Here is a 144,179-nt window from a genome sequence, read left to right as displayed (position 1 = left end):
GTCCAGCTAGAAATAGGACATGAGTCAGGACTCCTCCAGGGTCAGCAATAAACTATCAATTCCCACCACATAAATCCAGTTAGCTCTGACTTTCTATTGCCCTGAGGAATGGAATGGGTCAAACACTTTGTTTATGATGACGGAATCCCTTAGTCCACCAAGCCCCAACCATAACCCTAACTCAACAATGTTGGGAGTGGATGTGAATTCCAGGCTCATGTTTTCACATGAACATAATTCATATGTACAGACAGTCATACTGAAAATAACTTCATGTGGAAGTCACCTGACCTGTACCATTATACAAAGGGCTTGCATCAGCTAAGAAACACTGGAGCCTTTCATGACTTCCTATGTTTGATTAACAATAACAAAGATGTATTTTGAAAAATTACTGTGAATTTGCATTTCACTGGATTGATTCATGTTCTGTTGTGCAGTGCATCTCACTGTGCTGAAAAAAGTGGGAGAAGAGGTTAAAAAGCTAATTAGCATTGACAGAGTAGTAAACAAATAACAGGTCAACCAAAGAAAAGCGTGAAGACTCCAGCATAAAGATGTTTGTACTTAAGACTCTGTTCCCCTTTTCTGTGAACTCCACTGGCTTCGAATTGTGAAGTGTGTTGATCTCATTTTTTTTTAATTTTAACTTTTAATTACTTAGCTGCAGCTGCAATCCAGAATCTTGCTGATTTCATTTCAAGATAACATCCTGAATGTTGTGCCAGCATCATACCCCTGTGCACTCTGTCCATGGGAAATCAAGTGGCTGTTCAGAGAATAAGTCTTCCTGTTCCTGGCACTTACCAACAAGGACTTTTCAGCTTCCTTGCACATCACCAACTTGTGGAGCTCCTTTTCTGTTGAACACTAACTACATCAACCTCACTGGAATGGAGAGATAGCTGTGGTAGTCTATACACTATCAAAACAAAAAAGCAGTCCAGTAGCATTTTAAAGACTAACAAAATAATTTATTAGGTGATGAGCTTTTGTGGGATAGAAGAAGTGGGTCTATCCCACGAAAACTCACAACCTCACTGGAAATTTGTTTCATCTTACTTACAAACTTATTTTTGAACATGTTTTTAATATGCATTCATTGTTGTCTGAGTCTGCCAGGGAGATTTTTTTTTTCTTTGGTGCTTATTGTGCTTAACTGTCCCCATTGTTGTGATCCTTTTTGATGGAAGAGGCAGCTAAAATAAATGTGGTTTTGGACTGGGTATTTGCATGTGTATTTCACTAAGATACAGCATTTTTCTTAAGTTTGTAGAGGCTCACTTCATTATTCTGTGAACTTTACGGTGAACCTGGGATTTCACTGTATAATTTATGTTTCCTGACACAATTCAACAGCATAATCTTATGATTTATGTGCTTCATTTATAATTTGATCATTTCAATATAATGCATGTTTTTCTACATGATTTATGTACTGTCCCTTGTGATGTATGTGTTTCACTCAATGATATATGTATTCATCAGTGATGTATTATACCCCGATGCAACCTTTCTAGGAAAGAAGGTGACCACCCCAGCCTGAGGCCAAGTCCCGAGGTTAATTGCAATCAATTCACCTTCCAAGCAATTACACTTTCATCTGTGCACGCCTGTGAAGTGAGCACGCTTAACATGATATCAGCAGGGAAGCAAATGTGCCTTTTTTCTCCTTAGAACCAATAAAGCAAGCTGTGGCCTTAGAAGGAGGGCTTATCTCTTGCCATTTTAATGTTTTCATTGAAAAGGGGGTGAGAATAATTAATAATATCCCCACTGGGCTGCTTAGCACAGGTCTGAATGTAACATGTTCATAGAACATTACCCCAAATGCAAGTAAAGACAATGACAAGGCAATAGATGTATTGGGATTTGCAATGAATATACTTTACGTGAGGTGTATATGACTGGCTGATACATTATGGAAATCTTTCCAAAATTTTTTTTCTTTATAGCCAACTCTTCTTGTGTATATTCTTTGCCATTACTCTCCTTCTCTTTTTTTAAATTGCTGATGGCATTGAGATTAAAAGAGGATCCTGAGTACATCTGATCTTTCAGCCTATCAATTCCCCTGCAATCATAATCCTTTTTGGTGACATCATAATTAGTGATTGCTGAGAGGATTGCTCTATCAAATTTGAGATAAATTCCACTTCCTGGTAAAAGAAGGATCCTATTTCTTCTTTGCCTTGGAATAAAGAGCAGGTGGAGATCTCCTTGTCTGACAGATAAGGCATAGGTGCTCCAATCCACTTTATTCACATGCTGAGCAGGCTAAAAGGTTGTGTTTTGCTTCTCCAGAAATAGTTTAAGGACTTATAATTGAGTACTGACAATGACTTCAAACTCTAGGAATTGTGTGTGTGTATATATATATATGTATATGTAAGAATGCTACAGGTACATTATCATCAGTTCTTATGCAGACAAAACTCTTGCTGAAGTCAAAACTGGGTAAGATATGACCCCTAAAATACCTGGATAGGATCTTCAAAATGTCCCAATGACATAAGATTTAAGTAAATATACTCACAAAAAAAGTTCTGTATTTTCTTGTCTCCAGTATTACCTTTCCCCATTTTGGGCTGTAAAGGTACAGATCTTGGTCACATGACTAATGAGAAGCACATGAGATGCAGGGTAATGTGTCAGAGGAAGGTGGCTCTCACTGGACAGACCTCTGCTGTTCTCTCACATCCCTTTATGCAAATATATAGCTGTCTTTTTTAATAAAAGGGTGGGAAATTACAGATTTGTTCTGCACATAGGAAAAAATGGTAACTTCTGAAACATACAGGATTGAGACCTAATATGCCAAAAATAAAAAAAGACAAAACTTAACCTTATTTTTGCTACAAAGTGGTTTATTGAAGCAGAATGTTTCAGGCAATTGGAGATGGGATACATATTCTTCCAACTGTAGGGCAAAGATTTGAATCCCGCGAAGCTTTTATTGTTACTCAGAGTTACCATCTGACTGCTGGTGACCTACAGTATCATATCTTTTAACACTTCAGTTTCCAGTTGCTCGTGCAGGTCCCTGGAGTCTCACGTTAGGCTCAGCGCACTGCTTCTAGCCACCATTTTGGATTTGCTCCATATTAGCAGGGATGCTCTGTACATACTTTTAAGACCTTAAAAGCTTCCTTTTTGCTTAAAGAGCAGATTAGTGGATTTTTCAGCTTTAGAAATGGCTGCCAGGGACTCGCTCTTGAAAGGCACAAATCCAAAGTGGTGACTGTGTGTGAGTCCCTATTTCCACTTCCAAAGGGCTGAGAGTTTTGTTTCAGTGGGCAAGGCACAGGCAGCGCTCATATATGCATTGCCAAGCAAGTGCAAAGCTTTCCAACATGGCTGCCACCACGTACTGATTCCTGAGGACACCCAGGGGTGTTCTGAAAGGTTTAAAAGCATGTCAGGGATTAGAGGAACATATACAACATGGCAGGAATTTTCAGTCTTGGAAAGCTGTGCTGTTTACCCAGAGAATCTGTGAGCATTGGAGTAAATTATGCAAGGGATGTGAAATGAATTTGGGATCTTGGGTTTAGATGTTGAGAGACATTGTCCATATTATAAAAAATGCCGCCACAGTGTGTTTATTTAAATGTAGCTAAGAAAGCAGCCACACAGGTCTCAGTGCCACTGTTCAATGAGACATGCCTACACAAACACACAGTAAGGTGCTTTGTTTGCCTATCTCACATTCACACACACACACTACTACATAATTAAAACATTAAAAGTACATGTGGATTGACCTGGACTTTTGCTGGAACAAGGGTGTGTGGTTCACTGAAATACAGCTCTTTTGAAAGGATATAAAATTCAATGCTTCAGAGTCTCAGACAATCCTTTAACTATGAGAGAGTAACCGTCATGGGGTTATGAGAGTATTCCACATCTCCCTACTGCAGAGTACCTTGCACTTGCTCTGATGCATCTGGTAGTAGCCACTGTTGGAGATAAAATACCGGACTAGATGAATTAGTTTAATCCAGTGTGGCATTTTCTATGGTCCCATATCCCAAACCCTCAAACCCCCTGCTCCCCAAAGGCCTGAGAGAAAAAGATGAGCTTCACAATATATCTGGGAAATTAATAGAATGGAACCATTGTGATCATCTAGTCTGAGTTCCTGTAATACACAGCCCATAATATTTCCCTGAAACAGTATCTTCTTCACTAGACGCATGCAGAGTGCATCACGAGGGAGACAGGAATTGGTAACTGGCTAGATCCAGACCTGAAATAAAAAGCCACAGTCATCTTGGCTAGAGCTGCTATTGGTACATCCAGCAGCTATTCAGGATTTCACAAGTCCCATAAACTGTAAATTTGTGTTACATATGGTAGCCCTCGTTTTTCAGTCTGGTGTGGAATATAATCCTTGTCACTCCTCCCAGTTACTTTCTGCATTTTACCACCATGACCTCAGACATGTCTGGGTTGTGCCAGCTTGACCACCAACTAGCCCTCCAACCGGCCTCACTTTCAGAGGCTTTGTTCACCCAATAGAATGGAACTACTGAAACAGCACTGGTATTATACCTATGTGTCTCTGTCCATGCTATTTTGGTCTGTGTTTGCACTAACTCTGTACCACACTTGCAGTTAGCACAAGTCAAGACATACCTATCTGAATCATTGGTTTTTGGAAGATTATGAAATGGCCTTGCCACAAGTGGCAAAGAGAATTGTGAAAGAAGAGATAAGATTGCCATAAACCACTAAGAACCCCTATAATACTGTCATAAATGAATGCCTATAAAGGGTTAAACTCAGAGAGAGGGGATTCTCTACTGACAAGCAGCCAGGTGAGCCAATGAAAAGAGAGGGCAATTTTGAACTGAAGCAGTTATCTGCTGAGGGGGCTTTTATTTTGTGTAGCCAGAGGAGAGAGACAGATGTTTAAGTCTGACCAGGTTTAAGGAATTCAGTAAATATCCAGGTCACAAGAAAATCTAGGCATACAGATATGTAAGTAGAAAGGAAATGTTAAGTCAGATGCAATCAAATTATTGTTTATTTTTGGACTTATTTTTGTTTACTTTGCAGGACTTCTCAGGCTGGCTCATAAACCCCCTCTCTCCCATGCACTAACATTTAAACTGAATCCCAGGGAAGTAATTCTCTGTGCTTTAACCTACCTTTTTTAGTTGCTCTGTAACACCTAGTAGCCAGGTATGCTTTATGCCATGTAACTCTTTTGTTTTGTTCTGTTCTTAAATCACGTTTTTTGTTGTTTGTTTAAAGGCAAATGATTTGATTCCTGTATCCTAGAGTAGCATCTGTGTCTATGTATGCCTAAGCCTGAAAGGTCAGCTATCAAATTGTAGCTTAATTTCTTCCTCTTTGTTTTCAAGCTCTCTCCTATGGTAGGGTTAAGAGCTTTGGGTTACCACACAGGGAGCCATCCTAAGGGTGTAATCCTGGGTTTCAAGAAGGGGTTTTCTGTCTTGGGTGGCAGCAACTTACTCTCAGGGTCTGGGAATCTGTGACCTTGGGAAGCTTTTAAGCAAAAGCCTATAGAGGCAGGCTATTTTTAAGCTCTCTTGCAGGCCCCCACCTTCTGCACTTGGAGTGGGGATCAGCCTTGAAAAATGCCCCCACCCTCAAGTTGTTCTTGAGACTGGGACAAACAGATGTCATATCATTCCAGGATGAGAAAGAAGGCTTCTCTGGATATCTGGGGTATATTAACTCTGCAACACTAGACCATGAAGATCAGACAGTGGATAACCTTGTGCAAGCTGGTTACCATGGATCGGTACTGGTCAGCAAGGCACCAGTTTGGAGCAAAGATTCAATTGTGGGTATTTTTTTTGGGTGCAGGTCTGTTGGGTGGCACATAGTGTAGCACAGAAGTATGAGATCTAGATGGCCAGCGTGCCAATGAGCATTAAGGGAGTTAAGCAGGTGGAGCCCTGGAGTGTGTTGGAACCACTGATGGAACCAATGTTTCCATGTTGTATCCCTCAAATCCATGCATGCCCAGGAGGACATCAATGGAAAGAAACACAACAGTGGGGCAGGCTTTACCATGGCAGGTTTGTGAACATGGACATGGGGTGTTCAAAAATGTTTCAAAAATTCTTAACTTTTCCAGAATAAACACATTACATCACTATTCCCAACCAATACCTTTAGTATTGATGATGTTCCTGTTCCTGTCCTTACTGTGGCTGATGAATCCTGACTGTGCAAACCCAGATTCACTTATATGTTCTGCAAGGGAAGGATGGCAAGAGGGCATATTTAGGAGACTAATGTCAAGATGGAAATGCCTTTTGGGAGCCCCCAGTGATAGCTACTAATAGACATACTGATTGTCATATTTGCCTGCTGCAATTTTAAAGGGGAGTATTCAATGACGAGTGGAGAGCAGCTGGACTGGCATCAGCAGCCAGACCCAGAGCTGCACATGAGGCAGTTCAGATTAGAAATCCGCTGTGCATAGACTTTCTAACTGATGGTAGGAAACTGCTTGTAATCTGTAGAATATATCAGCTAAATGCTGAATCTGTCAGTGTCCATTTCTCTTTCTTGGTTTGCTGAGGAAATTTATGGAATATTCCTGTGCTACTGAACTTTTCAGATGGTAGATTTATATTTGGGATGAATGAATGTTCTTATGTAGGAAAGAAACTCTGCGACTTTGATATTAACAATTATACCGTTAATGCAGAAAGTATGCAGCCTTTGTTCTCAAGAATAAGTTTTGCTACACCCAAAGAAGCTGCAAGCCAGTTCCAACATAAAAATGTAACATCTAAGAGCACGGCCAATATAGATATTTTCTGATAACTGCAGTGAATGCACCTTGCTAGGTACACAGGGTGGGCGTAAATGGTTGGGATATTACAAGAGAGCTATTCCAGGCATACTACAGACGGGCTGAGCAGCTGCCTCTTGTCCCACAGAGGCCGGCAAAGGGAATAGAAAAGGCAAGGGGCCAGGGAGGACTGACAGAGCAATGGGAAGTACCAACACTTTCATATGTGGCAGAGAGAAAGCCATGCTATCTATAGACTGTCAAAACAAAAAAGCAGTCAACGAGCACTTTAAAGACTAACAAAATAATTTATTTGGTGAGCTTTCGTGGGACAGACCCACTTCTTCAGAACAGAGCCATACCAGAACAGACTCAATATTTAAGGCACAGAGAACCAAAAAGGAAGAAGAGGAATTTTCACAACACTCTTAAAAGAGAGGCTGATGAACTCTTTTATATTCAAATTCGACACATTAACACATGGTTTGAACCGGGATGGAAATTTTCTGGGTCACTATAGGGGTTCATTTGCATATTTGGCTTAATCTAGTTCTTGACTTCCCCCTACCCCCTTCTTCTGCCTCTACTCTCTGATTTGCTCACCTTGATAATTTTTTTTCTGATTTGTCTACCTTGATTACTGTTTTTGGTTCTCAGTGCCTTAAATATTGAATCTGTTCTGGTATGGCTATGGTCTGAAGAAGTGGGTGTGTCCCACAAAAGCTCACCAAATAAATTATTTTGTTAGTCTTTAAAGTGCTACCTGACTGCTTTTTTTGCTTTCATATGTGGATACATCTACTCTTTTATAAATCCTAACAGTGGCATTTGTAAACTCCTGGACACTTTTCTGCAGGTTTGGGGACTGGTAAATCAGTCCCTTACATCTGTTTTAAATAAAAAGTGGCATAGCTACTCCACAAGACCTTTCATCCTACAATTTTTTTGACTTTCTATTACCATGCCAACTTGGCTAGTGCCTCTGCCAACTATGCTAAATACTTGGGTCCCTCAGAAGAGACATTGACAATAGATTGGTCATCTTCTGATCTGGCTCCTTGTCCCAGGATTTTTCTACTTCATGAGCCATTGTTTTTCTTCTCTCCACATATCTTGTGATTGAGCTGCAAGGCACACACTTGCTCTCTTTTTGCAAATGAGACTGGCTGGAGCTGCACAACCCGAGGACTCTACCCACCACAAAATGGACATGTTTTCCAAATGGGCCAACTGTTGTCCAAGGCCTTTAATAAGCTCTCGGTCCTTTTATCTTCTCATATCACTTCTTGCTGCTTCTGGTGATGTCAGCTCCTGCCACTTGATTAGTCACTAACATACTGATGTGTTTGATGCTGGCTCAGTTTGTTTGAGCAAAAAGTTATTGGCCAAAACTTTCAAAAAGGGTTTCAAGTGACGCTTCTAAATCCACATTTTAGCAACTAAACAAATCAGCTGATTTTCAAAACTGCTGACCACCATTGAGGAGTATGTGGAGAGGGAAAGTGGGTGTGAAATCTGTGTCACTGACAGCAGACATGAAAGGAGGTAGGCAGGGGAAAATGGCAAAAATGACAAAGGGGTAATGGTCACATCAGAAATTGTCCATCTTCTCTTTAGGCAACACCCTGTGTGGAGAGGAAAGGGGGTTCAGGGGCTTTAATGGGGGAGTCAAAAACAACATGTAGGTGGTTGGGATTGTCACTGTAGGCATTAAGGAGGGAGGGCAAATAGAACTGTTCAGCTACACAGATGGCAGAACTGAAGAGAGGTGGAACATATAGTGGAGAAAGTCTGCGTGGTTACTGCTGGATTTTTCTCAACAATGCTCAATAATGCAGGTGGCAAAAAACCCTACCAGGTGGCATCCTCTCATACGAGGAGTGTCATTAAAATGTACCCTCACATAACAATTCATAAATAACAAATTGCAGGCATGTAGTCCATCTCATCTCAAGGAATTCCACCAAGCCTAGCAAACTGGTTGCCTTAACACCACTGAAATGCGACTCCCTCTGAAACATTGGGCAGCAGCCAAACGACTGACAGCAAACATAAGCAGCCAGGGAAGATTTTGGCCAAAGATGTGGCATCCGGAGCTTCTCCGAGGAAAGGTGCCTTGCAAAGTTCCTGTAAAGTCAGGGCAGAGCGTGGCTTTGGAAAGCCAGGTCCCAATGGCCGTTCAATAGCAAACTGCATTACAGCCACTCTCGGGACTAAGCACGCCTGCTCTAAGCAGCTTGCCTAGCTTTAGGCCTTGGCTCTCGGACCCATAGCGCTTGTCCTTGTCAGCAGCAAGGGGCTGGGGGAAGGAGAAGGGCATGTGAGGGCGGGGGGGGGGCGGGAAAGGAAGAGAAGATCACGTATGTTCGGGCTTCCCGCTGTGCTTGGAGTGGCCTCTACCAGCCGAGGCAGCTGGTGGGCGGAGAGCTATTACTGACCCCCGAGAGGGAGCGCCGCCGTGTCACGTCCGCTCAGCGCATTAGCCAGCGGACACGAGGTGTCGCCCGCCATCGCGCACGCCGTGCAGCCAATGGGGCTGCCCGCGGGGCCTTTTCCCAGGCAGTGGGTGGCGAGGGGCGGGGAAGGGGGAGGTAATCCGCCCAGAGGCGCAGCCTACCCGGCTGCCAGACGTCCCTGCAGCCGAGCTGGGGGGAGGGGTGATGGGGGAGCTCCTCCATCATCAGCATCCCCACCCCTGCTGCTGCTTTGTCTCTCGCTGAACCTGCCCTCCCCTCCGCTCCCTCCCTCCCCTCCCCTCCACCTTCAAGCCGCCAGACCCAACACACCGCCCCCCGCTTTTGCAAACACCGCGCCGCCAAGGCGCATCCACGGGTCGGATTAGTGCAGCACAGGGGGGAAAGCCCCGCCCCGCCGCCCTCCTTCGCTGCAGGACCTGGCCCGGGGATACCGCCCCCTCCCCCCCGGCTGGCACGGATCGGCCCCGGCTCCCCGCCGAGCTGGCCCTGGGGGAGGCCGGGGCAGGACCAGCGCGGCGACCGCACTCTGCAGCCGAACCTGGGGGAGCGCCCTGCAGAGCTCGGGGACTGCGGGAGAAGGCGCAACCCTGGGAAATGCTTCCCGGCAGGCGCGAGCTAGCTCCGCTCGGCTCCCCTCCCTCCCCGCGGCAGGCGCCTCCCCCCGCCTCCTCTAATGAGACCACATTAAGCCGCTCTCCACGCCCCGGTGCGCTCTCCCGGTGCACAATCCCCGCCTTGCAGTACACAATGCAGGCCGAGGGTGGCTAGCCCGAGAGAGCTGCGCAGACAGAAAGGAGCAAGCGCTCGCCAGACAGCTCTGTACGGCCCGCTCCGCCCCGCCCCGCCGCACAGCAGGGATTTAAGTGTGTCTCCTGCAAGTGAAAGTAAATGCCTGGTTTTGCCGCGCCGCCCTCCCCACTGAAAGCACCCCCCCCAACCCTCCCCCACTCCCTCCCACAAAGGCATCTGTATGTTCTCTGGGCATCCTGCACTGTGGACACTGGCCGCGTTTGGAATTACGGACCACACACAGACAAGGTTTCTGCTCAGGCTTTATGAAGCTTTCCCCTTTTATTTATTCCTTCGCACGCACTGCCCATTATTTTTAAGCTTCTGGCGCAGATAAAGGACGTATGTACTAGGGGAAGGAAGGCTGACAGCCCAAACGGTTTGAAAAAACCCCGATTCCATGGAAATTAAACTGTTACCTGCTAACTTGGCTGCACAAGGCTCATGCATAAAATGGGAGGAATGGGTTGGGGAGAAAGAAACCACCTCTCTTCACTGAGCTGGAGATTTAATGTCACTCATGGGGGAGAGCCTATTTCTTCCTTATATTCACAAAGGATATTCAAGGTTACAGTCAATGGTCGGTTGGTGCCCAAGAGGAAAGAAACCCTGCAAATTCCTGTTCTCTTGCACTTTATGGCAATGCAAGTGCCCACTAAAGAGCTGCGTTCCCATGTTGGCAATGAATGTACCAAAGTGGAAACAGTGAGCAGATTGACTGAGTTGGACTGTAGCGCCCTGGTACTGAAGCAAGAGAGATTCCTCGATTCTCCAAAGGTGACATTGTGTGACTCACCCTCCACACCACTGGCACTGCCTCTGAGTGCAACTCGCCAAGGATGGGAACTCAAGCGCATTAATGCATTAAAATCCAAATCCAGTCCAAGGCCAGTTTTAAGCAGCAGAGGATATTTTATAAAATACATTTATGATATTTTTTCCCTTTGCTGAGTTGAAGGGGTTTTCTGCGGCTTCTTTTCCTCCGTATATGAATATTGCTTTGCTGTCTGAACTCTCCTGATGCCCAGCACCAGGCTTTGCAGCCCTTTTTCAGAGGTTAGCAACAGACTCATTCCGACATTGCCTTGTAGAGGGGGCATCACGAAAAGAGCAGATGCAAGTCAGGGTCTGTAGGCCACAGAGCTGTTGAGAAAGGAAGGCAGTAATGAATTGTTAATTTGAGCAATGGTCATCCAAACAGAACTGGTGTAAGAGGTCAACTCCCACCCCTCTTTTCTTCCTCCATTGCAATAATCAAATCACACTTCACCTCTAAACAAAATAACTCTGCAGTCCCTAATCTGGCATAGAATTGTTGGACTCTTGCATGAAATGATGCTGGGGAGCAGTTCACTGCTGGGGACCAGAAGGCTCCAGCCCCGCTGCCCTTCTCCCATTGTTAAAACCATTCCACTGTTGCCCCAGCCTCACCTGCACTCCCACCTCCACTTTGTGTGTGAGATCCCCTTATTGTTCTTTCTCCTTGCCAACTCCAAGTGTGCGAGATACGCTGTGTGTCATCCACTTGTGGCAGAAGCAGAATTACTAGTGAAGTAGTTGTTTCCAGCCATAGTCGTCACAAAATAATTCATTGTCATCGATCTCTCTCTAGATTTTCTCTGCCACATTGTCTTATATGTTGAGTTCTTCCAACTCACTTCAGACAGAGTATTTTCACTGGGACATAAACAACAGTTCCTTAGATATAGTGGTAATCAGTTTACCAGGCCCCAGACTTTTCAAAGGCCCCCCCCCTTTATCCCCCCAGCACCACCTGCACGGTGTTCCTTTTGCCTGTGAATGAGATCTCATCATCTGTTCCATCTTTTGAGATGCATTCTGGTATCTTTTGCACAGAAGCTAGTATCAAAATAGACCTGTTTAGCAATGTCTACTGCTTTTCTTAACGTAGCATATATTCACATTGCTTGTAGGTGACTTTTTAAAAGGGTGCTAGTCCCTTTAATTTCACAAAAAACTATAAATGCATTTTTATAAACAAAAAGCTGTTTCATCTTTTTATACCCTCCTCCCTCTCTGTGTTCTGCAAAATTGGAAATATTGACAACTGAGATGTTAATGTGTCTTACAGAACACACCTTTGAGAATAATCTGAATGTTTGACATCTTTTAGTTAAATATGCAGACAAGCAAAATCTCCAGGTCCTAATTGGTTATTTTAATTGTTCCACACTGATAAAGCCAACTAGGACTCTTGATAAAACTGACTCTGCTTGTTCTAGGTCTTTAAAAGTGACACAAATATACAGAACCTGCAAATCTATGTGGGACTCATTTGATTACATTCAGTGGGTTTTTTTTAATTGCTTGGTATATTGAATTAAATGTGTATTATCCAACAGGGATTTCAGAGATGGAAGGCTATTTAGTGATTATCAATAATAGGGCACTTTTTATGGAACCAACCAAATTTATATAGCCCATAAGAAGACAATAAGCCTTTGTGTCTGTTTAGTTGAAACCGCTTGGTTTTCTTTGTTGTCTGAATGTATTTCACTCTTGTGTCAAAGTGTGTCAACTCTAACCTTTCCTTTTGCACTGCTGGCATCTCTCCAGTCTCCAAAATGCCTGTTTGACTCCCATCTGACACCTTTATCTGATACAGTCACAACACCTCTCTGAATAAAGAGCAGGCATTTTCTACACATCAGCCTACTCCACAAGGTAATTAAACACATTTAGATTTGTTGTTTTTTGTCGCTTTCCCAAATTCAACAGCAGAAATACAGCTTTTGCTCAATTAAGCCCCAGGATTAAAAAATAAAATTAGGTCTTAAAGGCAGTTGTTTATTTTGGTGCATTAAAACTGTAACCCTATATTTGTGTATTACTCCCCATTGGAAGGAAATCTTTAAATAAAAAGGTTTTTATTTGACTTGACCACCCTTTATAAAACAAACAAATGCCCAAATCTGTTTGTGCCTCTAGCTGCTTATGTGAATACATTCCTCCTCCACTGCAAAAGCATTGGGCACATTTTAGAGGAATGAAAAAAAATGCATGATCCATGTGGAGGAGCCTTCCTTCTGCCATCCAAAGAAAAAAGAACTAAAAGGATTATAAAAGTTCAGATTAAAATGATATAAAATCTAGCATTTGGCTCCAACACCAGCGCCTTGGTCCTCTGTAGCTAATCTGTATGCACTCTGTGACCTCCTCGCAGCGAACCCTGCTAAATATATTATTCCCACGGGGGCTTTCACTGCTGCTTGGTGTCAGAAATCAATATGTATGAGGCGCGTGGATGGGAATTTCTAATAGATCTGCCTGGCCCTGTGCTGCTTTTCAATATCTGCCTTGGACTATTAGTGCCGGCTCGGTGCCTGTGAAATAACCGAGATAATCTTTTAAGGTGCACTGTTAAGGTGGAACCTAAATGTTGCTGTTTCTGTTTCTCTGTGTGTGTGTGTGTGTGTGTGTTAAATGTTGCTGTTTCAGCGTGTGTGTGCGCGTGTGCATCAACTTGTGTATAGCCTAGTTATAAACAACGGCAGGGATTAAAGGATTGAGAGGAGTGTGCTAACAGTACATTTCTGAGACAGAGTTTAATTGTGGTAAACGGCGCACTGCGCGTTGAGCACCCCCAAAAAAGGGGGGTTCCCGCTCCGTCTCTCTAAAATCGTGTTTGTTTCAATGGGGAGGTGAACGAACACGACTGCCCCATGATTGTGACTAATGAGCCCATTTTCCCTCTCGGAGCTGAGCTGAGATTACAATGCTGCGGGGCTCTCCGCTGGAGTGTAATTTATGCGCATGAAAAGCCTCGCAGGAGTGACGGGAGGGGGGTAAGGAGGAGGCGGATAACCGCACCAAAATGTTGTTTTAAATCGTTACTGCACAGTCCTGTCGCGTCATTATTTCTCCTCGCCGCCTGCTTGGGTGGTAGCGGTGGGGCTGAGAGAGCTGGTTCATTAGCGTGCGAGCCCCCCCCCCGGCGCACACACACAGCACGCACGCAGGGAGAGCTACACCCCCCTTCTTCACCCCCCCCCCCCCCCCCCCAGCACGTAGCGGACCGAGGCTCAGGTCTGTGTACTGGGAGCGCTGCGTCGTGCTCTTTCATTCTCCTTTTCGCTCTTTGTTTTCAGTTCAATGCACAGAGGAAGCTGTTTCGGTTCAGCGCACAGAGGTGCGGTGTATAAAAGCAATAACTTGCAAAAGGCCCTTTCTCTCTCTCCCTCTCTCCCTTGCTTTTAATAGGGGGAAAGGTAATCACTAAGCCATGCATACATTCAGCAGCCTGGCTGCTCAGCAAGGCTGAGTTCAGCTGCCTGCGAGGAATGACATGCAGGGAGCCATCACCCAAGAGCAGCACGTTTAGCCACATTTGGCTCCCTTGCCCTTGTGAGGTTGTCACCCTCCCAGAGGTTGAAGAACTGGCATGGAGCCCTGTATATTTTTTCTCTCCTCCCTGCACACTTCACTTAGCACAGCACAATCCACCTGACACCTCTCCAAAATCCCTTTGACTGCTTGTCTGGCCTTCTCTGGAGCGTGTGCCAGGCAGTAGCCTGCAATTAAGGATGTGGGGTTTAGGGAGCAGCATGGGGGTGGGGCAGGGCATGAATAGTATAAGTATAAGCATGAATAGTAAGAGAGGTAGCTCTGTTAGTCTGTACTCCAACAGAACAAAGCAGCAGAAATGTAGCACTTTAAAGACTAACAAAATGATTCATTCCATGATGAGCTTTCGTGGGACAGACCCACTTCTTCAGATCAAGAAGTGGGTCTGTCCCACGAAAGCTCATCACGGAATAAATCATTTTGTTAGTCTTTAAAGTATAAGCATGTCAGTGTAAAAGTGAGAGCCTCCTAAAGGGTGTTTTACCCATTAGCATTTCAGCACAATCCATTGAAATTAAAATAGTCACTAGTTGATTTCCTGGTTTGTTGTTTGCTGTTTAGCAACAAAGAGGTACCTGTGTTAGTCTGTACTCTAACAAAACAAACCCACAATCATTTAGCACTTTAAAGACTAACAAAATAACAGACGTGCTCCATTAAAGTTCATCACCTAATAAATTATTTTGCTAGTCTTTAAAGTGCTACATGACTGCTGGTTTGGTTTGTTGTTGCTAAATGCAGGGTCACTTATCTGCTGGTGTCACAGCTCGTCCTGAATTAAGCAGGTTGCTATCCCACATCTAGAATAAAATAAATGTTGGTGTTATCTGAAAAAATATAAAGGGACGGCTCGGACAATGGTTAGGACCAGACGCTGCTACCCTCACTGAGAATGAGTGTTACCTCACTCCGCTAATGGGCCATTACAGAGAAAAATTTTATCTCACCAAAGTTTTTCTGAGACCCGTTTTCCAAATTAAGACCATAAATCTTTTTTATGTGTGGCAATCTGGCAGAAATATACAGAGCTGCAAATTTCAGATATAGATTGTAAAAGCCACCTTCCAGATTGTGGGATTTACACCCAAGGGATTTGATTTAGCTTGTTAGGGACAGGGATAAATTTTGGATACATACTCATGTTTTGCTTCCAAACCTACTGAAAGTTCAAGGGCTTAGAATACTGCAGAAAAGTGAAATACATCATCTTCAGCTGAAGTGGAATTCCAGGCTTACAGTTTGTATTAAAATAGCCCCTGCACACAGAAAAATGCAAATGTTTATAAAGGGCTTTACGCTGTGGGCAGTTTTATCCTGGACGTAGAGAACTAGGCAGCCAACTAGTTTGTTAGCTATTTGAGCTCCTAGCAGTATCCATAATGCAGGCAGTTATAATCTAACACATGCCATTCCCTAGAGTTTAATAGGTCTGAAGTTCCTTTCCCTCCCTCCCCATTCTCAACACATCAATTAGGTAGGTATATGTGAAAACAACCAACCTGTGTGTTTTCTGCATATCCTAAGGAGGTGTAACAGTGTGACTGTACGAATTCACTGATGGGAAAGAGGAGCTGAATGAGGCTTTGTAAAGTAGAAACTTTATTTTTTACAAATGCTGAAAAAGAGCAATGTAACTCAGAGGGCTACACTGACAACTGTGGTTTAACCTGCCCTATAAAATCAGCTGTCCTGGGGCCCATTGACAATCCAGCTGTCACACAATATGGTTAATGCATGGTTCTGTTTTGCAGTATAGCTGGGACCTACAACTATTGAAACCTGATTCCCTAGCACTGTTGATTTTGTAGCGTGAACAAGAACCTCTGACTTTTTAGCATCTCCAGTGGCGGTCTTCTCGAGATTATTTGAAGCTATATTATGTTAGTGAAGGACATAAAGCAACAGCACACAGCTGAAAACCTTTCACAATACAGTACCGGAATACCTGTTTGATGGGGAAATCTTTTACGTGCTATCAGAAAGAGCTGATACTTTTTCTGTGAACTTTTGCAAAAATAAGCATATTATTGTAGACAGCAGTAGTGGTGATTTGCAATCTTCTGGACTCTGTATGAGAACACACCTCATAATCTGTGCCAATATGATTTACGTTGCTATTCTATGCGTGAATGTGAAAGTTCTCTGTCTTCTAGCACATTTTCCATCGAATCAACTTAATCAATGGTCTTTAATGCAGGAGTCCATCAATATCCAGATCACCTCCACAACTCATTCTGAGTAATACTCCTAAGACAATATTAAGTTACTCCTGCTGCATTTTTAGACTCAGAAATACAGTTGATTTGTACATGTTTGTATTACAAAGGTAAAATTATTAGGTGGGAACAAGAAATGGTAAATACCAGGTGATCTCTTAGTCCAAGTTCCTATATTGTGCACCTGACACTGCAGTAAAAGCTCAGGGCAGATCAAATTTATAGCTGAATAGAAATTTTACAGCTTCTATTGCAACAAAGATTTTTTTTTAATTTTTCAGTAATGTGGATGTTATTAAGAGACATAGTTATGAGAGTGGTTTAAAATGGGGTCCATGGGAACTCCACCAGTAGCACAGACCAGCCATCTGCATTTTAACTACTAACATAAGAACATAAGAATGGCCATACTGGGTCAGACCAAAGGTCCATCCAGCCCAGCATCCCATCTGCCAACGGTGGCCAATGCCAGGTGCCCCAGAGAAGGAGAACAGAAGACAATGATCAAGTGATTTATCTCCTGCCATCCATCTCCTGCCCTTGTTCTGAAGGCCAGGGCACCATACTTTATCCCTGGCTAATAGCCATTTATGGACCTAACCTCCAAAAATTTATCAAGCTCTTTTTTAAACCCTAATAGAGTCCTGGCCTTCACAGCCTCCTCCGGCAAGGAGTTCCACAGGTTGACTGTGCGCTGTGTGAAGAAAAATTTCCTTTTATTAGTTTTGAACCTACTACCCATCAATTTCATTTGGTGTCCCCTAGTTCTTGTATTATGGGAAAAGGTAAATAATTTTTCTATATTCACTTTCTCCACACCATTCATGATTTTATATACCTCTATCATATCGCCCCTCAATCGCCTCTTTTCCAAACTGAAAAGTCCCAGTCTCTCTAGCCTCTCCCCATATGGGACCCGTTCCAAGCCCCTAATCATCTTAGTCGCCCTTTTCTGAACCTTTTCTAATGCCAATATATCTTTTTTGAGGTGATGAGACCACATCTGCACGCAGTACTCAAGATGTGGGCGTGCCATAGTTTTATATAGGGGAAGTATGATATCTTTTGTCTTATTATCGATCCCTTTTTTAATAATTCCTAACATCCTATTTGCTTTACTAACTGCCGCTGCACACTGCGTGGATGTCTTCAGAGAACTATCCACTATAACTCCAAGATCCCTTTCCTGATCTGTCGTAGCTAAATTTGACCCCATCATGTAGTACGTGTAATTTGGGTTATTTTTTCCAACATGCATTACCTTACACTTACCCACATTAAATTTCATTTGCCATTTTGCTGCCCAATCACTCAGTTTGCTGAGATCTTTTTGTAGTTCTTCACAATCTGTTTTGGTTTTGACTGTCCTGAACAACTTGGTGTCATCTGCAAACTTTGCCACCTCACTGCTTACCTCATTTTCTAGATCATTGATGAACAAGTTGAACAGGATCGGTCCCAGGACTGACCCCCGGGGAACACCACTAGTTACCCTCCTCCATTGTGAAAATTTACCATTTATTCCCACCCTTTGTTACTATGTCATCTAACCCTAGTCACAACAGGTTATGCAACTCTGAAGTTAAAACCCAATGAATCTGTGTTAGTGCTACCATAAGTGTAACTCCACTGGTGTATAACTGAGGCAGACTAGTCCTTCCACCACTGTTCTACAATGTATCAGTCACTTAACCGGTGATCTTTGTGGTCAAATTTCTGTTCTATTGGCCCTGGTCTGGTTTTCTCAAAAGTTCATATTGGACTACCTATACCTTAGATCTCCCTGCGTGGTATTTCTTGCCAGCTTCTGTGTCTTTGTGATCACTGTATCACTGTTGATAGGTTGGAAAGTCTGTTGATGCAAAACTTAGGATATTTAATCAATATTATAAACTCTCTACATTGTTAAGCATTAAAGAATTTTGAATGAGGCATTTGCTACTGGGGACTGTAACTCACGCAAGAAGGACCCTATCTACACCGTTCTTAGAGGAACATCAAAATTCATTAATGTTTCAATACGTTTACCTTTGTCATACAATGAGTTGGCCAAAAGGGTCAGTGAGCTGCAAGAAATCAGTTTTTCCTGTCTGGATTTCAGGTGGGCAGTAGCCAAACAACAGGTCACCTGACAGGAGAATGGTCACATGAGACGAGAGGACCGGAAATTATCAAGGACAAGTCGTGCGCTTTCTCTCGTTACACTCCAAACAAGAAGTTGGGAAAAAGAAGAGAAGTCAACAGGTCGGGACTGGACAGACAAAAACCCATAGGGTCTCAGAGAGGTGAACACACTAGGCGGGATGGAAGGGAGGGTAGTTAGTGCAAATGTTTGTTATTTTTGCAAGGATCTGTAAGTCTCACATTTCCTCTATAAGTAAAGTGTGTTTGCATTTAGAAATCCTTGCAGAGCGAGAGTGTACATTGTCTCACAGTCCCAAAGAGGGAAACAGTAAATCAGAGGCTTTACAGCTGCAGTAGCACTCCAGGAGCATGCAACAGCAACTGGGGAATCTTGGGAGAGCTGGTGTACTTTCTAGGCCTAAGCAACTGAATGACAGAGTCCACACTGCTGAAAGGCCCTATATCAGGAGCGTGCATCTGGAGGCCCACAGTCAGCCAGCCAGGTCCTAAACTCTTTGCAGACTCAGCAAGGCAAGAACTCTTGGGCCTGAAGTTTAAGTTGATTACAGCAGCTTGATGAGTGCCCATCTGGGGAAGTTTACGGAGGTTGTAACAATTACCCTTTTGGAGCATGGTGCAGAAGATAGCATCATGCAAACATGCTGTCGGGTGGTCTGAGGCAGATATCAGGCAAATAAACGGGAGCTAGTCATAAGTCTGTAATTCAAATTCCACACACTCCAGGGTGATGACAGCTATTCCAAGGCAGGAAGGAAATTCTTCCCCTTCTGCTGGGCAGACAAGACTGCTGAGTTCACTGTAGACTGCCTCCAGGGACTTACAGCATGCTGTTTAGATACTAGGATGAGCAGGCAGAGGACATGACCGTGACGATTCAGTTGCAGAATCAGAAGGTGCACTATACCGCATTCCCAAGATGACCTCCTTTCAGAGCAAGAAGCTGGAATAGTCAGGAAATAACTCGAAAGCAAAACTCACATGAAAGTAAAACTCACCTCTTCAAAGGTGTGGTGTTGTTTACTGCTGTGCATTTTGTCTGTGTCGCTGCGGCTGGGAGGTAGTGACTTTCTGGGCACACATGAATGTTGCCATTCTTTTGTGAGGGTGCAGCGTCACATGAGGGTGGAAATCCTTCCTCCCACACTGCTCCATTGCCACAGGTGAAGAATAAGCTCTGTCCACCATCCCCCACCATACAATGCAGTCTCTCGCATACTGCCCATCCCCCATCAGTCCCTCCAGGTTTTACAGTACGGGCCAAAGGGATGACCAGAATGGAAATGCTGGGTAAGCTGTGCATAGCCCTTAAATGAGCCATGCAATAGGATTGATTCCAAGTGGGAAAAAATAAGCTTCAAATGCCACTAAAAGTACCGGAAATAACAAAGCAGATTCATTGGTTGCAATAGACTGCAAGGCCCCGTCATGTAGATCATGTTGTATCACTTAGCTCAAATGCTGCTGCTGATGTTCACACCAGAACTCCTATGTAGCCTTTCAGTCTGCCTTTCTATGAAATGCATGAAATACTGGCATAATTATGATGTCAGATGGTGTTCTTCTTCAAAACAGCTGCAGCTACAGGCCAGGGCAGGAGGGATGGACTTTCACTTTGTCCAATTGCCTGCAGGGCTGACGCAGCAGTCTACTTCAGTCTAGCCCTAATTTTTACCTCATAATCTCAGAAAATCTCCAACAAAGCTAGTGCTCTCATATAGCAATTACAAGACATTGCTAATTCTCCTACCTTCTCTGCAGCTCTCCAGCTCTGTGGCATGTTTGTGTTATGACCTGAAAAAAATAGCTTGAGTGAACTCTTCAGCCTTGCTTCCCACTCAGACAGACACTTCCTTTCCCTGGCAGGAAACCTTAACAGAGATTCTGTCCCGACACCTTTTAGCCTGCAGTAACTCAGTGTAACTTCTTTGTTCTGCACAATACATACCCCTCCCCATGCCCTCTGGTGCATTCATACATCCAATGTTCTCAATATACCCTTCTCAAACATTAAGGGCACAAAAATAAATCAAGTATTGGGAGCCCATGGGAGCTTATGTGCTCACCATGTTGAATCCCAGGACAACGTGCTTTGTGTAAAGGCTTCAGAGATCAAGAGTGAACTGAAAATCTTGGTATCTGGGGATAGCTGTTAATATACCTGTTAGCTCTCTCCTTATTCCCCATGTCAGGCACCACGGCAGCACTAAAGCCAGGATCTGGAAACGGAGATGCAACAGGTATCTAGCTTTGAGGCTCACAATGCTTGATTAAACTTCATTCCAAGAGTGGAGAACAAGAAATGAATTACTTTTTGCCTTTCAGAAAAACAGAAAAAAGGAACAGTGACAGAATTTGGAAAAGAGAAGACTGAGGGGGACATGATTAGCTGTTTTCAAACATAGAAAAGGTTGCTACAAGGAAGAGGGACGAAAATTGTTCTTCTCAACCTCTGAGAATAGGATATAAAGCAATGGGCTTAAATTGGAGAAAGGGATGTTTAAATTGGACATTGGGAAAATCTTCCTGTCAGGGTGGTTAAACATGGGAATAAATTGCCCTAAGAAACTTATAGAATCTTCATCACTGGACATTTTTTAAAGTAGATTCGACAGATACCTACCAGAAATCGTCTAGGTAATATTTAGTCTTACTATGAGTGCAGGGGACTGGACAAGATGGCCTTTGGAGATCCTCTCCAGTCCCATGAGTCTATAGTTTATGAGAAGGAGGTCAAGAAACGGAAGCTGAATGAGAAGAAACTAAACTGCTCTGTGGAGCACCAAAACATTTATCTCTTTGCTAAAATATCACCCACAGAAAAGTCTCCTTCCTCATTCACAAGTTCTACACCCAATGAAGTGCATCTCAGGTCTCAGCCAGACAACTTTGCCCCATCAGTCTGTGGCCATGATCCAGCACTCCTCCAATTCACTCACATCATGGTGCCATTTTGGTCAGGGGAAAGGGAAGGCAGAGCCCTTCTCACTGCATTGCCACATGAATGCCAGGCATTGCTGAGCTCCAGCAGCCTGTGTGTATTGGTGTAACGTTCTCCCCACACTCCTGGGTCTCCTGAGATGCTGAAATTTTCCTTTTTCAGGTCCTTCAGCATTTTTCTGTCCAATGAGCATTTTCTGGCTATTCAGTGTGATCCCCAAAACAAAAAAGCAGTCCAGTTGCACTTTAAAGACTAACAAAATATTTAATTAGGTGATGAGCTTTTGTTAGTCTTTGAAGTTCTACTGGACTGCTTTTTTGTTTTGATAGTATATAGACTAGCACGGCTGTCTCTCTGTTACTATTCAACATGCAAGGCTCTACATTCAGCCGTTTGGAATGGAGATCCATCAACTACAAGTGTAATCCTCAGTATGGGTAGGTCTACACAGCAAAGTTATTTCAAAATAATTATCCTAACATCTACATAATTTCAAAATAGTGGTTGGTTTATTTTGAAACTGATCAACCTCATTTTGCAAGGAATAGTGCCTACTTTGAAATATGTGCTGTTCAGACAAGGGCTGTGGCACACTACACCCACCTTTCGGAGAGAGCATGCTAATAAGGCACTTCTGCAGATGCTAATGAGGCGTTTCATGAATATGCAGCACCTCATTAGCATAATGGCAGCCGCACACACTTCGAAAGTGCCTCTTTTGAAACACACACTGCCTGTGTAGCCAGCGGCCTTTCAAAACAACCCCTCTGAGTTCAAAAGCCCCTTCTTCCCAAAGCCAAATAGAGCCCTTTCTACACTAGCACTTGCTGACTCATTGGAACACAGATACATAGATTTCCAGCACAGGCAAGGCTTAGGGCTATGGAATTCCTAAATAGGTAGTTTACAATTTATTTATTTATTTATTTGGAATGGTAGCAAAGGATTCACCCTTTTGGTTGGCCTTTGCCCTTGATCCCCTCTAGCTTTCCATAGTAGGGCAAATGGATATTAACCAGGTGTTTTTACATACCATCATTTTTACACACGTGGAAAATGAAAAGCCAACATTTATTGTGTCATGTATGTTTTAAATAGCAGGAAAAGAATGCAATGAATAATGAAGCAGGACCACTCTCCACCTCAGCACTTTATGTTAATGATACCACTTTCCATGCAGATAGAGAAACAGTGGGCATAGATACCACCCATTAGTTCAGCAGTGGTGAAGAGCATTAGCGCTCATGCCATTGAGCTTGTGAGCTGGTCAAGCTACCGGCACAGAATACAGCAAATGGAAAAAACTTTAGGTGTGCGTGCAGCTGCAGTACAAGTAAGCAATCAGACAGCCATCAAGTGGGATGTAAACACACACACACAGTTGAGTCAAATAAAAATGTAAAATGGAAGTAAAATTATGTCGACACCTTGGTACTCCAACTCTTCTGGCTATCTCGTATTGCCCCGGCCTTTGGCTTTCTGGCTCAGGGTTAAATATGGCAATGGCTAGCAGGTTTGTAAGAGGAGAAAAAAAACATCTCTTTGCACTGAGTAGTAAAAGTGTGCTTCAAGTCTGGCAGCAGGCAGAGTTGGAAAGCAGTTGTGGAGCATGAATGAGATAAAACTGCCTGATAACCATTTATTGGGGTTATTGTAAATATGAACCTCCAAATTCTGCTTTCCATTACATTTTTGTAAATCTGGGGTTACTCTATTTGCTCAGTGCATAAGTTGCAGCACTATTTAATCAAGCCCTCACGGTCTGAACTAGCTGTTTGTCTTCTGGTTTCTTTGCTACCCCTGCAGGACAGGGTGAGGACATTTAGCTCTGCTCATTCAGGTTACAGATCAGAGAGAAAGAAAGACAAAGCACTGAACATCAGTTCCCTTCTAAGACTGACAACAATTTAGATGGAGACAAGCTAATGCAAGTTTTAATGGAGCTCCCTGAAAGAGTTGTTATATGGAATGCCATGCAAGGTGTACATTCTAGAAGGCCAACTCCTACAAAATGCTCTCCATTGAGTGGTTAAGTGTCTGCTCAACAAACTGGAAGGCACTAGCTGGCAGACAAATGGGAAAAAGTCAGGAAATCAAACATATGGGGTGCGGTAGAAGGATGCCTGCCTGGCATATGGAGAACACAGCCTAAAATAAATCCTTTCCCCGTAATAACCTACATGCATGAAAAAGATGTCATTGAAGAGAGTCTAGCATGAGTAAAATATTGGGATGAATAAGGGCTTGTCTATACTTTGGGGAAGATCACTGAGACATGTTGAGGGTTGATCTTCCAGAGTTCAGTTTTGAACACCTGGCACAGAAGTGCAAAATCAAATTATCTGGGGTTGGAAGTCAATCCCTGTACTCCTTGCTGTGGCAAGGAGTAAGGGAGGTTGACAGGACAGTTTCTGTGTAAAAGGCCAGGAAAGTCAAGTGCAGATAAGTCGACTCTAGGTACGCAATTGTCTCAGCTAGAATTGGGTATCTGCAGTCGACTTACCTGCCTACATTACACCAAGCCTCAGTGATACAACCTTACCCAGCTACAAGATAATACATTGCATTACAGAGGAGGTGGGCAGATTCCATAGTGGATTGAGAGACTGTGTTACAGGAAAAGATGCCTGTACCTCCACAATTTCCTTTAGTCCTTCCTCTTTTAAAAAAAGAATCCATGCAGTGCTGTGGGACTGGTGACAACAGAAAATTGGCCCTGGTATTCAGAACTGCATGAAAATATGGTAATTTCCCTGGACTGTCATGCCCACTAATATATAATTCCATATTTCAGAGATATGAGATCATTCTTTTTCATCAGTCATCACTTTGTAGGTATGAAAAGATCTGTTTCTTCCTTGTCAAACTTGCCCACCAGGCCTTGAATCTGACAAAAACATGTTGGCCATGTTACTATGAGATGCTGATTCTTGAGTTGTTTAACTCATGCATAAAGTATGGGGAAAAATGTTAAAACTCAGTTGAAACTCAAGCACAAATTTAAGAAAATTGGAAAAAATAATTTTCCTTTCATAATCCCCCTGTGTGGTTTGGTACAGCTGTTATGTATGGTTATGTCCCTTCTTTTGATATTGCTTTGGCACAATAAGAACCTGACAATGTATACTTTAAAAATGAGCTGAACCCACATGGCATTTTCTAGGGCCACATTCAGAGTCAAGTTTAAGCTCGTGTAACTGGCATCTTAAACTGTCCCTCAATGCGTGGAAATGACCATAGTTTAGATGAAATGAAACTCTTTTAAACTCTACTAGATTCATGTCCATTTATTCATATTTAACTTCTGACAACATACATGTCACCCCTGAATGTAGTGTAAGGGGCTCTAAACTGGTGTAATGTACATGCCAAAAGATTAGCAGAGGAACAAGCAGCAGCAAAAACAACTAACAGGAAGCTGTAAGTAGAAGCAAGTTGAAGTAGAAAAAATGGAGCTGTCACGGCTGGAGAGATTGTTTTTGCACAGCTCTATATTTTAGGCCATACTTTGGTGCTTTGAGTCTGCATTAAGGGCCACTGTGGCTTGGCCCAGCTCAGTGCATTTTAAAATCCCTGAAGCCTGGGTTGAATGGAAACACTTAAAAAAGTAAGAAGAACACACTGCAGGATGGGTCAAGTGATGTGACAAATGGGCTGATTCTGTAGCACTAGAATCAGTGGGGATTTACCATTGATTTCTATGGGAATAGACTCATAATTCCACAACTCATATGAAGACAGTAGAAAATATTCACAGATAAATATTTTAAGGGAAAATCACCCTTGGGCACATGACAACATTGAATATTTCAATCCCTCTCCTTATAATGTGAGCTATTTGGATGAATAGTGACAAGCTGTACAACTAAGAAGCAGTTTATCCACAGCTGCAATGGAGTCCATGGAAGGCAAAAGATATAATGGAGAAAACCCCACAAAAGAATAATACTCAAATTATTACTGGCAATGAGAAAAAACTCCAGTCATTTATACAAAGAGCTACCCTAAATACCTCAATATATTACCTGTTTTAATGTAAAGCTAAAGCGTAAGAACTATAGAGGCTGCCGTGATGTGTCAGAATAGTAGAGTGAAATACCACATCAAAACATAGCAGCATATCTTGTCTGAGTAGAGGGCCTGTGATGTGCTCCACTGCAATTCATCCACTGCGTGACTATCAATTGCAGGAGGTTTCTCCAAACAACCATCTCGGATGTAATCTGCCTCAGTGTATTTTGCATGAGATAGGGAAAGAGAAGGGATGAAGCACTCGGTCATTTCATATGAGCAAGATGCAAACAATAGTAAAGAACAGTTAGCATATTTGCAGTGTGAATATCCAGCCTCATATTATTATTTTTTATTATTTGATTAAACAAATACCAATAGCTATTTAGCTGTCACATGGGTAAAAACAAGAGATCCTGTGGCACCTTATAGACGAACAGATATTTTGGAGCATAAGCTTTCAAGGGCAAAGACCCGCTTCGTAAGATGCATGAGTCAGATGCATGAAGCGGTTGCATCTTTGCCCACAAAAGCTTATGCTCCAAAATATCTGTTCGTCTATAAGGTGCCACAGGAAGTCTTGTTGTTCTCGAAGAGACAGACTAACATGGCTACCTCTCTGATACAGGGGTAAAAAGAGGTTCTGCTCTATTCTATACAGGCTCAATTACTGCCCTCATCATCACTGTAGCATCCAAGCACCTTTCCATAGTACAATAACCAGTGTGACCAACATGTGTGTTTGGTTGGTTCATTTTCTCTCATCCCCTTTTCCAGGGATGGAGGGAGAACTGTGTGAGCAGTGTGGTTTTACAGAGGTGACATATTTTTAGAAATGTTAGTGCCAATAATAACACTTTTCACTTAAAAAAAGAGCATCTGGCACAATTTCTTACACTAAGGGTTCTCTTACTGCTATCACTTTCATTTGCATTGCTTTCTGTTGTATAGTGAGTGGTGGAGACACCTGCAGTAAAAGTTGCCTAGCATATTCCGCTACAAGGCCCCCATTTATATTTGTTTATAACTTTGTGTAACCGTATCTCTTTGTGCTGAAATTTTCCACGACAGTTGTCTGACTCAAGCCAAATGTGCTTTCAAAGTTTCAGGGAAAGCAACCGTCTCCAAGGCTGAGATTAGGGGAAAATACAACATTTTGCCAATGTTAATTTGGTACATTATTCTGTCAATAATCCTAACTCTTCCAGCATTGACACTTGGTAAGAGGCTGTCCTCACCTCATACCCTATTTATTATGTTGTCTGCATGAGAATTTACCCAGCTTTGGCTAAGTTATTAGCTGCAGAACATTGCCATTTTCACATGCTTGGGGCTTGGTAGAGGCCTCCTGGTAAATCTTGGAGTGGTCCATCTACACTGCACAGCCTCCAAGAGCTCTCCACAATCTGATCATTCTGTAAATGCTGCAGCTCTTCAAAGCTCTCCAGCCTGTAGACCACGCAGAGCATGTGCTCCAACAGCTGGAGGGCCAGATGGGAAGATGACGCTGCACGACTAGCAACAGTGGCTGCTTCCCCTTCTGCCTGAAGGAGGTAGGAGTTAAAGGAGAGAATGAAGCAAAAGAAGGCTCTGCTTCTGTTCTCTGGTATGTGGGGGCAGCACTCTCTCCCATAGCGCCCTCCGCTTTGCCTGGTGCTGAGAGAGCATGCGTTTTTGTGTAAGTATACTTTAAAAACTAGAGGAAATGGTATTGGGCCACCAAAAAGAAAGCATGGATTCTGGTCTGAACTCTTCCACAACTGAGATTAATACGAGTTGAACTTCTTTAGATTGGCACCTGGGAGACCTAACTGGTGCTGAATGAGAGAATTTGCCAGACCATGGGAGGTCAGTATTGTCTAGCATGGTACCAACACTTCCTACTGGGCTCTTAGAAGACATTTAAGGATCAACAACAGCATAGAACTCTGAGAGCCAGGACTGGCGGCTGTAAACAAACTTTATGGGACCACAGGAAACTTGGCCACACCCATGATAAGTGGTTGTCCAGCTAAATAAAATCATGCTGGATTATGAGCGTTACCGGACAAGAGAGTGCTGGGTTAGAGAGGTTCAACCTGTAAGTAATTCTATATACTACTCAATCTTTATTATCAAGCAAGAACTGGCATGTTAGTATTCCTGTTTTACAAAGGGAGTGAGTGAAAGCTTTCACCAAGTCACTGCTGACAAACCTAGGGATAGAATCCATGGCCCAGAAAAGTCAGGGCATGTCAGCCACTCCCCCCTGCCCACACACGCACACAACTTGCCCATACCCACACACAGTATGTTGCTATGCCAGGGGCACCAAGTGGGAGGCTAGTGGCACATAGCCACATATACCAGACCTATGTTGCTTCTGGTCTGGCAGAATTCCTCTGAGGGCCACACTGCCAACTTTAAGGCTTAATGTGTAATTTTGGAGCAGACAAAAATGGGCCAAAGCAGGGACCAGAATCTGGTCCCAGGACTCCACTATCATCACATTCACTTAGATTGTCACATTCATTCTGAAAGGCAAGATGGCTACGTGCTTAGCTTTGTTGTCTATAATGACTGGACCGTATTCACCTCCTCATCTGGACCAAAATCCAGGAATCTTGATTCCCCATTTTCCTGTGCTGGCTGGCATGCAGCATTATGTAAACCACTGGCAAAGTGTGTGTCACGTTCTCCTGTAGTGACCAGCTGGCAAACAGAAGGCAGCAACATATTATTACTATCAGTTGCACTTTGAAGCTCACATGTTAGAGCCATTGTACTGTGCATCAAAAGGCTCTGCATTCAGAGCTGGGTGGGGGTGAATCGGGGAGGGAATAACAATTTCACCTGCTGGAATTTACAGGGCAGTATCTCAGTTTGTCTTTTAGGAGACCTAAGAAATAAAAAATAAAACTATGCTACCACTACGTTTACATTGTAAAATCTAATATTCTAAGGTGAAAAGGCTAAAATTAAGGCTTTGTGCAATCATAATACTGTTCTGTTGTTCACATGCATAACAATACTATATGTGATGCTGGTCAAGACTGCCATTATGCATTGTCTCAGCCGACCCTTGGTATTTCCTAACTGTCGAGTGGTTGACATCTCAATCTTAATGGTCTTTTGAGGTTTTCATATGTAATATTTATAAAATATGCCAGGTTGACAGATATAGAGACTGACAATTTCTATTTATCAATAGAATTGGAACAGTAAATACAGCATAATGAGTGTCAGGGCGTGTTTCCCCGTTATCTGCTCTGCCAACTTTTTTCTGGGGGCCCTATCTCTAAGGGGAAGAAAGTTGTTTAATCTCTATGAACAGGTAACCCATTGATTCTCTGATGAGTTCTTCCCAGATGTATGGGTTGAACCTCTCTTGTCTGGCACCCTCAGGACGTGACCAGTGCCAGATGAGAGAATTTGACAGTCCACAGGAGATCAATATTGTTTAGCACACGACCAACACTTCAGCCGTTACTGGGCTCTTAGGCGACATTTAGGGGTAAATTACAACTAATAGCAGCACAGAACACTGAGAACCAGGACTGGTGGCTGGAAACAAACTTTTTGGGACCATGGGAAACTTGGCCACACCCATGCTAAGTGGTTAGCCAGGTAACTAAAATCATGTTGGATTATGGATGTTGCCGGATGAGAGAGATCCAGATTAGAGTGATTCAATCTGTAGCAATGGATATCTGTGATGATACTTGCCTAATAAGAAATGGTCTAAGCACAGAACAGCCTTCAAATGGTAATTAATGTTGGTTACTAGCAAGGTGGCTCAGTCTAAACCAGTTCTTTAGGAGAAAAGAGCAACATCTGCCAAAACTAGGTGTTTGAGACACTCAGTATTCCTGCAGTTATTTTTTATTTCAGCTTTCAATACAACCATTTTATTTGACTTCAGAGATACAGGAGGAAGATTCAGGAATTTGCGCCTTTACCTTCCAAAAATGAAGACATTTTGTGTGTGTCTTCTACATTACACTGATACATGAACTAGAACTCTTGGGCATGTCTACACAGCAGTGTTAGTTTGAATTAAGTCATTTGGGAATAACTATTCCAAAATATCTTATCTCAAACTAACACAGCTACACACAGAATGCATTTTGAAATTGCACGTCTGGACACGTAGTGCCTATTTCAAAATAGTGCAATTGGATACTTTGAAATAGCACTATTCTGTCTTAACAGTGCCCATATTGAAATAGCTATTTTGAAATAGTGTGTGTGTCACATAGATGCTTGCAGAGTTATTTTGAAATAACAGCTGTCATCTCAAAATAACTTTGCTGTGTGGCCATAGCCTTGTATTCCAGCTCTACCAGGTGAACTAAAATATATGGTAAGCAAATGCCTAAATTTCTTTGAGCTGGAAGTTGTATGTTGTTGTGAAGTTGCAAAGTTATTGTATTTAAAAAAGATGAGCTATGGAACAGGTACAAGGCTATCCACTTAAAACCAAACTTCAATCTTGTTTTCTCAGCCGTGCAATCTGAAGGTTCAAAAAAGGTAAGAAATGCTCCTCATGCTGAATAAAATGTGAAAGGAATTTGAAAATAAGGTTTTAAATTACAACTGGTATTTCTGAGTTTACTACTGGTAGCAGCTGTTGGGACAATTACAGAAATCTGGTTAAATTGAGTTGAAGTCTGCATCAGATTTATGTCCCATATGTTTGGGTCTTTTTAAAATCAGGAAAGAACTGACACACATACACTTTTAATCCAGATCAAGGGCCAAGTTTATTAACCCATAAAACTCTTCTTGTTCAAGCTAATCATAAAAAATGAATGAATGATGGATAAAAAATATTCCAATTTGGCATAGGCTGGAATTTAGGATTGCTCACAAACATTAATCAGCAGATCACATGGCACAGCATCAAAAAAGACAAATCAGTTCAAGCAATGTAAATCAGCATAAAAAGCTAAATAAGTAAGAGTAGAATATCAGCAAGCAATCATTCAAATCACAGTGATAACTTTCATTCAATTCACTATTTATTTAATTATCCTACAGTGCAGCTTGAAAACTAGATGTTTGTAACCACTTCTCCTAATTTAGTTACAGTGTGGAACAATAAATTCTCATTTACTATTTCAGATGGTCAGATTAACTTTTACACTCTAGGGACGGGTGGCAAAACATAAGCACATAAAAGACCAATTATACTTAAAATCCGAAGTGTTTCTGAGGGCCTGTTGGCCTCAGAGGTTCAGAGCTAGGACATGGAGGGTTATGTGAAAGATATGGAATGGGATAAGGCTCTAGATTATCATCTTGCTTTACATTACAAATCAATGCAATGTACCTTCTTTTCAGATCAAGGTCATCTAGCGTTCTACATGGCCATCATTCTGGGAAGTCTTCCTGTTTTTCAGTTAAGTTATTCAGGTTTCCAGAACAAAGTGTGTGTGAGAGAGGATGAGGCTGTCCATAACTCATGTGTATGTGTAGGATAATGTATATCAGTCAAGGGTTGGTGGTAGAAGCGTGCATTGGTTCCTGTCACTTTGTGCTGGTCTTTTTTCTGGATTTGGTCTCCGGACCCTCCGGCTAAAGGTTCAGTTATGTTACATCTGGTGCAGAGGGAGTTCAAATCAGGAGGTTTGCACAAATAACTCAAGTGCTTGACCTGGGTTAATTTCTCTCTCTCCCCCTCTCTCTCTCTTCACCACCCGCAACAAAAATTGTCTCCCTTACTGGTAAGCAAGGGTTATATTTCTCCCAATCATGCTCCCTGGGAGAGGTGTCGACAGCTAGCGTAACCACCTGTTATTAACTTTGTAAAGAGGGAAGTATTAAAGGAATAAAGGGGCATAGGTTAAAGTTCTCTTCTCGGATGAACTTTTTATGCCTTATAAGCTAGGCAGAACCACACTGGATAACTAATTCAGGATCTGTTTTACATCATGATATCTGCTTGCTTTTATACTGGAATTGTTTTGAATTCCTTTCCAGTAAAGGCAACCTTTGACTTTCCAAGCTAAACCAGGTTTATCCTGACCATGGGCTCCGATTATGGGATTTCTTTCACTCACCCTTGACAGAAAAATTGTTATGCTAGGTCAGGAAGTATATTCAAGTTTTATTAGGAAATCAACCCTTTAGCGAAAATGTTTCAACACAACCTTTTATCTAAAAAGAAAAAAGTATCACAGGCACATCTAGCTCTCAGATTATGAAACTTTAAAAAACTGTCCATCCTGATTTTGTATTAACAATTAGAAAAATAATGGGAATGTTTGACTTTTGAACATTAAATCTCATTTAATATTGTTAAATCAGCCCTGCAAATGGTTACAGTTTTCTGTTTCTCATGGTAACAGTATCTCAGATATCACTTTTCAGAGGAACTTCACTAGCCAGTTACCTGTGTTCATCGTGTTTATCATCACCATAGTGTCTGAGCAACTAAAGCTTGGTCTACGCTACGGAGTTAAGTCAGTTGCAGACGAGCAGTTCTAGCTATGGCAATTGCATAGCTAGAATTGACTTATCTGAAATTGACTTATCTAGCCCTCCACCCAGAGGGAGGTTGATGGGAGAGTTTTTCCTGTCCACCTCCCTTACTCCTTGTGACATCAAGGAGTACAGGGGTTGACTGCCGACCCCAGACAGTTCAATTTCACGCCTCTCCACTAGGCATGCAAAATTGAACTCCAGAAGATTGACCATGACTGGCTCAATCTTCCCAGTAGTGAAGACACACCCTAGAAAGCTGAAAACTAATTTAGTGCCTGAGTCTGATACCTTACTCCTGATGAACAAATACCTCACCATTAACCCCTACGTAGTTTCACTGATCTAGTCTGTAGTTTGCTGACAGAGGGAAATATTTACCTTGTGAGTTTTTAGGGCCCCATACACTTGTCACTGGCATGAATGAGAGCTCTTCTCCACATTGGTGACACTATTGTGCCCTAAGAATTAGGATGAGTAAAATATATAGCTTTATTTTTAAGTGAAAATTATCTATAATTAGGAGTTGATCCTGCAAGGTCTCTAGTAAAGTCAGTGGTAGTTTGAAAATGCTTAGAACCTCACAACAGGCACTTGGTATCTTGCATGATCAGGCTATCAATAATTGCAGAATTGTTCCTTGGAGAAATATGTCAGAAGCTGAACTGGCTAATGGTTTAAGCAAATGATGGTCAACACTTACTATAAGCATGGAACTTCTTTATAATAGGGCGTTACTGTCCCCATGCTGGGATCATGAACGAATTTGTTTTACTTTGAAAAAATAACCCTTTTTTGTTAAAACAACAACAACAACAAGCAAACACACGACTAAAAACAGACACGGCTTTAAACAGCAAAGCTAAAAAATTTCTCCAGAGTTCAGGGCTGTTTTTGATTATGCCCATCTCTGCTATAAACATTTGTTAAAAGTTCAAACAAACAGCATAAAAAGGCATAGGAACAGAGAGATCTTTTCCAAGTTCCAAATTAACCATCTTGCCAAATGAGTATCCTTCCCGACCAGAATGCAAGATTTAATCTAGAGAGATCACTGCTTATTGCGAGTAACTCACAGCTTTTTTTCTATATTGAAATTGTATTCAAGATTCACTCTCTGCATTGTTTAATGAGAGTTATAAATCTCACAAGAGCATATATCCTTCAGATTTCAGTGAATGAAAGCTGGCTCAGTGAAAAATCTGCTTCTATTCCTTTCATTTTTGTTGCTTGCTTAAAAACCCAACAAGTAGTCTGACAGCTAGCTGGAAAATTGCTGGGTTCAGAGAATCTCAGAGACCAAATTATCTAACACTTCTTTCTGAACCTTTAACAATCAGTTTTTGATGCAGTAGTCCAGGTATAACTTTTATCAGAATATATGATCAGAACAATATGATTCCAACCTTCTTAAAAATCTGGTTATATGTTGTCATCCTATTCTGCAGTCAAAAACATTTAAAACTGTTTGAAGTTACTCCAATGTCAGTAACCACAATAAGAATTTACAATGTGCAGGAATCTGTTTCTTCTACTTTTTGTAGTTTATGAGGCAAATGAAGAACAGAACTTTGTACTGAGAAGTAGTAAAAAGAGGGTAAAGTGCTAGAGCCACTCTGTAACAAACCATATTCATAGTCCAAAATATTGTACAGGTTGAATCTCTCTTGTCCGGCACCCTTGGGATCTGACCAGTGCCGAATGAGAGAATTTGCCACACCACAGGAGGTCAATATTGTCTAGCACATTACCAACACTTCCACTGCTCATTAGGCTCTTAGAAGACATTTAGAGGTAAATTACAGCTAAACTGCAGCACAGAACACTGAGAGTTAGGACTGGTGGCTGGAAACAAACATTATGGATCACAGGAAACCTGGCCACACCCATAATAAGTGGTTGTCCAGCTGACTAAAATCATACCAGATTACGGATGATGCCAGATGAGAGACTTCCAGATTAGAGCAGTTCAACCTGTAGTAACAAAATGGCATTTTAATCTCAAGAACTACTGTTTGTTTCAATGACTATGGATGAAGTTTCACTCTTGGATATTATCTTTTATGTCGATAATTCGGTCAAGTAACCACCTCATTATTTTCCTCCATCCTACAAACATGTTTCAGTATTATTGAGTTATTTTTCCATGATCAATTTTGTTTCTATGTCAGTAATTTTTCATATGTTCAAAAGTCTGATGTAATATTTCCAATCTCAAAAATTAAAATATTATGCTTTCATAACATTAATTGTATTTTGTCATCTCCATGTTTGCAACTTTTCCATTCACTGCCAAAAACTGTATGGTGATATTGTACCAAAGCTTCATAGTGTTCATTCAGATACAGAATTTTTTGTCGTCTTAATTATTTTGAAGATTACCTTTCTACAGGTAATGTTTTCATTGTTTAAGATCCCACAAACAAAAATCTGTCTATGGAAAAAGAGAGGTCTTTTGAATACTAAAGTCCTTTATTTAACAACACAGAAATATCACAAAAACAACTTTACTGGGCAAACTGAATGTTTTTATACAGTATTGTACATGCCCCATAAGTGACTTTTTAAATAAATACACTGTTTTCCAAAACTGCTTTTTTCATAATTGCACAAGTATACATACACCTTACACAAATATCTTTTAGAAAATTTAATAGATAACTGCACAGTTCAGAAATAGGAGAACACTGTGAAAGGAGTACATTTTTGTGGCCTGTGTTTCTGAAAAAACTCTTAGTTCCCTGCAACTGTGAAAACGGAATACTTTCTAACATAGGAGCTGTCTTTTATTCAGTAAGAATACAGTAGATCTCAGTGTGAAACTGCCAAATTTAATAAAAACAAAAATCTGAAACAGTTAGCTGCTACATGAGAACCAACTGTTTCATATCACTATGCATCTAACCATGATCAAAGACCCACTACTGTTTTTTGCTGAATGTATTCGACCCTGAATGGTATGTTCATTTAACCACTTTCTTTCTTCATTATTTGATTACAGATATAGCCAGTTTAGAGACTTTATATTCTCTAGCATTAAATGTAAGACTTACGTACTAGGGGTTCTGAGCAAAAGGGAATATTTTCTTTCTCTATGGGAGTGTCTATTATTAATTCACCTAACATTTATGTGTACCTCTCTCACAGCCTTATTATTTAACAGGTTTATCTGGGATATGATAAAAAGAACTTTTTATATTAGGCTTACTTAGTGCTCATACCCAGAAGACTTCAAAGTTGTAGTATGAGGCTTTTGCACTGTGAAAATGAAGAACGCGAAAAGGGATACAAAATTCATATTGTAAAATATTTTAGGATCTTGTGAAAAGCAAAAATTCAGTAATGAGAACTTGACGATAATCTGATTTATAAATATGCATATGCCATATATAGGACAGAGTAAGAGAGGGTCCAGAAAAGGGATTTCCTTCTTCAAACATAAAAAAAGTCCTCTACATGCTATATCGTATAAATATTTTTACCAAAATATAAAAAACTTTATGATGTAAAGAAATGATGTCCAAAAAAAAAAAGAAAAGAAAAAGAAAATCAATCCTGGTTCATTTTTAATAATTAACAGGTTTGTTTGCTTTTCTTAACAATTTAATTGACATGAAAACCACAATAACAATATACAGATTCATCAGTTGTTGAAAACAAAACAACAAAACAAAACAAACAAAAAAAGAAACCACATCAAGACATGCAACGTTAGGATATTAGACAAAAAGTACATTGCTATGAATATCTCTGTACCCCTAATGTAGCCTGAACTGAATTTTGCCTCTGCTTTTCTCAGAGCAATCACAATGTTCCAAAAAACAAGACAAGCTCCACCAGCCAGATGTGCAAATAAGGCTTCAGTCAGTCTTAAATCAATTAACAATTTGGTAAAGAAGAACATATGTAGCTCTCAATGGTCCAGCAGTAAGTAAGTAACAAGCCTTAACCAGAAAGTCTTAAATGAAATAACTTCAGGTACAAAGCTGCCCAGGGAAATGAAGGTAAACCTTATTTTATGATTATTTAATTAATGGTGTTTTGTAAAATATAAGCAGGGGCATGTGTTAGGAGCCCATGAAAGATGGTGCTTATTTTCTGAAATGACATATAAGACATCATGGTACTCAGAAGCCCTGATGTTAAAAATGCACGTTACTTCCTACAACTCAACAGACCTGCCCGCCGATGCTCCTCTTCTGTTTTCCCAGCCTTTCTACAGGCTACTGACCTTGTTGCTACACAGACAATTCTAGGATACTTCTCTTCCCAGATGCTGCTGTTAGATTTCTTGACCATTGTCATGGTTCCTCAGTCCACAGGCTTTCCCAGAACTCTGACTATCCATAGGCAGCTGGTGACACACTCTGCCACTTGCCTAACCAACCCCCATCCCCCTCCCTGCTGGGCAAGATACATCAAGTGAGGGCGAGCATGTGCCAACAGTATGAAACAATTAGCAGATAATGGAGAAAGTGCTGCAATGCTACTGGCACTTGCGCTGTCTCATTAGCCTGTTATTTCCACACATTTCTGCAAAGCTACAAGCGTTTATCGTCCTGTCTCACATAAAACAAACAATCACATACAGTACATGGTGTAACAGCATTCTCTTACTTTTGTGGGATGGCCTTTTCACATGAGCGAAAACAAAGCCAAGCTATGAATAGGTGACGAGGTAATCTGTACGAAAGTGTACGTATTCTCAGTACCCTGGTACAAGTTGAACCTCTCTAGTCCGGCATCCTGGGGACCTGACTGGTGCCAAACCGAAGAATTGGTCAATATGGTCTAACAGCATTACCAATACTTCCACTGCTTATTGGGCTCTTAGAAGCCATTTAAGCAGGCCCACTGATGGGGGGTGGTGGGTAAAGGAGGCAGATGCCCCAGGCCCTTTTGAAACACTGTGGCAGTGCTGTTCCACTGCTTAGCGTGGCTCTGAGAGAGGTGGGAAGCCCAGCACTGCAATCTGAGCAGTGCTAAGGGCTGACTGCCCTAGGCCCTGCCCCTTCCAGAGAGCCAGGCCCCTCACCATGCCCCAGGGTCCAAGGTGGCTGTCGGCCCGGCTGCATTTAGGAGTAAATTAGAGCTAAATAACAGCACAGAACACTGAGAACCAGGACTGGTGGATGGAAACAAACTTTACGGGACCGCAGGAAACTTGGCCACACCCATGACAAGTAGACATCTGGCTAACTAAAATGCCAGACCGCACATTTGCCAAACTAGAGAGTGCTGGACTAGAGAGGTTTGATCTGTATTACATTTGAATTAATTAATGCTGCACTCTGCCCTTATGAGAAGTAAATGTTCTGTAGACGTTCTCCTAGACAGGAGAAAGAATGGTGAAGGACTCCCCCGTGGGCCCAAGGGACCAGTACTTCAGCAAGCCCAAAATCAATGGACAAAGAAAACTGTGGGGACAAATAGTTATTCTTTGAAAAATTGTGGGATTTTCTTATATTTTTGAAAATGCCCAGGCTCTCCTGGCCTGCCCAATTGCAGGAGACATCCCAGCATGTCTACATTTATAAACTAGTCTAATCACTAAATGTTGCACATGGAGCGAAAATATTTTCATATATTTTATAAAATATTTATCTGAGAAACCTGCACAGCAACTCTTCGTGGGAAGGCAGATCCACTGAGTCACAGCACTTTTCTCGGCTATTGTACTCTTTTCATGGTGTATGCTAGAATATGGTATGTATAAATTATTCACTCTGCATGTTCACATGTCCATCTATGCTGCACATTTCACCTTACAGCACAGTCAAAAGCAAGTCAACTATGGTGTGTTACTTCGGAGGGATGCCTTTCTGGAAAGCTCTTTTGGAAGTAATGCAAGTGCACAACCGCTACTCTGAAACAATGCTCAAAAAGATTATTTTTAGATTTTATTTCTTCCCCTCTTGCAACAATGCAGCTCAAAGTAATTGCTAGATGCATCATAATCCTTTCATCTCGTAAAACTCGGCATCAAGTCTGTATGGAAGGATGCATGGTAAAACGGTGCTACTGCTGCTGCTAAACAACCAACAACATAATATTTAAAGCTAGAATTTATTGCTCCAGATTTAACTTGCAGAACCACACTGTTGTGTATAAACCATTAATCTCCATAGATGCTCAGACATGATTGTCTCCTTGTGTCTAAACACACAAAATACAAGCTGCTATCTGTACAGTTTACAGTACTGAAACACATATAGTTGAAAATGAAGTATAGATATGTTACTTTTCAAAGATACAGGATTTTATAGAAGGGGTTTACCCAAACTTTTTTTTTTTACAGACACTTTAAAAATAGACAACAACTTCACTAGTATAGCTAAATTACATCAAATAAAGATTCAATGTACTGAATGTGAATAAACTGGCCAATTCTCCAGGCTCCCAGATTGTTTGTTTTATTTTTGAGGAAACCCCTACACATAAATGAAAATAGTATCTGAGTATATTCTTCAATGGTGGACTAAGCAGTTTCTTAAAACAAGACTTTAGCTTGCCATTCACTTCAGACTGCCTTGAAAATAAGATATACTACTGCTTAAAAGAACCATCGGAATGCTTCAGCGCTGGGAACAGGTGTTCTCTATAAAAAAAAGCAAGAAAACAAGTTAAGCTTTCTTTCTGAGGTATTATAAAATTAAGATTTCTTCTTGCTGTTTTTCCTTTATATTTCAGCCCTATTTTTAGTTATTGAGTTATTATGTCTCACGCAACTCAACAATTAACACAAACATCCTTCATCTAAGCATGTGCCAGTTCAGGATTTGAATCATAGACACGCTATGTACTATTTCCTCATCAATTAAAGAACAGACTTATGGAAATGAAAACATAATTATAAACATCTAGGACATATAGCTGTGAAAACAGACAGTGGTCATGGAACAACCATACCATTTTGAAAAGGTTTTTGACTATCCGCTGACTTATTCAGTGTATAGTAATGGATGGGTGGTTTTGCAGACGCTCACTTTGGCACGACATTTTTCTTAATGCAAGAATAATGAAGACAATCGCTATGTGCACTGTGAACTGATGCACCTGTGTTGATGTTGTGAGAGAATGGGGCAACATTTTCAAACCTCCAGTTGGCTAGCTCACTCCAGATTTTGGCACTTTGGTTCTGATCCAGCAGTGCACTAGTAATTGATCTTTAAGCACATGAATAGCCCAACTGACTTCAACAAGGATAGTGACCTGCTGAACGCTGAGCACACGGAGGAATCATTCCTGGATCTGGGCCCTGAATAAAAATGGCTTGCTTTCCTGACGTGCTGCGGAGTACCCACAAATCCCACTGCAGGCAAGCATTCAGTACTTGTGAAAATTGCACTGTTCTCTTTTAAGTGTCTTAACCAGCTCTTGGACACATAGCTGTCGGCACGCCAGTCTGAAAATACCGACCTATGATTTTAACAGCCTTACAGTCTAATGTACAGTTATAAGTGTATAGAGGACAACATAAACCCTGACCTTGCAAAATTTTGAGTACTTTCTGCAAGATACCGTGTACCCTTAATTCCCTCGGAGTCTCACAGTTGGTTGCTGCCGCACCGGATCTCTAAAGATTGAACCCTGGGTCCTATTTCCATTCCTATTCTAGCTAGTTGCTCTACAGTGACTACAGTGAGAACAAGATCAGGTGCTTAAACTACTACTTCCCAATTCACATACGTTATCCTGCTGTATGTCATTCACTAAGAGGCAGCCACATAAGCAATAAGTTTTTCCAGAAAAACTCAAACAAACTCTTAAGGAAACTGCCAATAAATATATTTGTGTTGAAATACTGGTTGGAACTCTCGTCTGGCAAACTCAGTAATCCGGAATGATTAGCCAGATGACCACTTCTTATGGGTGTGGCCAAGTTTCCCGTGGCCCCGTAAAGTTTGTTTTCAGGCACCAGTCCTGGCTTTCAGTGATCTGTGCTGTTACGTAGCTGTAATTTATCCCTAAATGTGTTCTAAGAGCCCAGTAGGAAGTGGAAGTATTCGTAATGTGGTAGAAAATACTGACTTCCCATCATCCAGCAAATTCTCTTGTCTGGCACTGGTCAGGTCTGGAGGGTGCTGGAGGAGAGGTCCAACCGGTAGTTCTTGTAGATTACACTGAACTTTAATTTAGGGTTACCATATTTGAACTTTAAAAAAGGGACAACTTTGAGAGGGAGTGCATCAGGATCTACCAGCTCATGTTGTATTAATGTACTATATATACTATGACACATTAAAACAATGTGAGTTGGTAGATACTGATACAGATACACAGCCTCTCACAGGGGTCCTCTTTTTTGAAAAGTTCAAATATGGCAACCCTATTTAATTAAAAAATGCCACTGAGAAGAAGCAGTCTTCCAGCTCTCTGTGGAGCCCCTTTAAATGTTCCCATTCCAAAATATAGCTAATAAATCATGCACCCAGAGCATTTCGTGGATGGTAGTGCTAGCTGCTTAGAGGCACTGCTGATCAGTCATATTAGTTAAGGCATCTTTTTAAAGTTCCACTAAACTTATAATTATCATGGCAAACACTTCATACCACAAAAGTGACCAGTTGTAACAATCAGGCTCAAACAGTCTGCAGGTCCTCTTGCAAAAATACTTCAATTTAATTAGTTTAATAAATATAGCAAGGGAATGAAAAGGAGGCAGAGTACCCCTTGCTTTTTCTTTATCTTTCATTCACACAGAAATATCAGAGAAGGAAGATATTTTTGCTCTGCAATCCAAATTCTAAACTATTCAATTCCTCATTTCTGTCTATTACTGCTAAAGTTTAATAAATTTTCTGAAAATTAGCTTCCAAAAATGAGTTTGGTTGTTGCAGAATTATGCTCTGAATATTGGAGGTTTTTTTGTTATCATGTGACAAAATACATATTATGTCCCCTTTAACAATTCCTGTTCTGTTCTGTCACACATGCTCAGTTCTAGGGTATGTATCTATAATGACAAAGCAAAGCACAGCTTCTTTCAAAAGTATACCAAAGAGAGACAATATGCTTGCCAGACCATCCACAGAGATCTGTGTAGGTTGTAAAATGGCTGCTGATAATATAATTTATAATTTATAAAGAAGTTGACTGTAAAAGAAGCTTGAGTTTAGAGCTGTACCAAGCAAACATATGTCCAAATCAGCCTCAGAAGAATTATTAATCCCAGGAAAGTCTTACACTAATAATCTTGTTTTTGGAAGCGACATTTAGGTATTCTACTATGAATGCTTTTTTATATCTGGGTTTGAGCTGTCCTGTATTTACTTTCTTCCTGCATCAAGTTGAGTTACTCTGTCAGACATTGTCGTATCAGTTGGAAGTAAAGGTGCAGTGACTGATTAAAAGGTCAATCAGACCTTTACATACCCAGAATAATATTTCTGAAGGGCAAAGCTGCTGTTTAATATCTGTGCTTCTGGAAAAAAACCTACAAGATAAGGTCTTCTGTATCAGCACAGGAAATTATAATTAAACATACATGTTGTATAATTAAATATCTCTTGCACTAGCCACTGACTTGTGAATCAGCTTTGACTACATCCAGTCATTAAACCATGCAAAACCAAACACTAATAAAAACAGGGACTGAATAGAGGGATCAAATTAGGTCAAATCCATTTTAGGGGATGAAATCCTTTGATTTTCTTCTTTTCTTCCCTCACAACAGACAAGACAATATCCAGGAGAAAAGAGATCTTTCAGACAGTCGGGTGCTTCACCACACGGATCCATAAGCTTAAGTGCAATGACCATCTTCTACTTTCTGGTTGTATAAATTCAACAGTCCCATCTGGGGAATCAAACTCTTGATGAGATTACAGTGAGTTTCTGTATCTCGGTTATGCTTGCAGGGAATCATTATTCTGAGTGACAGGAAAGACAGATTCCCCTGGAAGTTAGGGGGAGGGGGAAGTAAGGATAGAATTGGAGTTGATCAGCACTGTTTAAGGCAGCCTTCACTGCTCACGCAGGTGCAAGTGCAGCACCTTCCTTCCCAGGAGGGAACTCGCAAACCTGCAGCCCCAGCTTCTCCTAACAGGTAATGCTATAAAGCACGGGGTGTTCCAGATAACTTCTCTCTAAAACAAACCTAATGTGAGATGACCTTCAAGCTCAAAACTTTCTGTTCTGTTTCTCTTTGGGTCAGCTTTAATTAACAAAGGCATTTTCTATGCAAGTAAAAGAAGTAGTTCAGGCATTCGAAATAGTATATTTTAATTGCATTTTTGAAGTCAGCTTCACAATAATTGCCTAGAGAATTACACATTTTTTGGCTTTAAGAGAAACAACCAAATCCCTTTAAATAAACATACACCAAAAATAACATTTTAAAAATGACATATATTGGACCTGCATCTGTTCTCATGAGCAATAATGCCCATTAACTTTAGCAGGGCCAGCTCCTTTATACAAGTACACTCATACACATGCTTCCAGTACAGCAAAATAATAATGTGAACCAAAATAACAGACCCTTTAAATTCTTCACCATAGACTCTATTTTAACTTGAACTCAGCTACTTTCTTCTCTCGTAAGAATTCAAGATGTTTTAAAAATGCAGTCTGTATACACTGCTACTGCGGGTTCAACTCTAATACTGTGTTGCTGTAGAAGTGTTTGCAGATGCTGAATCACATATTTTTATTATTATTTTATATAGCACATCAGGGAAACAATTTGGTAGCAACATATGGAAATAAAAGGGAAATGTATTTGAGAAGGGTACATAGTTATGACCTGAGTAAATTTCAAAAGGAAACCCTTTAAATACAGTAGCAAATTCAAACCTTGGCTTTTACACACACACACACACACACAGATACTTGCTGGCCGGATTCTGAATCCCTTATTCTTGTTGAATAGTACATACTGATCTGGCTGATCCCACTGAAATAAACACACCAGAACATGAGAAGCCCTTATGGGGGGCACAAACAAGAAGCCATTTCCCTCATTGTTATGGGTGGTGCAAAGGCCTATCAGTTACAGTCCCTGAACATGGAGAAGTCCATGGACTATTCACTCAATATGCCCCAAAGGCATAGGTATCATAAGTGGAACCAGGGGGCCCTTGGGTCCTTTCCTGACCCCAAACTGTGCAGTGGGCCAGCTACATAGAAAACATGCAGGCTGGACCATTCTGCACAGTGCCCCGTGTCCTCAGGAGCTTGGGAAAGGGATGTATCTTCATCAGGGACGTTCCCTCCCTAAACCCCCCACATCACAGGTGCAGTCCTAAACCTGGCCACTGGAAAAATGGCACAGTTTGGCCCAATGAGACTTATGCAATTACTACCAGGTATTAGAACAAGCTGGAGAGTCTGGTGTTCTGTGAATGTATCTGGGAGGAAAAGGGGAAGCTAGTCTTCAAGGTCATGGGCACATACTCAAAATTCTTCCATGTAATGCATTTTGAATCCATTACCAGCCCGAGATCAGGGGCTGGCTACCAATTACTACTGCCTGTGTAACTAGCTGAATAGGCATCTTATGTATATGAACAGCACAGCATTAGTTAGTTATAGGATTGATAAACTCTACAAAATACACGACGCAATCTGAAAACAGGAGAACGTTAGAGGAAGCCAGGGAGCTCTGCCCAAGCATCTTGTGTCCCTTTGTCCATTCCTCTGAGCCAGACCTTTTACCTGCAGTACTGCAAACTAATGGAGGGTAAGGCTAAGAAGAGACAGCTGCTACTCACATGTATGTAATCCTTGAATAGATTTAAGTCCCTATCCCCCAAAACACATCCAGGGCTTGTCTACACTTAAGCATTGATCAACACTCTGGAGATCAATCTCCTGGGGTGTGGGGTCCATCTAGCATGTCTTGTAGGGATGCATTAAATGGACCTTAACTCTTCCATTGACCTGGGTACTCCAGTGGGTCATGAGGAATAAGGGAAGATCAAAAGAGAGTTTCTCCCATCAACCTCCCACTGTGGGGATGCTGCAGAAATTTGACTTACGGTATGTTGAGTCCAGCTATGGTGTTCACATAGCTGGAATTGCGACTATGAAGTCAACTTTCTCCCTATGTATAGTAGACCTGTCCTCACTCTCCCACCATGTCCACCTTCCTTCCCCTGCTACTCTCCTTGGAAGAGCAAGGACATGGTAGGCAAGAAATTCCTCTCTCCCTCACACTAAGCCAGAATAAACTACCTTTGTGCAGGAAGCAGTGCAAGGATTGGGAAGAAGAAACCATTCCTCAGACCATGGTGAGGGGGCAGGCATAAACTTTGTGGTTCTGCAAATGTTTGTGGCTCACACCCTCCTAACCCTACGGACCTCAATGTCTCCTTCAAAGTGACTAGGTGAAGCTGACACAGAGTTAAGCTGTGCTGTGCACATGCAGTCTGATGTCCCGACTAGTGGTGCCTTCCCATGGCACTTCTTCCCAGGAACATACTCATGCATATAGGAATGGCTTCAGGGTACCCAATAAAGACAGGATTCAACTCACTGAATTGCCCTGAAATTCTCCCTCAGGCCAGAGAGGCTTGAGGGTCATAGAGGAGTGTACACACTCCTAACCTTGCACACCCTGGACATCTGCACAGAAGTGAAACTACAGCCCAGTGCACAAACTGTTTTTTCCAGCTACTTCTCTGCTCTGCTCCCAGCCCTCCTGATGGATCTTGCTGGGGTTTGCTGCCACTGAACAGGGGAGCTGTGCTGACAAAGAGACAAGCTATCGTGTCTCAGGTAGGCAAGAATACAACTTAGGCATGATCTCCACTATAACAGAAACGGGAGGAGGAGGTTGGTTCCACAGAGAGCTGCTCACCCCCTTTCCAACCTTGGTACCTCTCCCACAAAATCCTGTGGAGCCCTAACCCCACAGAAGAGCTTCCACAGGATCTGGACAAAAATGGAAGCATGCCCTGGAGCCGTCATCCTCCACATCTGCCAGGATGTGCTGGGTTCTGCTACTTTCCACCCACAGACCCTGTCTTTCTATTTATTATAAATTATACCATAGTGTAACAGCCTCTAAGAACCAACTTACAATTGGACTTGTCAGTTAGGTCGGGCAAGTCATTCAGGTCAGAAATTCAGCACTGAGCTTGTTTCAACAATCTGAGTTAAAATATCTATGGCCATACCTGAGCTACATTCCTTTCTTCCTTCTTACCAGGGATGAGAGTTAACATTTATGTTAAAAGTCAGTTTTATTTGCTTTGAGGGGATATGAATCTTTTCGCTGGCAGCTATTTTTCCACTTGCACTGCATATCTTCCATGCTTTATTTGACACAGCCCAGATTTAGAACAGACCAGATTAGGAAACTCATTTGACTTTCTCTACCACCAAGTTCATACAGCAAAAAGTAAACTCCTACACTGGATACGACACAGAAATAAAAACTGAATAACTGATTCAGGACCAGGTTCTCATATCCCAACTCACTTTCAGTACCTTCAATCCCAGAGATTTCAAGGGGCTATCTGAGGAGTGAAGTACAATACAAGGCATCAGAATTTGTCAATGGCAATTACAGAACTAAAGATCTGTCCTTAAAGGGCCAAATTTCTCCACATTTACTCACTGTCAGTAGTAGCAGGTAGTTCCAATTGAAATAAATGTTTCTACTCACGGAGCAGGTACCTCTCGACTGGAGAAACGATGACAGGATGTGATTTCTATTTATATTGTGTATTTTGCATTATTTGTTTCACATATTAGTTTGGTTTTGCTCAAATTTATCTGGAAACATCTTGAAAAAGCACGAGATTAAATTTGGGGAAATGGCTAAAGAACTTTAACCTTTTTATAATATCAATGTATAGCATCACGGTGGAAAACAGTCAATAAATACAGATTAATAATTGCGTGGAACCAGAACTAATGTTGAAAAAAATATCAGCCGTGAAATAGTAAGGTCCAGATCATGGAGTTTCTAATCATGTTGGTGAGCAGCTATGCCTACGAGTAGTCTCAGCGGCATTCAATGAGACTACTCGCAAAAGTAAGATCTCCTTAACATCAGGACGTGCTTCGCAATCTGATCCTAAATCCCTAAGAGCTATCGTCCATTTAAGCAGAATCGTTTTTGAAGACTACGCACAGACATGTGTCAATCCAAGAAGCAAGGAAGAGCCCTGGAAAGGAACAGTTTTGCCCTTTCTCTTCTGGGCTGGGAAACAATTTGCTACAGTCCCTTTCTGGAACACCCTCCCTTTTTCCAGCTCAGTTCTGCAGGGCAAAAAATGCAAGGGTGGAGCCCAGGCTTTTCATCTTCCCCACACATCTGGCCATGGGGAAATGGGGATAGAAAGCTTGTAGGGTCCTGCTTTTCCCATTGCTCAATACCCACAGCAGCAATCAGGAAATGCTGTGCAAGATGGTGATGGGGATCTTGCTTCACTTTATCGCACTGTGCAGCCCAATCTGGCTATAAACTACAGTCCTTAATTAACAGGTTTCTGTGAAAGGTGAATAAGAAGGAATTAACAACAGTGGAATGTCCTTTTTAAAAAAAAAAAAATCCTATGGATTTTTATTTATACCTGAAGCTGGGGGCAGAGCTGATCAGCTGCAGAAGGCATCTTCCAAGCAGCTTGTGATAACTCTATTATTAAGTATTATTTCTTACTTAATAAATAATGCCCAAAGGCCTCAGTCAGGGTCAGGGATTGTTTCTGGTTTGTTCTGACAGGCCTCTGACAATCTATTTACCTTTTTTCAGGGGAGGAGAAGTACTGTAGGAAAGGGAGCTACTAAACAGCTTAGAAAAAATGTTAACCTGACCAGAGGAGATACGAATTACAGAACCACAGTTCAAATAAAATATGGCAGCATCCAATTTATTGACTCTACAATATTCCTAAACACAGCATTTGATTATTTTGTGGCAATATAATATAAATATCAAGAGGTTATATTACAAAAATACTCAAAATCAAAACTACTCATCAACTGTTTCCAGCTCTGTCCCTGTTGCCTTCTAAAACCTGCTGTGCTATTTCTTCTTATTCTACTGTGATATGAATTAATAGGTATAAACGCCTTTCTCCCTCCACACACACGCACACACACACACAGGCAAACGCACGCGCACACACACACACACAGAGTCTGTCACTATTGTAATTTAATCCCTATGAACACCATCCATCAGTCTCTATCACTTATCCTCTTTCCCCCTCTCCCACCGCAGGCATTCTTGTTAACATTCAATCCATTAATAAGAAATCCCTGTTGGTACCTCATCCTCTGGAATACAACTTAGCGCTCCAGCTTTGATATCTCTTTAATGTCCTCCAGGTTGTCTTCTTTTAAGCAACCATGATTCAAGACATAGGTGAGCCACAGGTGTCATTACTAATTCTAAATATAAATCCCATTTCTCTAGACCTATCCTGCCTTTAAGCAATCCCTGATACTTCTTCCCACGCTGCTGAACCTAAAATGATCTAATCAATAGGACATCATGGCCAATTAATCTATGAGGATTTCTCATACTATGTAACTAGAAGAGTTAGTTAAAAATGGTCACATAAAGGTTTCCTCGTTTGTTGCAAAACTGTCAAAAATGTCAGCCAGCTCTAGTAATTAGACGTGACATCTTCAATTCACAGGAGAAAGGGATTGTTTTTAAATCAATGTTAAAGGTTCCGGACTGACAGCAGAAAAGCCTGGTAAGCTCAACACACCCACAGATCAGATCCAGCAGGAAAAGCCATAGCACACTTGTCCCTACAGTATTTAATCCAAATTCTTCAACTGGAAAAAGCACCTGTAGAGATTAAAAGGTTTTAATTTGTTTCCAAAGACATTCAGTTCTTAGCCTTTCTTCTGAGATCACCTATGATGACAATTAGCCTTCAGCTTGGCATGGAACTGAGACCTCCAATTCATTTTATGCAGGCCACCAAATAACCATGAAGTGTTACATCTTATAGCTGAATTCACTAGTGACAGGTTACTCACAGGGTACAGTTTTAAAATTTCATTATCAATCTCTTCTATCATTTAGACACCCACCCATCAATCTCTGGTGAGTGGGGGTGGGAGTCCTAAATATCTTCTGACCTCTGACACTTTGCCTTTGTTTTGTCACTGCCGTCCACTCAGGAGATCACATCTACAACACTTCCAGCTCCCCCTTTTAATCTCTGACTTCTTGAGGCTGCATCAGGATGGCCACTCCTTCCACACATTCAAATCTGCATTCCTTGAGCCTATACCCTCCTCTGATAACCTACATGACCCAGGCCAAGCAGTCCCCACTCAGTGCATCCTCTCAGTCCTCTATTTGCCAGAATCATCTCCATGCCTCCCACTTATGAGCTTGGTTAGGACCCACAACTGCATCATTTCCTTAGCTCTTGATCAGCTCGTATTCCTCTGATCTTATAAAGCCTCCCAGACCACATGCTTCCCTAGTACCCAGCTCATCTCCCTGGCATGAACTCAATTCAATGCATGGAAAAGAAGTTAAATAAATTGTAGTTCTCTATCCACAGAGATATGGGAAAGCCTAGTTCATTACCTCTAAAATTCCCCTCTTGTGTGTGAAGACTGAGTCTCTCTTGTCAATCGTCATCCAGGGTCTTGGGAATTCTTTGTCACTTCAAATCCCTTCTCCGTTCTGATGCTTCGCCATCTAAACTTTCTCCACGGAGGTGGTGTTTGCTACCATCTTTCTTTTGACACTCTAAGGTCATGTATACACTAGTGAGCTTACAGTGGCACAGCTGTGCCAGTGCAGCAGCCGTAAGACTGTTTGTACACCTGTGCTATCCCAATGCAGGAGAACTCTCCTGTCGACAAGATAAAACCACTGAAATGAGCAGTGGTAGCTATGATAGTGGGAGAGCATTGCCCACTAACATAGCTCTGTGCACATGAGTGCTTATGCCGCCAAACTTATGTCATTTAGGGACCTGTTTCACACTGCTGAGCAACAAAAGTTTGCCCATATAAAAGTTGGTGTAGACAGGGCCTAAGCGTCATGTCACTAAGCGTTGTGTCACTTCCATCACTACTTTTAGCTCAGTCACCCTCTCCCCACCTAAACCCTGGCACCCATTCCACAGCACTTCTAATGGCCACAGCTGTCTCAGTGGCAACCAACACTGGTCTATGAACAAAACCACCTCCTCAGTAGATCTACCCCGCAAAAAATTGGTCACCGCCATCCCCTCCATCTTTGTAATATCATATTTGCATAACTCATCATTGACTCTACTGGAGATTTTTCTTCAGCTCTGAAAACTTCAGAGTAGCCCACCACCACACACCAGAAAAGTGACCCTTTGACCCTTTCTTATTTCCTCCCATCCTTTCTCTCAGCAAAGTTAAGGAGAAAACAGGAACCTCAGAGTTCTTTAACCAGCTTTACCAGCACACATTTTTTGGTTTTTAACTTTTTCACCCTCTATAAATATGTGCTTCTTTGGGCCATTAATGATAATCACTCCACCCATAACCACAAATTCCTCTTTCTTCTTACACTATTTGATCTCAGTGCACCTTTCTGTTTTACCAGTAATTTTGCTCTTCTGTATTCCACGATCCTCTCTAGCAATGTCCTGTCCTGTTTCTCTCTGGGTTGTCTGACTGCCACTTTCCCCATCAAAAACTTTGCATCTCACTTCATTCTCTCGCCTGTCTTGACTCTGTCAGCAATTTTCTTCACCAAAATATTCAACTAAAGAATACATTAAAAACAATAGTTCTTTTGCTTGTCTCATGCTTTTAATTTTGCTGTTATTCTCAAACCAGATCTGTAGTTTGCCTCTCAACCTCAAGCACAATACTAGACCCCAATAATATTTTCGGATGTATTGATCATATGTATATTTTTCTACCATTAGTTATGAAACATTGCATAAACTCTTCCTTGCCTTGATGAAGTTTCTGATGAATTATTTAACTCCAGCTTTTGTCTCTTCCAGTCCTGGCTTCAGCAATTCTCTTTTTTGGGGTCTGAATGCAGTAGGCTACCATTTTTCTATAAAAACTAAGGTTGTATAGCTCCTATCTACTACAGGTTGAACCTCTCTAACCTGGCACCCTTGGAACGTGACTGGTGCCAGACGAGAGAATTTGCCAGAGCATGGGAGGTCAGTATTGACTAGCAGATTACCAGCACTTCCACTGCTCACTGGGCTCTTAGAAGACATTTGGGGTGATTTAGAGCTAAATAACAGCCCAGAACATTGAAAGCCAGGGCTGGTGGCTGTAAACAGACTTTATGAGACCATGGGAAACTTGGTCACCCCATGATAAGTGGTTGTCCGGCTAAGTAAAATCATGCCAGATTATGGATGTTGCCAGAGGAAAGAGTTCCAGATTAGAGAGGTTCAGCCTGTACTGGCTCTGAATCCAGGTAAAAACTGGTGATTGTGAGAACTTTCTGTAGCTGTGTACTGTCCATCTATCTGTCCCACTCATTTGCTTTCCCATTTTGAACTCCCTACAATTCACTATAACTATCCTGAGTTCAGTGTGTTGTCCTCTCCACTTGGAGATCTCTCTCTCCCCTCCACTCTTTAAGCCACTGAATAATTTCCTCTCTTCAAAATCTCTCCATTCTCCTTACCTTACAAATGGCTCTTTTAATAAAGTGTTTTATGACACTGAGTATTAAAGATGCTATATAAAATAAATGGTGATTCACTGCAAGTTAGTATGGAGCTGAAACATAAACTGTCCTGCGACAACAAACAAGGAAAATTCTGAAATGTTCTGAATTCAGTAATCTCAGTAAAAACACTCCGTAATGGCAGAAAAAAGAAATGCTAATTTAGCTAAATAAGAAAGTATCGGATGAGTTATTATTCTTTAAGAATGAGACATACAGTAAGACCTAGACTTGAGCTATTGTGGGTTTCATAATACTACGCTCATCACATTAGTACCTGAACATCTGGTTAAATACTAAGAAACAGTGAAACTTTAGAAAATTGTAACACATACCTACCTACGGATTTTTATAGTTTTAAAATAAATTAAGAGGAAGCCTAGAAGTTCCAGGGAGGAGAAAATATTTCCAATAATGTTTGAGTGTGGAAGTTAACAAGCCTGCTGGGATCTTTTTAGCCCCTGCAGAGCTAAGGCTTCAACATTATTAAATGGCTGTCACATCAGAAGTATGGTGCAACATAACTCAATAAACAACAAAAAATATGATGCTGAATAGGGGGACACTTTAGATTACCCTGCAGAATAATTCAATTTTAGGATAGGTGTTTGCATGTGATAGAACAAGATGTGACTGTGAAAAATACAAAGGCATCCAAAAAAGAAAAGAAATATGAGGAACCATAGCTTGAGTTTCTAAATAACAGAATAGTGTCAAATTAAACCATATATTTCAAAACATTATTGTTCAGCATGAGCACTCAAAGGAGAGGTTTAAGGGAACAAGAACAAGAGGATAAACTAAATTCAGCCCCCTCCCCACCAAAACAAAAAGAGATTACAACAAGACAGAAGTCTTTCTGAGGATAAGACTAGTTCTCAAAAATAATTGTGCCTATAGGAAAAATGTTCAATATACGTAAGTGACTTAAGAACACCATTTTCGATAAACCCTAAGTCTGACATAGCAGCATGTTCAAAAAGTGATTTGGGCATTAGGCGCCTAAGTCACTTAGATGCTTTGAAATTTTTATCCTAACCTGTTCACGACATGTCCTACCCAAAGACCATTTCTAATTTAAACCAGTGATTGAACAGATTCTGTAATATTTTATTAGACTTTAATATGCGCATTCTAAGGGAGGGAGGGAGGCAGGGATAGCTCAGTGGTTTGAGCATTGGTCTGCTTAAACCCAGGGTTGTTAGCTCAATCCTTGAGGGGGCCATTTAGGGATGGGGGCAAATAGATGGCAGGGATGGTGCTTGGGCCTGCCAAGAGGGCAGGGGACTGGACTAGACGACCTCCTGAGGTCCCTTCCAGTTCTAGGAGATGTGTATCTCCAATTTTTTTTATTTATTTTTTTTACAAGTTTACCTGCACAGGGATATTATATTCAGCAAACAAACTTTAAAACCTACACATTCAGAGTACCAACTTTTCTTTCATTGGTACTTTTTTAGTATGGTTTGAAATGGTTTGTTTCTAGCATTGCTGTGCTATTAGTATCCTAACAATCGTTATGCAACAAATACATTGATGGTGATACAGCAATTAGTAACTGGCCTTTATCCAAGGCAGACTTTTTAAAATATGTATATTTTAAAAGCATTGCTACATACTTGCTATTCATAGTGTGCCAACAGCTGAAGTCCTAACTCATTCCTTACTACAACAAAACTCCCCCAGCCTTCAGAAAGAGTTTTGGAACACTAAGTAATAAATGTAAACTGAGTGGGAACTTCGGGATCTGGCCAATTAAAATAAAATATTATTACTTAATATAAATGCAAATATTTAGATCCGAACTCTGCAACTCCTACACTGAATAAATCAGACTGTAACATAGTAGGACAAGCAGCCCTTTTGTCTTATGTGAGACTACTTGGCAAGCATGTCAAAGCCCACACAATCTAGTTATTTATATGATCCACTCATTTGACAAATACACCCCTAGATAATATTTTCAAACTTAGAAACCTATTCCAACTAGTTCCTAAGTGCCTAAGTTATTATAGAATATGAGGCTTAGGTTCCTAAGCCACTTAGGCACTTTAGAACATTTTACTTCTTATGTGTATGTCTACCATACAAATATCTGGTCTTATTTACCATGTACTTTGTGAATCAATCTGTCCAAACCCATCAAATCAATATTCACTGACTTAATAGGAGTTGGAGCCAGTGTAAAACTTGAAAAATACAGTGGCGAATCAGTTGCAATACTAGATTAAATCCTGACCCCACGGTAGTCAATGGCAAAACTCCCATTAACCTCACTGGGCCCAAAATTTCACCATTGTATTTACATAAGGCATAATACCTTAAGACTGCACAACAAAATTAAGTCTTGACTTAGATAATGTGTAGCGTCATTAAAACAAATGGGGTTTCCAGACGGCAACTCAGGAGTTAATGGTCACGTCTACACAGGCAGCTTCTGCTGACAAAACTGGGCTTTTGGTGACATATCTTGCTGAGCGTCTACAAAGTTAAAGTGCTCTGTCGAGAATTTGTCAAAAACACTCAGCTGTTCAGCCAGCAGCATTATACTTCTCCCAGATCAGGTAGAGCACCTCTGTAGACAGTGTTTTGTTGACAGAGTGCCTGAGTAGACCCTTCTGTCAACAGAGAGGGCTTCGTGTTCCATGGGCAGCCCTGTTTGCAGAGCTTCTGGTCACCCGTTCTGTTGAGAGAGGGCAGGGCAGTCTGGCTGCTCTCTGTTGACAGAGCAGATTTCTCTTTCGATCTGCTTTTGTGTGTGGATACTACCTGTTGACAGAAGTTTTGCCAGGTTTCTCTGTCGACAGTGACTTCTGTTGACAGAAGCTGCCTGTATAGACGTAGCCAGCCTGACCTATAATCCTGACTTGTCAATTGTTTAACTACAACATTTTTAAACAGGTGCATAATGAAATATTCTATGCAATTCAAATATTTTACTAATGAAAAATATTAGGTCAACAACTAGCGAATACAAATGATTTCCGAATAAAAAGTAGGGTTTCCAAAAAATTAAAGTTTAACTAGGTCTGGCTGTCTGGCTGATTCCTTAAAATTAGGTTCAATTTAGTATCTAATTTTGGTAGCACTCGATTTCTTCAGTAATGGGTGATTTCATTTTAAAAAACATCCAACCATTTTGTTCCTGTCTCGTACAATGCAAAATTCTAGTGCATTTCATCAATGGGAGTCTGTGAATGTCTCTCATCAAAAGTGAGCTACAATGTTGGGATTTTACTATGTAAATATGTTGAACTGTACACTAATTTTTGTTTGGTTTGTATTTCTAAAAATTACATGAAAATGATAAGAAAATGTGAAATACAATAAACAGATTAAATACCATCCTGTTTAAGTAAGTACCAATTCCTCTACAGTTTTAGAGATCAAGAACCCCTTAAAACTGTTGATCAGTAAATGGACAGTAGGCCTGAAGTGGCAAAGTGCTGACTGCTTTCTCCAAGGTCCTCAATTTACTAGACTCCCATGACTTAATCGAAAGATGAAGACTCTTCGCACCTTGGAGGACCCGGTCCCATGAGTAGAACTGCAAATGGCTCCAATGAGATTTCTGTGCAGCCACAGCATTAAGGCTCGTGTCAGCCAGAGTGAAGATGCCTGCAGCTCTTCCAGAGAATACCTTGGAGCTACGGTAGGTGTCACTATGACATGCATTGTTTCAACAAGATCTGAGATGGCCAAAAAGAACTAATTATTTAATTCAAACTATCGCACCCATTAGTGTAATATCTAGGTGAATACTACAAAATTAACTCAAAAAGCTACAGCAAAGTTTCAGCAAACCTACCTCTGTCTCCTCTAGCCTCTGACAAGATAAATGCCTCTTTGGCTACATGCTCAATTTAAGAGGAAGCAGCAGAAAACAAGAAAACACAGAGAAACAAATGCATCTTGCCATGTTTCTGAAAAACTAAAGAAACAGCCAAAGAAAATGTCCAGATTCTGATTCTAGTACGTTATAAGGAGAAGTGAATTCCAGAGCTAAGAACCCTCCACTAAGAATGTTCTACCACTTCCCCCTAAGAGTGCAGCCACAGAGATGTAAAAACAAGAGCATTGTTAGAATGCAACTGCACAACAAGGAGGAAATTACAAACAATAAAATTCCAGACAGGTGAGAGCTTTATGGCTGATAACCACATTCCTGAAAACAGCATGGAAGAGACAGGTACAATTACTTTTTGTTCTAGCACAGTGAAGTTCAGGTCCATGACTAGCGCTACTAGGCACTATGCCTATGCAAATAATAACTGCAATATTAATAAATACAGATTGAACCTCTCTAATCCAGAACTCTCTCATATGGCAACATCTGTAATCTACCATACATTTAGTTAGCCTGACGACCACTTATAATGGGTGTGGCCAAGTTTCCCGTGGTCCCATAAAATTTGTCTACAACCACCAGTCCTGGCTGCCAGTGTTCTGCATAATTATTTAGTTCTAATTTACCTATAAATGTCTTCCATTGCTTACTGGGCTCTTAGAAGTGTTGGTAATGTGCTAGATAATTGTTGACCTCCCATGTTCTGACAGATTCTCTCATACGGCACCAGTCAGATCATGAGGGTGCAGGACGAGAGAGGTTCAACCTGTAATTAATAATTAATCCAAGGCACAACAGCAAACACAGGCAGTGGGCTGATCACTAAACATAGACAGTTGCTTGTGCTTCCTTCTGACTTTCCAGTTAATCACCCTGATCATATTAGCTACCTGTTCCCTCTCAATTTTCTAGTTCTCCCTCAAACGATGGATTCCCACCATAGTGTGTAACTTAAAGCTAAAAAGACATGAGGAAAAAATGCCTCCTCTGGTCCCATTAACTGACCCCTATCCATTGTGTTACCTTAACAATATTCATATATGATGCCAAAACAAGGAGCAAAAGTGCCGAGGTAGCTCATAGAGTCCCCTTTTCCCTAGTTGCAATGCCATATGCTGCTGCACTTTTAGGGTCGAATGCTTCTTTCATTGAACTCAGGAGACCCGATTCTTTTCCCACTTAACTCAGTCATAAAACTCCCACTGAGTTCAAAAGGACCAGAATTAGGGTTAATATTAAAATTTATTTTGAATGAAAATAAGTGCTTATTTTTTTCAATAGTAACTCAGTTGATTAACATATCTTTTATAAATAAAGTAAGTTACACTGAATATTATCACACTATGCCCCAGTATGAAAGGTACTTAATGTTGTGCTCAAATTCTACTCTTACTCAATTGAGTGGCTCTGTGCTTAATTTTGATATCACACTTATTTAAGTCAGGAGCCGTGCAGCTGAAATCAATGGAGTTTCACCAGCATAAAACTGGGGCTAATGAAATCAAAATCAGGCCTACTGACTTCAAAGAGCGAGATGGGTGCAAAATAAGATCTGGAGCTTACTTTTTGTAACTCTCAGTACGAATTATATAAATATGCATTAATGGAAGGACAGTAAGTAATTTCTCTGGACAAAAAATGGTTATGCCTCTTTAAATTAACTGTAAATCTAAATGAACTTAGTGTACATATATACAAGTATGCAGACCAATACAGGATATCACTTATTTTCATACCTTTATTAATATTATTCATAAAATCACCTACTAAGAATAAAATTCTGTTAAAATACTAGCACAGAATTGCTTTTAAAGGTAAGATTAATATAAAACATGGAAAAATAAAAGTAACTTGCTAAAGATGCTGGAAGGGAAGCATTTAATTAAAAATATAAGGGTCAGGCAATCTAAAAGCAATAATGAAAATCTGTCTTAAACCTAGTGTACTAACCTTGAGAGTTACATCATATGCCTTCATTGCACCAAGCCAAGAACAGATTTAAGGGGGGAAAAAAAGAGAGATGAATTCAGTGGATTCTGTCAATTGACTGAAGTTTTTGCATAGTTTGACTTCCAATCTTTTGTTATTTCCATAATTTGTAGACAATATCCTTCATATTTTCTCTGTAACTGAAAACCACAATTTCCATATGTATATAATAGAACTTGAACCCTTGATTTTTATTATATTGTCTCAATAAGGTGTCTACCTAGACCATAGTGTTTCCCCTGAGGAGACCTGTTGATTTACAAAGAACACAAGCGAAGCTAGCTTGAGAAGACAGTTCAGTGAGTAGACTATGCTCACCCACCTGCAACCACTACTGCTGTTTTAGTTCAGTCATGTAGGCCCTGTCACTCTCCGACATGCTTCCAGCTGGTTGCCTTACAACCAGAACAGTGTTGCCGCACATGTGCTTGAGGCAGTCATGCTGCCATGCTTTATTATTTAATTAAAAAAGAAGAAAGAAAGAAAAAAATTACTAAAAATAGAGAGTTATCCAATTTAGGAACTTTTGCCTTCCTACTGACAAATAACGCGCCTGGAAGGTTATTAGCCACATGCCCTGACATGCTTTGTGACTGGTTATGACCTACGGAGACTGAAAATCTACTGATCTCTCTACACCTGGAGAGAGAAATCTGCTTCCTTCCAGTCAGAATATAGCAGTAGAGGTGTGTATATGTGTGTGTGACAGAGAGAGGGGGGAAAAAGAAAAGAAAAGAAAAAAGCAGTGAAGGCAGGTGGTTATGAAAGTACACAAGTGGCCAATAAAACCTTGCGGTTTTGGTTTTGGTTTTTTTAATGAGCCACAGCAGCGAAACAATTTTAATGGGTAGCATTCTCAGAACATGGCCGAACGATTTTTAAGGCTGTACAGAACCTTTGTCAAGAGCAATGAAAATTCATGAAATGTGTTCAGAAATGCAAACAAACTCACAAAAAGATGTGCTAAGGGTATAAACTAGTCTTCTGTAGAATATCTCACTTTCCGAACAAATCAGTAAGACATCAGGATCTATCATTTATCATAAACCATAAATCATAGAGGCATCCTTGATTGCTCGCTTAATGAAAAAGAACTTTTTGCTTAAGTGGTATAACAAAGTTCAATGTCACTTAACAGACAAGTGTCACTAAAAAAAGTAATGTTTTCTCTTCAAATTGTAGATCACTATTCAAATTCAGCATTATCTGAAAACTTTCAACAAAAATTAATGGAAGTATGTTGTTGACCGAAAACAGGAAATGAAATCAAATGTTAACAGCTGATACCTAGCATCTGAAAAAATCTATATAATTTATGTTTCTGTGATATTGAATTAATTCTAAAAAGCAGCAGAAGAAAATACTATAAAAATGGACTAATAACCAAACTTTCAGCACAGACAGTTCACTCTTTCAAGGAGGAATGAATTTTGATGGGACACAATACAATAAATCATGAAAGCCAAATTTGAACAAAATTTCTTTCAGTTCAATGGCAATATTCATATATCTGTAATGCTGTACTCATTAATTTGGTGTCAAACAAATTGGAGGGCTGTTTTTCTTTAATTCTAGACCCCTCCCCCAATGAGTTAGAAAATAACCACATATGCATGTAAACTAGGAAGTTGCAGTTTCTTACTTTGTTGCTATTTTCTGTGACTGCAAATCTTGATCTGTCACCCAACACAGTGCTCCTCAGTAATAAAGCTACCATTCCCCCTGACACCTTCAGACACATCTGATATGTGCATCTACCCAGCAACGCTATAATTTTAATAATGACAAAGGATTGCATATGATTAGTCTTTCTTGTTTTGTTTTCCTTTGTCTAAAAATATCACCTAATTTTACATATATTTTTGTATTTTTGTCATTGTCTCTCATAACTCAGAACATGAACTGAAATTTCCACAACATCAAATCTGTCTGTCTTTTGTATGTCTACTAAACTTGAAAGCCTGTCTTTACAGCTTTGTGATACTCACTACATTGTCAGTTTAGAGGACACATTGTAAATATAAACGTATATACAGTTCAGCTTAGACATAATTTCAGTCACATTTTAATACACCATGAAAGAATTACGTTGTAAAAGGCATTGCCAAAAAAAAACTTGTAGCACATTGCACCAAACTATTTAAATCTGGGCCCAACCGTCTTTCTTAATCAAATTGCGATCAGTCACGCTGAAAATATCTAGCTGGCTATTAATTTGTTCTGAACTGCTGTCCACTAAGAAGTCAAGTATTCACCTGCATTCTTTTTCTGCTCTTCCCCCTCCCCTCCACCAAAAATCAAAGAGATAAACATAAACTCCCCAGTTGCTTTCGAGTTCAGAAGTGTTTACCCTCCACCACTGGTTTCATATAAGTAAAAATCCGTTCCATGTCACCAACCAGACCTCTTTAAAATGACAGATAAACACACAGAGCTTGTTCAAACAATTTTATAGGATTGGATGTGCCCAGCATGTGCATATGTCTTAAAGTAAACTCTTAACGAAGATAGTTTTAATTAGTCATCTGTTGATGTTACTCTATGAAACTCTAATAATTCTTCCAGAGAACAAAATCCATATAGGTGCTGGAACTAGGGGGGGTAGGGAGGGGACTGCAGCTGTACCCCTGGCTTGAAGTGGTTTCCATTGTATACAGGGTTTCCAGTTTGCCTCAACAGCTCTGAGCATCCCCACTATAAACATTGTTTCAGCACCCTGCCAAAATCTTTATCAGCGACCTTCCCCTTCCCCTGCTTCCTTCAGGCTCTTATTTAACGGCACACACACACACCCCCCAACACACACCCTCCTCCTTTCAGGGTGGGATCCTACCAGGTGGGGGAAGCCAGCGCCACGTGTGCGGTACCCCTCCCTCCCACTTTACAACCGGAATGAGGCTTCCGAAAAGGGATGCTGCATCTTGAAGCCAGACAGGAGGGGGGAAGGGAGGGGGCTGAGGAGGGACGGAGGGAGGCTGGGAAAAAAGAAATCATCGCCTCTGACCTCTAGTGAAGTGCCCGGTTTTTTCTTGAGCTCCTCACATTTCCTAAATTTGCAGATCTGGTGTCCCGTTTTGCGGTTCCTGCAGCTGCTGCAGACGCCGCAGTTGATGAGCCGCTTGCAGGGCACGCAGACCCCGCACCTTTTCCTCTTCTTCTTGGCAGGGTTGCCGGCCCCTCCCGCCCCGCCTCCCCCTGCCGCCCCCCCGCCGCTCCCGCCGCCGCCGCCGGCGGCTCCCAGGGAGGAGGCGGACGAGGAGGAGGAGGCATGGCTCTGCGGGCAGTCTGCCAGGTTGGCAATTTGAAACGCGCTGTCCGTGACGGCGGCGGAGGCGGCGGCGGGGGAGTGCAGGGCTGTCATGACGATGACCCCGGGAGGTAATGAGATGCCCCCTAGAGCAGGGAGGGCGGAAAAAGTCCCCACGCGCTCGGGGAGGTTCATGATCTCCGCTTCGGCGGCGCCGCACTTGAGCTTGTTCATGCACTCCCCCGCCAGAGGTCTGCAGTGCTCGGGGGCCAGGCCCGAGAGGAAGTTGTTATTGGCCATTTGCAAGGCGGGCTGCTCGGCGGGCGGGCAGCCGGGCTTGCCCAGCCGCTGCGACTCGTTCCGGTGGGGCAGGCTGCCGCTCCGGCCGGCGTGCAGCGAGGCGGCGGCTGCGGCGCTGCTGCTGGAGGCGGCGGCGGCGGCGGCTTTCCGTGCACCGCCCGGGCTGCTGCCGCCGCCGCCGCCGCCGCTGCTGCTGCTGCCCCAGAGCATGGCGGTGGCGGCGGCGGCCGTGGCGGTGTCGCAGTTCCAGGGGGACATGCCGATGCGGGCGGCGGCGGCGGCGGCCGCGCTGGGGAAGATGGGGGTGGTGATGCGGGCGATCTTGGCCGCCTGCGGGAAGGCGCCGCCGTTGGTCTTGTAGAAGGTGGCGAAGGAGCGGTAGCGCTCCATCTCCGAGTTGTAATCCACAAGGCTGTTCAGGGCCCCCTCGGGCAGGTGGGTATCCTTGGGCAGCCCCGGGGCCTCGGGGTTGGGGCCGCTCTCCACGCACACGTTGGTGTTCATGCTGGCTGGAGGGGCAGGGGGAGGAAGGGTGGACGGGGGGCTGCAGCAGCGAGGGGCAAGGCGGAGGGCCACAGGAGCCGCCGTCTGGCTGGGATCGGGAGCTGGGTGGCTGGGGAGGGGGGAGGTTAATCCTCTTTGGGGGACATGTCTGCAGCCGGCACACGGTCAGGCAGCCTCTTCGTCTGCATCCTCTCTGGAACCGGGGCAACTACAAGAAAAAGTCATTTCCCAAAAGGTGTCAAGGCACATGAAACGCGCGCGCGCTCGCGCCGCGGCGAGCTCAGCGCCTTCCAGCGCCACCCGCACCGCCGCCAGCCCGCTCCCGCCTCGCCTCCCCCTGCGGAAATGCCTTCAGAGCCGGGCACCCGGCATCCCTGGGGAGGGGCGCTGACACATGCAGAGCAGGGGTGGAGGAAGGGCGAGCCTACCTAGAAGCAGAGGGCAGCTGAACATTATGAAATGGGTGGACGTATGCTGCCGGGGCATGCAGATGTAAAGGAAAGCGGGAAGCAGCGATGGTCTGGGGAAGCAAAGGGACAGGAAATTAGCAAGTGAAGTACTGAGAAAGTCCAGGATGCATTAGAGAATAAACTGTCAGCAAACACAATGCTGAGACCCTGTCCCCCAGACAAGCTGAACTAAGGGGGCGTGGGGGGGGGTCGACCAGCTGCCACTGTGTCCTTCTGTGTCTGACGGTCATTAGTTTGAATCCCAGCACAGCTGGTTGTGTTAGGGTCTTAATTCAATATACCAAGGACAGGTCTCAGTTGGAGGAGCCATTTGGTGGCGGTGGTGCTTGTGGGGTAGAGAGGGTGGTGTTCTGCTTGTTTAAAATAAATGAAAATGGAGAGGAGATGAAAGTGTATAAGCCAGGCGATTTCACAGGTTTTGACCTCAGAACCTGCAGCTGTACTAAGGACTGAACATCTCCAATTCTGGAAGCTCTTTTTCACCTCCAAGCCATGGGGGCTGCACAAGACTGTTTTTAAAAAAGCACCTCCTATAGGCATTACAGGAACATACATTGGTTTATTTAAAAAAAATCAAGTATGTGGGCACCTGCTGAACTGACCATTCGTGGGATTGACCAGTTTATTATTAATTATTATTATTATAATTATAAAAGTTTAATGCAGGAATAAGGATTTCTGTGCCTTTTATTTCTCATAGGCCATTCTTGGGACAGATAAAGGGATGTTTTAATATGGAGATCAGGGAGAAAGATCCACTATTTCAGCCTTTAGAAAGTAAAGCAAAACATAACTCAAACATAATTCTATTATGAGAATCTGCTTTCTAGATTCTTCACCTGAATATTTTAGATATTTCTAGTATCTTTAGCTTCATATATATGGACCAGAAACATTTACTTCAGGGTCACCAAATGGCCCAGTACTGTTTCAGGCTAAAATATGTATGGTTCAAATGGTTATCACTTACAGTAATTAGGACCATAATTAGATTAATGAACCCTTTATTGCCCAACCTCCTAGGTTCAAAAACTTCATTTTGTACTGATGTTATTCTAAAAACAGGGTTTATATGAACAAATCCAGCTTAAAGTAGAATAAGTCTAGATAAGAAACCTCAGTCTCCTTTGGATTAGGAACTAGCATGCATCTTCCATTCACAGAAAGACCCTAATCACACATGAACCACCTCTATTTGCACATCAGGAAAAACAGACCGCTGCTTCCTTCAGGGGGTCTGATGGCAATTAAAAGGGTGCCCCCAAAAAGCTCCAGGCTTGGAAGAGAAAGGCTACACATTTACAGCCAGAAACACCTTCTAGTTTCTATAAATGAAACTGTAACCTCATGTCCATAATAACAACTACTCAATAAAACTAGTTTTGCCAACCATGTGTAGGAAATTCAGACAACTGGGGAGGGAAATGTGTTAATATTTTAGCTTTTATTTAATTCAAAATCTTCAATAATGCAAGCATTTTTGCTTGATTTTTATAGCATTCAAGTGGCTTTTTCTGCACCATTTCTTTGCTTATTACCTTGCCAGTCCCCCATCCCTATCCCCCTTCAAGGTTTATCACCACCAGAAAGGAGAAAATGATGGTGCCCACCAACCAGGTCATTATTGTTTAATCGATGCATCTCTGGAGCATGAAAAGGGCACCTAAGACACAGCTATTGATTTTTTTTTCTTAACTATAGACCGCATTTAGAAATCACAATAAAAATAGCTCTCCAGATTGCATGATTTGGTGCCTGCTTAAGCCAGTGTGCCTGTACATGTTCAATATTGCATGTCTGGTCTGCCAGAGACATAGAGATCAAAGGTCATATTTAACATTCAGGAGGAGGGGCGGGTGCAGATTAATTAATAAATTAATCCAGCAGCGCCTTTTATGGCCCAAGTCTCGCATTAATCTACTTTTACGATCCTAGAGGACAGGCACAAAACCACCCCCAAAAAAACCCAACCAACCAAACAAACAAAAAACACAGAAGGAAAAAAAAAAGGTGGGGGGGGGGAGGAAGAGAACCAAACAATCACTTACCAGGCTCTTTATTTGGGGGCTTGCAATTGCAGACGCTACCAGCCTGTCTGCCTTTAATTAGTTGTGCATCGCTCCCTAGCACAAAGGAGAAGAAATATCCAGAGGTGTCTTGGCAGCTCCTCAATTACAACTTTGATACTTGTAAACAAACTGTGGAGGGGGGGTGGGAAAAAAGACGCCGATCCACTCAACAAATACCTGTAAGTGGCTTCCCCCCGGTTGCAGAGAGAAAGGAGGAGGAGGAAGGGGTGGGGGAGAGGAAAGAGCAGGCACTGCGTGAGTGTGTGTGTGTGTGTATGAGAGGGAGAGAGCGCCAGGCTGTGTGCTCGGTGGTCTCCTCTCCCTGGCGCGTTGCTCTCGGTCCGTCTCCAGTCGCTGTGTGCGAGGGAGGGAGCCAGGGAGTCTCTCCCTGTTTGTGTGTGTGTGTGTGTGCGCGGGTGTGTGGCGGCTGGGGGAGGGGAGGAAGGAGGAGGAGGAGGGGAGGGGGTGATTGGCTCCGAGGTGAGGAGGATGCAGGGATGTGGACACCTACTGATGATTGGCTGCAAATTACACCGGGAACTGGAGGCGCACACGGGCCACCGCTTGGCTCCGCAAATCCCCTGCTCAGCGCACGTCCGCCTCCCAGCCTCGCGCGCGGGAGGGCTCGCTAGGCGGGCGGGGGTGTGAGGAGGGGCGGGGGGCTCCCGGAGAGCCATTTGTAAGGAGCCGGCGGCTGGCGGAGGCTCCCAGCCCCTCGGTTCCCCAGCAAACTTGCCTCTGCGCGGGGCTGGCCTGGCTGCTGGGGCCAGGCGGAGCGGGCGCCGCAGAATGAAGTGGGAAGGCCCCGGCTTGTTGCAAGGATGCTTTTCAGGCGCACCCGAGCTCACCCCCTGCCTAAGCATCTCCGGGCGGGAGCTGTTTCTCGGGAGGAGCTGTAGAGGAGGAACAGGAACGGCTGCGCTGAAGTCTGCTTTGCAGTGAACACAGCTTGAATCTCTGAAGTCAAGAGATGGGAGAGACCTTTCACATCGCTCAGTTCAGCTCCCGGCCAGCGCAGCTGACTCGAAACCTCAATCCTCTTAGGCTAAGGTCATGTTTTGCCTCTCCGGCTCTTTATCCATCTCGAAAATATTATTTCTCTCCCTGTAGGTAGGTGCAGAATTTGCCTGGGCTGTGCAAGGACTGTAGGGGGGCGCGGGCACACGTTTCTGCTTTGTGTTTGTTAGGGAGAGACTAGAAGTAAAACTTTTTAAAACTTTGGTACTTGGAACAAGTATCCACTAAGGGGCTAACCAGTGCTCTACATTCAATTTACAGCACTTTTCAACATGGGTATGATCTAGCCAGCTAATATCTGCCTTCATCTTACTGACCTGTGATTATGAAATTTGTGTCTAGCCTGATCTCCATGCATGCTTAGAGAGAGAACACTGACAGGATCAGCCCCCAGAAGTTTACAGTGTGAGGGTGCAATCCTGCATAGGGAGCTATACAGTTGACTCTTGCACCCCAATAGGTTTCTTACAAAGCTGGGAATGACCAAAAATGCCAGAAGGAGGATGACTTTTACAACAGTGAAAGCTTGAGATATGCTTATTAGGTAAGTATCCTGCTAGGGAACCATAGCTCTGGGTGTGTCAGCATTTGAGTTATTGCCCATTTTTTTCTGGGGTTGGTGGCATGACTGTTTTTTATGTGCATCTGACATTTAACCACATCAATGATACACAAATAATGTTTCAGTTGTGGAGCATAAAACAAACCTAAGACCAGACCCTGCAGTCTTTTCTTGGGCGGGGGTGGAGAGGGCTTCTAAATGCTGCAGGATGTGGCTGTATGACAGCTACCCCATGTATGTAGTATTGGATGCTCCGATGCTGGTGAAGAGTGTAGTATAAAAAAACCTAACTAGCTGAATATGGTGAAGAGTGAAAAATGGTATGTATCCTATGCTGGTGAATATGCATTTTAAACCAATTTGTTTTAACGTGGTTCATACCACTTTAATGTTTGTTTCCATGACTATTTTAGCAAAAGTTTGCTGGATGAAATAGAGAGTTTTAAACAAATGTTTCAGCAATGATGAAAAGTGAAGTACTTAAAATTAAAACTATAGTCATGATTATTTCTTCCAGAAAGCTGATTCTGAGTTAGTCATCCAGAGAGGCCATGGACATAAACTATCTGATCTGTGTCCAATCAAAATATCTTGGTTAGTGAATTCTGACTATGAAAAGCTCAAAAACAAAGATCTAAGAGCAAACTGCTTTTGAGGAATCCACTGGTAGAAATATATCTGAACAAACATAATACTTTTGAATATTAATATACGTGTAAAAATATAGCCCATTTGTGGCTTTTTGCAAACCCAAAAAAGGCTAAATTAACTGAATTGTGCATCACAAGTTTTTCATCCAAATTGAATTGCTGACATTGTAATAGGATATTTGCATTCAAGGGAACATTGCCTAATTTAACGTAGAGGATCATGGAAACTAAACAGTTAATACATAAGTAGCTGTGATTATTTTTTCAAAAAATCAGAAAAAAATCTTAAGATTTGTAAAATGTGGGAAAGTAGGGAAAAGGCAGTAATTTCATTCACTTTATTGTGCTCATAAAAGAAAATGATGGCTTTATCATCAAACTGAAATCTTTAAGTCTGTTAAGATATAATATGAACATATATTCTGGGATATTTCATGGAAAGAACTACATTTAGAGAAGTTTTAACTTTTTTCCAACAAAAAATTCATGAGAAATTTTAGCACATGGATTTTATGAGTAGGAGCAGTGGTTGTAGTATCAATGTTCCACAAGCTAAGAAGCATTTACACGGTAGATAAGCTCTTATGGTCGATCAGGTTTATAATCTGCATTTTAAAATTCCCTAAATTAATATTTATATTATGCATCATTATGCCTTATTTGGCACCATTACAGCCAATCAAGAAAATAATCTGGGTGTTTAAATGTCGCTAAATACATAATCTGTAGTTTAAAATTTCAGTACCTAAATAGTTTCACAGTAGATTGTAACAGTTCCAAAGTAGTCAGTGTGGTCTTTCATGACAACTCTGCTGCATTTTTCAGAGTATTATTTATCTAATATTGGTATTTTTATGGGGGGAAAAGAATATAAATGCAAACTATTTATATGTTAAATGACATAGCTCTCTCAGGTGCATTTTGTATTAAGATGCTCAATCCTTGTCACTTTGTTTATAGGCATTACGAGTATTTCAAGGCTATGTCATGTGCCATATGTGATCAATAATCAGTATACGTTTCAGAGATGGTATCATCCTTAATTTTGAATTTACTTGTTTTTGTCACTTTGTGTCGTCACCACATGAATCTCACTTAAACATAATTTTTGTGTGTTAAATTGTTACTTGAATGAAAAATAAACATAAATAAAATAAACAGCACCTTAAAAACTAACACATTTATTTTTTGTTAGTCTTTGAGGCACGAAAGAACTGCTTGTTTTTGTGATACTACAGACTAACATGGCTACCTCTCTGATACAACGTTGAACAAGTTATACTTTACAATAACCTTAGATAGGAAAAGTGAAACACAGATAACCTTTTTCATGTGTAAACAAGAACATTACTTTTACCTTTAATTGTCATATGAAATGACACAGTATGTAACTTATTTGTTTCTTTTGTGGAAATACTTAAAGGTCTTCAATACTTTTTGGAGTGGCTCAGCACTTAAGGATTCTCTGTAAAAAGCTTTTTCTTACTTATCTGTGAACAGATAAGAATATAGGGGGAATGGAATACTGAAAGAAATCCCTAAAAACTGTGAGATAATTAGTTAATACATGTGTAAACATTAGGACTGCATTTTTTAATGGCAGATTTGTTGGGGTGTTCACCCCACACTGGAGTGAAAGGGTTTAGTGGAGGTCTTATGGGCCTGCCAGACCTCATCCCAGAAAGGAGCAGAGGAGGTGAGCCTAGAGAGGTTGCTCAAGAAGCAGACCAATTGGAGGAAGGATGCATGAAGCAGCCAGTGAGGGTCCAGCAGATTAGTACAAAAGGAGCTTCAAAGCAGAGTTAGCTGCTGCAGGAAGCCAAAGAAGAGAGGACGGTGTCCCTAGCAGGCTACAACAAGGACAGCACCTTGGACAGAGCAGTTGATGTCATAAACTGGGGGGAACACCTGGGCTTGGGTAGCTGAATGCTCTGAGATATGGGTGAAGAAAGTTCTGGGATTCTAGGGAAGTGACCAAGGAAATTGAAGCAAAATTGGACAGAGTTAAAAAGAGGCACTGGAGGTTGCTATATGTGGGATTTGTAGATGGAGACCTGAAGCAGCTGGTGGGTCTGGAGGCACCCCACACCTCTCATTTGCTACTGTGAGAGTGGCTTGACAGGTACACAGATGGTGATATGGTCAGCGGTGCAAGTCATAAAAAGGATGCAGCAGTACTTAGAGTGAGGTGAGTCTGCAGAGAAAATGGTGGAAAAGGACCACCAAGAGAGGGTGGGCTAGCTGGCAGCGCTAATTCCTGGGATGGCCAACAGGAGAGTGCCACTATGGTGAGTGGATCCCACCACAGCAAGTTGAAAGAAAATATTCAGAGTCAATGAAAAGAACAAGTTTTGATAGAAAAACAAAATATTAAAAATCACAGGTGATGTTTATTTTCATCCAAAAAACTTATTTATGTGAAAATCTGCTGGGCCCTGGTTGGCTGCTTCAGTGATAATGAATGTGGAAGCCAAACCTCTGTAAATACTAGGACTGGTGAGAAAACAAACATGAAAAAAATGTGAAATTCCATTTCTGTTCTTTGTTAAAATTTTATGTTTGTTGATGCTTTTTTTGGCTGTGTGTTCATAAGGAATTAGGCTCCTAATAAGAAATCTTTGGAAGCCAGGAGCCTAACTCCTTTGGAGCATTCAGCCCTTTGCGATTAGCTCTGGTGAATGCTTTTGACCTGAGGTTTGCAAATCCATCTTGGCCCATCTGTATTATAAATACTGTGTCCAAATGGGAGAAGAAGGTGAAGTTAATGATCTCTTTGGAGATAAAAGTTCTCCAATAAAGTCTACTCGCTTGGGCTTTTTCTGTCAGTATTGGCTTTCTGCTCTCGTCACTTCCCAAAAAACCCCAAGCATGACTCTATAGCTCTCAAGTTTGTTCACCAGTGGCCTGATGCTGCAACTTCACACAGGAAAAATTCCTGTTGATGTGAATGGGAATTTTGCCAAGTCCAGACCGTTACCAGTTGGTTGCAAATCAATTTGGAATGGGGAAATTGACCATTGGGGCTGCGTTACTGCAAGTGTGCAGAGCAATAAATTGCATCCTGCTATGAACAACTGTAACTCTGGGAAATGTGTCTGAAATAGTGAAGGGTTTTGCAGAAATGCATTTCCCTAGTTGTGTAGGAGTGATAGATGGCACACAGATTTTAATTGTAGCACCTGGCCACCTTGCAACAGACACCACTAGAATGGGTACTTCTCCATGGTGCTGGAGGTTCTTGTGGATTACCATGACCATTTCATGCACATCAACACAGGGTAGTCTGGGAAGGTGCATGACACACACATCTTTGATTACACTGGCCTATGCAGAAAGATGAAATTGGGAACTTCCTTTCCAGACTATAAAAACACAGTGGGGGATGTTGAAATGCCTATAAAATCCCGTGTGCCCCTACTAGCCATGGCTTATGAAACCTTACGAGGGATACATGGATAGCAATAAAGAGCAATTCAGCAACAAGCTGCACAGGTGCTTGATGACAGCTGACACCTTTGGCATATTGAAAGCATGCTGGTGATGCTTCTCTGGCAGGCTAGACCTTAATGAGGATATTCTTGTGGTCATAGCCATATGCTGCATTTTTCATAATCTCTGCAAATCTGAGCATGAAATATTTGCTCAGGGGTGGAGTGCCGAGACAGCATGCTTGACTGAGTTTGAGCAGCCACATCGTAGGGTTATCAGAGGAGCCCAGAAGGTGGCAATTTGAATCAGGGAGGCTTTTAGGCAGCACTTTGACTAAGAGGATCTATAATGTATATCCATGGCATACATGATTCAATGTTACATTGCATGTAGTTTTCCTAGGAGTTACTGGTTACGTTTGGGGCCACATATTCCAGTAAGAAAATTATTGACGGGCCTATGAATGTATTGGTAGAGTTTGCAATCTGGATTTGCCTTTATTCTAAAAGAGATATTAAACTGAAACACACCAAAACAGAGGTGCTTGCTGGGACAAGAGGAACTCAGAAAGGATGGACATTCACAACTGTGTGTAATTCCAGCTATCATTGTGAAAGTTGTCGGAGGGGGGTGGGATGAAGGGGAAACTAAGGCATCCCAAAAGTGGAAAGGAATATATGAGTTGATGCTAACTCACAGGCCAAATATGGATATGATCATGGGATTAGCTTCGACACAGAGCTGATTGGGGGAACTCTACTTTGGTAGGCTTACCTACTCCAAGTTATTGAAAATTATTCACAAGGTACACATTAGCAAGCAAAGTACAACAGGATGTACTTTGTATATGTATCTGTCTGGATAAGAGGCTATTTGGCCTGCTTACATCCCTTTCTGCTGTGGGGAGTTCCAGTCCCAAAGCGCCTCACATCAGGGCTGCAGCGGATATTGCTCCAGATGGGGGAAAAGGCTGAAGCACCCCTGAGGCAGGGAGTCCCCAGTGAAACTTAGCTAGGGGTGGGACCTCACAGTAGGGCGACCATATCTCCCTGTCCCAAATACGAGAGGAGGAGGGGTGGCTCCACCAAGCCCCGGAGAGCAGGGAAGGAGGCAGCAGCTGCAGGTGCTCCCCAGGAGCCCTGCAGAAGGAACAGCTGCCAACCCTGGCCCCCAGCCCTGGGGAAGCTCTGGCCACCAGGAAGCTGCAGCTGCTGGGAACCCCAGGAAAGCAGCAGCAGCAGCAGCTGGCCCCCACGCCCAGCCTCAGGGAACCAGGAGCCCCAGGGAAGCCTTTTTGGCATCCCAGATACAGGACTGTCCCGCTCAGTACAAGACAGATGGTCACCTTACCTCACAGTGACTTAAACATTAAAATACTGTTCCTGTTTTTCAGCAACCAAAATATGGATAATGTACCAGTGTACAAAGCATCTGGTAGTTATTTTCCAAAATTATTTGAGCAAACTTTAGTCTGTTATGATTTTGCTGCTGGCTGCAGCTAATAATTTGTTCTGTTTTTTTTTTTTTGTAAAGAATAGACCCCCAAAAGAAATTTGCCAGCATCTGTCTCAATCAAAATGCAGGAAGTCAAAACAAGGAAACAGCCTTTAAAAGAAGTGAGAGCTATGTTCTCTGAATGTAGATTTTTTTAAAAAATTACTTTGAATTTTGCAGATTGTAGTAATTCTACAGTTATTTTTGAGGAGATTATTGTTGGTTTTGTCTACAAAAAAACCCTGAGGAAATTGTCTGCTACTTAAAATTTGGTGCTCCCATGAAATGTTACCACTTAATATTTTCACAGAGACTTTTTCAGAGGATCACTAGAAAACATGAACTTCATTACTAGTGTGAATTAACATAGGTTAATTGTGCAGCCTATGAAAGGATTTTGTAATGGTTGTCATAGGCGTCAGACATTTACAATTCTATTTAAGAATGTTTAGTTAATACTTTTAGATAAATTACAACTGTTACCTAATTATTGTTTAGTGTCAGTTTTATTGTCAGATATCTAAAATTGTTTGCAAACAGCTGCCTAAAATACGTCTATTGATTATACATCAATGAAGCATCAAAAATATATCGTGTCCTTCCATCATTCAATTCATGGCATAAATTTCATTATAACTGCCAATCAGTGGGCACTTAAAATACTTAAAAACACAGGTGGGACTGAGCAAAATTAGAATATTTTCTCATCTAACAGAAATTTTGAACATTTTTCTCAAAAATTGGACAATTTGAGGGCCATTTTTATTGCATGTTAGTGAGAAAGAGAGTAAATGTTGCACGTTTGTTGTGAAATCAGACTATTTGAGTGTAGCTGAAGTCAGTGACAGCTTTTGGTCTCCTCCATGTCTCAAGTTAGACCTTTTAAATATTGAGGCACACACAACTTCGGGGGAAAGACATTACTTTGCAGTGGCCTGTGCTGTTAACCCAAAACAGATATAACTATAAACAAATCAGAAGAGGGGCTGTGTACAGATTCTGTCCTCCCTCCCACGTGTATCACGAGGTGAGTTATAAAGACAGAGGCAGAATAAGGTGTAATTCGGAGAGCATTTATTATAGATAACAAGTAAATTAGGCAAGGGCCCCTTCAGGTAACAAAACAAGATACAATAAACACTCAGTTGTTAACATGAGATGTTATGAGATTGAACCTCAGAGCCCTGAAACCCCTTAACAATTTCTATAAAACAGAGGAAAACCACAGTGGATGCTACAGTGATATCCAAAGATAGGAACACACAACAACAAGGACTCAGGATACCTAAAGGGACAAAGGTGAACTCTGGTCCTAGGAGTCAGGAACTCAGCATTCTTCTCCCTCTGGGTAGGTCTTGTTGTCTTGCCCTTGCAGTCTCTGTCCTCGTAATCTTGTGAGCTGGTGCGCGATGAAAAGGATGCATGCAAGTAGGTGGTGTTGATGTACACCAAAAGTCCAAAGTCCTGGTTTCTCTAGGGCTTTTTCTGCAGCTTGGCCTTTCTTATGGGACTGACAACCACACAGATGGGCAGCTCTGAGTGATGGCTACACCACCCTGAAGTAACCTACAATTACTAGTGTTGACAAGAAGGGAACGATGATGGAAATATTGGTTTGGGTAGGCTCACCCATCTGACTTAAAGATTAAAGGTTTGCACCTTTCCATTGGTCAACTTTAGTCCAGAGCAACACAAGTCCTGGATCTGAGGTGGTTCTCAAGATTCCCAGCCATCACACAAGCAACATTGTTGGCAATACTTATAGGTCATTTATTTTTAACAGCATGATGGCATCAAACAAGCAAACACTCAGGTGTAACAGATACAAACTGAATGACATTGAGTTACAGAATAGATATCCAATTACAAACAAAATTGACTTAATTAACTATTCTCATACAGCTTGCTCAACTAGCTGCACTTAAGGTTTGCACTTATGCTATGAGAGAAAATGTCATACTCACTATAACTCCTCAGTGCTCTGGTGACAAGGTCGCTCCATGCCACACCCAGTGAGGAACATGACAGTAATGAATATAGGTACAGAACAGAGATTTACAGATTAAGAAAAGAAAGGTTGGTTCCAAAGATAAGGAAGGAAACACACTCAAGAAAGCATGAGTCTGTTCTGCCTTGGGTGGGACTCTCTGCTTCCTCACCCGTATATAGGCCTTTTTATTACTGTGCTTAAATACCTCTGCTAAATTAAGCATCCACCCCTTTGGAATTCTGGTGTGTCCAGATTTGATTGGGTCTTTAGGGTCTTCCCCTGTGACTACACCTGTACACGAGGTATGATGTCAGTCCTTGTGAGCAAATTCCAAGAGGGGGTCAGGAAAGTAGCACAGAATGACATTATTTGACCTTTGACTGAATGTTCTGAGTCAACAGGGTGATGGCCATTTTTTGCCATTGCATCTTCCTGTTGATAGCCAAAAGAATGGGATTCTGACCACAGAATAAGGGGAAATATTAACACAAATCCACATATATATTCTTCAAGACCAACTAAGCTACCATAAATGGAGAAAAATAAATATCTTTACCCCAAAGGGAAAATCCCTATACAAAAGCCCCTTGCAGATTTTTCTGCAGATTTCTTGAGATTACTTCTCAAATAAACCAAAAATAGGCCTCCCCATTAACCTAAATACGCTACTCTACAATTAACACATACACTTCTAAGAGTAATAGATATATAAAAAATAAGCTTTAAGCACACTGATATGCTCAATAAGCTAAATTCTATAGGCTACACTAGGCAGATTAGACTGTCACATGACTTAACCATCGTAACCTTTCCCTCTTCGATTTGGAAAATACTAGAAAGGGTGCCAAATTTTCTAAGAAGAAAGGTGTCCAATATGAAGGTTAAACTGTACTTTACAAATCCAAGGTGGAGTGTACAGAAAACAGGTCAGAAACATTTTACCCAACACCATGAGGCCTCTCTGGACTATTTAAGTCCTACTTGTACCCATAAGTTAAGTGGTGTATTTGACCTTGTTCTGTTCCAGGTGTAAAATTTATCTTTAGGAAGCAATTCTGAACATATCAACATTAATTAGTGGAGCATTTTCAGACTGCATCACTGAGGTGGCATTTTTATCATTCTCAGAGTTGGCCTCTGACTGCTTTCCTAGCTGTACTTGTTCAGCATTGCTCTGCCAGTGTGGGGAACCTTATCTGCTGAAACTCACCAGTATCAAGTTATTGGGCAATTAAGTCAGTCAGCTATAGAGAGCAATGTTGAAAAGAAAAAAGGTTGATGGAAAAAGAAATAGATAAACTTCCTTGTCCTACCATGCAGTCTAGATTCATCTGAGATCTGTTAAAAGCATAAAATAATTTGAACTCTAAGGCATGTCTACACAGGATCACTTGGGAAAGTTAAGGGGAATCAACTAAAGATGTACATCAACACTCATATATTAAAGTGCATTAAATTCCCATGTGGATATCTTCACTCGGGTACACTGGTCTTACTTCATTCTTGAACATACTTAAACATACGGGCATTTACTTCATATCTTTAAATAATTCTCCAAAATTTACCTGGGTGTTTCTGTAGAGCCATGCTCTTAGAGTTCCGCTTGTATTATGTAGGCCAGGTCTATCCTAGAAAATTAGGTCAATTTCACATCAGTGGTGATGTGAAAAATGCACACTCTTGAGCAATGTTAAGATGACTTTAGTCCATTAAAGACAATACAAGTCCAAAGGAAGAATTCTTCCATCAACCTATCTACTGCTTCTCAGGGACATTACTTGCGCTGGTGGGAGAACCCCCAGCACTGATGTGTGTTGTGTCTACACTAAATATTGCAGCTGTGCCACTGTAGCTTTTTAAGTGTAAACATATACTTTCAGTACTCACAAAGATATTAAACAGTATGAAGTAAGTTTCCACATGATTTCATCCCGTGTAAGATTCATCATTTTTTCTATTACTTCCACCTATAATTAAGAACAGACTTCTGGGTGTCCTGCTGTATCCCATATAAAGGGTTTTTAATTTTTTTTCCAGGATAGCAACTCATTTTAGATTCCTGTTATCAACTTGGTACCTTAATGGGCATTTACTCCTTACAGTTTCAAACACTGGGCTGTTCTATTTCATTCAAAGATACACTTCTTGCACTGTCTCCAGAATCCTGGTCCAGCCCCAGTGGAAACTTTGCCTACAGCCCTTCCTCTTCAAACTCAGTTTACACTGGTCGTATTCAGAATCCTCATTCAGTAATAAGTAAGTCAGTTTTTCCCCTTGTTCCACACAAAGAGATCCAACACTTTAATTGTTCTTGAGTAATTATCAGTAGTCTCAAAATCAACCTTTGCTTCCTAGAGTGTCAGTCAAGATGCAAAGATGCTTGACTAGGGTATGTGGCAGTTCTAGTAATCATGTAGTTAGAGAATAACACAGTAATGTCCAAAAGCCCCCATTGGGATTGGGAAGGCATTGTGTTAGGTGCTGTACAAACACAGGAAGGTGCAGTCCCTGCTTGAAAAACCTCACATTTTAAGAACCCAATTCCAGAAAAGCTTTGGACTTGTCTACACTGAGACATTGATCACAATAGTAATGGTCTAACAGGACACAATTGCAATGTAATGAGCAATAAAAGGGGAGATGAAGAAGAAATACAGACAATAGTAATAAGAGCTTGTGGTTACATAGGTTGCTTTGTGGTTCTAAATCAAATGAAGTTTTTTTTGTTATTTTGTACCTGATTTATATTGTTTCTCTTTTATAAATAAAGTCAGCTGCCCCAACCTGCTATGAAAGTGCAGGCATCATCAATTGGCTGATTCCTTGTAGGCATCATAAAAGGTTTTCAAAACTGATAGAATGAGGAATACATGAGGTAGGTGCTACAGCATCTACTGAATCTGCAGATACACTTATGTCTTTAGTACCTCTCAATTCTTTCAGAGTTTTAAGCCAGTCAGGTTGATCTTGTAAACTATAAAAGTCAGGCATCATAAAACAGTACTATCATTCAGTATGAAGATATAATCTCTTTCTGATCATCGTTTGTTTATGATTCTGGTGCTTCACTAACATCCTAATGAAATACTTTTCCCTAATATCCAACCTACACCTTCCACCACTGCAACTTGAGACCTTTGTTCCTTGTTCTGTCATCTGCCATCACTCAGACTAGCCTGGCTCCATCTGCTTTGGACCCCCCCGCACACATGCACACACACTCCATTTCAGGCAATTGAAGGCTGCTATCAAATTCCCCCTCATTCTTCCCTTCTGCAGACTAAATAAGTCCAGTTTCCTCATTCTCCGCTCATAAGTAATGTGCCCCAGCCCCCTAATAATTTTTGTTTCCCCTCAATGGACTCTGTCCAATTTGTCTACATTCTTCCTGTAGAGAGGGACCCAAAATCAGACTCAGAATTCCAGATGTACCATCACCAGTGCTGAATAGAGAGGAAAAATTACTTCCCTCACTTTGCTGGCAATGCTCATATTAATGCAGCCCAGTATGCCATTGGCCTTCTTGGCAACAGGGGCACACTGTTGACTCCAATCCAGCTTCTCCTGTGCTATAATCTCCAGGTCCTTTTCTGAAGAACTGCTGCTTAGCCAGTTGGTACTCTTGTATTTAATTAATCCTCCCAATTTCTTTTGCATTAAAATGTAATGTTCATTTATTAGAAACTTTTTGCTCTCACCCATACATTTACCATCTCACTTTTTCTCTTTTCACTTTCCTGATTCCAGATCTTTCACTAAGCTTGACTGCTGTTTTTGCTAGGCCACCAAAACTATGCCATGTGTATTATACCTCAGGTTAGATCATTAATTCCTACCTCTTTGATTTAGCTGCAGCCTCATTCAGATGGCTGTAACATTTCATATCCCTCAATTTTCTTTTTCTGCAAGTTTGAAACTCAACTTTGGTTCTGCTTCCTTAAACATTAGAAGAAAGTACATTTCTTTTATTTTGACCTCATTTCTTCAGCTGACATCATTTAGCTTTTTACTGATGTTTCCCCCAAATTGTGGGTTTGCCACTTAATACAAAGGATAGTATTTCCATGTTTTAGTTAAGCTATTCAAGTACATCATCTCTAGATTCACTCCACACTTCTGCCTTTGTAATATTGAGTTCAGTGTTGCTGCCCAGTTCACTCGGGAATTTCTGTTGGGGCAAATGTACTTTTCCCTATACTGATAGGCTGTGGCCACACTAGCAGCTCATTTTGAAAATTATTTCGAAATTAGGGGTAATTTCTAAATGAGCAGGAGAGCGACTACACAGCAATTGCTCATTTCGAAATTAATTTCAAAATTAAAAGGCATTCATTTCAAAATCATTATTCCACTCCCGTGTTGGGAATAACGCCTCCTTTCAATGTTAATTTAGAAATTAAATGTTTGTAGCTGCTCCCTGGCTGCCATTTCAAAATGAAAAGTCCTTCACAGACCTGGCCCCTCCCATCAGCAGCCAGAGCTCTATGACTGTCAGCTGCGGGTGCCTTAAAGCTGCAGGGACACAGAAACCCCATGCGGGAAGCTGAGAGTGTGCTGGCAGACGTAGGAGCACAAGGTGGCCACATGGCACTCCCTAGCACCCCCAGAAAGCGACATCCCTCCATGGCTGGATCAATGGACAGCAGCCAAGACTGCCAGGATCCCCGTGGAGCCAAGGGGTCTGGGCGGTGGGACTCCCAGGGCTCTGGGCAGCCCCCAAAGAGGAGGGGGCCCTCTGGCTGGAAGCTGAAGTCCAGGACCTGCTGGCTGTCTGCGGGAAGGAGAACATCCTGCTCAGGATGGAGGGGCGGAAGAGAAATGCGGATGCCTTCGCCCACCTCTCCAGCAACCTCGCCGCAAGGGGCCACCCCCACTGGACCCCCAACCAGGTCCGCTCCAAAGTCAAGGAGCTGCGGCAGGGCTATTCCCGAGCAAGGGACTCAGCCAGGCACTTAGGAGCAGTGCTGGCCACCTGCCCCTACTTCAGGGAGCTCCACCAGCTGCTGGGACTCAGGGAGGCTGCACCATCTGAGAAGACGCTGGACATGGTGGAGCAAGAGGGGCAGGGCGAGGAGCCTCAGCCGGGAACCTCAATGGCCCCTCTTGCTGCAGGCCCTGAAGTACCTGCTGGCACCGGCGACAGTGACAGCAGGAGTGAGGGATTGCTGTGCATGGCTGAGCCCTCTGAGGGCCCTAGCCAGGCTACCTTCACACGGGCCTCCCCTGAACCACTCAAGGAACCCTCAGGTAGGACCGGGCCTGGGGTGCCCTGGGCATGAGGGGAGGGGTGGTCCCTGTTGCAGCCAGTATGGGCCTGGGCACATGGCCATGGGCCAGGGGATGGCCATCATCGCTGCCGGGGGGTCCTGCATGGGGCCGTGGGCTGCCATGAGGGTCAGAAGCCCGGGAGGGCTGGGGCAGCCACTCTAACGGCCCCACATTGACAGACCCCACAGCAGATGGGCCGCCCCAGAGCCCCTCACCACAAGCAGGGTGGGATGGTGGTGGGGACTAGGCTGCGAACCCACGGTACCTGGGCTCATGACTGATGGGGCACCACCCTCTTGCCATATGTCTTCACAGCCTTGGCATCTGCCAGCCACCTCAGCCCCCTGGACATGCCCAGGAACCCTGCAGCAGCAGAGGAGGGTGAGGGAGCGACGCTTCCCCAGACCAGGCACCGTGGTGGGAGGTGTCGCCGCTGCAGCTGGGTGGGTGATCTGGCAGCAACCCGCAGGGCTGCATGGTGGGAGCAGAACTGCTTGCTGCGGGAATGGCTGTCCATGAAGCTGGTGGCCTGGGACTGGGTAGCCGGGTGTCTCAACACCCTGACCCCAGGCTGTCTCACCAATCGCCTGGCCCAGCCGCCCACTCCATGGATGGCCTTTCCCGCAACACTACCCACTGCTCCAGCCCCCCCTTCCTACCTGGTTCCCTCCTCTGCCCCAGCCCCCGCTCCACCCCAGCCTCCCCCTCATCCCTGCCAACCCCCCTTCCTCAGTGCCCCCCTCTTCCCCAGCCTCCCCGTGCCCCTTCTGCCGCTCGCCCTTGCAGCTCTGCTCCCAGCCGACATGACCCTGGCTGAGTCGCGGGAGCTGGTGCACTGGCTGTGCCAGGCGAGCCCTGCCCATTTGTGGCTCCCCGCCCCTCACCATGAGTCCGAGCCCCTAGATATCCCGGTCCAGCCCTACCTCCCTGTTCCACCTGCCCCATCCCGGCCCCACCGTGGTCCCTGGACCTGGGGTGTTCATGGCTCCAGCAGCCATTGTGGCTCCCAACCAGCCACTTTGATGGAGGATTGAGGCCCCCCACCTCCCCGTGTACATAGTTCACTCCCGTCCCCCATGTATATAATTCCCCCCCGCCCCTCCATAAATAGTCACATGTTCTTTGTGTTCCAAAACCAGCAGTTGAATGTATTTAACGGTGATATGTATCCTGCCTCGGGTGGGGATGGCAAGGGAGGTGCTGGTGGGGCAGGGGTGAGAAGGGGGGCGGGGTTGTGTGGAGTGAGCCGGGCCAGGTCATGGGGGCCCCTGGGCAAAGGTCTCCCAGAGGGCCTCTCACACGTGCACCCATCCCGGTGCACCTGGTGGCACAGGACCACACCTGGCTGCTCATACTGCGGCATGGCCTTGGCTGCGCAGTGTGCCACAAAGAGCTTCTGCTTGCTCTCCACAAGGTTGGGTGCACAGCAGGTGCTCATGACTGCGGGCACGCTGGGCAGGCCTACCTCCAGGCGCATCAGGAGGCACCTGAAACTTGCCTTCAGACGGCTGAATGCCCGCTTCACGGTGTTCCTGGCCTGGTTGAGGCAGGCATTGAAGAGGTCCTGGCTCTCATTGGTGTGTCCCATGTAGGGACACATTAGCCAGGCCTGGAGTGGGTAGGCAGCATCAGCGACAATGCATGGGGGCACGGTCACGTCCCCCACCAGCAGCTCCTGTGGGGGGATGTAGGTGCCCTCTGCCATCCTGCGGCCAAGCCACGAGTTCCACAGAACACAGGCATTGTGGGCCTGCCCGATCAGCCCACACAGATGTCCATGAAACATCCTCAGGCATCCACGAGGGCCTGGAGGACGACAGAGTGGTAGCCCTTTCAGTTGATGTACCGTCCCCGACTGTGTGGTGGGATGCAGCTGGGGAATCCCAGCTGTTGGAAGCCGGCCATGACAGCGTCCACGTCTCCACGGTGGATCAGGCGGCGCAGGAGTATCCTGTTAATGGTGGCAACAACTCGTCGAGGTAGAGGGCACAGGCGCCCGAGAGTGTGTGGTAGCATATGGGGGAGCCTGCAGGAAGTTGGACACGTGTCGGGCAGCATGTAGCCTCATATGGCATGCTGTCAGGATGGCATCAGGCTGGCTGTGATGTCCAACATGTCCCCGTCAGTGGAGTGCTGCGGGTCCATGGCAGGTAGTGGTGTGGTGCCTAACCAAGGCTCTTCTGAGTGCAGTGCTGGAGGTCACTTGCTGCAAGCAGCCAGGGTCCTCAGCATGTGCACAGGGGATGTGTTTGGGAGGGGCCCTTTAAGGGGTTGGCTCGCCCATGCTCCAGGAAGGGCTTGTCGGCCATTCGACCCTGCCCTCGCCATTTCCTGCCCTGTTATTTTGAAATGAAGCTGTGGCTGTGTAACCGCTCCATTTCGAAATGACTGGGAGTCTTTTCGATGTTGTGGATCGCAACGTCGGTCCATGTTTCATGTGTAGTCGCTTCCATAGCACTTATTTCGAAACAGGCTATTTCGAAATGATGGATAGGGATAAGCCATTTTGATGTCACTTCCTGGTGTGGCCAGAGCCACATACTGGGTGTCACAGGCTAAAGAGAAGCTACCCCACCTCTACTATTATTAAGTTTCTGTGTCCCGGAACCTGCGTTATCATTTGTTGTTAGAGTTTAATGAAAGGTGCCCATATAGAAAGGGGTGTTAAGTGAATAGCTAACTCTCTGTTTTACTTTTGATATAGACCTGAACTTAGAAACCTTATCCACCTAGAAGTAGTACTCACTATTCTACTATTGCAATAGTCTGCCTGGAAAAATTAGTGTGATCTAACTTTTCTTTAAGTGCTAACTCCATAGTTTAAATCCAGATGCTCCTCAGGATCAGCTGATGTGTTCTGTGGTAGAATACATTTTCACTCAACAGCGCCCCTTGCCTGCTGCAGATTCATCAGAAAAGCTTCTCTTTTAAACAAAATAATGTTTCGGGGTGAACAGAGGAGCTGGAAGTCATGTGCAGCATAGTAGTAGTAGTAGTAGTAGTAGTAGGCATCCTTCAGTCTGCATAGACTATGGATCGCTCCCTTTTAAGTTTCAATTGAGTACTTCATTTACATCATCTATTGTGACTATGAAGACCCACACGAGAGTGACAGTCCTTGCTGCATCTCTTGCAGATGTAGTGGGTGTCTGGCAAGTCCTTAGTGTGCTTTCTGTGCGCTCGCTTCTCCTCTGCTAGCTGTCTGATCTTCATCTCACCCTTCTGAAGGCCCTTGTGTAACCCCTGCCTCCATCTGCTGCGGTCGTCTGCTAGTTCTTCCCAGTTGTCCAGCTCGATGTCTACCTCTCTGAGGTCTCTCTTGCAGACATCTTTGTAGCGCAACTGGGGCCGTCCGGGAGGTCTTTTGCCAGAGGCTAGCTCACCATACAGGATGTCTTTTGGAATCCTTCCATCATTCATCCTGTGGACGTGGCCAAGCCAGCGGAGTCGACGCTGCCTGAGGAGGGTGTGCATGGTTGGGATTCCAGCTTGCTCGAGGACGGCAGTGTTGGTCACTCTGTCATTCCATGATATTCCAAGGATGCGCCTGAGGCAGCGCAAGTGGAAAACGTTCAGCCTGTTTTCCTGGCGGGCATACAGGGTCCAAGTCTCGCTGCCATAAAGGAGGGTGCTGAGGATGCAGGCTCTGTAGACTTGCATTTTGGTGTGAGTGTAGAGCTTGTTGTTATTCCACACTCTCTTGCTGAGTCTGGACAGAGTTGTGGCCGCTTTTCCAATCCTCCTATTTAGCTCAGTGTCCAACGACAGGGTGTCAGTGATGGTGGACCTGAGGTAAACAAACTTGTGGACGACCTCTAATGTATAGTCGTCAATGCTGATTGATGGGGATTCAGCAACATCCTGACTGAGTACGTTTGTCTTCTTTAGGCTGATGGTAAGCCCAAAGTCCTTGCACGCTTTGGAGAACTGATCCAGCAGTTTTTGAAGCTGGTCTTCTGTGTGAGACACTACAGCAGAATCGTCTGCGAACAGTATGTCTCTGATGAGGACTTCCCGCACCTTAGACTTAGCTTTCAGCCTTGCAAGGTTAAACAGTTTCCCATCAGATCTTGTGTGCAGCAAGATGCCCTCTGTTGAAGATCCAAAGGCATGCTTCAGGAGGAGTGCGAAGAAGATCCCGAACAATGTCGGAGCAAGCACGCATCCTTGTTTGACGCCGCTCCTGATTCTGAAAGCATCCGATAATGCGCCGTCATATTGGATGGTTCCTCTCATGTCGTCGTGGAACGACTGGATCATCTTGAGTAACCGTGGAGGACAGCCTATCTTGTGGAGCAGTTTGAACAGACCATCCCTACTGACCAAGTCAAAGGCCTTGGTCAGGTCAATGAAGGCTATGTAGAGTGGCTTCCTCTGCTCCCTGCACTTCTCCTGCAGCTGCCTTAGAAAGAAGACCATGTCAACGGTAGACCTCTCTGCGCGGAATCTGCACTGTGATTCGGGGTACACCCTCTCAGCAATCTTCTCGAGTCTGCCAAGGATGACGCGAGCAAACAGTTTACCAGTGACGCTTAGGAGGGAGATTCCACAGTAGTTTTTGCAGTCGCTTCTGTCTCCTTTGTTCTTATACAACGTTACAGTGTTAGCATCGCGCATATCCTGTGGAACCTCACCCTCTTTCCAGCACAGGCACAGTAGCTCATGTAGGGGTTCCAGGAGTGTGTCCGCGGCACATTTGATCACCTCTGGTGGTATGTGCAGCATAGTCAGCAACAATACAAGCTTCCACCCTATTATCTGCGTAATGTACCCCAACTCAGACTTAGGGGTGCCAACCCTAAAAGTGAGATCCTGGTTCAGTCTGTGTTGCCCATTTGATGGCTATGCAGAGACGTGTCCCAGTTAGTGGCACCTGTGATGAGTTTTTTTGTTGTTTTGGACGCACATCCTTTTAACACAGGCTTCCAAACCGTCAGCTGACTTACTAGCAGTCTGAGTCATGCTGGAACAGTAATCCATTACCAGTTTCCTGTTGTGGTCCTGTTTACGATGCTTCATTTTAAATAACTGTGCAGAAGAAGGTTTTTAACCAAAAAGCAGTCATTGCAGTATCTACTTATAACTCAAAGCCTCATTACTATGGCAATGTAACCCTATTCATTGTGCTAAGCCCTGTATCTACAAGTAACGAAAAGGATGGCCTTTCCCCAGGTGGGTTTACAATTTAGGCGTCAGACAGGATGCAGCAGGAAGACTGGGGAGCAATTTAGTTTAAAAGCATAGGACACAGCTTGCCACTTGCCTAGCCAACAGCAAGGGGCAGTGATTTGTAGACATGATGGCTCAGGTAGGTTTGTTGAGAGAGATTTCTAGGAAGAGAAGGTGCTGATTTATAATTTGGATGAGGCACTGATTCCAGACGTAGTGTGCAGTGCAGGAGGAAGTGAGGTGTGTGAAGGGAGAAGCAGTCAGACAGGTGATCGAAGCTGCTTCTCTGGAAGAGTGACGGTTGGAGTTGATGGCTTCAGAAGATAATAGATCTGATAAGCAGAGGGATTATAAATGTTGATGTGCCTTAAAGGCAAACAAGTGTTTGATGTGCTGGAGGAGACACAGCCAATGGGAAGTTGTAAGATGGGTCAAACATACTCTGGCTGTCAACAGAACACTTAGTGACACGTTTTTATTGAATTATGTGGTTCATTTCATAGCTATGTGTACAGTTCTTTCACGTTGCTCAGGCATACATATGGGGTAAAATTTGTAAAGGCCCTTAAGTCTCACTGCAATACAATGTAGGCACCTAAGTTACTTAAGCACTTTTGAACATTTTACCAGTAGTCTCTATGAAGTCCTTTTACTTTGCTTTCTTTTCCATTCCTAATACTTCTCTTTCACAGCCTTTAGTTGTGCATTGGAAACAAAAAACAGTCTTGTAGCACTTTAAAAAACAACAAAATGATTTATTAGGTGATGAGCTTCCATGGGATGGACCTACTTCTTCAGATCTGGAAATTCTGTTTAAAAAAATTATTAGAATTTCCAGATCTGAAGAAGTAGGTCTGTCCCACGAAAGCTCACCACCAAATAAACCACCTTGCTGGTCTCTAAAGTGCTACAGGACTGATTCTTTGTTTTGCGAAGATACAGACTAACATGGCTACCTCTCTGTGACTGTGTATTTCCTGGCTTTAGTGGGTTTTAAAAAAAATCAAAACATCTGCACCCCCAGTGCACTGGAAGTTAGCATTCAGAACTCTAGGCAGGACAGACTGACTCTCCAGAGAATGGCCATTGCATTTTTTAATTTCTGCATTAGTGGCCATGTCTACACTAGCCCAAATCTAAATGGCCATGCAAATGGCCATTTCGAAGATTGCTAATGAGGCGCTGAAATACATATTCAGCACCTCATTAGCATGCCACCAGCCGCAGCACTTCGAAATTGCCATGGCTTGGTGCCATGCAGCTCATCCAGATGGGGCTCCTTTTCGCCAGCTTCAAAATCCCTTTATTCCTATGTGCTGATGAGCCACGCAGCAATGAGCCATGGCTATTTTGAAGATTTGGGCCAGTGTAGACGTAGGCAGTGAAATTTAATGTTGTGACTGAATGCCCCTGGAAATGTCATAAACGCTTAAAGCCCTTTTTCTTTTTTTCCCATAGGTGTAGCCTTAGGCATAAATTAGCTGGGGAATAATACTGATTTATCCCAAAGCTGTTTTATCATCTCTGTCCTCACAATTCAGCTCTAAGGACTATGCATTGTTTTCTTCTTTTATTTAGTACCCTGGTATGGTGTTAATAGGCAATGGCTGGAATTTAGATAAGGGCTCAGCATCTACAATTGGGTCTACATTTTCTGATGAGCTCAGCTCCCATTTAGGCATCAGAAAGGATGGTCAGATTTTCCAAGAGCTCAGCATATGTGTTGCTGAACGAAGTGTGAAAGAGAGGAGATGCTGGGTGCTGAGCTTTTCTGAACATTGGACCCCAACTGCAAATACTAAGCCCTTGAAAAATTACGCGCTGAGCACTTATGGAAATCTGGCCCTGTGATTGGGGAGTGATGCTGTTTGCTATGACTGATGTCTCTTCAGATGAGACTTAACATATCCTACCCATTTGTAGTTATTAATGATCCCACTGCAAAGAATCTAACTAGAATAACTATGTTTCTCCCTGCTTAAATCTTTCCTGTAGGTCTGCATGGAGGAGATAAGTCTTCGTGTCTCCTGTAAATGTACGGTCCAGTCATTTGAAGCATTTAGAGTCCTCAATTCTCAGTTGACTTAACTGGGGACTGAGGGCACCCAACACCTCACAGGAGCACTTGGGAGGACTGACTCCATGGTACAGAGGTGTCAAAGAAGACCTATTGTATGCCACCCTGTCAGTGGCTGCATTTCAGTGGCTAGCAATGTGCTTTAGGATCCTTCTGTTGAAAAACAGTTTGCACCAGTTATTGTTATGTCAGCCTTATTGTTCAGTTTGGTTCAAATAAATTCTACTTTTCGGATGCGTTGATCCAAACTCCTAAATTGCTTCATAAATTATTAAGTACTCTCCATTCTAACTATCAGTTTATAAATCTGGTTTATAATTCAGTACGAAGGACTTTAGAAGATAGGAATGCCACATTAATTTTACATACAACAGTGATATTTCATGCTTCTGAAACGTCTCACACTACTTCATTTCTTGTAGCTGCTCCTGAGTCATTTTTTAATCCACCAAGATGACAAGTTCAAAGGTCTTTGGCAAAGTCTGCACAGCATTTGCACGGAAAATGATAGTGTAGCACTATCCAAGGAGGATAGATATAAAGCAGAATGTTTCAAAGGCCAAACAATTAAGGAATAATTTCTGCAAATTGTGATAATAATTAATGAGTATCGTGCAGGGTTTGGATGCTGGGTGCAGATAGGAGGTATGGTTTTCTGAGGAAACTGTTGAATTAATTTATTGTAATGGCTACTAACAGACTCCTGCCTTAGTTATGTCTCTCTGTGTTTGTCAACTTACAGAGGAGTTCAGCTTGGAAAAGTGGCTGCATACAAATATGGCATCTTCTGACTCAATAGGTCTGCACCCTGTGTACATTCATTCATATCTGCAAGAGACAAATGTCTTGTTGGACAAATGGAGAAGAGGCTTGTGCATGATAGACAATGGCTATAGTAGGGGGTCCCCTAGTATACAAGTGGGTGTGAAGGCTGCATGGGCCATTTGGATGGTGCAACTTGTTCCCCTGTGTTACATGACCGATGCTGTAGGCTAGGATGGTGGGTTGTAGGGTGTTTTTTCTTCTACCTTAGTCATCCACACCTCTGTTGAGTTTTGTGCCCCCCTAAAAGCACACAGAAGGAGCAGTCTCTGTACACTGCTGAGTGCGGGAACTGCAATTGTGGGTAGCTGCCTTACGTGGACCCTAACGCCAGAGGCATGAGATGTGGCTTGTAAATTCCAGCTGCAATATGGCCCTGAGTAAGCTGTTGATTATATTCCATCTGGTGCCTTTTCAGCAGAATATTTGTCAGACTGTTGAGCCATCCCAGCAAAATATACAGAGGGCAGAAAAGTTTACACAGATGTTACTGAGAGCCCATAACTTGCCCCATAGAGTCTTACTCCCACCTTCGCCCTGCTCTGTGTTTGTCTTCTCTGTTTAGATTGTGAAGTTCTCAGAGCAGGACTGCCTGTTACTGTGTTTGTTCAGTGCCTGGCACAACAGGGACCTAATCTCAATTGAGATCATAACCCATAACGATGATCCATGATATGGAAAGAATTCAAGCTTGAGTCTAAGGGTCCTTAGTGAGCTCACAGAAAATTAGGGCAGTCATCATTTTACTTGTTGTTGCTCAGTAATATTTGTACATGTTATAAAAATAATGGCTGAAGACTTCAGATTCTTAGAATCATAGAAACGTCGGCCAGGAAAGGAGCTCAAAGAATATCAAGTCCAGCCCTCTGCACTAAGGCAGGACCAAGTAAATGAACACAATCCCTAACAGTTGTGGGTCCAACTTCTTAAAAATCTTCACTGATGGGACCCCTACAACATTCCTTGGAAGTCTATTCCAGAACATAATTAGTTTTCTAATCCGAAAGTTTTGAATAACATCTGTCCTAAATCTCCTGTGTGCCTGATTAAGTCCATTATTTCCTGAGAACATAAGAACATAAAAATGCCTGTGTTGGATCAGATCAATGGTCCTTCTAATCCGCTATCTTCTCTTCCAAGAGCGGCCAGGCCTAGAGGCTCCAAGGGAATGAAAAATGCAAGGCAGTTATTGAGTGATCCATCCCCAGTTGTCCACTTCCAACTTCTGACAATCAGAGGTGGAGGGACACCTGGAGCACAGGCTTGCTTCCCTGATGGTCTTGGCTAATAGTGATCCTCAGACCTATCCTCCATAAACTTACCTAGTTCTTTTTAAAACTGGCTAATGGCCTTCAAAACATTCCACAGCAATGATTTCCTCAGGGTGGCTATGCATTGTATGAGGAAGTATTTCCTGATGTTTGTCCCTGATGCTGCTTATTAATTTCATAGGTTCTGGTTCTTATATTACATAAAGTGACACTGTCCTCTACTTGCTTTCCACACCATTCATGATTTTATAGTCCTCTGATATATCACCCCTTGCTGTCTCTTTCATAAGATGAACAGGCCCATTCTTTTTAATTTGTCCTTGTCTGGAACCTGATCCCATATACCTAATCATTTTTGCTGCCCTTCTTGGCACTTTTTCCAGCTGTATGAGATTTGTATAGCAGCATTATACTATTTACTGTCTTGTTAGGTATCCTGTTCTTATTAGTTCCTACCATTTTGGACACTTTGAGCAGAGTTTCCAGAGAACTCTCTACAAATAGCGTACAACCCATCATTTTGTATGCATATGTGATCGGGTGTCCACCCCATATAAAGCTTGAAGGGGATAGGGTGGCAAGGTTGGCCATTTAACTCCCTAGGGTGCACCTGGAGTTGAAGCCAGGGAGCAGGGCTTGATTAGCTATGAGGCTCAGCTGGACAGGAACAGAGAGGCTTGTATTAAGCCCAGGAGCTAAGCATAAAAAGGAATTGTAGGGAAGTAAACTGCAGCTACTTCCTTGGGGAAAGGAGGGGTATTGAGGATTATAAAGCAGCATCTACAGTGTTTCCTCTATTTTTCCCCAACTCTGAGTGGAATTAATTTTGTTTGTACACAAGAGTTCTGAGTGTGGGAGGAGGTTCTGGGGTGCAATTGCTCTGGCTGAGGGGTACAGGTTCTGGAGAGGGGCTGGGGAGGAAGAGTTTGGGGTCCAGGAAAGGTACAAGCTCTGGGCTGGAGATGGGGACTTTGGGGTACAGGAGGATACTCAGGGCTAGAGAAGGCTCAGGGGGACAGATGAGGGGCTCAGGCATCCCTGGCAGCTCCCTTTTGGGGACAGCAAGCAGAGGCCCCTTTCCTTCAGTTGCAGCAGTTTGGGGCTGGAGCTCTTGGGGGGGGGGCTTCCTTCTGGCCGCTGAAGCCACTCAATGCTGGGGCCAGTGGGGAGGGGTGCCTGTCGCTGCTGGTGGCAGCTTAAGAGATCTTTTCAAAGATCTCTCCCTGCTGCAGGCCTGAGCCCCTATGCGGGGCTTAATGGGAGGCTACGCTGCTGTGCAGTTTGGAGAGCTTTTAGGTCTACAGTAATTACCTGGGAGGGAGGGGTTTGGAAGAACAGAAAGTAAGAGCCTCAGTGGGGAAAGCAGCAAGCACTAAGAATGTGGAGCTTGGCTGCTAATTGGGGGATACCTGAACTGGAACCCAGGTTGGACTGTAGGTTCCCCTACCAGCTCCTGGGCAGTGGCACCAGGTAGGAAGCAGGAAGACTTCCTGAACCCAAGAAACTCATTAGTACCCTGGAATATGGAAACCTGCATGGGCACCTGGTTGGAGGCCAAGACAAAGAGGGAACACCCTGCATTGCAGATGCTGTGGGAAGAGGATGGGAGATTAGCTCTGGCCCAGCACTCAATCTTCAGAGTGGCTAGGAGGAGAGGCTGCTAGCAGTGAGTGGATCCCCACACGTCATCGCTGTGATGTTCTTATTATGTGATTACTTTTGCCAATGTGCTCTGTTTTGCAAGTATCTGTTTACATGTGCCTGATATTCCTAACTTTCCAGTTTAGTGAGATCCCTTTACTGTCAGCTCCAGATTGAACATCAAGAATGCTTAATCACTGCCCTCTCTCTAACTGCCTATAACATATTGGAAAATTATCAGGCCCTCCATGTTTTTTTCTCAAGATGAAACAGGTCCCATTTTTAGTACTTGACTTACAGGTTAGGTCGTCTGAACTTGGGTGGCTCGCCTGCGGAGTCTGTCTAGTTTAAGTATGTCCTAAAATGTGGTGCCCAGAATTGGACAGAATGCTCTAACCGAGGCCTCACCAGTACCAAGAAGAGCAGGATATTCACCTCCTGTATCTTGTACATAATACACCTGTGATGGGTGTTCCCTCCACTTTTTCCTTGGAAGGGCTAAGGTAGGCTAAGAAGGGGGGACACTTAACCAGGCCATGGTTGAGGGGAGACAGGTGGATTAAGTAATCTTCTGACTGACTGAGGAAGCCCAGCTGAGGAGGACCTAGACAGGAAGCTGATAGCAGAGGAATGGTATAGGGAAGCAGCCCTTCCCTGGGAGAAGGGAGGTGAGTTTGGAAATCATAGTGGTAGGCAGGCTAGAGCTATGAGCTAGTGGGAGGCTGTCAGCCTTGGGGGTGGGGATGTGGGGGAGCTAGCCAGGTCAGTGGGAATAGCTCTGGGAAAGTAGCAGTAGGGTCTAGAAAGAAACCTTGACTTCTAGCTCCAGGGTCCCTGAGCTGAAACTCTGGGTTAGAGATTAGGCTTGGCTCCCTCTGCCAGTCATGGAGGGGGTGGTACCAGGAGAAAGTGAGTGGGAAGACTACCTAAGATTGTTGAGGAAACACTTGCAAGGATTTCCTCAGAAGAGAAAAATGTGTACATTGACCTGGCTGGAGGGTGAGTCATGAAGATAAGGCTGAAGCTTGTGGCTCAAAAGAGGGACTGTGGAGCAAGAAAGAAATGCAGGGGAGGAGGTGCTGTTCCAGCAATGAGTAGAACACCCTGTCACCATACCCCTGAATAGTAGCCTTTTCCCCAGCTTCCTCACTTTGTTGACTCATAAGCAATTTGGGATCCTCTATAACCCATTGCATTTGTGTCCCCTCCTAAATGAAATACTTCACTCTTCATGGATTTAATCTTGTTGATTTCAGACCAATTCCCAATTTATTTTGAATTTTAATTCTGCCTTCAACAGTGCTGTATGCCCTTCTCAGCTTGATGCCATCTACAGATTTTATACGCATGGTCTTCATTGCATTGTCCAAATTTTTAATGTGAATATCATAGTACCAGTCCCAGCATTAACTCCTGTGTGACCTCACTAGATCCATCCTCCTAGTTTGACAGCACACAACTCTTAGAGTACAGCCTTTCAACCAGCTGTGCGTCTGCCTCATTGGAATTTCATCCAGACCACCTTTCCCCACTATGTTTATGAGAATGATTTTAGCAAGACTTGACAGTTCCAGTGTCAAAGTATATCACGTCTACTACTTCTTCTCACCCACTAAGCCAGTAAGACTGTTAAGAAATTTTTCTATGTACTTGCTACTCCTCTTGGTGTCTGCTTCCAATGTTGTCATTGCCTGCGTCCAGGGTCTGGGTGGTATTACTTAGGTCTTTATTTCTACAGTGTGATCTAGGGTGGTTAGCATGTTCACCTATCAAAGATATACCACAGCAACTTTGACAGAAAATAATCTAAGGCATAGCTGGTCTCACTGAAGAATAATTATTTCTTAGAGGGACTTGGATTAAAACAAAAGAAACGCTATGGGTTTGTCTACACTAGCCCCCTCCTTCGAAGGGAACATGCTAATCAGCCCCATCAGGGAATAGCAAGGAGGTGCCGTCTTGCATATGCAGCACCTCATTAGCATAATTCTTGTCGTGCATACTTCAAAGTTGCTAACTTGGAAGCACTGGCCAGCAGTGTGGCTGCAGGCACCTGGAAGTACCAGTGCAATTTCAAAGTTCCCTTATGCCCAAAACATCTGCGTGGTTGGAGTTATGCTGAGGACGTGCTGCATATGCAGCGCAGCACCTCATTGCTATTCCCTGATGGGGCTGATTAGCATGCCCCCTTCAAAGGAGGGGGCTAGTGTAGACAAGCCCTATACCTAGTCTTAACTACAGATAAGCTACAATAAGTCAGTGCTTAAATGCCATACCTGTCTCCCATTTTCATGCTTCGCATCTTATTCCATATAGTCACCCCTCTCCAAGGGCACCAACACTTTGTACTTTCCTGATAATTACTGGCCACCATTTTCAAAACTGGGTGCCATCTTCTCAGATGGTCAGGTGTTCAGGATGGTGGACACCTACTATTCCCATTGCAGTCAGTAGGAGATGAGGGAGCTTTGAGGCTCTGAGAGTCAGGTTATTTCTGTGTAGATACTGAAATACTTACCTGCATGAACCATAATGAAGGATGTCTAATACATACATTACTTAAAATGTACCCCAAAAGATCTGCAGTGATTCAAGGACCCAGATTTCAAATGCTGGCCCATATTTTTGTATATTGATAATCCTGGCTGCATGTGTCCACCTGAGTCTAAATCCCTGTCTGTCTTTAAAGATGTCTCGCTTTTCTCTTATTAGTCCATCTTAACTTTATTCTCTTCAGCATCTAATACAAGCTATTGGCAGGCTACTCTTTCACAATGGCATTAAGAATTTATTAATTGTTGCTGAAAAAGAGCAATTTTAAGTAGACATTTACTGTTTTTTGTTTTGTTTTAACCAAAAAACAAAACAAAAATTTATGCCCATATACAGGAGCAATAAGGAGATTACATTTCTTTTTCTCAAGGAGAGGATAGTGTTAAATTACCATCCAGTATAAGCAGAGATTTTATGCTGAGATCTCCAACTCAGGGAATTTACATTTTGTAAGAACACCCTGAGGGGCTTTCAGCTACTTTGCTTAAAAGGTAGACAGATACATTTACAGCAGTGCATGCAGAGCTGTGTGTGCTAACATGGTCACATAGCCATGGCTTCTCTCTTTTGCACATGTGTATTAAGGGTGCCTTAGTTTTAAGTGGATAATGGGTGAGGACACTTTTATGTGTTGGCTGGGAATATAGTTCAGTGAAGAATGGGACTGTAATTACCAGTAACAAGGACATAAATTTCTGATCCTTTGGCTGAATTTTACTAGTGTTCTTAAGCATTTACATGATATAATTGCAGTATTTGTAGCCTGAATCTGGTACACTAGATTTTAGGGGATGCAGAATTCTTTTATTCCATTTGCTAGTTAGCTTTTGTCTGGAGAATTTAAAATATATATATACTAGAGTTGAAAATGTTTTGAGTATTGGAAATTTCACCAGGATTAAATAAATCAACTGGTATTTTTCTTATTTTAGAAGGGGTGAAACCTCAGAGTGTGTTTGAGTCCATAATGACTCTGAGCAATTACTAATGTAAATGTTGTCTATCTGTGATGGTCTCAAAGATAGCCAACAAAAATATTAACCCAAATCCTCTACCGGAGTTATGCAAGTGGAGAAGTTGGCTGCTCATTAGTTCATGCTGAGCATATTGAGCTGTTTTTGATGCGAGTTACATCTTGTCTGCATGGCCTAATAACTGTGCGGCAAGCTAGGCTGTGAATTTGCAGAGCATCAGCTTGCTGCACAGTAAGGTCCCTTTGAGGATGCTACAGTAGCTCAGTGAAATTCCCACAAGACAGGCTGGTGACTTTCAGTGCCCTGTACCATTAGACACAGAGGACATTACTAGGGTGGTGTAGAGTCACACCCTGGTTCAGGGTGTGCAAAGTGGGTATCACAGCATGATTGGCTGCTGCGTCTCAGGCTCATCCATTTCATTAAAAATGTTACTATTTCATTAAATGTTACTATTGTTATGTATGTGCATTCACATTTATATCCCAATTAATAATTTTTATTCAATGTATTTTATATGAATATAACCAAAATTTCCACCATTTTCTCTGCAGACTCACCTCACTCTAAGTACTGCTGCATCCTTTTTATGACTTGCACCGCTGACCATATCACCATCTGTGTACCTGTCAAGCCACTCTCACAGTAGCAAATGAGAGGTGTGGGGTGCCTCCAGACCCACCAGCTGCTTCAGGTCTCCATCTACAAACCCTATATATAGCAACCTCCAGTGCCTCTCTTTTCCCTGAAAGAACGGGGATATAAAGAATTTAACCCTTTCAGTTGAGCAGTTTGGGATGTTTGCTCATCTCTGGTTTTCTGCACACTAACTGGCCATTTAGACAGAAAAACCCATGTTTTTTTCACTTTCATACCAGACTGCTCAACTGGAAAGGTTAAATCCTTTAAATCACCTTTCTTACATGGATAGTCCCATTGACTTTAGTATTTCAGCGAGGTGAGTATGGTTTTGGTCCAAGCTGCATTTCAGAATATGGTGATCACCTACACAAGATAAGACTTCTTCTGTGTCATTGATTACATTATTTATTTTAATATATAAATGTCTATAAAATATATCAGTCCCAATGTGAGGAAGAACATATTTAAAAATACAAGAGTTGGTTTCATGATTACATCTTACAGGATGTAAAGTCAAGCAGCTCACTCCTCATAATATTGGAAAGATGCTATGAGAATCTGGCACTGACAATGGAAAATATACTCTGTACACTGTAGGCATGATGTTGTTTTAAAGTATTCAGCTTTATCTTCCGAACGGAAAACACTGCTGGAAAACTAGCTTTGTACAACAGCATTTTTATTGTTCTGATTTTCATTTTCAGGTAAATTTGAAACATTTAGGAACTTAAATTTGAGAGCAAGCGCCAGTTAGAGCAAAAGTGGTTTCCCCCAAATATAGTATCAGATATATCTAAACTTTCCCTGCTGCGTCTTTCCTTTTCCAGTATTTTATTTTCCCCAGCTGCAATTGTGGATCATAGCAAAATGTACCAAACTGTGCTCTTTGAACAAATGGCTGCATGTTATGAGGCTACCACTGCCATAGCACCAAACATGAAAGAGCAATTCTTTGTAGGTGAATGGCAACTGTGTTAACCTGATCCACCAAGTTTTCAAGAATTTCTTTACATGTGTTTTTAAAATTGTAGCCATTTTGCAAGAGAGAGCATCTCCAAAGTATAGTGATGTCATACTTGGCAATGGTATTCCTGTGTATTTCTGAACTTAGTTGTTCAGTTATTACCAAATAAGGTCTTAACCTCTAAACACAAAGTTAGATTAGTTTGGGCTTTGAAAAACCTGGCCTGTGCTGGGGGAAGGTTGCTGTAATGGGAACCCCAAGAAGAACTCAAAGCAGGGCCTGCTGCAACAATAACATTGCTACCTATTTGCAAGGTGCATTGTGTGTAGAACCTGTTGTGCCTGGCTGGTGCCTGTGGGGGAAACCGTGGTTCTGCTACCCTATTGCCTCTCTGAGGCTGTGTCTACACTAGGAAGTTCTTTTGAAAGATTTTTGGAAAGAAGGGGGCTCTTTCCAAAAGATCCCATGGAACGTCTACACACAAAAAAGGGTTCTTTCGAAAGTAAATCAAAAGAATGAGGCACTCCTTTTGAAAGCACTCTTCTTTTCCCATTTCAGGAAGAGAGCCTCCTTCTGAAAGCTTCTTTCAAAGAAAAGAGTGTTTAGATGCTCCACAGGCCCTTTTTGCAAAAGAGCAGTCCTCATGGGGCTTGATTTTTCAATTCCTGGCCTGCTCTTTCGAAAGACCAGGAGCCGTGTGTCCACTCTCTTTCGAAAGAGCAGATCACTCTTTTGAACTGTTTTTTTGTGCATGGACGCACTCTTTCAAAAGAAGTGCTTTCAAAAGAGATCTTCTGGAAGGGCTTCTTTCAAAAGATCTCTGTAGTATAGATGTAGCCTGAGGGGCAAGGGAAAGAGCTAATGTGGCTGGTGCCACTCATCTAACACACTTATGGCTGTCCCCTGTATAGGTGCAAAAAAGGAACCATGAGGTGGGAAAGCTCCTTGCACCCACTTCTCCCTTCTTTCCACTCCTACACAGCCCCTGCTATGGTCTGACCCTATGCTTGTTGGTGAAAGAAAGAGGCAGGATATGGCTATGTCTACACTGCAGGATAACTTATTTCGGCATTCTAACATGTAAATAAGTTACTTCTGAAAAGAGCGTTCACACTGCAAGAGCATTTTGAAATTGAGCACTCACACTAAAGAGTCCCATTTCAAAATCAGAGCAATGATGGGATACCTCTCTGGAGGCCAATTAAGCTGTAATTACCTCTGCTTAGTACACTGATCCAATTTCCAAACTGAAAGGGGGAGGGTCATCGAAAGTCGTTCATTTTGCTGGAGTTACTGTGTTGAGTTAAATGCCCCATTATTCCAGAATAAAAGTCTTTGCCATGTGGATGGAAGAAGTTTTTTCCACCGGAAAGAGTTTTTCCTGGGGGGGGGCGGGGGGAGAGTGTAGATAAGCCCATGAAACAAGCATTGCCACAATTACATTTGTAAAAGAAAATTCTTGACAAATCCAGTCTGGGGTAAACGAGCATGTAATACAGGCATTTTGGTTTATTCAGTGATTAGGAATAGATTGACAGAACTACGTTCATAGATGTATAGATTCCAAGGCCATTAGGATCATCTAGTCTAGGGATGGGGAAACCCCTGGCCTGTGAATGGGATTCAGCCCAGGGCTTGCCTTGATCTAGACCCCAAAGCTCGGGCCTCCCCTCCATAGCATCTGGCGTGTGACGAGGTTGGGGTGCAGAGCCCAGAACCTCATGGGCCGGACCAGGCAAGATGGAGCCAGAGCTAGACCATGGGCTCTGCCAGAGGGCAGGAAGCGGCTTGGCACAATGCTGCTGCTTGTTGCTGTTTCGCCCGGTAGGGGAAAGCGAGTAGCAGCGGCTTCAACAGCAATGCACAGAGGCTTCAGACCACTGCTGTGATTGGCTGGAATGCCTGCACCTGCCCCTTCCTCCTGCATAGATCCCATAGCCCTGGTTCCTGCTACCACTGGGGGTCACATCAGTGACTTTTTTTTTTTTTTGTTGCTTCTCACTTGCATGGCCCTTGACTGATTTGGTCTGTGGGTCAGTGGCTCCGGCCCGAAAGGCTCCTCACCACTGTGTGGCTGCTCACCACTGATCTAGTCTGACCTTTTGTAAAGCACAGGCCCAAGAACTTTCCCCAAATAATTCCTAGTGTGTGTTTTGTATGGAATTTGGCCAGAAAGGAGCTAAGAAACTTGGCCAGAAAAGTACTGCTGCACAAAGGGTGGAGGATGAAAAGCCAAGAGTGGTGACACTGGGAGATTTTTAATTACCTAGGCATAGGATGGACTCTATGAAGTAGAGGAAGTAAAGCTTGATTTGGTGCAGGATTGGTTTCTAATTTAATGGTAACATAAACGGACAATAAAGGGAAGAATGCCAGATTCAGTATTGAGCAACACAAAGTATTACTTGGGCACTAAGGTAGAAGATGACAGAGTGTACAGGTTGGACCCCCTGTTTCTGGTACCCTTGGTACCTGAGTGGTTTTGAACTAATGATTTTGCCAGGGGAGGTCAATGCTTCACTGCTCCTCTCTGGGCTTCTGGCTCCCCATCCCACGTGAGGCTTGTGCTCCCAGTGCCAGCCACTAGGTCTCTCTGGTCTGACAACATCTGTGGTGAGGCAAGATTTCAGTCCCAGATTTCAGAGGTTCAACCCGTACTGATTGCAGGCATGTCTGGTCGTGATTTAACTATAAAAAAGCTGGAGGTGACATCCCGTGCTATACCCCCCAAGACCTGAGGGCAAGATTAAATCTGTGGAAGAGGTGAGCTAGGATGACTTCAAGCTTCTCAGTCCTAGGCTGCTCAGGGTGCTGGATTGGAAAGGCACTACATAGCATGAACAGCTCCCAGACTCGCCCTGTGGGCCAAAGTGCTGCCTGGAACTTCTGAAGCATTGACTACTGCAACCCTGCCTCTGACATGTCCTGTACAGTCCCGATCCCACTCTTCTTATGGTCTTGTGAATGGGTCATTGGATGAGAGTTTTATGGCTATGTTCCACAATGCCTGTGCTGAGGGAAACCTCCCATGTCCAGGACAAAGACTTCTGGGGCTTCTTTAGGCCACTCTAGACCTTTTACCCAGGATAAAGTATAACTGCCCATAGGCAGGCTCAAAGCTGGGACCTCTGAAGCTCAGTGGAGGTGCCCCTACAGCTTGATCTAAAGGCCAGCTGGCTCTCAGCTTAGGTTCTATAGGACACTTGTTCTTTCTCTGTGAAGTGGTCTAGGCACCACTACATGGAACAGTTAACTACGCATAGGTGTGTGGGTTACATAAGCAGCTGGGGCAGGGATGAGGTTCTCACCTAGAGGTGCTGAAACAAAGTAGTGACATTTAACATGATGAAGACAAAATGCAGGGCCTGTTTGTCTTCTCCATTAACTCCCCTGGATTTACTCCTGTCTCCTGCCAAGGTAAATTCAGTGGGGAATCAGGACAACAGGATGTAATAATTCAAGTGAAAAGAAGATGATGCAGAAATTAAAGGCGATTGTAAAATAAATGAGGAAAATGTAGTTCAGCAAGAATAGACTGCTTGCCCTTTTACGGATCCGGAGAGGCAGCTAGAAATATGAATTTCCTTCATGGGAACAGGCTTTCAATTCCTCACAAATTCTGAAGCAGCTCTCATTTCCCAAGAGGTTTTCTGATGACTTTCACATTTGCTTGTGAATGCTGTAGAATCTTTTGCTTTTGGGGATGTTATTGCTAGGCAGCATGCCTGTTGCGTTGTATTGGCCTAGGAAGCCCCTTATAATGTGTGAACTAATCCCTTTGCAGGGACAGAATCTGATCATACTCACATCCTTGGTGAAAGTGAAGTAACGCCACTGAAATCAGTAAAACTTCTCCAGCTTTACACTGATGCAAGAGTTGGCTCATTGCATGGTTTTAGGTTTCCTTTATTGTATTATTCTGTAAGTTAGTAGGTCTGACAGTGCCATTCCTTCCAAAATCGAACAATTATAAACACTGTCAGGAAACTCTAAAGTAGCAAATGCTTTAAAAAATACGAAGGAAAATAAGAAAATTGAGTATTTTAATTCAATACTTCAAAAATACACAGCGAGCCAAGGAATCAGTGGGGTCATTAAGAGGTCTGAGTGGGAAGTCAGCGATAGGCAGATATTGCTGAGAGCCTACATAAATTCTTTGCCTGAGAATTTACAAAAGAAGTTGAAGGTCACATTCTGCAAACTGGGATACATTTTCTTGAGGAGGGGGGAAAAATGAATGTTAGAAGGTTTTATGATCATCCCAGAGCAGATAGTTTGGCAATTAGAACTATTAAAAGTTGACAAGGCACAAGACCCAGATTAATCTCAGATTTTTGAAAAAACTAGCAGGGGAAATGGGAAAGACTTCAGTGGTGGTGCCTGATAGCTTGCTAAGGAGGGAGACAGATAACTAAATGCCTGAAAGGTAGCTGCTACTCCAGTTGAGCTGTATTTTAAAAAGAAAAAAAAGTCAGAGGAGGATTTAAGAATATATTCACCAGTAATCATAACTGTGTTTGCTGAACAGATATTGGAAATCTTAATAAGGAGCAGGATTATGCAATATGTGAGAAATATATAATCTGGTGCAGAGATCTGGTGTATAATCTGGTCCAGCACAGATTCAGATCTCTCGTTGCAAATGCTCTGGAGTTCTTTCAGCACATTAGCAAATTGGTAGGCAGAAGTGGTATGATGTACATAATTTATCTGGGTTTGAAAGATGCATTTGGTTCTGTTCCCCACAAAAGATTGATCTACAAAGGCAGTAAGCATGGAATAGGAAGAGAGCAACAGCACATGGATTCAAAATTGTCTGAGGGACAAGAAACAGGATGTCAGCAAAATGAAATGGTTCAGGGTGAATAGAGGGACAGTAACAAGACAGTTCTCCCAAATTTCAGCATGTGAAACTTTTATATGAAAAAGGCTACAGGGGATATTTTTTTAAAGTGGAATTTTTTTGCTGATGTCTGATAAAGTGGAGAGTGGTGCACAGAGCAAGCAAATTTAAAATTATTTGAATAAGTTATGCTTACATTCCATTAAAGGCACAAGCAGTTCAGTGCAGCAAAGTGAAAGGTAATGGTTGCTAAGGAGCAAATATAATGACAGGTGGGGAAAGGCAACCCAGGATGGAATACTGGCCAGGCAAAGGACACAACATACCTGTAGCTAAACACCACAACAGTGGGGGAAATGGCAGGCAAAAATGGAGACCAGGTCATGGGGTGTGTTTTGTATATTATCTGCTGGGTTATCTCCTTTAGAAAAGCAAAACTGACACACCTTACAGGGGGGAGAGTGTCTAAAAGTAATATTGGAATTAAAAAAAATCTCCATTTGAAAGTAAGGTAAAGTATTGTAAGAAAGGATTGACAACATGAGGAGCTTTGAAAACAAAGAGCCTCTATTCCCCCACCTCCAGAAAAAACCCCAAACCATACAATTTCTCTGCATACACACACACGAGTCTCTAAAATATTTTTAGCAGTTTTCTCTTTTACAAACACACACTGAAAGTCAGGTCCATCAGGTGGTGGTGGGGAAAGCCATATCACTCCAAAGACTGGAACAATCGCCCAGGCGCAAAGTCAGGAATATTCACATTCACAATTTTCATTAATAATCATAAAGTTGAACATCTGGATGAAGGAGTCAAGCACAACTCTTCCAGCCAACTAACTGCTATCTCTGCAGTCCATTATTGGTATGTAAGTATAAATCCCTGGAATTTATCATGGCTCTGCACTCCATAAACTTAATTTGTGCAGGCCTTGTCTATATATGTGCATGTGGAAAAGAAAATACTGGAAGAGCAGCAACAAGGAAAGAATTGGGGAGGGACACACAAAAAACCCATACCACTAAATTAAAAGCTATCAAAGTATTTGTTTGGGTGCTCTGCTTTGGAGGCAATGTGTCATGAAAAGGAGAAAGTACATGTAATAATAACATGAATAAACGATGAGGAGTCCTGTGGCACCTTAAAGGCTAACAGATTTATCTGAACATAAGCTTTCATGTGTAAAACCCACTTCAGCAGATGAAGGGGTTTTATCCACAAAAGCTTATGCCCAGATATCTGTTAGCCTTTAAGGTGCCACAGGACTCCTGGTTGTTTCCACAGTTACAAACTAACACAAAGATCCCTCTGAGACTTGTCAATAAACTGAATCTTAGGGGTGCTACCCCAAACTGTCCAGAATTGAGAGGCCTTCAGGAAAGGGGCAAGATCAGAAGCTTGAAAGGGGAACAGCAGGAGACAGACAAAGTTCAAAGCCACTATAAACAGTGATGGCCGTAAGATTTATGGAGGGGATGATCAGGGGATGAGGGATGTGTTGGGGTGGGGGAAGACATGACAAGAGGTGGCTTTAAAAAAAAGTGCTGTGACAAGCCACATATACGAGCATGAGCAGTAAAACCCATACCCATAAAGCACATGGTGGATACTCACCAACAACTGAAAGCAAAAGACACAGAGCAGTGTTACTTGCCTAGGAGAGACTCAGGTATCTCCCAGTTGATTAGCAGAGTTCCCACAGCCACCCATGATGGGCAGCATGTGTTTTTATTGGTGGTGTGCATCCACACATGCTTCGGCGCACATAACAAAATTTATTCCACTTGTGGATGGCAAAAATTAGAGGGCACGCTGGGTCACCCTAAGTGTGTGATCAGAAGAAAGAGCAAAATAGGGCTTGCTTGCTTTCTAAGATGACAGACATGGCAAAAAGGCACACAGACAGAAGGTGGCTAGAGAATGAGAGAGCCCACAAATGCCGGGAATATAAACAACCAGTAGATTGTTTGTATAGGAACTTTGCATGTCTATGAATGTTAGCACAAATATAAAGACCTCAAATATTAATGGAGTTCAGCAATCTTCCTACATACCCACTCATCCCTATACAGAGAAATAAACTCATTTGAAATACCCACTATGACTGAAAGCAGCGTCAGCTACATTCGTACAGCTGATGAGCCCTATCAATAGGCGTTCCTCAAGTCATTTTCACGATTCCCCCCCCGCACCTAAAGAATACTCCTGTGTTCACTTTGACCAGTGGATAACAGGGCAAGGATAACAAAATAGTTTGGGCTTTTGCAGAAAGAATAATTACACTCTGCAGATACTATGGAAAGGACAAGCAGTCATCCAAACAATGAGCAATAAGACCAGGTCTCAAATTTCCCAGTCCTGGTTTCTTAGAAACAAGAAAATACACCAAGATGAAAAGCATTTCTGGGTGTATGAGCCCTGTTCCATGAACTTGCAGTCTGTTTATTGGTGGATTAGGCTCAACCCTACACAAATATCAGAAGGAAAAAGTTAATTAACTAGAATACATGGTTGAGATTTTGCAGTGTGGCTGCAAACAGAGCATCACAGAACTCTTAGCCCAGAACAAGGGGCTACAGCATAAACAATCACTAGCCCCAGCCTTGGCAACCTTTAAGCACTAAAGCGCTAAAAGAGTAAAAAATATCTACACAGTCCTTAAAGGCACAGTTCTCAATACTGCTGAGGTAACACCTCACCCCCTTCTTAAGCTAGCTTAGGTGAAGAGTCTTTAAGTCTCACCTCTTTCAGGGAATTTCATGCCTATGATAGGCTGAAGGGAGGTGCCTCACATTGCCTGGGAGTCTCAGCTGCAAACTCTTTCTTGGTGTTAGGTGAGGATGAAGGCTACCCCTCTAACTTACAGTCAGTGGTTTAGGAGATTCATATGGTTCAGGGAATTTGAAGCAGGGTCTGCAGCCTCTCACATGAGTGTTCTAACCACTGAGCTCTGGGGTATTTTGATGCCTGGATTCACCAGTCTCTGCTTGGGGCTTTTCCAGTGCAAATATATCAATAGAGTCACTGGGCCAGAGAGACAGACTGATTCAGTAGTCTTGGAAGCGGGAAATGCAGGTCCCATTTGCTCCAACTACTTCTGAAATTATTTATCTACAGTAGAATGGCTTCAGTAGGAAATTGAGCATGCCCTACTCAGTATAGCTTATGGCCCGGTGGTTAGAGCACTCCCCTATGAGACAGCATTTCTTCTTCATATCTCCAAGGTAGGGTTGCTGCTCACCTGGATTTTACTGAGAGTCTAGTTTTTGGCATCTATATAGTTCAGTTTAGGATTGCTGGGTGATCAGTTTTTGACAAGAAAGTCTGGTCAGAAAGGAGACCTGGCCACTGTAAATGGCACACAAACCAAGAGCTCAGTTACCTTGAGGCAGGGAAAATGCCAGGTCATTAACCTGTGTCACTCCCTGCAGTCAGGCTCTATGAGGTAAGCTAGAGAGACATGAAGAGGAGCTGAGTGATGGGGATAGAGCCTCAGAGGAGGAGGCAGAGTTGGAGCAGGGGGGAGGTGGAGCCATAGCAATTAGAGTGCAACCCTCCCCCAAGTGAAGGGGAGACTCAAACTGCAGGTCTCCCACATCCCAGGTGAACATCCTAACTACTAGACTAAGTGTTGTGAGGTTATCACCTTCACCTTATGTGAGTTTCCCTACACAGGCTCAACCCAGTAGCTGAGCTATGGGCAAGCTTCCAAGATCAGGCACAGCAGATGAGCTGGACAGGGGAATGCCCATCTTCCCCTGGTTCATGCATCTCACTGGGCCTTAGGCTTCTGGGTGCCTCGAGGAAAGCTTCAGGGTGTATGTTCTGGGCAGAGACATAGGCACCAAGGGAACTTTTACTGCAAACCCTTAGGAACTGAGTGATTTATTTTTTTATCCACCTACAGATTTGGGGCAGCTGAATGGGAGGGTGTGTGTGGAAGAAGGCTTGATTCTGGGACTGAAAGACCTGAAGTGGTAGTTAAGTGCCTAGTCCTTTTGTGAATCTAGGCCACCATGCTGTGAAGGGGCAACCCATATTCTTTATGGGAATATAGTTATGAATATAAATATGACAACAGAAATATGCTTTGTGCAATATATTTCATGTACGATATCATCAGCCTGGGCCCTTTGTCTAGGTTGCATTAGACTAGCATGTCTGACTCAACATGACGGGGTACTGGGGACTCGAGATGACAGGGAAAACACAATCAGTGGGGTCTCAGCATGTCGGGTAACAGTCTTCACCCATCACACATGCCTAAAGATTTGTGAGTTGCATCTGTTTTAATGACCAGCTTTGGGAATTTAGTTGCTTAATTTGTAGGCAAGGATTTCATTTTACCATAGGAACTATTTCATTGTCACACAGGCATGCAGACATAGAACTATGCAAACTAGAGCTGAAGAAAGTATATTAGCTCACTAGTCCATGTCCCTGATGAAAAAGGATTGTCTTTGTTTTATAGCCTACTTTTGGAAAAACCCAAGCAATGGGGAGTCAGTTACTTCCCTTTGGACACCCTTTTACTGTGGAATAGAATTCACTGTAAGGAAGTTTTTCCTGATGTGCACCCTACAATTTTCCTTCATTAACTTCATCCCAGTATTATCTACTTATCCTGCTAGATATTTTCTCTATTGGTGATGTTTATGTTGCCCTCTTTGACTATTTGTTGACTTTATTTTGTCTCCCTACCTCTTACTCCCTCAATTTTATACATATTTAGGCCAAAATGTTGAAATGTTGGAGAGTTTTCTCACTGAAGGAACAGCTTTAGTTGTAAATATTCTGTGAAATGAAAAACGTCTTCTTCAGGACAGGCACTCGTCTGCCTTTGTGTTTGTGCAGTGCCTAGCAATCTGGGATCCCAGTTTTGATTGGGTACCTGGACACTATTGTAATGCAAATAATAAAGAACAATAACAATGAAGAGATTTTTATATTTTTTGACCTGTGCTCTACTCACAACCTCAGCTTTTGAAAGGCAGAAACTGAGTGGTCCCTGTGCATTAACATTCACATTATTGCTTTTCAGTAATTTGAAACCCTACTTAGCTCTGTGACTCCCTTTGACCATTTTCAGACCTTGAGCATTTGAGTCAAGATGCTTCTTTTTTCAGAAATTAAATATAAGATTTGAAAGCATGTTTCCTAGTTTTGTTTTAAAAGGCTACAAGGATTTCATTTACTGTCCAAATTGTGGCATAGTTTTTCCTTCAAAATATGATGTAAAAATAAGTCTGTCTATTGGTTACATAGTAATTCTGTCTAAAATCAAGTGCATGTAAATCTAAAATATTGTTAAAATATCCATAAGGCTATGAAAAAAAAAACTTCCTCAGTCAGTAAGGACAATTTCAGAGCAAAGTACAAGGCCTTGTCTATTCTTACAATGACATTTAATGTACAAACACTAGCCACGTAGCTATGATGTACAGAAATGCGACTGTATCTACATTGGTCACTCCAGCATGTAGCTACATGCAGCTGTGAAAGGGCCCAGCAGGGAGGAGGCATCATCAGGGAAAGGCTCTGGCAGGTCTCCTCTTCCAGAGCCTTCTGTCACTGTCTCCACCCTTCCAGAGCCTATCCCCATGGCAGGAGTTGTTCACTGCAGTGAGGAAGTCTGTGGCAGGGAGGAGATCCTGGGATTCTGTGTAGAGACCAGTGCAGGGTACATACTCTGGGGGCTCAGGTGTGCAGTGCACTGCAGTCAACTCTAATAATAACACAGAGATAGCTGTGTTAGTCTATGTACTATCAAAACAAAAAAGCAGTTCATTAGCACTTCAAAGACTAACAAAATAATTTATTAGGTGATGAGCTTTCATGGGATAGACCCACTTCTTCAGACCATAGCCATATCAGATGGTCTGAAGAAGTGGGTCTATCCCATGAAAGTTCACCACCTAATAAATTGTTTTGTTATTCTTTAAAGTGCTACTGGACTGCTTTTTTGTTTTTATAGTCAACTCTATTCATCTAAGTTGTGCCTCACTGTCTAGACCAGTGTTTCTTAAACTTTTTGAGACCACAGAACATCTACAAAAATTTCTGGAAGAGTTGGGATGAGGTTGTCAAGTTCAGGTCGTATTGTACGCTCATGGGAATAAAGACTTGAGTAGTGTTCCACCCATCTGGACATCTGCAGCTTTTTGTCTGTGATCACCTGTCTGTTTAAGTGCTTCAGTAGGGTGACTTTGGTAGTGTTTGGTCCGAGTACTTTCTTCAATCCATCATACATGTTTTTCAGGTCAACCAATTGCTTGAGCTAGTGTTTGGAGCAAGTCCATTGCCCAAGTGGCACTGTCCCTGTCTCAGGTGCCCCAGTTGAATCCAAAGGAAAGAGAGAAGACAGTACGTTTGGAACTGAGATGACTGCAAGGAGATGCCGGAAAGCGGGTTTGACGAATCCTCCCTGGTAACTGCCTTAGGGTCTCCACTCAGGATTTTGTGTCTGGGTTTACTCCCATAGCTTTTGGATCTCCCGAATCTACCCACAAGGCAGTGAGGAATTTTCTGACAGAGTTGTCTTCCCTGGGGTGATGTAAGGTTAGATCCTTCGTATGCCAATGCCCAAATCATGGTTCATACACCATTTGGATTAACCAAAATAATCCAGGGACCCAAGTATCTCAGACTGAATGAAGGGGCAGAAGCTGCTCAGTCCACCTGCCCGCCATCATGCTTGGGGGTCCACATTGCCCATCCAGTGCCTGTGGGCTGCTGGCACAGCTGCTGCTGCCCTTGGTCAGGGCTTGCAGAGGACCATGCGAACAAGAAGAAATAACACATGGCAAATGACAGGGAGGATCGGGCCGGCTCCATCCTCCCTGCCACCAGCCGCTGCCCAGCCTGCCCCCAACACTCTGCTGCCTGCAGCCCCCAGACTGGCCCACTCCCAGCATCCTGTGGGCCACAGCTACCCCTGCATCTCCCAGACTGGCCGGCTCCCAACACCCACCCTGGCCCTGGCCCTGGCCCTGGCCCTGGCCCTGAACCCTCCCCAGCCCACTGCACACACACTCCAGGTACCACTGATGCAGCCTGGAGAAGTGAAATGCCACCTACTCCACCAGAGCCACCATCTTCATCTGGTTTTAATAACAGAAAATATATATTAAACGTTATACATTATATTCCAAATGCTCACAGCACACCTACAAGTTGTTCGTGGAACACCGGTGTTTCACAGAACACAGTTTAAGAAACATTGATCTAGACTACTTATACCTGTGCTAGCTGTGCCTGTTGTGCCCAGACTGTACACGCAGCCAGAAGTGTAGATGTTTCTCAAGTGAATGTGAAAGGTGTCTAAACTGTACCATCTACAGCCAGCTATATGGTATAAAATAGACCGTCCCTTCATGCATACCTCCTTAAAGCCTCTTGGTTATTTACTTGCTTGCTACGTTCTCGTCTAATCCCTCATCATGTACATTATTTTAGGTTTGAGTCCTTTATATTCCTTTGGACTTGTCAAGGGCAGGTTGAAAAATTTCATGCATCAGCATCACATGTGGTGTAAGCTCCCAGGCATCCAGCATTTCACTAGGGTTGCCAACCCTCCAGGATTGTCCTGGAATCTCCAGGATTATAGATCAATTTTTAATTAAATATGTCATGTGAGTAAACCTCCAGGAATATGTCTAACCAGAACTGGCAATCCTGCATCACATACATGAATAAGGTTGGCGTGGCATAATGGTTGACTGCAGAATGTAAAGACAAATAAGAATCGCTATCTTTGAGTATATGCAGTACTGAGCTTACTTTTGCAATGTGATTTCCAATTTCATATTAGATTTTATTTAAAAAATCCCCTTATAGATCATTTATCTGTAACTTAATAAATATGTGCTTTATGTTTTCATAGTCAGTTATACACACCATGGTGCTTCTCTAATGTTAGATGTTCTATTCCTGATGCACTTAAATTTTTCCGGTTCCTATGCTAGTCAGAGTGCTCATTGTTCTTTCTGCACCAGACACACATAATCCTTGTCTCCTACGTCACACACTAAAAGCACAATCACTTGGATGAGCTATGTTCCCTCTTAAGACTTAGGGCTCTCTCAGGCCGTATTGTATATAATATTACAAGATGGGTTAAGAATCCAAGAGACTCTAACATCAGAAAAACATCTGAAAAATAAGAGTGCATTAAAACAATATATTTTAGACCTTAATGCAGTTATTACTAAAAATCATTTGTGGAATAATAGTAGTTGCAAAAAAATCATTTTTTAATATAACCACATAAGTAATGTCATAAAGACTGATAGCAGAGAAAGCTCGACGAAAGAACAAAAATGTATACACTTGCTTCGTTGATTTTCAAAAGGCATTTGACAGTATAGATCAGAAAGTGACTTGGGTGGTGTTGGAGTCACATGGAGTGGATAGCAGACTGATACAGTTGTTGAAAGATATCAATGATAATGAGAAGGCAGTGGTGAGAACATGCGGGGAGTTGGGAAGTTTGTTTAAAACAAGTAGAGGTTCTAGGCAAGGAGATCCAATATTGTCAAGTATCTTCATCGCACATCTGGAGAGAGCGATAGATAAGCTGAAGGAAGAGGTAGAAGGGATATTTGTCCATGGAAAAAGAATTAACAGCTTGAGGTTCGCGGATGATATAGTTATCATTGAGGAAGATGAGGAGAAGCTAGCAAAAACAGTGCGGGTGTTAAACGAAGAAGGGAAGCAGTATGGACTGATTATGAACATCGATAAAACAAAAACAATGGTATTTGGAGATAAGGAAATAGGAAGGAAGATCGGTGTCAGTGGTATTGATCTAGAAAATGTAGAGAAGTTCACATGTCTGGGGAGCAAATTAACATGATCTAGACTGTAAGAAGGAAATAGTGACTAGAATAGTGAAAGCAAGAGCGAGTTTGAAGGTGACGGATAAAATCTGGAAAAGCAAAGCAGTTAGCTTAAGAATGAAGCTGGGTGTCTTGAAAACGTGTATATTCAGCAGCATGTTGTACGGATGTGAGACATGAGTGATAATGAAAGATTCTAAAAGAAGAATATTGGCATTCAAAAGGAGTTGTTATAGAAAGATTCTGAGAATAGGATGGATGCAGAAGGTCACCAATGAGGAATTATATAGGAAGATGCAGCTGAAAGAGAAACTGTTGCAGAAGGTTATAAAACGGAAACTACAACTATTAGGACGTATTTGCAGAATGAACGACACATGAAGAATAAAGACCCTAGTATTCGACATAATGGGTGATTTGAATAGGAGAGGCAAACCCCACAGAGAATGGATAGATGATGCAGTAGATTGGTGCGGAGCTAGTCTACAGAAACTAAGCCGCTCTGCACTGCATAGGGAAAGATGGAAGGAAATAGTGAGCGAGGCATCAGACATCAAGGGGCGCTGAGCCCACAGTTATTGATGATGATGATGAATGTCATAAAATATGGACCACAGTACTTGTTTATAACATTCCTAATTCGGTTATCACTTAAACTGTATATTAACTATCACTTGTCTACAAATATCTTAGTTCCCTATCCTGCAAACACAATGAATGTATTAATTTAGGCACCCAAGTAGCTGTCCTATTAACTCACTGATACCACTCACATATTGCCCTGTAAATGGGTGCAGGACAATAGGCCTTAGTTTGGAAAATTCTTATTTTTCTTACTGTGAAACACATCCTGGTTTGAAAGTCCCATTTATACCAGTGTCAATCATGTATAAGGGTGAAGTAAGGCCTGTGTGTCCAGTTTCACACTTGTTAGGTTCACTCCGAGTGGGATGTGTGATGATGTCAGGATAAGTGACAGGAGGAATATTAAAAACTTGAGCAGGGAGATTTTCAAAGGCCATAAGATGACTTTCACTGGCAGATTGGCACCTAGTGGCCATGTGTGCCTTTCAAAAAATCTCCTGAGCTTTTAGCTTGAACTGTTATTTGCTGAAAAATACCCATTTCTGTGGATGGAGAAGTGAGAGAGTAAAGAAGTCCTCTCATCTTCTGTGAAGTAAGGTCACGTCTGTGTCATCATAAATGCATGTGTGTCTGTGCACGAAGTAATGTAAAGCCTTTCTGATCATATGTTAATTAAAATATGAATTAACTGTGTTTCTATGGAATAATTATATAGTGCTGCACATCACCGAGCTTGTTTAAAACAAACATTTAATTAAGTTAACATGTACTTTGCACTCCCTTTGTAGTGCTGTTCATGGAAACCAAAGATTGTCTATGTTTTTAGGAGGTTCAAAGTTCAATGAGGAAGTTTGCAATAATCTGCAGTAATGTTCAGACCAGATGTGCAGTAGTTTCGTGTTAAAAAAGTGAATTTAATATGAGGGAACAGAGCCCTGAAGAGCTGAAGTTGCATCTATCCAGAGGAGAAGTTCTTCAAGGGCAGCTGCAGTGCAAGCTTTCTCACTACCAATAGATACCCCTTGCTCCGGCTGAGGGACTCCTTTTCAGCTGCAGTGAAAGCTTTCTTCCTGCTACTGTCTCCCGCTGTGACCTTGAGGGATTCCCATTAACAACAAGCAGTTTATTCTTCACAGCAAGTTAACTGCGTCCATCCACAAAGTCTACCAAAGAAGTGACCATTATGATCGTGTTTCTTGTGCTGAAATGGAGCTGATACCACCAAATCTTTTCACGTTGCCCACTGCAGAACCCTCTCATGCAGGTAGCAATTCTTTTAGTAGGACTTACCACCAATCCGGGCTGACTTTCACCCAATGACAAAAGGGCACACCCTACTCTTGCTGGGTAAAGACTGTAAAAATATTTATTATCAGAAAAAAAATTAACCCAGGCATACCTAAAAGATTTCAACCAGATTCCCGGCTGGTGTGATTCACCATAACTCCATTGATTTCACCCTAAACCCAATGAGATGATGCATCATGGCTCTTAAAGATGAAATATTGATCCTGTGTCAGTATTGTAAGAAGCAAAGTATAGCTGTAATTCTACCAAGAGGTCCTTCTTTTTGTTTTGAAGAGTTACAGTGGGAAGAAGAGTAGGCATGTGGAACAAGGTGTTAAAATGAGTGCAAAAAATTGCATTCCTAAAGCCGTGTTTTTAGCATCTAAATAAATGGGCTGACTTTTCACACTTGCTTAGCGTCCAACACAAAGATGCTGACAGAACTGCCAGGCCCATGGGCCAGGTGGGGAGGAGGTTCCTGGCTGTGAGGCTTGGAAGGGGCAAGGCCTCAGGTGGAAGGGGCAGAGCTCAGACTAGCCTCCCTCAACTCACCCCACCCACACTGCCAGGGGCTGCAACAAAAATGTAAAGGGCCTGGGTCTGGCCACTGCACCACTCGTGAGCCACTGACCTTTTTAAATCATTGGGTCCCAGAGCAGCTGCCCCTTTTGCACATCTCTATCATCAGCCCTGATCTAATAAGTCCTCCTAATATCACCGATCCACTTTTTAAATCCTTGTCCGTACTTTTGCCCTTCCTCTCTCACCAAAATTCCCTCCTTTCTCTACCCTCAGATCCATGACGTTTTCTCTTCCAGCCTCATGACAAAACAGGCTCCTTTCCACCTTGCCATTGATTGTTCAATCCTTGAGAAAGCAACTCAACCTGACTCCTCCATTTTCGTGGCAGGTTCCCTCTCTTTGATTAACACTCTCTCCCCTGCCCTGGGCTCTGGCTTCCACCCAGTTCCCTCACTTTCAACATATCTGTTGCCAATCTGACTTCCCACTTTGGAATTTGGCCCAACAGTCGGGTTCTGAATGGTCTTTTTCTTGTTTTGTTCCCCTGTAATCCCTTGTCATAGCCTGTCCACTAATCCTGTTCTTCCTTCCTTGAATCCCCTGGTCACTCCTATGTTTTCTCACCCTGCCTTATCCCCGCTGTTCTCTGTTGGGTTACAACAGTGCAGACAGGACCAGATCCCCTAAAAGCAGGATTCTCAAGTGATATCCTTCTACAGGAAAAATTGTTGTTGCACCATCTGTTTTATTCAAGCCCTGCTACACCCTTAACTGTCACAACATGCTTTGCATAGAGAGAGACAGCAGAAAAGTAATGCTTTATAGTCACTGTTCTATCCACTGAAAGGAAGAAACAGTGAGCAATGGTGAAATAAACTGGAGAAAAAAGAGCTGAAATTTACAATCACTTTGGTAGGTATTTGGCAGGTTAGTTACAGTCAGGAAAGATTGTATTTAAGGCTGAATGAACCAGAGTCCCCAGAGCTGATAACAGAGCCAGCAATTCCAAATTCTTCCAGTGCATTACCCAATTAGCTCAGTACTAATAATATCACACCCTGAACCTACTTAGCCTTCATTAGAATTAATTACTATCTTTCAGCCTGATCATGCGGGGAGAATGGGGTGGTTGAATGCCTCCTGGGTACTGCCCAGCTTTGGGGCATGTTACAGGATCAGGCCCTACAATTAAGAACTCTCTTAGAAATAATAAATGACCAGACTCTGCTCTCAGTTTCCTTCTCTCCACTCCATCAATTTCAGAGCAGCACTGGTATTAGTGAGAGCAGAATTTGGAACAGGTGAGGTTTTTTTTTCAAACATTGCTAATACTTATACAAAGTACAACCACGCAGCAATTCAAGTCCTAGCAATGACCTCCATGTAAGTCATAACAGAGGGATAGCCGTGTTTGTGTTCTAACAAAACAAAACCGCAGTCATGTGGCACTTTAAAGACAAACAAAATGATTTAAGTAGTGAAATAAATTGGGTCAATTTAGGCAAATGTGGGGCCTCCCATGAAGTCATTCAGCATGGGCTAGTCACAAGAGTAATTACTCAGGGTTTCAGGAAGGTTTGCATAGTCTATGTTAGCATGCACACTGCTGCCAGTAGCCAGGATAGCTAAATAAAAGCTAGCTTGGGTGTGTCTGCAAGAGCTGCAATCACAATCTATGACTACAGCATGGAGATTGGGGGTGGAGGGGGGCTACTGCTTTGCAGCAGTGATAAAAATCCAAATACATGGTTCTGCCTGCAACATCCCCACTATAAAAAATTGTTTCTGCACCCCTGCTCACAAAACCTGAGACAGTCTGGTTAGGCCATATGTAGGTCATGGCACGGTTATCTGATTAAAACATCTTTTGGTGATTGCTGACAAAGTACCTGAAATGCTTGGGAGCCTAAATCTGTTGAAAGTCAATTGTCCTTAGGCTCCTAAGTCACCTAGGTTCTTCTGAAAATTTTATTCACTGTCTGAATTCAATCTGGTAACTGAGTATGAAAGGCCCCTTTAAACCATCCAGTCCCTTTCTTGGGTATGTCTACACAGCAAAGTTATTTCAAAATAATACCCCTTATTTCAAAATAACTTTGCTAGTTTCTACACAATGCAACCACTATTTTGAAATAATTTTGACACTGCAATTGGCTTATTTTGAAATAGGTAAACCTCATTCCACAAGGAACAGTGCTATCTTGAAATAGATGCTGTTAAGAGAGGGACTAAAGCCTATTTTGAAATAAGCCATAGCGCGTCCAATGGGTCTATTTTGAAATAGGTTCTATGGCCTTGTCTACACTAGCCCAAAACTTCGAAATGGCCGTGCAAGGCCATTTTGAAAATTACTAATGAAGTGCTGAAATACATATTCAGTAACTCATTAGCATGTGGGCAGCTGCAGCACTTCAAAATTGCCATGGCTCACTGCCCGCGGCTCATCCAGATGGGGGTCCTTTTCAAAATAGCAATAAGGGGATTTCAAAGTTCCTGGGGTCCTTTTGGAAAGGATCCCCACCTGGACGAGCTGCGCAGCAGTGAGCCGCAGCAATTTCGAAGTGCCGTGGCCACCCACATGCTAATGAGGTGCTGAATATATATGGAAGTGCTTCATTAGTAATCTTCAAAATGGCCATTTGCATGGCCATTTCAAAGTTTTGGGCTAGTGAAGACGTGGCCTATGTGTTTAGGGCTATGTCTACACTAGCCCCCACCTTTTGAAAGGGGGATGTTAATGAGATACTTTGGGATATGCTAATGAGTCACTGCCATAAATACGCAGCACCGCATTAGCATGATGCCAGCTGTGGTGATTCAAAAGTGCCACTTTATAATTGCGCGCCGCCCATGTAGATGGGGGTCTTTCAAAAGGACCCCTCAGTCTTCCAAAGCCCCTTATTCCTAAAACCAAATAGGAATAAGGAGTTTTCGAAGACTGGGGGGCCTTTCGAAAGGCCCCCATCTACACAGGTGGTGCGTGATTCGAAAGCAGCACTTTCGAATCACTGCAGCTGGCATTATGCTAATGAGGTGCTGCATATTAATGGCAGCACCTCATTCGCATATCCCAAAGTGTCTCATTAGCATCCCCCTTTCAAAAGGCGGGGGCTTGCGTAGACATAGCCTAGATGTTATGTTCCTAAACAGCTAAATGCTACTTCAAAATGCATGTTTTGTGTAGCTGTGTTATTTCAAAATAAATAATTTTGGAATAGTTATTCCAGAATATCTTATTTCGGAATAAGGCTGCTGGGTAGCCATATACCCCATTTGAAAAACAGTTGCAAATAGCCAGAGTTACCACCTCAGTCCAATAGGAGGACCTAAAAACATGTTTGTTTGTTTTTACCAGAACAAATGTAACATTGAAATTCAGTCATATACGCCACATAACACACGTACTTCTCCATGGGTAACAAGTAATCATGAAATCTGAATTCCTACGAGTTTTGGCTGTCAGCTGCAGCACCAGTTTTCCTCATTGGGCATATCTGGTTTTTGCTTTAGACCAATGTAATTGAATACCTATCAGAACAATTGATTGTAGATATAAGTAACAGATGTAGCATCTTCATTTCTTTATTGGACTCGTGAAACAACTTCAGCAATTCTCTGCATAGTGAGCTTTTAAATTATTGATCATATTCACAGCCCATAAAACACAGCCATAACATAAACATACAATATATAGAGAAATAACTATACCCAAGTGTAATATTTTTTCTGGTTACAAAATAAACTAAGAGAGCAAAGTCTGAGTTGTTTGTGCATGTCATCAGGACTCCTAAGTAAAATAATACTCCCTCACATATTGAGGTTTTGTGTAGTTGAGGCTTTTTAAAGTAAATCATGGATAGTAACAAAAAGCATAAAAGGCTGGTAATTCTAATTTAACATTTTATACCACTTACTGCCTTTCATAATGTTTTTTATCTGCTGCACAAGTTTTCTCTAGTGTCCCAAAAGCTAGTAGGTCTGAGTATTTTCCAGGATGTTCTGCTGCAATGTATAACCAAAATTCCTTGAAATACTGTCGATGGTAACATCTTCTGTAACAATAAATCAGTGTAGAATCATGGTAGTGCCACTATTGTCATGGTTGAGAGAAGACTATCATTCTACATTCATCTTTTCAATTGCTTATAATTTTCTCATAATATGACTGCTTCTGGTGCTGTTTCTGATATTGGTATTGAGCCAGAAGTGATACTTTTAGGAAGTGTTATAACTGTTTTTTGCACCAGGATAATTCAAGATAAGCTTTGTTTTAAAACTTAAGTTTGGAGTAAGAACAGCCGGACTGGGTCAGACCAATGGTCCACCTAGCCCAGTATCTTGTCTTTCAACAGTGGCCAATGCAGATGCTTCAAAAAGAACAAACAGAACAGGGTGATCAGCAAGTGATTCATTCCCTGTGGTCCAGCCCCAATATCTGGCATTCAGAGGACTAGGGACACTGGATCTTCTTTGTCTGCATTTTTGTTGACTCCCTGGAAAGAAAAGTATACTTATAGAATATTGAAGTGTGAGTGTTCCTTTATGAAAGACAGTTGTCAGTTTGACTCTTCCCCAACAAGTTGTGTTTATCTATATCTCTAATGATTCTGCTCTTCAGTTTCAATCATTTTGCATGGTGGTGAAGTTAGGTTTACAGGCCTGTAATTGCCAGGATTGCTTCTGGAGTCTTTTTAAAACAATGGCATCACGTTAGCTCTCCTTCAGTCATCTAGTACAGAGGCTAATTTAAGTGATAAGATAGATTCCACACTTAGTAGTTCTACATTTTCATAGTTGAGTTCCTTCAGAGCTCGTGGGGTAACATTTGGCTCTGGTGACTTATTGTTTAATTTATCCATTTGCTCCAAAACCACCTCTGCTGGCACCTCAGTCTGGGCCAGTTCCTCAGATTTGTCACCTAAAAAGAATGGCTCAGATGTGGGAATGTCCCTCATATCCTCGGCAGTGAAGACTGATGCAAAGAATTCATTTAACTTTTCTGCAGTTGCCTTTCTTCCTTGAATGGTCTGATAGCATTTCAATCTTCCAGTGGGCCTAAGCTTGGCAGGGTTCCTCTTTCAAATATACTTTAAATATTTTTAGTGTTATTTTTGCTACTTGCTCTTCAAAGTCTTTTTGGCCTGTCTTGTTTTTGCACATCACTTGCAAGAATTTATGTTCCCATTTTACTTGGTAGGATGTACATTATGGTTGTTCTGAAAACCTGAAGATTGAAATAACTAAGTAGATGGAGAACATTGGCCCCAAATCATGAGCCTTAAAACCTAAATCAACAGGTGGAACCAAACCTGGGAGCTCTGGATCTTAGTGCAGGAGCCTCTACAGTTTGAGCTAAAAGCCAGCTGTCTCTCAGCAAAGACAGTAGAGGAGACTCATTCTTTCTGTAAGTGGTCTAAGTGCCACTACATGGAAGAGTAAACCACATCCAACAGTGTGTGGGTTATGCTAATATAAATGCACATTGGCTTTGCACAGTGTAGAAGTCCCACTGCAGCCTAACCAAGTGCTCAGAGTTCAACATAAACTTACATGCTTTGCTTGATCAGAGCCAGTGTTCATCATCTTTCAGGATCAAACCCCTATTGGCCAGACATTCAGCTACCATGGTCAGAGACAGGATTTAGCTAGCACAAGACACACCAGCAACTCTCGTACAGTTCTCACATTCTACAGAAGCAAAATGTTCATCTTTTAAAGAAAATATCTGGCTGTTTCAGTGCCGGCTGCTGTCAGTTCACATGTCTAAGACTAACATGTGGTGTCACCATCCTGTGTGTATGAATCCTGAAACAAAAGCTCTCATTGACTTGCAATGAACTGAGACATCTGAGTCAGTTGGGTGCATTTAAAAACATTACTTCTTTTCCCCATCTCTTGTTTTTTAGTAACTTAAAAGTCTAGATTTTTTTTTGTAGACAATGAATACTGTCACATGATTTGTGAATTGTAAGTCTGTCGGGATTTTCCAAAGGCACTCCCTTGATGATTCCTCCCTTCCTCGCTCCATTTTACTTCTGTCCATTTTGGAGGATTAGCTCATATGGGCCTGATCCTTCAAGGGGGATCCACGTGGGTGCAGCAGATTGCCACCCCAGAAGAAGCTGCAGGACTGAGGCCATATTATTTTTACTTTCTATCTCTCTCTAATAGACATACAAATAAAATCACACAACTACTATCTATAATGCAGAGAAACTAAATTTTATGCATGTATTTATTTAGTATATATCTTTACCATGCAGACTGTGATGGCACCTATTTATTTTCAGAAAGTAAAGGGAGGTATTGTTAGAGGAATCAAAACAGAAAGAGGTGGAACAAACAAATCACTAGGGCTAAGGCTACACCACAGTGATCCTTCAAAAGAAATTCTTTTGGAAGCTCTTTCCCAAAAGAGCTCTTTCGAAAGATCATGACCAAACACACGAATAATGGATCAAAAAATCGATCCACTCTTTTGATAGAAAGCAGCCACACCCCAGCCGCTCTTTTGAAAGAATGGGCCAGGAAATGCTGCAGATTGAAAAATTCAGTGCCATGGAGGACTGATCTTACGAAAAGAGGGCTTGCAGGGCATCTACTCACATTTTTTCCCGAACGAGTGAAAGAGAGCTGCTGGAAGGAGTGCTGTGTTCTTCAATTTAATATAGAAAGAAGGCATTTTGTGCGTAGACGCTCCGTGGGATTTTTCAGAAGAGCCCTGGCTTTTTCAAAAAAGCTCACTAGTGTAGACATAGCCTAGAACAGAATGGTGTAACATCAGAACTCTGAAGAATGAAGCAGCTGAGCTACTAATACAAGTATGTGATCTCATTAAAAACTATATGAGAGGACTAGGAAGTATCAATACTTTTTTGCCTCTTTTAAAGATGCTCAGGGTTAGTCTGGGAATTGCAGGTCAATAAGCTTTACTTCAGACTGATAACCACTTTATGGAGACATACATATCTCATAGAGCTGGAAGAGATCCCAAGAGGTCATTGAATCCAGTCCTCTTCCCTCTTGGCAGGACCAAGTACCAACTCTTACAGATTTATTTTTAAAAATGTATTTGCCCCAGACTTCTGAACAGCCTCCTCAAGGATTGAGTTCATAACCCTAGATTTACAAAGCCAGTGCTCAAACCTCTGAGCTATTAACTTTTCAGCCAAGCCCCTACCTGATTTCAGTAGGACAAACTTAATATGATGAGGACAACCCAGCCTGATTTCTGTAAATGACAGTCATGTCTGTCTAATTTAGTAGAATCCTTTGAACTTTTTAGCAAATGAATAGACCGTGGGAAACCAGGAAACTTTATAGCAATGGTAAGAGAGGCCAAGTGTTGTTATGGATCCAAAAATTAGCTAAGACAGAAAGCAAAGAGCAGGAATAAATTGTACACTTTCAATATGAGAAAAGGCTAACTCTGGTTGTGACTAGGATCTGTGCTAAGGTATGCCTTGCCTCATAAATTTCTTGAAGTGCTGGAAAAGGAAGCGAACAAGGAAGTGACAAAATTTGCAGGTGATACAAAATGGTTTAGTTTAGTCAATACTGAAAAACCACTGACAGACTTCAAAGGGACCTAACAAAGCTAAATAGATGAGCAGAACAATAGGAGGTTAAATTCAGTGAAGGCAAGTCCAAGATATTGAAGAAATTGTCAGTGTGTTATGTTTTTTACTGAGTTTTAAATTAAATATAAATACACAGGAAAAAGATGTAGGTATAATTGTGGATGTTCCAATGAAAAGCACTGCTCAATCTGCAGCAGCATACAAAACGTCAAACAATATGTAATGAAGGAGATATAAAATAACACTAATAATCTCATATAATTACATAAACTAGTAGCATACACTTCTGTGGAATGCTGCAGCAGCTCTTCCACTGTTGTAAATAGGAAAACTTCCCTTAAAGTCAATGAGGATCTAGCTCACTGTGTTCCATCACCCTATCTGAAAAAGATATCGCAGAAGTAGGCCACAATGATTACAGGCACAGAGATACTTCTATATAAGGAAACTTTGAAAAGAGGGGGACTATTCACTTCAGAGAGGAAATGAGAGTAGACGTGACAGGTGTACAAAATAATAAATGGGATAGAAAAGGTAAATTGGGCGCTCCTATTTACTCTGTCATAATATAAGTACAAGGGAAAGGTGAAATTTAAGACTAGTAAAGGGAAATCCTTCTGTAGGTAATGCACTGCTAACATGCAGAACTCATTGCTAAAGAATATAACTGAGGCTAAGAATTTAGGATTCAAAAAAGCGTGCAACGTTTGAGGGTAATAGGAACATGCACAGTTAGCATAAAATGTAGAAAGGACAAACTCTCATATTTCAGCATATAAACCAACCACTAATTGCAGGTGCCAAGACAAAATTTACCTTATAGGTAAGTTATTCCATAAGAGATCAAAACAAAAATGCAGTCAAGTAGCACTTTGAAAACTTTGAAGTGCTACATGACTGCTTTTTTGTTTTGATGGAATACAGACTAACACGGATCTCTCTCTGTCACAGATCACCATTCTGATCCACTACACCAAATCCCACTGTAGTGTCACTCTTAAGGCCAGATGGGATGTTCTGTTACATTTCTTGAGGCTGTCAGCAGCTGGTAGGGGCATAAAACAGCAGGAAATGGAGAACAACAGGTAATTTTTCTGAGCAGCCACCCCCATGAATTTGCTTTTTATTGGTGCTCCTGCTCCTGTAAAAACCTGCAGTAGATTCACTAAGCAGACAGCAGGTGTGGTAGCAGGTATATGCTTATCTTAAGCAGCACACATTGGCTCCTGCACTTCCTGCCCCAGCAGGAAGAGTGGGGACAGCAAGAACATACAAGAATTCTATGTCAAATGTGAACATTCAGCACTCCTCAGCTAAAGATTCTGAACCACTCATTGAATATGACCAGCGTGAAGGCCTGTATCTTGCACAGGATCTCATACAAAAGGAAAGGGTTTCTGTCAAAGCATGAAGGAAAACAACAAGTGTAATTGTTTCACGTAGTCTTGAGAAAGAGGCCTGATTAAAAAACTAATCAATTTCCTGCGCACTTCAATGGGCTCTGGATCAAGCCCTAGAGTAGGGGACCTGAGAGTCAGGATTCATAGCTTTTAGTTCTAATTTCAACACTGAAGTGCTGTATTAACTTGTTCAAGCCATTTAACTGGTCTGCTCTTCAGTTTACCCAATCTGGGTACTAATTTCAGAGGCACCAATTACCATTAAACATGAGTAAAAGTTTCAAAATCCACCCCAACTTAATTCAGTATGAAAGGAGCTAATTGAAGGCCTTAACAGAGCATGGAATAGAAAGTGTGTGCGGGGGGTGTGGGGAAAAAAAAAAGCAGTTGAGAATGAGAAACTGAAAAAAAGATTAAACCAGCTGAGATCATTTAAATCAATTAGTATATCTTTTCTCTTTCATATTTGCATAACAGCAGCCACTTGCCATTCCGGACATGCTGCTTTCGAAAGTCAGAACAGCCGTGTAGACAGAGTTTCTTTGAAAAGAAATACCCCTTTCAAAAGCACCCTTCTTCCTGAAAAAATTAGGAAGATGGTTGCTTTCCAAAGGGGGGCTTCCTTTCGAAGGAACCCCATCTACATGGCTCTTGTGGCTTTCAAAAGCAGTACTTCCGGAACAGCGAGTTGCTGCCATTATGCAAATCATGTGCCAAATATGCAAATCAGTGCCTCATTTGCATTTTCGATCAGCCACGTTTGCATGCCCCTTTTGAAAGGGAGGGGCAGTGTAGACAGAGTCAAGGTGTTTAAGGGTAAATCTGTTCCACTGAGGAGTATCTTACCCATCATGCAATCCCCATGAAAGCAACAGGGCTATTTGTACAGGAAGTTTCTACTCTGAATAAGTCAAACTATTAGACTCTGGCCCTGTGATTGCTGTCAGGGCTGTCTAATTGTGGTGGGTACCTCTGAATCCTTGTTAAAGGTGTCTCCTAGTTCATTAGAAATAAATTTGGTTGGCTCTTGTATTTTCAAGTATTGGGAATTTTCTTTGTGCTCAGATAATTGGCCTCTAATGGATAAAGTCAGACTGGTTTGGTGTTTACAATGGGGAGAAGGGGGTAATTAGGTAAAGTCAATCAGCTTAATATCTCTCTTCCTGCTGTATTTTTAAAAGTTTAAATAAAACCAGCCCTCATGCAGCTGTGCAGGCCAACAGAGTCTAAGCCTATTAAAGATATCTCTAATGAGTGTAAAGCCACCATTAATTGAAATAAAAATATTTTCACACTATTTTTCAAATTATGTGTCTCCAAAATAATCTTAATACATGCAAGACAAACTGTTAAGGCTGACGAGTGCAAGATATAATTTGTGTTAATTAGTCCAAAGTAGAGGTGGTGTGAAATTAACACAATGCATTCATTTTGCAGTTTATGTTTTTGTCTCATTTGTTTCACAAATTCTTCCATTCTCCCCGTCCTGAATGCTTCTGTCAGCTGCTACCTATAGAATGTTGTGAGGATGGTGCATCTCTTTGGGTTTGCATGGAATCCATTTTTTATATGCAGACACTTTTTTGGTTTGGCCAAATCTTGATCTCTACAGTTCTGTTGAAGGTTCAGTCATCTTTGTGGTTCAGATTAGTCTTTGACAAGTGTATAGGGAATGGCAGATGTGAAGGATCTCCTTTGGAGAATAGTTTGCAGCCTACTTTATCTTCTAAAAGTCTTCCCAATCTGCTAAATGTGAACCTTTTTTGATGCTGTTATAGGGTTCGTTCAAAGTCTGATTCAGATCTCACGGAACTAAATGGAAGGTTCTCCATTCACTTCAATAAGCCTAACTAAACTGGTTTGCATTTATTATTTAGAATATAGGAATCCAAGGATCACAGTAAAAAAAGCCATTTTTGTGAGGCAACTTTGAAAGAATAATGTACACAGTACTAAAAACTATGGAATTGTTTTTTCATATGTAACCAGTTTTTCAATTTGGCCAAATTAATCTCTGGTGTAATTCCATTGACAGTAGTAGAGTTACATTGAATATGATGTCGGTTCAGAGAAGTGCTGAACATTTTGGAAAAATATCTGAGTGACTGACCCAGTAATGCCACAGACAGTAAAGTCTGTCCATTTTTAGATGACTGTTGACCAAATCATTTTATAGGTTAATCAAAAATATTTTACGGTAATCAATATTATTTAATAAATAACTACTGATTATGTGCTTGCCACTCTACTGAAAGCCATATGAGATGGAGAATTTACGATACAAAAATCATGGTGACCATTTTCAAATCTGTCTGCCTAAAACATTAATTTAGTAGACAAAAGGACCCTAATAGTCTACAACATACACTCAAAGTGATTGAAATGACAATAGCTGTGGGGCTCATTAGCCATTAGCTTCTTAGTGGTTTGGTTTTAGTTCACTTATAATAATTTCCTTCTTCCTTGCACCTTTGGCCACACAGCAGTCCCCAGCTGAAGCGTCGGTGTCTTCATATCCATCCTCCTCAACAAGTCATCCATCCCATTCATATAAATTAGCAGCTAACTCACAAGATAAGACATAATTTTATTAAAATTGTGCAGTCATGAACTCAAAAGTTAAGATTATAACCTATGTAACCTTAATTTTGCCCCCTGGTGGATCTTTCCTAAAAAGCAGATTAGACAGGGATCCTGAGGGCTGTGGGGGAGGGAATAGTATGTGATCATATGCATTATAATATAAAGAATAGAACTGGAGTTGCATGGGCAATCGTAAACCGTATGCATCCTAACTTTTAAATGCTTGGCTCTGCAAAATACTTAATTTTCTAAAAAAATAATGTTTCTTTTTAGGAGGAAAAATTGGTAAAACATTTTATTTGGAGAAGAATTCAGGACAGATCACAAGCCCCTTGATGAACGTTTTAGAGCATAGACTGAGGACAAAAACATTGAACTTGAGAAGTATTGTGTGGAAGAAGTGTCAGTCAAGGTTTGAATATGGCAAGAAAGTAATTGAAGGGGATCACACTGTAGCTTTGAGGGTGATGTGTTCAACAGCAACGAAGAATGTTATGGAAAATAGTGTGGATAGTGTTCTCAACAGCGAGATAAAAAATGCAATTTTGCCCATTGTAAGTTTGAGTTGATGGCAAGGCATTCAGCAGTTGATGTCTGATAAACAGGCTTAGATGTTGTATTGGATGGAAGGAGACAGGTAAGAAGAAGAAAGAGACGTCAGTGGAAGCTCAGTGAGAAAAGAGGAAGAGACTTCAGAGAGAGCTTTTATATCTCTCCAGACAGAGCAGGAGAGGGATGGAAGAGAATTCATTAGACTCGAGGCTAATGGAGCAGGATAAAGAGAGAACTGGGAGATGATAATTTTGTTCAAGTCAAAGGAGGACAAGTATCAAACACAAGATTGTGGTCCACAGACTCCAAGGTAGCAGAATGGTCAAGGAAGATGTTGGCAAGAAAGGCAGAAAGAAGGCAGAGGCGAGGAAAGTTTTAGAAAGAATTCAAGGGCCGTAATTTATGAAAATTAAAAACAAACTGGTCAAAACAATGGCCTGCAGAGTTCTTAAGTCCTATATAGCTGTTCATTTCTACTCTATCATCACCACTTTGGCTTTTGGAGGTGCTCCTTTGATTAGCAATTGAAGACAAGAAAAGAGTAGGGCTCTGACACCTGGTCACCAGTCCAACCCTGCGCACATGGCTTTCTTAATAAATGTCCCATTAAACTAGCAAATCAAAGCTGCACCATTAATAGTTTGAGAGCAAAATCTGTTCACCCCAAATTGCCTGTGATGCCAGCTGTCCCAGTTAACCGTATACCTTTAAATGTCTTTGACTGTTTTTATATACTTCAGTAAATATTTATGGCACAAGAACTTCCTTGGGAGGTGCTATTTGGTCATAGTACAACAGCTGGAGTTGTGTTCAGAAGATTACAGCATATTAGAACATTATATTACACCCTTCATGCCCCTTGGCAACTAGTAGGCTAAAAGGAACACTCTAACCTTGAAAACACCTGACTAAAATAAGTGCTGAGTGTAGAACAATAAAAACTTTGCCTCTTTGTTCAGTACAACCCTTTCACAATGAAAAGTGGTCTAATATTCACGGTTGCGGGTGAGTTGTTACTGAGCAAATAATAGATGCTGCATTTTCAGTTGCCTCAGAAGTACTTTTGGATAGTTGGAATATGAAAAGCCCTTTTAGAAATCAAATTCTGTGCTATTCCATGTATAGAAACAGAACTCCTGCTGCATTGTTTTTAAAGTGACAGCCCAGCAGGTGTCCCTATAGGTTGATAGTATGGTACTGAGAAATTCTGAAACTTACTAGGAAATAAGCAAAATCAGATGAACAAGTTAAAATAGACGTTTTGAGTTATGAGACAGGCAACCTTGCTTGCTATAAATGATTGTTAATTCCTTCTCCATTATTAAGAAAGGGTCCGACAGAGTGATTAGATGGTTTATACTGAGGACTCCATTTATAATGCACTTTAAAATATTTTTCTTTTAAGTGATATTTATGTCAAAAACTAAATGAGTTGACAACTGTCAACTCCGTGCATAAAATTTCACGTCTTCTAGTGTATGTGTTTCTATATGAAAGAACTCAAATGACAGAGGGTAGAAGCAATTGTGAAATATTTTGGACAAAATGGAAGACTTTTGCAAAAATATAAAGCTTGATCCCTAAAGTACTGTGAGTTTTACCGACACAAGTAGTCATACTGATGTCATTGTGACTATTCAAATGGGTAAGCTGAGTAGCCATCAAAGAAGAAAGAACACAATAAAGAAGAGCTTGGTGTAGCTTGAAAGCTTGTACCTTCCACCAATAGAAGTTGGTCCAGTAGGATATATTACCTCACCTACCTTTTTTCTCTCTCATGATGCCTTAGAAGTCAAAATGATCCAAAGACAGTAAGGGTCTGTTTATTTTTAGCACAGTAAACCCTTGATTTAATGGACTAACGGGGGGAAGGGGTGTCTGTTAATGCTGGAAGTCCATTATATCTGAATGGTTATACTGTATGATGATGCATAGACCTTCCCAGACCATCCTGTCCTCTGCCCCTACCCCACTTTTTTCCCTCTTCTGCCCCATTCTTCCCCTCACACCTCCATCTCCCTCTCCCGGTTACCAGAAGAAGAGCTGAATGCCGGCCTGGCTCCTTCCACCTCCTGCAGCTGTCAGCGCTGAGGCTCCTCCAGCCCCCCAGCTCCAAGCTGTGTGCATAAAGACAGAGCGTGGCTGCCCCTAGCCTGCCAGCAGGCAGCAGCCTCCAACACCGTGGCTGCTGCTTCGTGCCTTTGCAGGCAGCGGCGGCCGGGTGCTGACATGCTCCACACACACGAGGCTGGTGGAGGAGAGCTCCTGTGACCCACTGCAGCCCCCCCGGCTCCTCTGGCCCCAGTGGCCCCAGCCACTCTGTCAGTTCCTCCAGTCATGGGGGGGGCTCTGGTGAGTCTCCAGCATTTATTTCGAGGAGGGTCAGTGGGGCTGGCAGACCGCGTCCATTATTTCCAAAGTCCATTATATCAGGGTCCGTTAAATTGAGGCTTTACTGTATAGGCAAATTTAAGTGGTCTGAGAATGATCCTTGTTCCATTGAAGTCAACGGCAGAATTTACTACTGACTAAAATAGAACTAAGAGAGCACGTGTCTCTGTGTAGGGTGCTTTCACTTTTTAATGTACAGTTTCTGATTTGAAAAATCATAATTAAAATGTCACCTGCTCACTCATCAGACCTGTTCTCTGTAGGTGTTCAGAGCCCCATCTGTTAATGTACTGACACTAATGCGTTTTTGCTACATTTTACTTCTGGTAGTCCTGTACCTAAGGGCTCAATTTAAGATAAAATACTAATATTGGTGTCCTTAGCAAGGGAGAATGTCTTCCCTCTGAGACTGACAGGGAGGAATCCCTGCCCACCCTGGGGGCAGAGCCAGAACACCCACGTCTGTCCCACAGGAAGCAGAGGGGTGGGACAGGAAGTATAAAAAGGCAGGCCCTGCGGCTCACTTAAACAGAGGCCACCCACCTACTAGTGGGGTGGAGCCCAAAGAGGATCCCTGCAGGGTCAGATCTGTTGCCACCAAGAAGACTGATGAGTTGCTGGGACTGCCATTAGTCATGTACCCAGAGAAGACTCAGGACAACCCTGAAATGCTGGTACTCCAAGAGTGGAGTGTGGGAAGTAGCCTGGGGACACCAAACTGTAATGTGATTGTTACTGCATGATTCTGGGTCATTGTGGTTTAGCTGGATCCCTATTGTCCCTGTGATGGAACCCTCCACTGCTGTTAGCCCTCTGGGCTGGGAGCTGGTGGTGTAGGGTGGGCCTGGATCTCCCTACCTCCCTGGGTGGTAACCTCCCCATCTTAGGCCCAGGGGCCATCAACTGTCTGCCTTCCACCAAAGGCAGGATGTTAGACTGCTTGTTGCCCCACCCTGCCCAAGGGCCTGAGCCCATAGATTGGTGCTCTACCCTAACTGGGGCCAGAGCCCTGGACAACTTACTACTTGACCTTGCCTAGAGGGCCAGGGCCTTAGAGACTAATTCCAAAATTACCGTTGCCAGACACCAAAAGCTACTTCCCTCTGAGTCTAGTTGGTGGGGATGGGCAAGTATTTTACAGTGTCCTGGAAAAAATACATATGGAGTGTCAAAATCAACTTTTCCCAAGCTGTTACCTTACTTAATTCAACTGACAATTCAAACAGAAGCAAAACCTATAGATAGGGTATGCCTGGATGAGACGTACCATTTATGTGTGTGTGTTTTACGTGGGCAATAACCTGCTGCAGCAATTCCTTCTGCAAACCTGTGTGGACATGCATAAATCTGATCTGAATGTTTGCAAAACTGAGAAGTTGTACATTATATGCTGTGAATATCATGTAAGAGGTTGAAATGAGATTCTCATGAAAAAACAGTTTAATTTTTTTTTAATTGCAGGGGTTTTGAATCCACATGAACTGTTTCTAATGGAAAAATTGTCAAATCTGTTTCAAATCATGCTAGTAAGGATTTTGTACAGCACTCTTGCAAATGCTAGTCAGAAAGATGGATGGGTTTAGGGGGTCACATGGCCTGCCTGAGTGTAAGTTATGTTACTAAATCAACATATTGATCTGGGAACGCAATGTCCTAGAATCCTGAAAATGTCAGGCTCAGACTAAATGCTTCATTTCTTTTAAATTAATTTGATTTTGCCAGCTACTGTTGCTGATGAAATTAGGTATCAGAAAAATGAAAACAGCAAGATATCAGATGTTCATCAAATCCAGCGGCATTTGTTTGTTTTGAAAGACACGGACCACACATAAGATACCTGTGTTGCAGCCTAATTTCTCATTAAGGGAAGCATCAACAACCGTATCTGTAATTTGTATATTTCTATATGCAAACCAGGTATCCCAAATTCTGGTGATTCTTCAGCGATGCCATCCCTGCAACTCTGACAAAGGAGTTAAGAGGTAAGATTGTATGATTGTCTGACACTAATCCATCCACCTTTCTCTCTCACACACACACTCACAAAAGATTAAAGGATCATCCAGTACATGTCCTTGTACTGCACATATCCATATTCTGTATTCTTAATTTAATGTATTAGTTCACTACTATATGGACAGTATGAAACCTTGACATTGATGAGTGAGAACCACTCAACATAAGTAAAGATTGTAGAATATGTCCCAAAATATTCAGTTTGTAGAGAAAGTGAGAGAAAATTTCACACAACCTTTTTCTGGGAAATAAGAGGACAGATGCCAAGCAGACAGATGCCTAAAGTCAACATAGTAAAATAATATTGTGAAGAATTCAAAAATAGCTGTAGAAAGAGTTCCTATTTTGAACTTACAGGTGACATGGTAGTGAGCATTTTCCCACACCTTACACAGCATATGTCCTGGAAGATATCCATGTTGTGGACCAACACCAATCCTGACTTCACAGATAAGTCCTACCTGAAATGGGGCTCTTTGCTCAGGGCTCTATGGGGTTAATGTCAGACGTGGAATGGTTTCCTTTGAACCTCCAGCTGCTCACCTTGAATCCCTTTATTTTCTCCTTGCATTGCTACCCCGTCTGGTCAGTCCAATGATCTACCAGCTTCTGGGCTATACTGACTCTGCTGAGAATTCCTCTTCTGGAAATCATGGATTTTGCTCACTTTAGCTGAAAAGTTAGCCACAGCTTTAATGTAAGCCTGTGTCCTAACTCCTTCAAATCTGAAAAAGTGGGTCTGTCCCAGGAAAGGGCATCACCTAATAAATTAATTTGTTAGTCTTTAAAGTGCTATGTGACTTCTTTTTTTGTTCTATACTTCAAAGTTAATGTATGGACTGGTACAATAATGGCACAACTGAGGAGGTAGTTTCTGAATGCAAAGCATATTAAGAAAACTCATGATTCACAGTGAGTTAAATTGCTAGGAAAGACAGAGCCACATATGCAGTTCACAGATGTGTTATAAAAGTTGCATGAGTAGGAACCATAAACTGCTGTTCTGAGGATCCAGCCATACGATGATTAATCCCAAAGTCCCTTACAACCCCAAGGCTGGAGTGACGGGGGCATGTTTTGATTTGATTTTGGTTCACACTTGTGGTAGATTTTGCAGCTAGTTCTCCTCAGTGAGAAGAAGCTAGTTGTGAAGCAGAACCTGTGAGGGATGCTAGTAGGTTCCACAATACTCCCTCACAAATAATAAAATGAAAAATGGCAGGACTTCCTTTGGGAAAGGTTGCACATGCCAGAAGTGTTTTTGGCAATTACAAAACAGATTGAGGGAATGCAGACCCCAGTAAAAGCCCAAGAAGTGGTAGTGGGTAGTAAGAAGCAATGCAACATGTAATAAAAATCTCTGTTGTGTACATTGAAGCTAACTGTCCCGCTCTCACTTTTATAATCTCACTTACACCGTATGTTCTTATTCATTGACTTGGGTTGAACTCTGAGAATACCTCTGTGCTCTCTCAACACAGTCCATCACAGGCATATTGTTCCTTCTAACATATAGCCTAAAATTCATCTTTATGCTGCCTGAATTTAAGCAATATGTAGAGTAAAGTCACATGGCATCATCCTTCACTCTCAGCTTTCCTTCTCCCATGTCTTCTGTTATGCCTGTTGCCGCCTCTGCAACAAAACCTGTGTACACCACAGCCTTAACTTGGATGATGGTGATTTCTTCCCACATACCTTCATCTTTTCTCAGTCTGGCCATTACATTTCCCTTCTCTGAGGCCTGTCTAGAATACTGCCATTTTCTCAGATGTAGAAAGGAGGTCAACAAATATCACCCTTCTCAGTCAACCAGTAGGTTCACCGTTCATTTCAATATAGAGTCCAAAATTGTTCTCCTTTATGAAACCCTCCGTAGATTTAACCTAATTTATCTCTCACGCTCCCTTCCCTTCATACTTCCCTCCATTCATCTAGAGCTGTTTCTTATTTGTCATTTCTCAGCAACCCCTAAAACAAAGTTCAGGTATAACCCTACCTCATTTCACCATTGTTTTTTTTCTTTCTTTCTCTCTCTTTATTTTCTCTTTTTTTCTTTTGCTTTGTTTTTTTTGTTTTGTTTTATCTATCTCTCTCTCCTTGAAAAAGCATGGTTCATAACTGCACTGGGTCCTCTCTTAAGGCAGAGAGCAGGGTGAGCATGCAGCAATCACAGGACTGTCTTACACAGAGGAAATACGAGAGATGTTGAGATACCACACTAGAGTCATCCTATTTTGAAGTTTAAATGGGACTTGGATGGTACTTAAGCCTTGTGCTGGGCCATCCCGGTAGGACTGAATTGTAAGATAGCTTTGTTAGTACACTGCTTATATCTCATACAAAATATGATACATGGGTTAGTAAATATGTCACTTAATGTTATATATGTTAAAATGTCACATTAAATATGTCACATTCCTTGGTCCCAATATAGTTTGTCGTGTATTGCATAAAATAAGGTGGCACTGTCATCGTAAAAAATGGACTCCCCAGAGTCACACACAAATTTCCCTTCTTTCCCAGGCTCACAACTAACCCAGTTACCTTAGTAAGCAATCACAGGAGCTGGAACTAGGGGTCTGTGGGGTCCTGCAGCACCCCCGACTTGAAGTGGTTTCCCTATATATTCCAGTTAGGTTCAATGGCTGTCATCAGCACCTCCACTATACGAATTGTTCTAGCACCCCTCCGGGCAACCATGGAATTCTATCACCTGAATGTCAGGGCACTTTGTGCCCACAGAGGAGTGTGAAAGACTCATTGGAAGAAAGGGGCCAAAATCCATGGTGTGTATCAAATGAATGGATGTACATGGAAAATAAAGATGTCATCAATGTATCTTAAGCAGAGGAGGAGTCATAGGGGACGAGAGCTGAGGAATCATTGTTCCAGGTCTCTGCTGACTGCAGTGAAAATTTACTTCACGAAAAGAACTGCGTATTTTTTCATGGCTGACAGATTTCATGGATTCAGGGAATTCCACACATTTTTAGAAATCCAGTGAAATTTACTTTTTCACCCAAAGCCACATGAAATTAGATTTTTTTCTGAGGAGTTGCCATAAAATTGGCACGGCCTTAGAAGACCCCATGCAATGATAAAAGCCTTTGCCTTTTCTTTCAGCCTACCCTATTATTGCACATCTTAAAGGGAGATGCAAGGAGTCTGTAACCTAATCTTTGCTGGTGGAGAAATTTAACCAGAAGATTATATTGATAGCATGATCGTGCAGAAAAATATCAGCAATTAAAATGGATTGCCTAGGGAAAAGAAAAGATCGAAAGGCCTTTGTAAATCAAAATATATTGTCAGAAAAATGGAGAGTTTTAATTTTATATATGATAAATTGCTCTCAAATTGAATAGTGATAAGAGGAAATGCTTGCCATTTGACCATGGTTAAAGACTTTGCAGAAATTTTGTTATGAATGAAAAGGTACTTACCTTGCAACCAGGCTCTTCTATTAACTTTTCTTAGGTCCCAATGAAATATGAAAACATATAAGTTATAATCCTGAAGTCCAAACTGTGATACTGAACCAAAACAAAAAGGCGCACCAAGGAACATGATCAGTAAAAGAAGAAAACAAGATTCACACAATTTATTCTTTAAACCAATAATTTATTTGATAATAACCAGACTTAGCCTGGCAGAATAAACTTCGTGGCACAAGAATTCATTAAATCCCATGCAGTGACTGCTGAGCTATCTGTTCAGTCTGTAAAAATCAATACAGTGAGTCAAACCTGGCCTGCCTTACTCACATGAGTTAGTGTTACTATTTACTTAAACACGTTGAGGCAGATTGGATCCCGAATCCCAATAGGCTGTGGATCAGATATGGAAGTTCTTTATTTCATACATAGCTCATATCTGACTGAACCCTGAGTTGTCTGAACAAGGACAGCAGTAGGTTTAGATTTCTATTGTTGCTTGCAGTTTGGACTTCATCTAGCAGTATGGAAATAAATGGGAGTTTTGTCACTGACTTAAGTGGTACTAGGGCAGACCCTAAACAAGCAGTCCTGTCCTGCAGTGTGTTCAGAGCGCTTTCAAATGTTAGAAGACCAATGTAAGGCCCCAAACTAGCAAAGCATATAAATGCAACAGTAATATCTGACTTCAAATGGACTCAGCAAATCCTTACTTTTCAGCATGTGCCTGTGCACCTAGCCAAATTAGGGCTTAGATGTTCAGCTAGAACTTCCACTGAAGTCTGCAGAAATACCTTGCAGAATCACGTAATATTTGCCTGGCTGGAGACAAGACTATATTTAAAATAGATTTCCTGAATTTCAGCTGCTGTCTCATTGGCTGGAAGAAGGATTTAATTTATTCTTGTGCTCCTGCATGGTAAGAAAGAATTGATCAGCACAAATTCCAAAATCTTTCTGAGTTAATAGGATTTTGAAATTGGTTGAATGTGGATTTATTTCAAATAGCACAAGCTAATCTGAATATCAAAGCTGCATTCTTCTTTTTCAAACTCTGTTGAATTTAGGTCATAAACAATGACAAATATACTATTGAAATCAAAGGACTGATTTCTGCTACACAGAGCAGATGGTTTAAAAAGACGTAAACACAGTCAAAAAAGAAGGGATTAGAGAATTACCATCTTTTTGTTTAACATACTAGGAGCTTTTTCAGCCAGTTCAAAATCTAGACTATACATATGTATAAAAAATGCAAAATGGTTATCTATCTCCCTCCAGTTCTGAATAGATGTTATCACTGTTTATATGTATGCTAATTTCTAATAGGAACCAGTAGAACTAAAGTGTGTTTTGGAGACACATTAGTAGGTTCCATCACAGTATTTTGGTAAGAAAAGCCAGAGATCTAGAAATACTTCTACACTGTTGCTTTTTTATCTTTGTAGGGAGGGGGCAGGGCCTCCCTCAGAGACTGATGGAGAGAAATCCTCATCCAGGCACCAGTCAGCAGAGCCAGGACACCCAGCCATACTCGCCCTCCAGAAGCAGAGGGAAGTAATAGGAAGTATAAAAGCCCTGCAGCTCTGAGCTGGTGCCACGGCGGGAGGCAGATGCCCCGACCCACTGCTGGGGCTGCAACCCAAAGAGGATCCCTCCTATGCCAGAGCTGCCAGCCACCCGGGGCACCACAGAATTTCTGGAACTGCCACTGTCTGTCTAAACTAGGGAGACAGAGGACACCCGCAAAACAGGTGGTCATAGTCCAGGGACATGAGACTATAGTGCAGGTGTGGTGTTGCCTTGATCTAAGCCAGTTTGTTCTGGCTGGATCCCTGCTGATCTAGTGGTGGAATCATTCGTACTGTTAGGGTCCTCTGGGCTGGAACCCTGTGGAGCAGGATGAATCTACCTGCAGCTCAGAGTCTGGTTCAAGAACTTTGTTTCTCCAGATGATCGTTTCCCAGGCATACATAGCAAATCTTATTTCTTCATGTTGGATTACTGTATCTCTAACATGTTCCTTAGTGTCCAGATACAGAAATGATCATGTTATAAAATTATTATTTAAATCCCCTGAAACCAGTTGAACCGCTCTGGTCCTGCAACATCTGTGGTCTGTCATAATTTTAGTTAGCCAAATGTCCACTCATCACGGGCATGGCCAAGTTTCCCAGAGTCCTGTAAAGTTTGTTTACAGCCAGCAGTCATGACTCTCAGTGTTCTGAGCTCTTATTTCATTCTAATTTACCCCTCCCTGTCTGCCAAGAGCCCAGTAAACAGTGGAAGTGTTGGTAATGCTGCCAGACAATATTGCTCTCCCGTGATTCGGCAAATTCTCTCATCCAGCACTGATCAGGACTCATGGCTGCTGGACTAGAGACGTTAAATCTGTACTTCACATTTCACACAGCAAATACAATCGCTTGACCCAGGCTGCGTCTACACGTGCACGCTACTTCGAAGTAGCGGCAGTAACTTCGAAATAGCGCCCGTCACGTCTACACGTGTTGGGCGCTATTTCGAAGTTGAAATCGACGTTAGGCGGCGAGACGTCGAAGTCGCTAACCCCATGAGGGGATGGGAATAGCGCCCTACTTCGACGTTCAACATCGAAGTAGGGACGTGTAGACGATCCGCGTCCCGCAACATCGAAATAGCGGGGTCCTCCATGGCGGCCATCAGCTGGGGGGTTGAGAGATACTCTCTCTCCAGCCCTTGCGGGGCTCTGTGGTCACCGTGGGCAGCAGCCCTTAGCCCAGGGCTTCTGGCTGCTGCTGCTGCAGCTGGGGGTCCGTGCTGCATATACAGGGTCTGCAACTAGTTGTTGGCTCTGTGTATCTTGCACTGTTTAATGAAAGTGTGTCTGGGAGGGGCCCTTTAAGAGAGCGACTTGCTGTTGAGTCCGCCCCGTGACCCTGTCTGCAGCTGTGCCTGGCTCCCTTATTTCGATGTGTGCTACTTTGGCGTGTAGACGTTCCCTCGCTGTGCCTATTTCGATGTTGGGCTGAGCAACGTCGAAGTTGAACATCGACGTTGCCAGCCCTGGAGGACGTGTAGACGTTATTCATCGAAATAGCCTATTTCGATGTCGCAACATCGAAATAAGCTATTTCGAAGTTGGGTGCACGTGTAGACGTAGCCCCAGTATTCAAAAGCTCAAGGGGCAAGAGGATCCCTCTTCGGGGTTCTTTCTCATAAGAACTGTGACAATTGGTGTCAGCTGTGAAAAATATCCTATTTGGTTTGTGTTTTGCATTAAAATGTTTTAATTCCATCTAGGCCAGTGGTTCCCAAACTTTTTGGCATCACGCCCCTCTTTTGATTTTTGAGAAACCCTCATGCCCCCCCCGCCACCTCCACTTTCCATCATCCAACCACCCTTTTAACAAAAAATGCAATTTGTAATTGAAAATAAACACAAGAACTTGACATAAAATGTTATTTAAAATTAAAAATAAGCATAAAAATTTTTTCTTGGCCCTTTATAGGTGCCTGGTGCAGCCCCAGCTGGCCAGCTGCCTGAGCTCCATGCCAGCCGCTCGCCCAAGACCTATGCTTCCGGAGCTGCCCGCCTGAGCCGCCCAAGCACCACACAGCCAGGGCCAGCCTCCTGCCAGCTGTTGGAGACAGCTGGCCCCCCAGCAGCTGTTTGCCCCAGCTGCAGGCCAGCCACTCGAGGGCCTGCCCTAGCCCCATGCTGCCAGGCCAGCTGCCTACTCACCAGCCCAAGTTGCCTGAGCCCCACACTCCTGGGGTCAGCTGCCCACCAACCAGCCCAAACCACCTGAGACCTGCACTGCTGGGGCCAACCACCCAAGCCCTGTGAGTCCCACAAACCAGCCACCTGAGCCCCATGAGTTGTCTACCCAAGCCCTTCCCCTCCTGCAAGGCCAGGCACCACTAGCCTCCCATCTAACCCCATCCTCCTCCTCAGCCCCAACCCATACTCACTCACATTTGCAGGAGGCAGCTAGCTCCACCTGGCTCTTCACCAGCTGCCTGCCTTTTTATAGCGGCTGCGCCAGGTCCCTCATGTAAAATGGCAGGGGCTGAGAGCCAAAAGCAAAGGCCAGCTCTTTCTTCAGGTGGGAGGAATAATGGGGGGGCTGGCACACCTCATGCCGGCCCGGGAATTTCTCCACACCCCTCCCAAGGGAGCATGCCCCCTGGTTTGGGAAGCCATGGTCTAGGCATATGAAGACAAAGGGTTTCTCCCTCCACCAGCCCTACAGAAATAGTGTGGAGATAGATTCACTAAAGTCTAAGAGAAAGATCTTGAAAGGAGTGCTGGAACCATTTGTATTGTGAGGTTGCCGAGAGCTGTTAAAGCAAATGGCCAACACTATAGCTACGTCTACACTAGAAGGTGTTCTCGAAAGGGCACGTTCCAAAAAAGAGGACTTGAAAGACACCCTTTGGAAAAGGGGCTGGGGCTGGCGCCATCAATGCCTGCTGGTGAAAGGGCCATCTGCTCTTTCAAAAGGGACCAGTGAGCCCTTTGAAAGAGAGTGTCTACAAGTACCCATGCCCTCTTTCGAAAGAAGGGGCCAGGAAATGCTGCAGCCAGAGCAGCAGGGCAGACAAGCCCTTCTGGGGCCACAGCCAGCCTCCCCTTTAAAGAGCCCCTCTCCAACACCCTCACCCTGCACAGCATGAGGCCTGCAGAGCTGCTACCAGCCCCACAGACACAGTGCCCACAGGACAGAGCGTGAACCAGCAGCAGCTGGAAACCCTGATTTCTGCCACCCGTGGAGTGGTCACCCTGCTGGCCACAGCAGTGGCAGCTGCCCTGCAGCTCCTGCTGGGGGAGCCCCCCACCCCGCCAGGGGCATCCTCCAGACCCTTGGCTCCTTTGGCACCACCCCTGCCCCAGGTGTTCCGCTGGCTCTGGAGCTACCCCACCAGCTCAGAGTGGTGGGAGCACCTGGTCATGGAGGAGTGGGATGATAGCAGGTGGCTCAGGAATTTCCAGATGCAGCGACAGACCTTCCTGGAGCTCTGCCAGTGGCTGTCCCCAATGCTGAGACATGAGAACACCCGGAAGCAGCATGCCCTCCCCGTGGAGAAGAGGTTCACAATCACTGTCTGGAAGCTGGCCACTCCAGACAGCTACCGCTCTATGGGACACTAATTTGGGGTGGGCAAGGCCACAGTCAGGGATGTTGTGATGGAGGTAAGGGGGGCCAGGCCATGAACGCACTGTGAGGCTGGGGCCCCAGGATTGGAGGCCTGGGGTGGGACCGGGGGTGGGGGTGGGGGTGTGGCACGCAACACCCAACCTCACGGGTGCACATCTCCCCCCTTGCAGGTGGTGCATGCCCTCAACACAATGCTCCTCCAGAGGGTGGTCCACATCAGGAACCTGGACGTGGCCATTGCAGGCTTCACTGCACTTGGGTTTCTGATTGTGTTGGGGCCCTTGACAGGATCCATATACCCATCTGCACCCCTGAGCAGAGCAGAGGACAATATATAAATGGGAAAGGCCACAACTCCATGGTCCTGCAGGCCATGGTGGACAGCTGGGGTCAGTTCCAGTACATCTATGTGGGCTGGCCCGCCTGCACCCACGACGTGCGTGTTTTCCACAATTCGGGCCTGTGCCACTGGGTAGAGGCAGGGACCTACATCCCCCAGATGGAGATCCCACTGGGAAACACCACAGTACCCCTCTGCCTGGTGACCAGTGCGGCATATCCACTCCAGCCCTGGCTCATGCGGCCCTATACGGGCCACCCCACTTCCAACCAGGAGTGGTTTAACACACAGGTCAACCACACCTGCAGTGTGGCTGAGCGAACCTTTGGCCTTCTCAAGGGCCGATGACACTGCCTCCTAGCACACCTGGAGCTGGGCATCCTCAATGTCTGCCAGGTGGTGGGTGCCTGCTGCACGCTCCATGACATTGTGGAGAGCAATGGGGAGGCCTTTGTGCAGGAGTGGGCAGCCGAGGCTGGCACAGGCTCCCCCCAGCCAGTCGCTGCCCCTAGGTGCCAGGCCCAGTAGAATGGGGTCTGTCCAGGAGGCCTTGCACCAATACTTTGACCTGGGGCCCAGGTGAGCGCTGACCAGCTACCCCTAGTGGGTGCAGCACAAATGACCCTCCACCCTGTGCACCCCCTCATCACCACCTTCCGCACGCAGGCCCCCACCCTCCACACACACTGCCCCTGACTTCCCGTATATAGCCCTCCCCAATGGGCACACAGCACACAGGGATGGGTGAAATAAACTGTTAGTATTCAACATAACAAAAGATTTGTTTTCAAACTATGCCAAATGTTATTGTACACCTACTTACAGGTGGGAGGGGGCGAACTATATACAGGTGGGAGGGGATGAACTATTTATAGGAGGAGGGTGACATGGGTGGCCTGCATGGGGGGGCCCTGACTGTGGGGCAGGGGTGGAGGGCCTCGACCCACGCCAGACCTGGGAACCTGCCCCCCCGTCCATGGTCCCCAATGGGGCTGGGAGGGTGCAGGGAGGATGGGGAGGTAGGGCCGGGGTTCTGCCCCAAATGGGTGATTGGCCCCAGCAGGGGCCTCCTCAGGGGGGCTGGAGAGTGGGACCTCTCGGGGGGGCTGGTTGGTGGGGCTCCAGCCAGAGACGCTGCCCGGGAGACAGCGGGAGGGGGCATCTGGGCTAGGAGCTCCCTGAAGGTGCCCTCCACATCCCTCAGATGGCCCCGCCCTCCTCCAGGTGGAGGCACTGCTCCGCCACCTCCACCAGCCAGCGAACGGAGGCAGCGAGGTGGAGGTCCTCCGCCACCCACCTTTGGCCCCTCTGTGAGTGGGGCATCACCCGGTTTTCATCCCTCACCTTGGGGAGCTGCTGGCCCTATGGAGGGTGCAAGGTTCTCCCAGCCCTCGGATGGCGCAGCTGCAAGAATAGGAGGGAAGAGAGGGACAGGCCATTAGTACCGACCCCTGCCCCATGGCCCATGTCCCCCAGTGGGGTGGCAGGTCCCCATCCCTCATCCCCTGTCCAATGGCGGGGCGGCCCTGGAGGCCCATGGTGGCAGTGGGGGTCCCTGTTCCCCTGGGGGCTGCCTCCTTGTGCAGTCTGGCCCCGGCTGGGCTGTGGCTGGCCAGGGTCTGCTGGGATGTGGGAGGGCCCTCTAGTGAGCATTCAGCCCCCACCCTGTGGTCCAGGGTGTGTGCCCTGTTGGGTACATAGCTGACAGTCTACCACCGAGGTCGCAGGATGTCCAGCTGGCTGAGGCATGGCTGGAGATGTGGGAGAGGAGATCTATGAAAAGGTCCCCCTCCTCGCTGGACCTGTCTGTTGCTGGATCTGGCTCTGGCCCTGGCCCTGCTGGTTGGGTTGGCCGACGGTCCCAGCTCCTCAGGCTGGGGCTCCTCCTTGGAGGTGTTGAGTACAGAGCGTGAGGAGGTGGGGAGCTGGTGTCCCATGGGCTCAGGAGGCTTCGGAGCTCTGGGTAAAATAGGCATGAAGAGGGGAAGCCCCCAGTTGGCTGGTCAAGTCCTCAACCCGGGAGTACCCCCACTGCAATTCATTGACCTTGCTGCAAATCTGGTCCAAAGTGTGGGCAGGGTGTTCACGGGTAGTCAGGCCCTCAGCCATCCACGCGGAAGTGGCCACATTCTGCCACTTCATGCCCATCTCACTCAGGACCTCCTCGTCCTGCCACAGGCCCAGCAGGTCCTGGAGCTCATGCTCTGTCCAGGAAGGGGCTCGCTCCGCCCCGTCCCCCACCTGGCCCCATGGGAGCCCTGGGCACACTCGGAGGGTGGGCCCTGGGGCTCCTCACCTTGCTGGCTGCTGGCCATGCTGTGCTGGTAGCCACTGTGGGTCTGAGGCATGCAGGGGCACCACATGTGATGGCTGCTTCCTGCACACTCAGCTTCCTGCAAATGGGTTTCTGGGAGCGTGTGGCTTTAGGGGCCGCTGCATGCACCGACCATAGATTCCCGCAGGTGCTGGGCATCACATCTCTGCGTAACAGCTGATCGGTGCCATGGCAAACCCCCCTTTTTCAAAAGAGTGGGTGGCGGAACGTCCACACACACCTTTCAAAATAAGCTTCTGAAAGGTGGCTTCTCCTATTTCATGTTTGGAAGAACGATTTCGGAAGCTGGGCTGCAGTCCTTCTATTTTGTTTTCAACAGAGCATGCAGCGTGTGTAGATGAGCCACTCATTCTTTCAAAAGAAGGCCTGGACTTTCAAAAATAATGGCTAGTGTAGATGCAGCTTATATGTGATGGAAACTACTTCAAGCCAGGAGGTAGTGCAGCATCCCTAGTTCCAGAACTTGTGAAGCCTGAATCATTGGACTCCCTGCTGCTTGCTGCATTTCCATGCAAAAGATACTTAAGTGTCTTTCAAGCATCAGAGGGGTAGCCGTGTTAGTCTGGATCTGTAACAGCAACGAAGGGTCCTGTGGCACCTTATAGACTAACAGAAAAGTTTTGAGCATGAGCTTTCTTGAGCACAGACTCACTTCATCAGATGCCCTTTCAGACACTGAAACACACCATTAAGTGACATGCCCTGTGTTACGGAATGATCATCCAGCCAAGGAAATTTATTTAGTTTCTTTTGCAGATGCAATCAAAACAATAACTGACTCTATGACATTAATTTGTGTGAGGCCACTTTGAACACTTGAGTCAGCTGATTTTAAGAATGGATGTCTAAAGTTAGAGTCTGAACTGTGGATTTAGGAGCATTGGCTCTTCTCATGCATTTCTCTACTGGAATGGTTCAATTTTGTTTTACTTTGACACACTTTTATTTAATGTGTTCACTATGCCTAGAGGACCAAAGCTCAATAGAAAAAATGCGAATCCATAGATTGAGCTTTTTTAAAACACATACTCACCATCACCCACTTCCTGCCAACCAGTGAGTGTCACCCAGCATGGAGCCCAAAACTCACTTATCTGATACAGTCTAGAGAGTCCAGGTACCTGCCAGAACTAATGTAACAGAAGCACATCATTCTACCTGGGGAAAAGGAAGGGAGAAACCACATCTGTAACTTAAAATTCCTAAGGTCTTAGCTGGAGATTTTAAATGGGTCCTCACTACAGGGAAGATCAACTCTGCTGGGGTTGATCTTTCAGAGTTTGATTTAGTGTGCCTAATGGGAACATGCTAAATCGAACTTCTAGGGTGTCCCCATTGACTGCGGTACTCCTGCTTCCCCTTTGGAGTAAGGGAAGTTGATGGGGACACAGGCTGTTTTTTGAACTCCTTTCGTGGAGATGGCACTGTATGTCGCCTTTAGCTCCATAATTCATGTAGCTGCAAGCAAGTACCTTAATTCAACCTTTCCCAGTCACCTAGACCTGCCCTCAATGTAAGTTGGATGCCTAACTCCCTTTGAAACCCTGGCCCTACTCCAGAGCAGTGGTTCCCTGTCAGCTGAGCGCTTGGGCAGCCACCCAGGAGAGATTCAAAGGCCGTCCAGCTGATTAGCAGGGTGCCCATAGGCGGTACCAGGTGCTTCTGGTGGTGGTCCACGTCTACCCATGCCTTGGCACACATAACAAAATTTATTCTGAACATGGATGGAAAAGATAAGAGGGAATGTTGTTCCAGAGCTATCGGAGGTCAGTCTGATCATGAAAATCCTGTTAAAAAATGTCAGAACATTCCCTAATCTTCAGTAACAATCTAACTGAAGGGGAAGGATTCTCTTCAGATAACTCTGAATCTGTTGTAGAGGGAGAGCATGCTGCTTGCAGTAGCAGTGAACCAGCTCCCATCATTTCCTGGTGCCACTCCCCACTCACAGTCTGGTGAACAGTGGCATTTTTTGCAGAGGGTAAAGTGACAGCTACATTTGGCAGGAGTGAGCATCTGGTGTAGGTGCCTTTCCTCTCTCATTTTGCCACTTTCTACACTACCTTGTGCAGGGGAGCATACGGGCTTTTAAAAAGTAGGAGTGCACTGCCATGATATGATTTAAAGACTGAGCATGCAATTGCTATTTTTGATTGTGTTAACCCAGGCGTAATTATGTAATTATCCACAAAAATTTAGTCAGAGCTTTGCATATCTAAATCATTAACTTTAACAATTGACAGGCTGCTGTGATTAGTATTTTCACTGTGTAGCATAGCATACATTTGTCAGCTTTCCTATGATTACTTATAATTTGGAATTTGTTTATGCAGAAATGTTTTTATTGCTCGTTTGGGGGGAGGAGGAACAGAAGGGAAATGAGGGCAGAGAAGACATTTTTATCCTGTCAGTATAATTCTGTAAAACTTGTTAATAAGGGTATAAATATATTTTGCTATGTTGTTTTATTGCACTGATGTTGTAACTGTTCAATTATGTTTTGAAATATTGTTAAGGCTGACCTGAACTCCCCGGAGTGCTGGAAAAATTTGTTTAGTGAAGTTGCTGAGAATCATTGAACCAAACTGTGAACTGTGCCTCTACTTCCAGCACCTATGAGAATTCCAAAAATCCTTGTGTAGGGAGCATGTTGGATTTTTAGATCAAAATCTAAGTAAAGTATGTTTCCGAAATTCAGAATATATTTAATTTTATTGTTCTAAAATAACCAGTACACCATTTGGTACTTAGTGTAAAAATGTCCTAATACAGTCTTAATGCCTAGAGCCACTCGAAAATGTCCCCGTGGAAGACGTTTTGATCAGAAAAGATGGCTTCATCACAATCTGTTTCAGTCTCGTTGAAGCTTAAATGTTACTATTTATTTCTGTTTCAAAGAAACTTTTGTTTATAAACCTTTTATAAAAGTCAAAATTAATTTTTTGTGTGGAAAATTTAAAAAAATTGTTCTGATTCAGAACAAAAATGGGTTTTGAAATCACTGAATCTCCTGTGAAATGGAAATTCTGATTGCCACGCAGTTCTATAATGCACAATTAGCCTTTCCATTCAACATAATTGTCATCGTAATTTAAGATGAAGGATAGTCAGCTAAGCAATACTGAATTATGCCACTCTGCACCTGCTGGTAGACCCTTTCCACTGTAAGCTCTCAGAGAAGACTGGAAAGGAACACTATGCATTCTTCAGATAGGAAGCCTGTATTTTGCTGAATTTTGTTTACTCAGGGAACTCAGAAAACTCTAAAGTGCTGCTATCATGTTAGCTTGATGATTCCTCAAGCATGTAATATGCCTAACAGGAGGGAACTGAAAGGCAGAGAGATCACTGGAGCATTTCTCCTTAATAGGTACCTTGGGAAGACAAATCCTCCCTGGATAAAATGCCTGGCACAAGACAGACCCTCAGGAACTGTTTGTAAGCTAGTCTTCCTAACTCATGTAGCATCATGCTTCTCCACCAGTAGCTGATAGTTAACACGCTCGCATTGCTTCCATTACAGTTGATGCCAGTTCAGGTGACAAACATTTTTGCCAAACTTCAGCAACAGTTCATTGAGACACCAGTAACTTCAAGTCTTCTAGCACGGACAGGCCTTTGTCCCTCTGTGTTTTGTCAAAGTTATGGTTAAACATGTAACTGGACTTCATATAAAGAATCCTGAGTGAGCAGCCCTTAGTAGTAGGCATCCTTCAGTGTGCATAGACTATGGATCGCGCCCTTTATAGTTTCAATTGAGGACTTCATTTACAGCATCTACTGTGACTGTGAAGACCCACACAAGAGTGACAGTCCTTGCTGCATCTCTTGCAGATGTGGTGGGTGTCTGGCAAGTTCTTAGTGTGCTTTCTGTATGCTCGCTTCTTCTCTGCTAGCTATCTGATCCTCATCTCGCCCTTCTGAAGGCCCTTGTGTAATCCCTGCCTCCGTCTGCTGTGGTCATCTGCTAGTTCTTCCCAGTTGTCCAGCTCGATGTCTACCTCTCTGAGGTCTCTCTTGCAGACATCTTTGTAGTGCAACTGGGGGTGTCCGGGAGGTCTTTTGCCAGAGGCTAGCTCACCATACAGGATGTCTTTTGGAATCCTTCCATCATTCATCCTGTGGACGTGGCCAAGCCAGCGGAGTCGACGCTGCCTGAGGAGGGTGTGCATGGTTGGGATTCCAGCTTGCTCGAGGACGGCAGTGTTGGTCACTCTGTCATTCCATGATATTCCAAGGATGCGCCTGAGGCAGCGCAAGTAGAAAACTTTCAGCCTGTTTTCCTGGCGGGCATACAGGGTCCAAGTCTCGCTGCCATAAAGGAGGGTGTTGAGGATGCAGGCTCTGTAGACTTGCATTTTGGTGTGAATGTAGAGCTTGTTGTTATTCCACACTCTCTTGCTGAGTCTGGACAGAGTTGTGGCCGCTTTTCCAATCCTCCTATTGAGCTCAGTGTCCAACGACAGGGTGTCAGTGATGGTGGATCCAAGGTACACGAACTCGTGGACGACCTCTAACGTATAGTTGTAAATGCTGATTGATGGGGATTCAGCAACATCCTGATCGAGTATGTTTGTCTTCTTTAGGCTGATGGTAAGCCCAAAGTCCTTGCACGCTTTGGAGAACTGATCCAGCAGTTTTTGAAGCTGGTCTTCTGTGTGAGACACCACAGCAGCATCGTCTGCGAACAGCATGTCTCTGATGAGGACTTCTCGCACCTTAGACTTAGCTTTCAGCCTTGCAAGGTGAAACAGTTTCCCATCAGATCTTGTGTGCAGCAAGATGCCCTCTGTTGAAGATCCAAAGGCATGCTTCAGGAGGAGTGCGAAGAAGATCCCGAACAATGTCGGAGCAAGCACGCATCCTTGTTTGACGCCGCTCCTGATTCTGAAAGCATCCGATAATGCGCCGTCATATTGGATGGTTCTTCTCATGTCTTCGGGGAACGACTGGATCATCTTGAGTAACCGTGGAGGACAGCCTATCTTGTGGAGCAGTTTGAACAGACCATCCCTGCTGACCAAGTCAAAGGCCTTGGTCAAGTCGATGAAGGCTATGTAGAGTGGCTTCCTCTGCTCCCTGCATTTCTCCTGCAGCTGCCTTAGAGAGAAGACCATGTCAACGGTAGACCTCTTTGCACGGAATCCACACTGCGATTCAGGGTACACCCTCTCAGCAATCATCTGGAGTCTGCCAAGGATGACGCGAGCGAACAGTTTACCAGTGACGCTTAGAAGGGAGATTCCACGGTAGTTGTTGCAATCGCTTCTGTCTCCTTTGTTCTTATACAACATTACAATGTTAGCGTCACGCATATCCTGTGGAACCTCACCCTCTTTCCAGCACAGGCACAGTAGCTCATGTAGGGGTTCCAGGAGTTTGTCCGCGGCACACTTGGTTACCTCTGGTGGTATAACATCCTGACCAGGGGCCTTTCCTGCTGCAATGCTGTCGATGGCTCTCTTCAGTTCATCCACAGTCAGTTCTTGATCCAGTTCATCCATTACTGGTAGGAGCTCGACGGCATCGAGGGCTGCGTCAACCACAACGTTCTCGCGTGAGTACAGCTCAGAGTAGTGCTCAACCCAGTGCTCCATTTGTTTGGCTTTGTGAGTGATGACTTCACCAAATTTGGATTTCAGAGGTGCCATCTTGTTCTGGGTGGGTCCTAAAGCCTTCTTCATACCCTCGTACATTCCTCTGAGATTACCAAAGTCAGCACAGGTCTGGATGCTGCTGCATAGCTGGAGCCAGTGGTTGCTGGCACAGCACCTGGCTGTCTGTTGTACTGTTCTTCTGGCCGCTCTAAGTGCTTGCTGGGTACTCTGGCTCGGTGAGCGTTTGTACTCCAGGAGTGCAGTGCACTTCTTTTCAATGACTGGAATCATCTCATCGGAGTTAGCTTCGAACCAGTCATTCATGTTTCTAGTTCTTCTTCCAAACACCGACAAGGCCGTGTTGTAAACTGTACCCCTCAGATGTTGCCATTTGGATGTCACATCAGCATCCCCAGGGCCACTGCGCAGATTTTCCTGGAGGGTTTCTCTGAACTTTTCAGCTTTCTCCGAGTTTGCCGTCTTTCTGGCGTCAATGCGGGGCCTTCCAGCAGGTTTACAGCGGTACAGCTTCTTGGGTCTCAGCTTGAGCTTGGAGCAAACTAGCAAGTGATCTGTATCGCAGTCATCACTATGATAGCTGCGTGTCAGAAGGACATTTTTGAGGTTATTACGCCTAGTAATGACCACGTTTAGTTAATGCCAGTGCTTCGAGCGTGGGTGTCTCCACGACACTCTGTGCTGTGGCTTCGTTTGGAAGAATGTGTTTGTGATGCACAGATCATGGTACGTGCACAGTTCAAGGAGACGCTGTCCATTGTCATTCATTTTTCCCACACTGAAGTGTCCCAAGCAGGAGGGCCATGAGGCCCAATCAGCTCCAACTCTTGCATTGAAGTCACCCAAGATGTACAGTTGTTCACGAGCAGGTATTTGCGCTACAGCAGCACTAAGCATGTCATAGAACTTGTCTTTTACTTCTGGTGTGGCATACAGGGTTGGAGCATAAGCGCTGATCAGGTGGATGGGACCAGA

General features: G+C 43.2%; 1 protein-coding gene and 1 long non-coding RNA gene across 6 annotated transcripts; one reads left to right on the top strand and one right to left on the bottom strand.

Annotated features, from left to right (window-relative positions):
• Nucleotides 1-34,638: 34,638 nt before the first annotated feature.
• CXXC4 (CXXC finger protein 4) lies at nt 34,639-63,596 on the bottom strand. Of its 5 annotated transcripts, XM_074993495.1 has the most exons (5): nt 63,194-63,596; nt 61,104-61,195; nt 59,629-60,883; nt 56,586-56,606; nt 34,639-38,779 (listed from the first exon to the last, which is right to left on the bottom strand). In XM_074993495.1, the coding sequence occupies exons 3-5, from the start codon at nt 60,673-60,675 to the stop codon at nt 38,735-38,737; spliced, it is 1,113 nt and encodes a 370-aa protein (XP_074849596.1). In that variant the 5' UTR covers nt 60,676-60,883; nt 61,104-61,195; nt 63,194-63,596; the 3' UTR covers nt 34,639-38,734. The 5 variants fall into 5 exon arrangements, with proteins under 5 accessions (XP_074849596.1, XP_074849597.1, XP_074849595.1 ...); XM_074993496.1 differs by lacking the exon at nt 56,586-56,606; XM_074993494.1 differs by lacking the exon at nt 34,639-38,779 and having other exon boundaries at nt 56,305-56,606.
• LOC142012750 (uncharacterized) lies at nt 59,859-132,195 on the top strand. The gene is made up of 3 exons (XR_012645453.1): nt 59,859-59,916; nt 126,238-126,302; nt 131,222-132,195. It is a non-coding gene; the product is annotated as an uncharacterized LOC142012750 (long non-coding RNA).
• The last annotated feature ends 11,984 nt before the right edge of the window (nt 132,196-144,179 follow it).

The sequence above is a fragment of the Carettochelys insculpta genome, chromosome 4 (genome assembly GCF_033958435.1).
Source record: "Carettochelys insculpta isolate YL-2023 chromosome 4, ASM3395843v1, whole genome shotgun sequence".
Taxonomy (NCBI): Eukaryota; Metazoa; Chordata; order Testudines; family Carettochelyidae; genus Carettochelys; species Carettochelys insculpta.
The sequence above is the reverse complement of the archived record's forward strand: the minus strand, read 5'-3'. Positions and strand labels throughout refer to the sequence as shown.

Bases quoted from the DNA above. Each gene is read 5' to 3' on its own strand.
- CXXC4 (XM_074993492.1), bottom strand. From the start codon at position 60,675: ATGAACACCAACGTGTGCGTGGAGAGCGGCCCCAACCCCGAGGCCCCG.